Raw genomic sequence first — 127,586 nt, forward strand, 5'->3', positions numbered from 1 at the left:
TATTGATGCTTTCAAAGATGATTTGAAGCAAGCTTTTAAGCTACGAGACCTTGGCGCTGCTAAGTACTTCCTTGGCTTTGAGATTGCGCGGAATGAGACTGGCATTTCCATCAATCAGCGCAAATATACTCTGGAATTACTACAAGAGTTTGGTTATCTTGGTTGCAAACCAATCTCTGTTCCGATGGAACCTAACTCCAAACTTTCAGATTCTTCTGGTGAACTATTACCTGATGCATCTATCTACAGGAAGATCATTGGAAAACTTCTATATTTGACACACACGAGGCCTGATATCACCTACGCCGTGCATAAACTTAGTCAGTTTATGTCTGCTCCTCGTGTGGATCATCTCCATGCTGCTCACCGGGTCCTTCGATATTTGAAGAATGATCCTGCTTAGGGTCTTTTCTATTCAGCCTCTTCTACTATCAGTTTGAATGCTTTTTGTGACGCTGATTGGGGTTCATGTCCTGACTCTAGAAGATCTGTTACTGGCTATTGTGTTTTCTTGGGAGACTCTTTTATCTCCTGGCGTGCCAAGAAACAACAGACTGTTTCTCGGAGCAGTTCTGAGGCTGAGTATCGTTCGATGGCTGATACAACCAGTGAGCTCATTTGGCTTGCGTCTATACTCCGTGACTTGCATTGTCCTCTCACATGTCCAGCTACTCTGTTTTGCGATAATCAATCCGCCTTGCACATAGCTTCGAATCCAGTCTATCACGAGAGAACGAAACATATAGAAATAGATTGTCATGTTGTGCGTGAGAAGTTGCAGAGCGGCTTCTTGAAGACGATGCATGTTAAGTCTGCTCACCAACTCGCTGACGTCTTTACCAAAGCCGTGCAACCTGCTTTGTTTCATCAGTTGATACTCAAGATGGGACTTCATCATTTGTGTCTTCCATCTTGAGGGGAGGGTATTAGAGTTATCACTGGTTTATACCGGTTAATGTATTATGGTTAAGTCTGGTTTAGTTTCCTTTAGCTAATACTGGATGTATATATACTGATGTACTGTGACAGTTACAGTTTGAGCTGAATAATACATTTTTCATCATTCTCACTATCTCTCGATTCATCATCTTCATCACATCTAACACTCTTCAAGATTTCAATGTTGATTAAGACTAGCTTAGGCTGCCAAGTAGAACAAGAAACAAAGACAAAAACAAAACCAAGCCATCATTACAGAGTGAAGAAAGTAACTCTATAGCTATCAAAATGTTCCCAAACAATACATAATACAATGTAACTTATCAATTCCATTACCTGGAAGAAACCAATCTCTGCAGCTTGTGACAACAACTCTGTCATTAGCAAAGGCCAGTCAGTACACGAATTCGCCAACGTTTTCGAAAACCCACTAGTTCTATTCATATGCGCAATGGCATTGCCCCTCCAACTCTGCTGCATCTTTATAACCTCTTTAGCCAGTCTCAACGCAAAGGTCATCTCTCTACAGTAACTAGCCTCCTCTACAGACAAGCTACCACCGCCTTTCTCATCCAATCCAACCAACAAATCAATCTCATCGGCATTTTTGTTATTAATAGTAATTCTTTAAAAAAAATGTTTATATTTATCTTTATTGTATTAAAAACTATACCACAACTTATACATCAAAAAGGCTACCGGTCATCAATTTTAATAAAATGGTAACTCTTGTTTTTACTGTAAAACTTACCACATAAAATTACAGTTTTTACTACATAACTTTTAGTGCAAGTTACATCGAATTGTAATACATATTGCAATTCGACTTCAATACTACATGTCACCAATCAGAACCGTATACTGCTACTTATAGATAGTATTTACTATTTAGGATTTAGAGTTTTAAACAAGAAAAGGATTCATTCATTTTTTAATTTATATGAGTTTTAGATTTTATTTTGACATATTATTTGATGTTTGTCTTTAAAAGTTTATGATTTATAATTTAGAGCTTTAGGGTTTAGGTTATATGTTTAGGGTTTAAAATTTGGAAAGGGGTAAATTTGAGTTTCTTTTGAAATTTATTATACATGCTGAATTTTTTTCTAACATATCATTTGATGTTTATTTTAATAATATGGTCATACATTAGAAGTTTAAGGTGTAAATAAAGTTTAAATTTTCTATGAATAGACACAAATTAAGTTGTATCTACATCCACGAAATAAATCGCAGCTAATAGTGGATTTTGATTTCCACAACTTGTTTTTTAGCTAATCGTATCTTATTTTCTTCAAATATCTACAAAATATAAATCGTAAATATTTAACCATAGCTTACAAAAAAATATATATATATTTAACCACAAAAATCTACGCAATAACCACAAATTTTGGGTTTTTAAAATCTGTAGCTTGTTTGTGGCTATTTGTGACTTCAAAATTACAGCCAAGAAATTTTTGTAGCTAATTCGTAGCTATATTCTATTTTTCTTGTAGTGCAACGACATCTCAAGAACCCTATATATAAGAGTCATTAACGAATTCATTACATATACAAACCTAAAAAGACCCTACATTTCTCTAATCAATAAGGAATTTAGCAAAAAAAAAAAAAACAATAAGAACAGTATGATGAAGATACAATTACTGCTCGTGATTATCTTAGTTGTTATTTTCGTTGTTGTCTTGGACGTTACGGAAGTTGAGGCCATGAGGCCTTTCCCGGAGGCCGTTGATGAGATCAGTCTACTGTTGTTTCAGGCGCTGCAAAGAGGCCCAGTCACTGGCTCTGGTCGGAACGGTTGCACCAATATTCCTCGCGGCTCAGGAAGGTGCCGCCGCGGCTAGAGCTGTCATACGAATCTTCTCCCACTTCATTATTCGTTGATTCTTTTTTTCCCACGTACATAATTACATATACGTAGCTTTAGACTTGGTCTCATATCATTTGAACTTTAATCAACGTAAATTTAATAAGTTTATTTAATGTGTGTCCTCAATGACAATACATACATGTTTTTTTTTGGCTATTCACTAAGTTGGTCAAGAAACATTTGCAGAAACAAATCTAAACTAATAATCAAAAGATTTTCATTGTAAAAATAGAAACTTTATTGGACTTTCGGTTTGAAAAGGTAGGTAGACAATACAGTAAATAATTCAAGTATTTGACTTTTACCGCCAAAAGAAATCACAAACACACAGAAACATGCGCTTTATATACAGCGTCTGAAGAAAAAAAACTGTTCTCATGGCAGTGTATTCCCACTTACACCGTTAGTCGCCGGAGGTTTCTCCCTCCGACATCTCTTTTTGATGACGATGTTACTAAAAGTCAGGCCTTGACTTGACTGGCAACAAAAAATATGGCACCTTTATGGCTTTATGTTTCCTGCCTAACGGTAAAATATGAATCCTATCTGTTTTTGCTGGGACAAGATACCCACAATTTTCATCAACGTTCATGTGACAACAAAACCTGCAGTGGAGAGCGAAACATCAGATAATTAGCTTTGCAAGTAACACTATCATAAACATTGTACGTTGAGTATGCATAGGTGCTACCGCAACGAACTTGAATCAGAAACAGAGGTAGAAACAGAACATGTACGGCGTGTTTACCTGTGTGAAACTGCCTATGTTCTGTAGCCAAGCATCAAATGCTTGTAATAACGACCCCGGATAATTCTCTGCCACCAATATTTGGTTGAGCTCCAATAACTCATCTTCATTCGCTCTTGGATGAGCCTGTAATGCAAATCACGCAGCTGTTTAAGGATTGAAAAAAACAACAGAGATTTAAAGGAGCAGGTTCAAGGGAGAAGAGAAAAAGTTTGATCACCATCTAACGAGGCATCTTTTAATGCCTTGGGATATAGGACGGAAGAAAGACGGATCTCGCTGAGTATATAGTATCCCAACCTGGAACAGAACCAGCCCTTCTTAGTAAAATCGTCTTCAAACTGATGTCTACGGATCAATGAGATCAAGAGAAGATATAACTTTTACCTCAACCAATGCCATAGCAGAAGGGTCTTCAAAGATCTCAAGGCTGTAGTCACCCAAATAATTTACCTGTAGAACCATTGATGCTTGTAATTATTAATTTGATTCTGAAATGAGGTAACATATTTTAACAAATTTTCATTAAGATTCTAGAAGAGTAGGTACCGCTAATTCTGTATTGACAAGAGCCTGAACAAAGTCCATCAGCTGAATTTTAGCCCACTCGGAGCAGAGAGTGGGATCCTCACTACGCGGAGGATGCCTCCATGCAGCACCAAAGCGTAATTTTTCATCTGGAATGCTTCCCCTTCGTACATCAGCTGCATACCGTTGAAGCCGCACCAAAGCTTTTTCCATTGCAGGATTAACCACAACAACCTGTACAAGGAACATTGTCACACATTAAACATAACTTTCCTGTGTACAAGGAGTCTTTGAGAGCAGCTGCAAGTAATCAGATTAAAGCGAGCTTACTTGTAAGTATGCCAAGTATGCATCCACAATATCTTCAAATGTACCTGCTTTGTTCCCCATCAAACTAAAGAAATGACACATACCATACAAATTACTTGGTTGCCTGAATAAGGAAACTTCTTTTCATATTTTCTTTTTAATTTGTGAAGATGATGTAACCCACAAAGGACATAAAGAGAAAGAATGCGAAAGAAGAGGGAACCACAACCTTTGGTAATGATTACTTTGCTTAAGCGCATAAAGCTCAAATAGATGCCGAGAATTGGCTCCAAGAACATCAGCAATGATAGTCCACTATAATTCCAATATTACGTTAGAACTCTAGTACTATATACAACAGTCACTTAAGACTTAAGAGAAAGAAACAATAAGATGTTATCAGAAAATTATCATTTAACCTACGACATTTTTCTCACCTCCGAAGCACTGAAGTAATCAGGAACCACGTGTAATTTGGCTTCTTGAGGAGTCCATCCAAATGTCTACAAATGAAAAAAGCCAAATGTAATGTAAGTGGGCGAGACTGGGAAAATCAACATTTTAGACCAAAATACCAACACACGTTCACACAAATGCATACAGAATCCATAGTTTAGTTAGAGATATATGTGTAGCTTATACCTCACGAGAGATGAAAATGTCTGGAAACCCGAAGTCAACAAAGGCTTGATATGAGTAGTAGCTGTCATGATTCAAATTATTAAGACATTAGAGAACGGAAATGAAGTTTCAAAAGAAAAACATAGCTAACAGTCAAAGTCAGAATGGAAAATGACTATTTAGAATATCTATAACTAAATGACATGCTACAAAGTGCACATGTCCCATCTAGTGCTTATGATATCAAACAGTCATCGGACAGTAACAGCTTGTACTTATAAAACCCAAAAAGGCAACAGAAAAATAGGACCAACCTATCCGAAGTCACGAACAGGACAGGTAGACAGCGCTCATTCGCACCTAGCGCTATTATTCTCCATATAAGATTGTCATGGTACATTGACGCTGAGACAGTTGAATCATCAGTCTGAATGGCACTCTTCAAGATTTCAATGTTGTTTAAGACTAGCTTAGGCTGCCAAGTGAAACAAGAAACAAAGACAAAAACAAAACTAAGCCATCATATAAGAGTGCAGGAAGTAACTCTATATCTGGCAAAATGTTTCCAAACAATACATCCACTGTTTAATTTACTCGTAATATCAAAGATACAATGGTACTATCAATCCCATTACCTGGAAGAAACCAATCTCTGCAGCTTGTGACAACAACTCTATCATTAGCAAAGGCCAATCAGTACACGAATTCGCCAACGTTTTCGAAAACCCATTAGTTCTATTCATATGCGCAATGGCATTGCCCCTCCAACCCTGCTGCATCTTTATAACCTCTTTAGCCAATCTCAACGCAAAGGCCGTCTCTCTATAGTAACTAGCCTCTTCTACAGACAAGCCACCACCACCTTCCTCATCCAACCCAACCAACAAATCAATCTCATCGGCATTTCGTCGAACAGATAGCGCGCACACCGCCCGTTCCCACAGAAACGAAACGGAGGCTTTCTCCGGGACGGGGACTTTACAGCCCTGGAGAACACGGCGGAGGGCAGTGTTAAGACCGTGCCATTTGTTCATGGTGGTGAATATCTGCTGCGAGCTTAAAGTCCCGAGCTTTATGGCTTTGTGGGTCATGGATTCGAGGCAATTCTCGAGGTGGGTTTTGCAATTGGACAGCAATGGTGGGTCAACGCTGGTCCACGACGTCCATGGGTATGATTGCTGGTGATCCGGGTGGTGCTCCGTGATCGATTGTGCGAAATCTACATAGCCGGCGATGTGGGGACCTTTGTTCCAGTCTCCGAGAAGACCTAAGAGATCGAAAACCAATCAAAGTTGTGATCTTTATGAAGAAATTGAAATTGGGTAAAGTTAGGGATTGAGAAAGGAGTTAGATTTACGGTTGAGGATTAGAGTGGTTTTGCCGACGCCGCGAGGACCGTGGAGGATGAGCGGCTGAGGAACACGGTGGCGTTGGACGTGGTTGTTGAGGACGGTTTCGAGGAGTGGTCTTGGGATTATCTTCCATGGTTTGTTCACCATTTCTCTGCTTCTTCCTCCTCTTGCCTTTAGCTCGACCAGCGAGAGAGAGAGTGTGTGTGGGTTTATGGACACTCCCAAATCTCGGGGAAGTGTTCAATCGAAACCATCGAGGGTTTAAGCGTTTAAGGATCTGTTTCGCCAAGGAAGAACCACAAACGTGTCGAACCGATATGAACCGGCTAATACAACCTGAACCGGTTCGGTTTTAAATTCGATTCTTTGTACCGGATCGAATAATGAACCTATTTGAACCGGCTTATGCAGCCTGAACCGGTTTAGTTTCTAATTCGGTTCTTTGTATTATACCAACTGCGAATAATATGCAAACCAATCTGAAACGGCTTATACAGCCTAAACCAGTTTGGTTTCTAATTCGGTTCTTTGTATTGTACCAAATGCGGGTAATACGCAAACCAATCTGAACTGGCTTATACAACCTGAACCAGTTTAGTTTCTAATTTGATTCTTTGAATCGGATGCGAATAATATGCGAACCAATCTGAACCGGTTATGTTTACAATCCTCAAACTGATTAATTGAGTTGAAACTTGAAACTAAGCATAAATGATAACCAGTAAATAGCCGAAAGCGTTTACTGAGTTTTATGGTAGAATCCGGTTTGTTAGACATAATCAATAATTTGTAGTAATCAAGGAATTTGTTTCCTTAATTTTCAAATAGTTTCTAAATTCGGAAATTCTATAACATGATGAAACACGTATTTGATTTGATACATGATATGTTACATGAACAGTTAAGCAAACTAGTTCTAGTAGTATATATATAAATAAATACAACAACAGCAAAATATAAAAGACAAATTCAATATGTAGCCTGAATTTTGTTTTTTGAAAACACATATGTAGCCTGAATAAGAGTTGAGTATGGGGATCAAAACTCACGTGCGTGCGCTCATCCGTGGCACTTGCCCGAGTCGTTAGGGAGATGTGAGCAACCGTTCCTATCGGATTCAGGAACCGAACCCATCTGCAACGACTGGAAGACGACGAACCGGATCTCACTATCGTTGGGGGTTCGTAACAGTCTTGTGGCTCCTACTTGTTTGGCGTGCATGGAAATCAAGAAAAGTGCAATCAAAATCACTCCAAGTATAACTTGTTTCTTCATCATCATCACTTAGTTCTCTAGAACTAGGAAGGGAAAGAAAGTCGACTTGTTAAGGTCTTTTTACGATTTGTATCGCTTTGAGTATGAGTGGCATGTAGAATATGAATATGAGTTGATATATATAAGGTGGTTTCGTTTTTTATGGTCTAGTATTTTTTGACTTTTATTTGGGGAGAACTGGTTTTCTACATTGAACCGAGAAAATAAAAATATTGAAACGGATCAAACAAGTTAACACATGACACGGTTTCTGTCTTGAACAACCAGGTTGTTTTTCTTTGGCTCTTACTGAAAGTTCGAAAGGAAAAATACAGACGCGATGTTTTTTTTTTTTTTTTTTTTTTTTTTTTTTTTTTTTTTTTGAAATATATACTATTATTCATCAACCGGTTAAACTGGAATTCAGTGTTTGATACAAGTTTGGTTCAACCAAAATTTCTCTAAATCAACCATTACAAGAATAGCTTCGCTCGCCCACTTAACCGACGCCATCCGCTAATCTGCTCTGGAATCCTCAGAAAATCAATCCCCGTTCTCTACCGTTGATGTTGACCACAAAGAGGTGGGGTTTACCTCGTTGCCTCGGATGCCGGACTCCTTGTGACATCGCTGGAGTTGCTAGATTTTGATAATCTCCCCATAACATGTATCTTGACTGGCCATGAAGCACTAGACTCGAACGGTTAAGAGGTAAGAGATAGCAAACCTTGAAGAACGCCACTGAAACCTTACCGAACCGTGGACTGAGGAGGAAATAGAGCGCCAAATACAGACGCGATGTTATGATTCGGTTTAAGCTGGTTAGTAGAATACCGGTTTGATTTTACCGTAATTTTCTAGTGCCATCAATTTTTACCGTAAATGTAATGGTAGGGAAATTGATATTTTGCGTAATTGCCTTAGTCATATGTCGTAACTCGAATAACAGGCTGGTAGCGTAACCGGGTCAAAACTATGTATGTTATGTTTTTTTATCGGCTGAACAATCGGTTCAATAGGATTCAATAATGTTAATATAATAAGTCTTTAGTAATTTAAACGTGGATGATATTTATATGTTTTTTTGATGTAAATGTTAAATTTTATACCAAATTTTCTTTATAACAGAAGTTACATAGAACATAAGTAGCGGAATGAAAAAATATAAATCTAAAGCAACACTAGAGAGGAAGAAGAATCAAACCCAACTGGGACATTGGTCACTACCATATTTAACAAAAGGTTTATTAGCTTGGACAGAGTCAAAACTTGACACAGAAGCATTGCCGCATGGGAAGGAAGCCTTTGATATTTATATGTTACCCACGTAGAAGTAATTTTAAAACGTATGCTTCTTTCTTTACCATAAATATTTTTGTAATCCCACATTGTGCACATGCCTTATACAACACAATACATATCATATCCGGTAAGTAAACTAAACAGTTATTTGTTGATTTGGTCTTTGGTAAAAAGAGCTGACTACAGGATAAATGGTAGTAGGGCGTGGAAGAAAATCTTTGAATTACCTGAGGAAAGTAAGTTACAAACACTAATCCAATTTATTCAAAACCTACTGATACATCATTTTCCAATTACATTGTCATCGTATACTTTATTTTTTCCAGTACGTAGTAAAATTTATTCTTATTATAAAGAAACTTCAATTTTCTTTAGGATCAACTATTTTAGATTCGTATATATAAAACAAAAGGTTCTGTAAATTGGAGAGAAATTATAGGAAAACGGATGGGATAAAGAATAGGACAATTGTCAATAATAGCACATTTTGAAGTTTATGTCACAAAAATAGCACTAGAAGGAGAAAGTCACAAAAATGACATTCATTAAAGGGTAAAATATTCCTAACACCCTTGGTTTAAAATTAAATAAACAAACAAAAATAAATAAAAATAAATAAAATAAAAATAAAAAAATGAAAAAAAGAAATTTTTTTTATAGTTTCAGATTATATTTTTCAGATTCGAAATTTTTGAATTTTTTTTTTGAAATTTTTTTTCGAAATTTTTTTTTATCTTTTTTTCAAATTTTCTTTTTATAATTTAAAAATACTTTTTGAAACTGTTTTTAAAATTTTTATTTTTTTTTAGTATTTATTTTTTATAAAATTTTAAACCCTAATTCTAAAACCCCAGCCCTGAACTCTAAACTCTAAGGTTTGGATTAATTAACCCAAGGGGTATAAGTGTATATTTACTTCTTTAATGAAACCTATTTTTGTGACTTTGAGTCTTGAGTGCTACTTTGAGAACAAAAACTTGCTTTGGTGCTATACTAGTCTTTTTCTCTAAAGAAAGAATATACTAAAGTCGAAATAAATCAAATCGAATTTAATAAAAAGGATAAAATATTGCGTAATTATAGAAAGCATGATCCACTGAAGATACGGTGTAAAAAACACAGCTTTTTAGCCTTTTAGGGTTAAAAGCCTCGCCGGTGAAAAAAAAGGGGAAAACAGTAGAAAACACACAATCTGCACAACAAGAGGCGTCACCAAGAAGCCATCCTCGTCGTCTTCTTCTTCTTCTTCGCGCGAGAGGCGTATGTACAAATAGTCCTCCTCACACTGTGTTACCTGAGAGAGAAAGAGAAATGGCGAGCCCAGATAAGCCGTGGAGGGCTGAGTATGCAAAGTCCTCGAGGTCTTCCTGCAAGTCTTGCAAGTCCCCCATCAACAAGGAGACCTTTCGCCTTGGAAAGCTTGTTCAAGCTACTCAATTCGATGGCGTCATGCCCGTACGATCCCCTCTTTCTCTTTTCTCTACTTTACTCTTTTGCCTGTTAGTTTGAAGTTTCTTCTCTCTGTTTTATCAAATGATAAAGTTACTTCTTTTAGGGTTTTTGTGAGGCAAAGTTGGGTTTTTTTATTCTATACATTGCTAATTTCGTGCGTATGTGTTATCTCTGAGTCTACATTTGCATGTCAAGCTTTGTTTACTTTCTCAAACTACATTTGTAAAAAGCTCCTCTTTTGTATGCCTTTTGAGTTTATGTGTTACTTGAGATGACTGCAAAAGATTCGTGCTTTTCTACATTGACATATGTTGAGCCTTAAAGTATACTTTTGATTCTTCTTATGCTGCCAATCAGCTCTCTTGTCTAAGAAGTCTGTCCTGTCATAGTTTTAGTTCCTTCTTCCTGCTCTGCTTAACTTCCCCATTTGCTTTAACTCCAGTCAAGCTAACGTATCCTCTGTGTACTTTAATTGTTCTCACGCAGATGTGGCACCATGCTTCTTGTATACTCAAGAAAACCAAGCAGATTAAATCGTATGTAAAACCTATGCTACTTTGTTGAGATATTAAAACCGTTCAGCTATCAACCCTTTTTTTTTTTTTATCTCTTGGTTTTGCTAGAGCTGATGATGTTGAAGGCTTAGAATCTCTTCGTTGGGAAGATCAGCAAAAGATTAGACAATATGTCGAATCTGGAGCAGGGAATAGCACTAGCACGGGAACGAGCACGGCCAGTAGCGGTGGCAATGCCAAGCTAGAATATGGGATTGAAGTTTCACAAACTTCTCGTGCTGGGTGCAGAAAGTGCAGCGAGAAAATCTTGAAAGGAGAGGTATGGTGTTGTTCTACTTCATCTTTCATACGATCTCACTGGTTGTAGCATTTTATATGAACTTATTGTGATGTTTCTTTTTCCAGGTACGTATATTCTCTAAGCCTGAAGGCCCGGGTAACAAGGGTTTGATGTGGCACCACGCAAGATGTTTCCTTGGAACGTCTCCCTCTACTGAACTGAAAAGTTTGTCTGGGTGGGGAAGCATACCAGACTCAGATCAAGAAGCTCTTCTTCCCTTGGTGAAGAAAGATCAGCCAGCAGCCAAAACTGGTAAGAGTCTTAAGGTGTTCTGTAATGAATTGAGTTCTTTCTTACAGTACTGTTGCCTGATGTGTTTCTGTTAATTTCTTTTGGCACAACAAATTCAAAAGCAGGCACAAAAAGGAGAAATGATTCTGATGACAACGAGAAGTCGAAACAAGCTAAGACTATGTCTGCAAGCGGTGCTTTACAACCTTGTAGCAAAGACAAGGAAATGGAGGCACAAAGTAAGGAACTGTGGAACCTGAAGGATGACCTGAAAAAACATGTGACAACAGCTGAGTTGCGGGAGATGCTTGAAATAAATGAACAAAGTACAAGAGGATCAGAACTTGATCTGCGGGATAAGTGGTAAGTTGCATTGCTAAGCTGTTTTATTTCTTTTATTGTATGGGATTAGAGAATTCGATGCACAATCAAATTCCTTGACCTTTCTATCTTCTTATTTATTTTTAGTGCTGATGGCATGATGTTTGGTCCACTCGCTCTCTGCCCTGTTTGCTCTGGTCATGTTTCTTTTTCTGGAGGAATTTACCGATGCAATGGTTACATATCGGAATGGAGCAAATGTTCCCATGCCAGTTCTGATCCAGACCGCATCAAAGGGAAGTGGAAAATCCCCGAGGAAACAGAAAATCAGTTCCTTGTGAAGGTAAACAAGTTGCTTTGTAGAGTAGATATTAGTACGGATTAGGTTAGATTTGGTGGAATTGGCATTGAGTTTATATTTTCTTATGATTTTGTGCAGTGGAATAAGTCGCAAAAGAGTGTGAAGCCAAAACGTATTTTGAACCCTATATCGCCCGCGGGAACATCCCAGGGTCAAGGTTCTAAAGCTGCAGCTGACTCCTCAAGGAGTGAAAAGCTGGAGGATCTTAGAGTTTCAATTGCCGGATCCTCTAAGGAACGCGTATGGCCCTCCCTCCTTCAAATATTGTATTTCCAGATTAAATTTTGCACTCCATTGCCTGATAGATTCATTTTGCAGCAAGCATGGAAGAAGAAAATTGAGGAAGCCGGTGCAGAGTTTCATGCTAAAGTTAAAAAAGGTACACATTACACCTACGGTTTAGTTTAGACTATTGTGAACCTGTTTTGAGCTTTAGAATATATTGTTTTCACAAATTTGCAGGTACAAGCTGTTTGGTTGTCTGTGGCCAGACAGATATGGAAGATGCTGAAATGAGAAAAGCAAGGTAGGATGGAGCCTTTTTTTAACTCATCATAGTTTTTTTTGTTCTCACTCTAAAATGTTGGTGTTGATAGGAGGATGAAGGTCGCAGTCGTTAGAGAGGATTATTTGGTTGACTGTTTTACAAAGCAGAGGAAGCTTCCATTTGACAAGTACAAAATTGAAGACGCTGGTGAGGGCATGGTCACTGTTAAAGTAAAAGGGCGAAGTGCTGTGCATGAAGCCTCTGGCCTCCAAGAGCACTGCCACATCCTTGAAGATGGGAACAGTATCTATAACACAACTCTGAGCATGTCTGATCTTTCTACCGGTATCAATAGTTATTACATACTCCAGATAATCCAAGAAGATAAAGGTTCAGATTGCTACGTGTTTCGTAAATGGGGCCGCGTTGGAAATGAAAAGATTGGAGGTAACAAACTGGAGGAGATGGAAAAGTCTGATGCAGTTCACGAATTCAAACGTCTATTTCTTGAAAAGACTGCAAACACATGGGAATCTTGGGAACAAAAAACGAATTTCCAGAAGCAGCCAGGGAAATTTCTACCGTTGGACATTGTGAGTTCTCTTAAGCATCCGTATCTTTTGGATCTTTGTACTCTTTTATTTCCTTAAGTCTTTATTCTGTATCTGTTGTTTCAGGATTATGGAGTAAACAAGCAAGTAGCAAAGAAAGAATCAGTTCAGACCATTAGCAATCTTGCTCCTCCATTAGTAGAATTGATGAAGATCCTTTTTGATGTGGAAACATACAGGTCAGAAACTTTATCACCATTATCTTCCTCTCTCTGTTAACAGTTTGAAGTACTAAAGTCATTTCTTCTTACAGAACTGCTATGATGGAGTTCGAGATAAACATGTCGGAGATGCCACTTGGGAAACTCAGCAAACATAATATACAGAAGGGTAACTCCTACTTGTCTAGTTTTACTTTTGTTTCTAATATAAATATTAGTTCTTACGTTTAAGCTGTGCTTCTTTCTTGTTTGTTATTCTGCAGGTTTTGAGGCATTGACAGAGATACAGAAGCTGTTGACTGAAAGCGACCCCCAACCTTCTGTCAAAGAAAACTTGCTTGTTGATGCTAGCAATAGATTTTTTACGATGATCCCTTCAGTTCATCCTCATATTATCCGAGATGAAGATGACTTTAAGTCAAAGGTACTTGCCGTAGAACACATTAACCATAATGTTGTTATTTTATCATTCTGCCTTTTTCTGCATTAAAAGAATATTGCATGTGTGTGTCGCAGGTGAAAATGCTCGAGGCGCTGCAGGACATCGAAATAGCGTCAAGATTAGTTGGCTTTGATACTGATAGCACTGAATCTCTGGATGATAAATATAAGAAATTGCATTGCGATATTTCACCACTTTCTCATGATAGTGAGGACTATCGGTTGATTGAGAAGTATCTCAACACAACTCATGCCCCAACACATACGGTGAGTTCATTATGTTTCCTTATCATGGTTTAATAGTCATATCATAATTCTTCTAGTTCAACTTCTGCTTTTTTGGATTGGTCAGGAGTGGAGCCTTGAACTGGAGGAAGTTTTTGCCCTCGAAAGAGAAGGAGAGTTTGATAAATATGCTCCGCACAGGGAAAAACTTGGCAATAAGATGCTCCTATGGCATGGTAAGTCAACTGCTCCTAGCCACAGTTAGACGATTGTTGAAGCAGATTCAGTATTTTTGGTTGATTCGATATCTAAGTTTCGTTAATCAAATCCCTTGGCTTAACCAAAATAACTCTCTGCTTTCAGGTTCTCGGTTAACGAATTTTGTTGGAATTTTGAACCAAGGACTGAGAATTGCGCCTCCAGAAGCTCCTGCTACTGGCTACATGGTTAGTACTCTCTCATTACCTTTGCTTGTCTACGGAGGGCTCTTTGCAATGTATAGTTAACTTTGATAGAGAATCTTAAATTCCTTCAAATCTCGTGTTTCAGTTTGGCAAGGGGATTTACTTTGCTGACCTTGTCAGTAAAAGTGCTCAGTACTGCTTCACTTCTAAGGAAAACCCGGTGGGTCTAATGCTTCTGAGCGAAGTTGCATTGGGAGAAATACATGAGCTAACAAAAGCCAAGGTGAGCCTAAATTGCAACTTTTTTAAAGTTATGCTACTTTCCGTTTGGTTCTTATCTTGAGGCTATAGCGTATAACTTATAGTATTCTTACCTTCTTATATGACCTACGATTCTTTAGTACATGGATAAACCACCGAGGGGGAAACACTCGACCAAAGGGCTTGGCAAGAAAGTGCCTCAGGATTCAGAGTTTGCCAAGTGGAGAGATGATGTGACAGTTCCTTGTGGAAAACCTGTTCCATCTAAGGCCAAGGCTTCTGAGCTTATGTACAACGAGTATATCGTCTACAATACAGCCCAGGTAATTTCTGTTTCCCAATAATCTTCCTATACTTTTCGTGGTTATTCTTGCTGTTTGAATCGAGTAGTTTGGAATGAGAAGAAACCATCCACCAAATTAACACTTGTGAACTCCTTTTTTTTTGCAACATATACTGTTCTTAAATGCTTTATGGTATGTACATGGCTGACGAAGATTGATTTGTTATTGGACAGGTGAAGTTGCAGTTCTTGTTGAAAGTACGGTTCAAGCACAAGAGATGATTTCGTAACAAACAGGAAGACGACCTTTTGTAATGTCTTTTAGGACATCAAAAACCAACATGAAGACAAAATTTTGTAACTAGATCGGATTGTCTCTCTGGCTTTGTAGTTGTCTGGTTGGAAAACAGCCATTTCACTTTGTTATGATCTTGCTCAGTAAACGCTACTCTTTTGGGTCACTTGTTTAAAACTAATGTTGTTTCTATGAAGGATCGTTGAAGAAACAGTTAAATCCAAAGAGAAAAATGGTTGGTGGATTTGATTTTTGAGATGCAAAGAATCAAAAGGTCGATAGGAGCAAAGTTTCTAGAAGAATATAAGTTCCATTCTCACGCAAACTAGTCACTTGTACTCAAACAGACCATGGAAACATGACTTCCGGGTAGTAAAGAGATTCACTTGAGCTGCAAAATGACTCGTTGCGGTCCATGGTCGTTGATGCAACATCACTCATCTGGTTAAGGTTGGAGTCTGAGACTACTTGGTGAAACCAGTTGTGAAGATCTTGAGGCATATCTTGAGCTACAACCTTCCCTTGTTCCATGCAATCCTCTTGAGGGAACTTTCTAGAAGCTTGTTCTCTAAGGAGTACCACTTGTGCTTGTAGACTAACAACCTTAACACACACAAGCAAGCCAAGCAACTTGTAAGCACACTAGACATGATGAAAAAGAGAACTGGTTTAATATGAAAACAAAAACTCGTTTATCAGACATAATTAAGCTAACATAACCAAAATAAAAAGATGAACAAGAACCTGTTGCTGGAGGGAGAAGATTTGGGAGACGCAGCCGTAAATAGGATCATGGAGACGAGACTGAGCCTCGTAAGAGATGGTTCGTACGGCTTCACAACGGTCATGAACAGGGAGATTAGAGATGAGCTTAGAGAAGTTGCTGGCTCCAAAGACTTTGTGAATGGCTCCAAAATTAGCGGACCCTTCTTCGTAGCAAAAGTATGGTGCAAATACACAACCTTCTACACATTTCCTACGCAAGAACTTGCAGCCTCCACATGGTGAACCTAAACCTCCCATTCTCAAAATGTAGTTACTAATCTATAGTTAAACAAATACTATCTTGGAGGAAGATTAATACTACTAATGAGGATTATATATAGTGCGTGACAGTGTTTATGCAGAGGGTAAGAGAAAAAGGAACAATGTGGGATTTGTTATATATAAATTTTTTTTTTTTGTGTTTGTGCAAAATGTATATAGTAACTCAGTTTGTTAGTTTACATTGTGTCCCTCTAATGGCGTACAAAAGTGCAGCTTTATTTTTTCTCCCTCAAGTTTATATACATTGTAAAATATATCTTTTCAGTATAACTCGATATAAAATGTTATTGTGTTTAATCTTTTGAGGATGAGAATTTTAGAAAATATTTGAGAGAACCATATTAATATTGAGATCCGATTGACTGAGAGATTTGGTTGACGTATAGGACAAAACAATGAGTAAACATGAACGAAACCCATTTTGCTTTTTGTTTTGATTACTATACTTATGCTGTTAATTATTGTTTCTCTATTCATCATGTACTTAATCATTGATTTAAAGGTTACTTTTGATGTTTGTTTAGTTTATTTTCTGTGTCAATTGAAAGCGAATGATTCAAGTTAATGAACAAGGAAGTGAATACTATGCATAACTTAAATATATAGTTACTTTCATATATAAAGAATTGACATACCAACACATATATATATAGGGTTTTCTAACCTGCATAAAAACAAAGGTTGATAGTATTGGTCTATGAAATTATTCTAACTAGATATTCTACATTTGCTATGCTCTCAGTTTTGATTAAACTTTACAGGATAGGAAAATAGACCCATGATGATCCAGCCCACATAACAATCATGAATCATGATTATCAAGAAAATTATTCCGAAATAATTGATTAAGTACAAAAGGTAAATTATTCAAAAATAATGAACAACTGATAGTGGGTTTATCACTTAATGTTGGTTTAGTGAAAGATTAAATATAATCAGAAAAGGATTGTGGAGATCAGCACAAGAAACAAAACATAAATAAATCAAGAACTAATACGGCGGTACGTGTTGATTGTCTATCTTTACAGAGATAATTCTGTTTGCAGGTGTCAATGTGTCATCGATTAGTGTGGGACTTATTTGAATATAATTAGTCTCCTTTATAATTACAAGTTACTTCAATAATATAATTTTTCTAAATAGAGAAAATAATATAAAAATAAATAACATTTTTAATTTAAAGGAAGATAAGATTCGTATATTTAAAATATAAAATTTATAAAGTTATTTTTTCGGAAAAAACATCTTTAAACCTCAAATTTGAAATTTCACCAATTAAGCGAATTCATCTGCCCATTTAATAACGCCCATGTTAATCTCAATAACCAATCCATGAAACTAAATTGCAGGTGAAAGAGGTGGTTAGATTTGTGTACGACCTAATAATTGGAAAGATGGTTATTATCATAGGACATTAGCGTCAACTCCATTAACCATTGCTTATTGGACGAAATGGAAGGATCTCGTAGAAGTGTATATAATCAATCGATACAAGTGTTTTCTATGCTTATCTAATTCTGAGTAAAACTCTAGTTGACCAAAACAAGGACAGTAGTTGCCCACACCAACGTGGTCGGATGGCAAGGCAGAATTGAAAACAAGGACATTCACAATAAGTGAATCCGTGAGCGTTGTTTGTCTGTTATATATTCTTATACAAGAAGATATGACTCAGTTTGTTTGGAGCCAACTTCTGGCGTGCCCCCAAATATGAAATGCCAAATCTCCTATGGGTTCCTAGAGTCTCCTATACCCCTATTTCATAATTCTTTTTCTAATCATAATCCAAACTTCCAAATTAAATCCTTCCGGGTCATCAAAACTAAACCCTAACCCCATCCTTATGGATTAGTGAACCCATGGGCAAATATTAAAATTCTATACTTTTTCAAATTCAAAAAAAAATATTTTAAAATCGTTTTTAATCATATTTTGATGATTTTTTCGAAAATATAGAAAAAAACGTTTTTGGATTTTTTAAATATTTTTATCAAATTCTATAAATCAAATAAAAAATATTAACGTTTCCATTTTAATTTTATGATTTTTCGTTTGACATATAAAATTAAAAGAACAAAAAGGTCCTTTTGAGATTGTGTTATGAGATATAGGGGTATAAGAGGATTTGTCTCGTTTGTTTGTTTGGTCTTTGATTGCTTCTGCAGACCTAGGGCTAGGGCTAGGACTTTTAACTGGAACCGTCTATCCGAACCGGATCCAATCCGAAAAGGATCGGTTCGGTTTGGTTTCGGTCTTTCTTGATTTATCCGATGGGTATTAGTGTTGATTATCTATAGGTATCGGGTCGGTTGCGGTTTTTATCCAGAACCGATTGAGTACCGCTAAATCGAATTCTATGCTTAAAAAACGCAAATTTGCATCTTCCGAAGGTTGAACTTGAGTTGGATAGGCGAAGTGTCATGTGTAATACCAAAATGCTACTTCAACTTTGTTGTACTAACTACATATTATTAATATATATATATACACGATTCCAATTAAGTTTTCCTTAAAAATATTAAAAATAAATTATTTTATTTTGTAAATATTTATATGATTTACATAATAAATGGGTATTCGGAACCGATCCGAAACCAGTGATACCCAATCCGAAATCTATTAAGTATCTATTGGATATATACTTATCTGAACTGGATCCGAATATCCTAAGTCTCAGCCCTATGTAGACCAATAAAAAGCTTAAAAATCATATGTAACAAGACCTACAATTGGGGTTCATCTGTTTTAGAAAAACCCATCAGACAATACAAGCTTGTTGGGTTAAATACCAAACCCATAATAATACTAAAAAGATTTAAAATTAATTAATTAATAAAAACAAACAACCAAATTTAAAAACATTTGATTTTATGAGGGTTAAATAAAAGTTTGGGGGGGAGCTTCTCGATCCATCAACATTCGACATTCGTTCAACAGCGAGCGCCTCTCTCTATTCATCATCCTTGGACATTGGAACATCGACGACTTCTTCTTCTCTGAATCGTTCCGTCAGGTGAATCTTTTTGGTTTGCTATATGATGGTCGATCTAGAATTAGATTGGTGTTTTATCGTCTTCCTTAGAAATTTAAAGTAATTCAGATCTCGAAAATAGGATTTATATATTTTGATTTTAGCTGAGATTCTCGAGAGAGAAGCCAATTTAAAAGGTTAAAAGTTTTCTGAAGGGACATACATATGTTTATAATATTTCGCTTAGGCTTCTTGTCTCCTCATTGTTCCCTGAAACAATTTGAATTTGCTTTTCGTTTGTGTCTGTTTGGGACTCTTCTCATAGATATCAGTATAACCACTCATGTTATTTGTCTGCTGTGTAAATCAGATATTAGAAGCTATATTTTGAGCCATGAGCACAGTGACCAGGCCTTCTTCTTCTTCAGCGACAACCTCTGTCATCTTAGAAACCCCTGTTTCTCAGTCCCAACCTACGGAAAGATTAGTGCTTCGGTTGAACAGGAAGAAGAAGAAAGTCTCATGGAAAGACGGAACAGTTGATAACGAGTTTATGCAGAAAAAGAGTTCCAAGAAGTGTTGCATCTTTCACAAACAGAAGCCCTTTGATGAGGATGACAGCGACGAAGATGAAGATAACAACCACCACCATGAACACTGCGAATCTGGTGAGGCCTCTTCCTCTAACGATTCTAAAGCATCTGACTAATCATTTGCGGCTTTTCACATCACAATTTAGAGATATTTGAAGCTTTATAATATGTCATGGAAGAACACTAAAACTCTTCTGAGGTTTTGGGCTTTCAAGATCTTCTCTTCTCTGGCTTTATTAGTATATGTACATTGTAATTTGCATATTACACACTGCAATGCTGATTTATAACTACTTAAAAAGCTGTATTGACAATTACGTGAGAGCATCTTTTCAGATATAATCGTTTAGACTCCTCGTGCATGGAAAATGAGTCTGTATGCATAATGTTATTGTCATTTTTATACATTTGTTAGGTAACTAAAATTTTATTCTAATCTAATATAGAGGGTTCTTATTAATCAAAACAAAGTGGTTCCTTTAATGTTGTTGGTGATTAGATACTAGTACTGAGCTTTATGATGTGCCAATTATTAACCGGGCCATATGTTTGAACCTGCAGAAGCTAATTGATTAACTCCGTGTTAGTTGTAATTAAGTTGAAAAATTAGGATTAAACTAAGTGCGACCAAGAGCAGAGAGCCAGAGACAAAGGAAGGCCTGAGCTATGATATATCACTAAAAGAGTTCAATGTTTTTACTTAACCAAGATTATAGCAGAGAAACTATTGCAAGTTGTTCACATAAAGTTCAGTAGTAGAAACTTGAACAAAAAAAAAAGTTCAGTAATAGAAACTTGAACAAAAAAAAAGGTTCAGTAATAGAACTTGTCAATGTGATTTCCATTGATTTTCTTAATAATACAAAGTCGTACATAACACATGGACAACAATACCTTGAAATTCAGTGATATACCAAAAAAACTGTTACATAATTCTACTAATGAAAAAAATTCAAAGTTGAGCTGAACAATAACGACATGGTCTTGCTACCTACGCATTGACTCTTCACTTCCACGAGTCTATACAAAAATAGACCTCATATCCGAAAGCCTCTGTCTAAGTTTCTCCAACTCCAGACTGATATTCCTCGGGTTACTACCAGTCTTGGCACTCATAGGAGACGACTCTGTGATCTTACTAACAACATCTCCACGCAAGAAGATATGATTCACCAAAGTCGACGCGTCTTTTCTATCATCTGCCTCGGGAGAGAAGCATGTCATCAGAAAGAGTTTTGCGTCAAAAGGAAGATCTCTTGGAATCAAAGGCCCGTGGCAGTTCTTGAGATCGTTCAGTTTGTAGTCTGTATGCCACCACGGTCTTTGTCCCGTGTACATCTCTAGTACAATACATCCCAAAGACCACAAGTCAAGTCCCTTCCCTGTCTCTCCGTGAGAAATCGATTCGGGAGACATGTAGATCGCTGTTCCGGCAAAGGGATGATGAGGTTGCCACCAGGTGTTGTCTCCATCTCTTCTCGTCAACCCGAAATCCGAAATCTTCAACTCGTGAGACGATCTCCACGCACCGTTCTTGTTGATATAACTGGGGAAGACGAGGATGTTTGCTGGTTTGAGATCGCAGTGAACGTACCCGCGTCCGTGGATGGTGGCTAAGCCTTCTAGAAGCATACGAGTGAAATCTCGGACTAAAGCATCAGGCAGCTTCTTGTCTTGGAATTGGTTAGAGAAACTCTTCAAGCTTCCTCCAGGTGCGTATTCCATGTGAATCTTGTACTCCAAGCAACCTTCTTCGTTACGTCTCTCTAGCACTTCGGTCCCGTAACACTGGACGATTCTCGGACATCCTTTGAGTTCAGACAAGATCTGAAACTCAATGTAGAGAGACTCGGCGTGTTTATGGTCGGAGGTTTTTGCGGCTGCGTAAAGGGTCTTGCCGTCGTGACGTCTTTTGTACTTGTAGAGACTCACAGAACCGAAAGAGCCTTTTCCCAGAAACTTCTCGAAGTACAACTCTGGCCCCGCCATTGCAATAGAAAGATGAGAGCTTAGGGGAAATCTGAGAGCTGGTAATAATAGCTTTGGTGAAGTTTCGACAAATATAATAAAGCTACTAACGCGTATATGTCATAAGATCAGTAACTGAATGTCTTCGGTCCCAAGTTTCTTCTTTTATTTTCCTTTTTTCAATTTACACAAAAACAAATCCTAAAGAAAAAGGAAATAACAGAAAAGGTACCGTTGTGTTTTATTTTTCGAGAGCAATTAGTAATTGACTAAATGAAATAGAACAAAGTACTGTTTTTATTAGTAGATTAATGATCCGCAAATCTATTTTCCTCAAATAAACTGAACAATCATTTTTGAGTAATTTGTCTAAAATAAATATACACTAAACTTTGATCCGCGCGGGCGCGCGGATGTATTTTTCAAAAATATGCTTATATTATTTTTTCATGTCAATAATCTAAGGACTAGGAAAAATATCCGAATCTGAAGAACCGAACCGATCTCGATCTCGATCCGAAAAAGTAGTATCAAACCCAAACCAAAATTGATTAAATATCCGAATTATTCAAAATTTTGGTTTTTCGAGAACCGAAACAAACCAAAGTATTCCGGATACGCAAATGTATCCAAAATAGATTAATATACTTATATATATTAATTATTTTTAGATTTAATATATATAAAAACATCTAAAATATATATGATACTTTTAAGCTGGTTTAAATACTTGAAAATATGTACAAATAATCAATAGTAAATATATAAAATATTAAAAGTATACTTAAAATACCAAAAAACTTAAAATAATTATTGATTCTCTATCCAAATATTTGAACTAAAATAATTTATATGTTAAGTTTAGGTATTCTGACATATGTTATTCAAATTTATATTTAATATATTATTTTTTATAGTTTTTGAGAAATTTAAAGTATACAAATATATAATGAATTTTAAAATAAGGTAATTTAAATGGGTTATCCGAACTCGAACGGAACCCGCAAAAATCCGAAGCGAACCTGAACTGAAATTTAGAAATATTCGAATGAGGCTGAAATCTTTGACCCCGGAAATCCGAAATCTAAACAGACCTGAACCGAACCCAATTAGGACCAGATAGAGAGTTTCTCATAATATAATGGACTTCCAAATTTTCTTAAAAATATAAATCCATTACTTTTTTTTTCTTAATATACAACTATCCATGTTTTCAAATAAACATATTTTTTAAAACTACAATATATGTTTCCATACAAACCTTCTTTTTAAAACTGCAATTCATGTTTTCAAACAAACTTTTTTCTTTAAAACTACGATCTATGTTTTAAAACATTGCTATGTTTCCAAACAAACCTAATTTGTACTTGAATTTTAATAAGATAGATATAATTGATCTGCTAATCAGTCTCCGATTTTTTTTTGAACATTAAGTCTCCAATTCTTTTAGCTTTAACTTTGTGGAGTAGATGTAATCAAACACAACACAGAACACCTTTTTTTTTTGAACGACTACAACACAGAACACCTACCTTCCGAGAATAACAAAGAAATTTTGCTAATTAAGTGAAAATATAAATTTAAAACAGTTTGACATTATAGAGTAAAGGAAACGTGTGTATAAAGGCATTAAAAATAGTTTGTTCAAAAAAAAAGGCATTAAAAATAGCATGATCTGCCATATCTCCTACCATCCAATGGATCCAAACCAGTTTATCAAAGATTTGATGAATTTGTTTTCGGACAAACCAAATCGTCTGAGGAAGAGAGAAACAAAACTTTACAGCGTACACTGTGCAGCAAAAAGATGTGTAGTGTTTGTTTAGACTTTTATTAAACTCACATACTGCATTAAATTGTTTTCTTACGTTCATAGCTTGATCATTGAAAGAGATCAGATACATGACTTGAATTTTTACTTTATGACATCAAATTTTAGTTATAAATCATTCCAGAGCATATGATTGAATCTTAAGAAAGTATGTATTACATGTGTAAAAGCCAGATAACAAAAATCCATGACGATCAAAAGAGTGCGCTATCTCCACAATTTGGAAACGATCAAGAACCTTCATTACGTACCGTGAACACATTTTTTTGCTGATCAAGCAATGGTCTTTAAGGGCATTATCACAAAGATAGATGCTTTGATCAAGATGTCACTCAGTTTGTTTAAATAGATTATATTGACTATAAGAAAATTGGTTTATTCTTAATTAGAGCAATTGCTGATTTGTTGTCGATTCTAAGTTTGACTTTCTCGCTTTTTACACTTGGTATCTCACACTATATTATCTTCTTAAATTTTTATGTACGAGAATAATTATTACATAGTAATCGTTGATAAAAAACATAAAAAACTATAAGAGAAATGCGCATGCTATGGTTGGGTCATCGATGATGCGGGAGCAACAACCTCTCATTCAGCGACCTTTCCCTTTGTGGCGTCGCCCTTTATTACGTAAATTTTGGTGATGTGCACTGCCATGATCTCTGCCCTCAGCCGTAGGATTACCGCTCTATGTATCTTTTCCGACTCACAAATTCTCATAAAACTGGTAAATTCGAGGGGAAGAAACCTAGAGATCCCAAGAATTCTTAACGACATTTATCTCCTTTCCTCTATGTTTATCTTTATTCAGTTTAAGTATATTCTTAGATCAGCTAATGATAGAGCTAAATATATGGCCAAACAAACTCTCTCCTAATGTATCAACTCTAAAGTTATGAAATGAAACTTGTTTAAAAAAAAAAACTATGAGAAAAATATTGTTCGAACTAGATTTAAAAATCAAACTATAAACCAAACATTTCATATCAATTGTATGTAACTGTCACTATTACTATGAAATATATGATTTCTATTCTATTTGTTAGAAAGAAACAATATATCTATAATAAAATATACTACATATATTTCTAAAAGATCTATATTCTAGTTTTTTCACACATTTTAATAAAACACATTAATTTTACATATTTTTTTGTGTTTATCTTCTTTTCATAATTTTAAATCAATAAAAAACTAATTAGTGCAATTAAGATTTTTGAAATTTGCATTTAGTTAATAAAATATGCATTGAAAATATAAAAAATAATTTTTTTAGAAATAATTTTTTTTTTATAATATGTATCTTTAAGGAACAGATGGAGTAATAAATAAATAAAATTGATCATCTTCTCAAGTTCTGAATCTCATTTTCACTTTCACTTTCACTTTCACTTATTAAATTATCAAATCATTAACTACTGACATACATGTTTCACCTCAAGTTCTAGTAGCTTCATTAACACCAACATCAATGTTGCCGCTAATCTTTGTCGCAACACCGCCTCGCAAATAGAAATAGCATTATGTATCAACTTTCCTATTTCGTACCAATTAATTGCTTTGTTTAGGCGGCTGTACATCATATCTGATGTTTCAGTTTTCTTTTTCTTAAGTTTCACATTGGTGTTACTTGCGGCTAACATCGATGTATTCCTAAGAAATTTTGCAGTTTAAAGTATCGAGTAATATAGAAAGCAATTTTTATCTAATATTCGATGATACGCAGTGTATCGTAGGTTAATTTGTCAATATTATTTTATGGTTATATGATCTAATTTTTCTCGAATAATTGTGTTTTGTTTACAATAGTTTCTTGTTTACAATAGTCCGATGGAAAGCTCTTTCATGTGTCCAAAAGAGAAGTTAGGGCTATTTTGGTAAAATAACAATGAACTGTCAATCATTTCTACAGTAGATGTAGAAACAGATCATTAAAATATATTTCTATCCCTTTCAAACTTTTGGCTGCCTTTGTTCACACCTCAATGCCCAACTCCTTTTTTGATTTTTTCTAGCGATAGAAAATTATTTCAGAGAAAAAAAAAAAGAAGTAATAATATCATAACGAGACATCCAAGCTCACAAGTCTTCATCAATAATGAAGCCAAGTATAAATACTATATATATTATGTCGACGGAAACTTAATTATATATTGTCATTTTGGCTAAAGTTTACAATTGTTAAAAAGAGTGAAAAAAGTAACAAAGAGTGTTTAGAACACTAATAGATTATACAATTCTGGTTCTCCTCAGCTCATAAGCTTTTAATTTTGCGTCTAATCGTATACAAGATAGTAAGATAGCTTCAACTTTTCACGAACTTTTAAAATAGGTACTGAAATAGGGGAAACAACGATTAGAGCTCATCAAGAGAATTTAAATGTAAATCATGCAGCTATTGGTTTCTACAGTCAATTGTTTTATAAGCAGAACAAGGCAGAGTCAAAACTTCTCTCAAAATAACTTTGCGAAGCCCTAAATTTAAAATGTAAGACCTAGATTTATATATAGGACAACTATACTTTTTGTTATCTTAATTATATTTATACCTGAAAGAAGCTGACCAAACGTCTGATACAAGATCAGAAGAACAAGTTATAGATATAAAAGAGTCTGTAACTCTGTATCTATTTATTATCCATAAATACTAATTATTCCGAAGACCTTCACGAACGTTCAGTTTAGTATATGTCCCAAAAAAGCTATTTAGTTCTTCCGACATTCATTTCGGAATTCGGAATATTACATAGAAATACCAAACCCAGTATATGAAATAGGGACAAAACAAACATGGATACAAAATGTAAAGGTCTGAAAACTAAAGCCCGCTTATCTACTCAACCAATATAATAGTATTTAAGAAAAGAACTAATACACATGATATATATCTTTAAAAAATAACCCTATTCTATATCTCCCAACCGCACAAACAAAACTTTTAGCTTCTCCGCATCGACCAAAGAAAGATCAAGAATCAAGAAAAATCCGTGCAAGCGTACAATATCGACCGATCTGTTCAAAAATGGATATGATTCCACAACTGATGGAAGGCTCTTCAGCTTACTTAGGTACCTCAAATCTCAGCATCAACGCAAACATCTTGTCCTCCTCCGGAACCACCGCAACACAGCCACCGTCTTCCTCCTCTCCATCGGCGAACTCAAGCCGTTATGAGAACCAGAAGAGAAGAGACTGGAACACGTTCGGACAGTACTTAAGGAACCATCGCCCACCGCTTTCGCTTTCCCGATGCAGCGGAGCTCACGTGCTGGAGTTTCTCCGTTACTTGGACCAGTTCGGTAAGACAAAAGTCCACACGACCATTTGTCACTTCTACGGCCATCCTAATCCTCCTGCACCGTGTCCTTGTCCTCTCCGTCAAGCTTGGGGAAGTCTCGACGCTCTCATCGGTCGTCTTCGTGCTGCTTTTGAAGAGAACGGAGGCAAACCCGAGACTAATCCATTTGGAGCACGTGCCGTTAGACTTTACCTAAGGGAAGTTAGAGATACGCAGAGCAAAGCTAGAGGTGTTAGCTACGAGAAGAAGAAGCGAAAGCGTCCTGTTCCTACGTTGTCGGCTTCTTCTTCCTCCGCCGTAGCTAGCCACCAGCAATTTCAAATGTTGCCGGGTACTAGTTCTACTACCCAAATATCAAACCTTGAGAAGTGACTACATCTATTTTTTTTTTTAAATGAGTATATATATGTAATATGAAATGTGAATTGGTCTCTTTCTTATGTGTATGCTGGTTTTAATTTAGGTTCATGTGTTTAGTTTTAGCATCTGGTCGAAGAAGAACTAAGAGTTCTTTTGTTACTAGTGTATGTTGGAGGACTAAGGAAGGTAGGGTTTCAGTTTTTATTTATTTCCTTACATAAAATAAATTTTACAAAAATATATAGTCCCTTAAATGTGTCTTAGTACCTATTTATCATCAATTGAACTGGTCTTCCTCTACACCATCTGTCGGCTTGATCAAGTTCTAAAATAGAGAGGTATTAGAGCATGATTAATGGGGTTTTTTAGCAGAATATAAGAAATTTACCTTAAAAACTCCTATTAATTATGTTCTTAGGACATGATTAACTCCGGTCTTTTATCCGGGGTTCTTAACTCATGATATGATATTTTTTTTTATACTTTTTGGCTAAGAGCAATGTTGTCTTAACAAATATAATAGCCCTGGGTAAAACACAGAATATGGACTCTTTTATAAATATTTTCTATATTTTTTTTTACTGTATTTCTTTTAATTTAAACTCTAAGACCTGAAACTAATGTTTTAAAAACTGGGCCGGACCGGCTGGCTGGACCAGACCGGCCGGTCGGACCGTGATTTGGTCATCTATTCGATTATGGGTTATACTAAAACACGAATTTGAGTTAAATTGGCAAACCCTGTCAAGAACCGGTAAAACTCGCTAAAAACAGTGATCAAAATTAATATTAAAATCTTTTTTTTTCAAATTCAAGTATTTTTTTAAACTGCAAATTTTAAAAATACTTCATAAAAAATCATCTTGTTTTCTAAATATCTATCTAAATAAATTATTTTCATTATTTTATATTATTTTTTAAGAAATTATTCTTGTTTTCATATCATTTTTAGATTCTAATAATTATATAAAATTTTATAAAAATAATTTTATGTTGTACATATAATAGTTAATTAGGCTCCGAATGGTAATATCCATCCCGCACCGCACCCAGTTAACAGTAACAAAAATCTATACATATACTATATATCTATACGTTTTTATAACTGTCAGAACCGGACCGCAGTCAAACCGTTTGTCCCGTACCGCTCAATCCGCTGTTACCATTCGGAGTCCTAATATAAAATTTAATTAAAATTTAAAACTCAGTTGAACTAGTTGGACCGGTCTGACCATTGATCTAGTTACAATACCGAATCGACGTTTGGTCCGGTTTTTAAAACACTACTTGAAACAAATAGAAAAAAATATCTCAAAACGAATGGTGAATGTACATATTTTTTATTGTTTTGTCTTGTAATAAATAAATTAGGTTTACTTAATTATGAGTCTTTTTGATAATTTAACATATTGAAAGGGACCTTTAAAACAACATAAAAAAGACTTAGACCCATGGATCCATGGCAAGTGTCCATGTTACCATAGGTAAGAACCGGAGCCGGCTAAGAAACAACTCTTATATCTCTTATTTAAAAGTCGATTCTTAACTTTTCTTAGTTAAAATCTAAAAAAAACTATGAACCGTCACTTAATCGAACTAATAATCACAGTCAAGAAAATGGGGTTAAACATGGTCTTACGTTTTAGTTTAGATCAGTTTGTGCCTTTGTGGAGTATGCTGGTACTAGAATTGTTTTACTGATTTTTCTTCTTTCGATGCAACAGTGGTCGTTGTCTAAAAGTAACCGTGAACTACAAGTGGTGTTTATTGACTTATAGTGGTTGACAGTGACTGCACTATCTATTGTAAGTTTCATGAAATTTTGTCATTAGTTTCTCAACACCCAAATCTCCCCAAAGATTTACTGTGGAATTCGTACCCAGTCACAAACATTCACATGCATACGTGGCATTCTTGAGTAAATATGTTTTTTTTGTTTTTGTTTCATCTCCAAACTCATTTTTGTTGTTCATGTTTAATTAATCATAGGTTTACTTGTGAATGAAACGTTTTCTTATATCATCTCTAAGTCACCTCCATTTATATTCATATGTTTTCTTCTAAAATAGAGTACTCTATTGTATATTTCTATAACATAATTCTTCTAAGAAATATTATAAAATACTATTTCCATCTCAAAATATAAAGTCGAAAAGTAGTTTTTATATATTTTCTTCTACAATAGAGATATCCTTTTATGAAATCATACATCGGAGAACAATCACCTCTATAATAGAAATTTTTATTTTTTTTTTAAATGTAAAGATACTCTTACTCAATTTCACTGTTTTCATAACAAATATTTATTCAAGAACATTGTACATGTCTATGTTTTGTTTCTGGATAAACCTTAGAATTTGGAGATATGGTGAGTGATAGTTTATATATGTGTATATATATATATATATTTATTTTTTTAAATACCAAGAGGTTTAGAGTCGAAACTCGTAATTCCTTTAAATTTGAAAAGCATAGTATGTAATATTAATTTTGTTTCAGTGGTCATTCGAACTAGAAACTTTTAACATAACGACTAGAAGACTCCTTTCCACCTTTAGTGCATTTATAAATTATAGCAAGACCTATATTTTTAAGGTAACCTATGTGTAAACATACGTACACCAGATATAGGAATGTGAATTACTTGATGCCATTAACTAATTAAGGTTCTAAGTAACATATGATATGAGTCATGTTATGTATGATCTTTACTCACACCGTAAATATTAGAAGTTTTGAGTTTTACAAACCGTACCGCACCGCAATTAACAATAACGAAAATCTTTACATATATTATATATATATATGTTTTTATAATTGTAAAAACTGTAACGCAGTTGAACCGTTTGTCCCGTACCGCTCAATCCACAGTTACCATTTGGAGAATTAATTTTTTTGAATGACCTGATTGTATTGTTTAATATATTAAATTAAATAATCTTATTTTTATGCGATTTATGTTCGGTCTTTACTCACACTGTCACCCACACCGCATATGTTAGATTAGTTTCCTTTTGATGACCTGATTGTATTGCTGCATGAATACTATATTAAAATAGTAAGCACTATTCAAAGTTGATAATTCACGACCATGGAGTCACTATAACTGAGGACTGAAGATCAATCTGTTTAATAGCTATGTAGTCTAATTGTGATTGACGATCAAATTGCTGAATAGCTATGTAGCATAATTTTGCTTACTAATATAGGATTTAAAATAAAATATTTGATAAGATAATTCTGAATAACATGAAGTAATAGTAAGCTATATATATATGCAATTCTAATGACAATACAAACTATGAAATAATACATATTTTCTTTTACTTAATGATTTTGTTAATTCTATGATCGGCATATTGCACTTTTTAAGTTGCCTATGTTTTCAATCAAGACCTACATAGACAATAAAGTCCAAAACTCGTATTTTGAGATTCGTGAACCATTTAGGTCTCGTTGTTATTAGACCACCTCCAATGTATTTTGCTATTTTCACCTCTAAAATAGGAAACTCTATAATAGAGGTAAAATATGCTCCAATGTATTTCTCTAAAATAGCAATCTCTAAAATATAGAGTAAAAAATAGATAAATGTTATTTCTTCCTCTATAAATAGAGAAAAAAAATAGAGATCTCTATTATAGAGGAAGAAATAGAGGTGGGTTGGAGCAATTTCACCTCTAAATACTATTATAGAGGTAAAAATAGCAATGGATTGGAGATGTTCTTAGGGCAGGATTATCGGAGGAGGGGGAGGAGTTTTTAGTGGGTTTTTAAGGGAGGGATGCCACAAAAAGGAAAAAAAACGGGTTGCTAAAAAGCCAGAATAAAGATCGATGTTGGCTGATTTTTTACACTGTTCGTGGACTTTACTAACACGTGACGACCTGGGATTGATTAATTTTTTTTATTCAGACAAAAAAATAAAAAATAATAAAAAATAATAAAAAATCCATTTGAGTTTCAGCGTCTATCATGGTCTTAACTTTTCTTTTGGACAAAGAAGTCTAGTTAGTTGTTAACTTGTTATAGTTAAATAGTTTGTTTGAACAATATATGTATAAAATATATATATTTTATTTCAGTGAAGGTTTTTGCTGTTTTTTGTAATAGGTTTCTGATTTTTCATAAAAGAGATGAACTTATTTAATACTTAAAATAAGAAAATGAAATTAAAAACGAGAAAGACAACATGAAAAAGGTATTGATTGGACATAATTTATTTTTAATCTCACTTGTTACCTGATTTAGTCAATAACTATAGTTTAGATAGCGTCACAACAATGAGGCCGGCAGATGAAATTATTTTCTTGAAACATTTGAAGATCAAAACAACAGATGTTAAAAAAACATTTTATAGTACCTAAAACCATATAATGTAATATCTTTGGTGTTCTAAGATCCTCAATTTCTTTGAATAAATGAAATACTAAAATAAACAAAAACTTGGAACACAAAATAATTTTAAAAATTATTTTGGCAGATTGTGTAATGTTGCATTATTCATAAGAGGTAGCGCCAAAGTTCTGTCTCTCACTTGTCTTGTCTCTGTAAGTTGTTCCTCGCAGGGCACTCAAAGACCCCAACATTCAACTTTTATTGATTCTTGTCCATTTTATGAATTTTCTCAGTTTAAAAAATCTATTTCAAAAGTGAGAAAACAATTCTGTAATTTTTTTTTTTGAATTTAACAATTCTGCAATTCTACATTTCAGTTCCCCTAAAGTCTTAAAATCCACAGTTTTAGGGTTCATAAATCAAGAGCTGAAAATATCTTGACTTATTATGTCTTGTGTCTTTCAGTCATACTTTTCTATGTGAAAATCTCAATATAACTGTTATAAAAGATTCAATGCGAGTTTTAATTTAGTTAGTCCCTTTTTTTAATTTAGTTAGTCCCTCATCAACAATATTAACACGTTATAATAGATTACACACATCATAAGATAGTGATCAACACATATAATTTACTTATGCTCAAAGTTTTTAGAGAATATTCAATAATTACTGTGCCAAATAAAGTTTCATCTTTTTCTTTTCATATTTTAAACTTTTCAGACATTCTGCCTACTTTTTATAATGATGGTTTTAAACCAACGGTCAACATTTCATACAAAACTACACCAAGTATAAATAGTTTTTTTATTTAAAACATTTACGTGATATATGAATAACCTGCTTTTCAACGGTTGACAACTGATCATAATTGTTTTTCTTCTTTTTCAAAAAACACAATCATATTGAGTCAGTGTTCCCTTTAGACTCTACCGACAATAATATTTTTCCAAAATTTGATAAGTCTATACAAGGTTTCTACTTCGAGCTATAACAATGCGTTTGCACAGATCTCTATGCATGTTTTTGCACATATTTCTACTTCGAGCTACATGCGGTTCATACTTGCATTTTTAGTTCACTTTGCCAATTAAAATAAAACTTTGTTCCAGTAACATAGCTCACTTAAACGGCTCTCGAGTGATCGACATGAAAAACCATCACTTATAACAAACACATAAACTTCATTTCATTTCATCTATGAGATTTTTCACCAGCAGTTACCACTCAACTACGAGAATATATTTTGTAGATTTGATCTGGATTAGGAGTGAGCACTACCATGACTTGGTCTTTCGACTTTAGATACAGAATCTTGACCTTTGCATATAAGGTTAGAACAAAAAGAAAGAGCTTTCAAGAATCAACGCACACACGTCAGTTCAAAAAAAAAAAATCAACACACCCATTTAATTATTATCACCACTAGGAGGTTTTCCGGGCTACACCCGGATTTTTTCCTATAGTATTAGTTTAATTTTTATATTTATATTTTTAAAACGAACAAATATGATATACACTGAAACTTGTTATAGAATTATAAACATAAATGTAAATTTAAAACTATTTGAAATCATTTGTTGTGTTTTATTGGAGTTTTATGTAGGATATTAGTAAGATTAATAAAAAGTTAACTAAATTATAACTTAAGATCTATATATATTCTTTATCTTGGTTATTTATTTTTATGTAAAAAATTGTAAAGCTTATAATTAGTACTGTATAAATTTTGATTGGTTTTAAAATTACAAAGTTTTATTTTTGTTACTTGTCTTTAAAAGAAAGCACCACCGACTTGTATACCGGTTCTTTATTTGTTGTCTTCAATTTATCGTTTTAACCAAAATAATTTTGTCAACCTTTTTAACCAAAATTTAAATTTAATATTTATTGTTGCTATTTAATTTCTGTGTTTTTCTTAAGTTTGTTTGTGATAGAAAGAAAATTTTACTTCATGATTTGAAATATTATTAGTTGTAAATTTATAGAAGATTTACTTTCTTACCGTTGTTGATGTAATATTAATTTTACAGTTTCTTATTTTAATTATTTAATTAATCAGATTTTTGGAAATAATTTTGAATATTAATACTATTATTTGATGTTCTAGCTTTTTTTTCTGTTTGCTGGATAGTGTTTGTGTGCTCGGTTATTATGCAAGGCTGAGATACTTGCTCAAACATGGTCTTGAATGACCTCTCGAAAACAGGTATGAGTGAGGACTTCAAACCCAACTTAAAAGTTTTCTGAAATTTTATAAATGGTAGATATATATAAAAATTATCATTGTCTAAGGTCTGGAATTAGGTTTAGGTTATCAAAAATGGTAAACCTAAGAGATAAATATGTATATCACATGTAAAAACACTTGAGGTTAAGCACTTTGCAGTTGCACATGTGAGAAATATAGAGCAAACAATATCCATAAATAAATATGAATAATAACTTTTCATATTTTCAATTTATTTATATATATTAAAATTATTAAAGATTATATAAACTATGTTCTAAGGAAAAATATATGTCATAAGATATTTATTAGTTAACCATCTCATGATTAAACACTGATTTAACGAAGAAATAATTATTAAAACGATACTTCATTTCGAAGTCCACCAAAAGACCAGCTCGCAAAAAATGGAATGCTAGCCCAATTATAAAATGACTGTATCAAGTTTGTAATGGACCAATTTTGATGTCATACCCAAACATTTAAATGATAACACGTTTGTTGAAACTTTGGCTGGGAGAATAGCCAACATGTAATAATAAATTAATCAGCCCATTCATGGCAACCTTTCGCACAATACTTGTTTTCAGACTCTCAGTCAACCTCTCACATAATTTCTTTGTCTCACATAATGACCTGTCTTTTGGGAAAGTAAATCATGAATGTACAATCAGGAGTCAAAATAGAAGTGGAGAGCTTTCGGCTGGAAAGTAAACCGATACAATAAATCCATATAAACGGCTACATAAGAGATGTGTGAAATGAATGGAAGTTAATCTTGAATTCACAGTATCAACTAACCAATGATCTATCATTCATTTCACAACTCGATGAATTTTTCTAGGTAGGTAACATACACTGTTGGGATTCTTGAGTATTTGAGCTTCATCAGTTACCACGGAACCTGAGAAAGGAAGTCTTGATCCACCAATGCTATATCATACGTTGTCAACAACACATCAAACGGTAACAAAGATTTCTGAAACAAAACAAACAAAACAATATAATTATACACAGCTGATAAACCCAAAGTTTCTTGAGAAAGACAAAAAAATTTACTCTCGTCTTAGAGCCCTTGTTGACATAATCATGCATTACCTTACGCAAATCCCTACAAATCCCTACGGCAATCCTTATCACCAACATACCTAAAAACTTCAAGTTCTGGAGTGAACCTTTTACCCAACCATCGGTTATGTTAAAAGAACAAAGCAAAACTGCCAAATCAAGACACAACATTAAACAACACAACATCAGAACTTGTCTTTAAGAAGCAGATCTCATTGACTCAAGAAATGGCCCTCGCAATCCTTGATGAAACTTCAGATAGCTCAAGAAAAAATTGCTTGTAGAGTCTTCCCCAACCGCATTTGCTCCATCTGTAGATTAGACTCAACATAGATACAATCACAAAGAGAGCATTTCAAAAAGAAACGATGGTGGTACCTCATATCCTGCAAGCAGAATAAAAAAAATGGATGAACCGGTTTAAGTTTTTGAGTTTGGTTTGTATCAAAGAAAAAAGGACGAAGAGTTACCGAGAACGACATTGACGCCAATAAGATATTTGTGTATAAGCCAACAGACTACTTCGATTTGGTGAGTCTGTATATGCAATCGAAGTGATGTAGACATCAACCTTTAGATTACATGGAAGAGAGCTTAAAAAATTTCCAGATGCATTTGCTGTGCCAAAGAGAAAGAGAAGCAATTAGAGATCAACAAAAAAAAAAGATTTACAATTTTGCATATAAGAAAGAGCTTAGAAACTGAGATAATACTGCTGCTGCGTCCTAAAGCTGCAAAGGATCCAACAGTGCGAATAAGTCTTGCTGAGATTGAAGCAGCCATATACTTTGAACCAATTAAAGAAACCCCTACTGCTCATCTACTCTCGTCATCTCTTCTTAGGATCACCGGAAACATATTTAGCAATAGAGATGAAGGTTTGGGTTTGCCCGTCTCGTTCGACCGGCTCGCGGAGGAGACAACATCCTTTCCGTTCGGTTTCTTCGTGGTAAAATCGCCGGAAACGGTTGATTTGCTGTTAGAATTCATGGCTTGAGAGAATTTTGTGTGTCACAAATGTGAGGGAAAATATGAATGATATAAAGAATCTGAGAGGGAGACGAAAGGAACCCATTAATGAGATTTCCAGATGATTCATTGCACACTCATGAATATGGTGTTGATTGAACGATCCGCTGAAGAAGGGGAAAGGGCGAAGAGATGTGATGTCAAAGAGATTAATGGCCTGTCTGTTTTAGGGTTACTGAAGATCGAAGAGTTGAGATGTCGACACTATCCAATTTTCCAGACCTGGGTTCATGACCCACATGTTTTTTTTCCTTTTTACGGTTGAAAAAAATTAACAGCCCAAGATCAGCCCAATCTCGTATTGACGTGGAGGAATGAACCAACCCTATTGGTTGATTTTAATTGCCGACGTGGACACCCCAGCTATTGAGGATATCTTCCTTTTAATATAGTATAGATTCTTAACTTTGTCACGAAAACAAAAATCTATGTTTTTTCATATTTGTCAATGTTCTCACACTTTCAAAGAATATATTAGCTTAGTCACTTACTTATTTTTTTTTACAAAACAAAATATCGGAGTCTTGAAAGTTGAATCCATATTATTGTAAATGTACATAAGAGTTTGTGATTACATATTTAGTGATTCTTGTATATGTGTTCAAGAAAGTTTCAATGGCTTAGTGGTATCTGTCCTATATTTATGTAATACTAACCCGGGTTCGATCCTTTCCTTTGCATTGTTTATTCATTTTTTACGAAAAACAAAGTGAGATGACGTGGCAACTTCGGATTCTCTGATTGGACGATTTTTTGTGCCTACGTGGACACTCTGATAGTATAGTATAGATTACATAGTTCCATTATTAACATTTTTATACTGAAACGAATATTTCATTTTTTAAAATATATCGTGCAGACAATCGACATGGAACTGATGGACCCCGAGTTTCCTCTTGATTCTCTTGTTTCATCATTACTCACCTCAAACCTATATTTAGTGAAACCCTCGTGAGACTCCACCACATGCATACTCCAAAGTTCAAATCTCTTTCTTACAAAAGATAAAATAAAATCTTGCTTCTTTTAGTCAAAAACAAGATTTTGAACCTAAAACAAAAAAAAAATGGCAAACAAAACACCATTTCCATTTTCTTTCGCTTTCAAGTACTTCTTTTTTTGTTCAAAAGAAGTACTTCAAGATGTCAATACACAACCAAACTGAGTTAAAAATACTTCTAATTACAAAATTCAAATGTATATGTATAAGCAATATATATTTATTTTAATCAAATAAACAATTAACTTTCTATGATTACTGAGCATATCCATCGCTGAATTCCAACAAAAAAAATTTTTTAGTAAAAGAAGAATCCACTGTTACTCTTTATAATCTAGTCGAAATCAACAAAAATGATACAAAAAAAAATACATAGAACCCGTTAAAACCAAAAGAATAGAGATTATAGTACATAGTTTAAAAGCGCTCAAGTTGTAGTTGAAGGTTCTTGAAGGGCAAGAGGAATGGCTGGTCTCCAAGCTGTTCCCTCAGGACTATCCATCAAAGCAATCCCAACATTTGCCAACTCTTTCCTAATTTCATCAGATCTTTCATATTCTTTATTCTTCCTTGCCTCTGTCCTCTCCTTCACTCTCTGCAACACATCTTCCTCATTCAGTCCAGCTCGCTTTAGTGCCTTCTCTTTTAGCTGCTCAAGAACCTGACAAACAGGAGGGAACAGAACATTTCAATACAGAACATAAAAGGAAGGAGCAAAAAATGGGAAGCTGTACCTCTGAGTAACTTGTGGGCATAAGCCCCAAAATAGTAAGAACTTCTCTGACTGATGCCTCTAGAGCCTTAAGTGACTCTTCTCTTCTTGGTTGTTTTTTCCCCTGAAAATCAAAAATCATCACTGCCTTAAAGCTATAACATTAAGCAGACTCTTGCAGTAAGTTATGTTTTACCTTTCGGGTGTGAATGAGATCGTTGATGGTTTTCAATGGTTCTGACATTGCAGCCAGAGTTACAGGAGTAAGAAGATCATCCGACATTGAGGCAATGAATTCACTGCGGAAAGTGTTGATGCTTGTCAAAGTGTCTGAAGGAACTGAACCATTGTCAAACGTTGAATCTTTCTCGCCTAAAACGCTTTCACAGTCGTGTAACGTCTGTCAATAAACAGATAAGCATCCTCAACGGATTGTACTGAAGAAGAACATATCATCATCACTTCTTATATAGCAACATTAAAGCATCCTAGACTTAAAAGCATGTAACCTTAGCCAGTGATTACCTGATAGATATAAAAAACACGTTCAGAAGCACTCTCGAGGAGGAAGTCAGAGTAATTGATAGGAGACCGATAATGAGTTCCCATTAGAAACAGTCTCAGAGCTAAAGGATGATAAAGATCTATAACCTGCAAGTGTCAAAAGAGTTTTAGACATTAATCACTTGAAGAGAGAAAAGTTCAAAACTTTTAAGTGTTTTTTTTAACCTGTCTGATAGTGAAGAAGTTCCCCAAAGATTTAGACATCTTCTCTGAGTCAACAGTAACAAAACCATTATGTACCCAATAGCTAATGTCACTGCTATCACAAGCAGCACAGCTCTGGGCAATTTCATTTTCATGGTGAGGGAACACAAGATCCATCCCTCCACCATGTATGTCAAAACTATAGCCTAGATAAGCCGCGCTCATCGCGCTGCACTCTATGTGCCAACCAGGCCTTCCTCTTCCCCAAGGACTCTCCCAAGACACCTCCCCTTCTTTTGCAGTCTGCCAAAAAACAATAAAAAAAACATTCTAAAAACTTAAAACAAAGAAAGTCAATGAAGAGCTAAAAGGCGTACCTTCCAGAGAGCAAAATCTGCAGGATGTCTCTTCCTTGTGTCAACCGCCACTCTCTCGCCTGCACGGTTGTCTTCTAACTTTCTCCCAGACAATTTTCCGTACGTTGGGGACTTGTCGACTGAGAAGTATACGTCTCCATCAACTTCGTAGGCATAGCCATTATCAATAATCTGATTAGGAGAATCATCATCACATACGAATGTAAACACAAATGACCAACGAGATAAAGGAGCTAGAGGAAGTAAAAAACCTGGTTGATCAGGTCGATGATCTGAGGTATATGATCAGAGACGCGTGGCTGGACAGAAGGATCTAAACACTGAAGCTGTTCCATATCTCGATTAAACTCCTTGCAGAAACGTCTGCTCAAACTGATTGGATCTTCCCCTAACTCATTGGCTCTGGCAATTATCTACAAAATTTGAACTCTAATGACTCAGTAGCTTTTTACAATAACAACAGCGTCAGAAAGACAAAATGAATAACTTAATGCGGTCTAATAATGGAATCACTGCAGTAACAGACACTGGCCACTTGTTCAGTAACACAAAACTCAAGCTTAAGATGTTCTGAACTTGCTCTAAACTTGTAAGTTTCAAGTTGTAACCAGAGCTTAAGTTGTATAAGACTTATTAAACCAAGAAGAGTTAGCTCTGAAAGACACATTTGCTTATGCAGAAACAACTCCCTAGTCACGTTCAGCATCAAAAAGACAAAATATGGATAGCTGAATCCGGTCTGAGAATAGAATCAGTGTAGTAACAGAGACTGGATACTTGTGTCATTGAACTAATAGTAACACAAAACTCAAAGCTTTAAGAGGTTCTAACAGAAACATTCCTCAAGAAACATGATCTAAACTTGTAACTAGAGCTTTAAGTTGTATTGTAAGAACTTTCTTAATATCATCATCTCACCTTATCATCAACGTCAGTGAAGTTTCGAACATAAGAGACTTGATAACCTAGATGCTTAAGGTACCTGCCTAATTCCCAAAAAAATCAAAAGATCAAAACTTTACATAAACCCATTAAAAAAGTTTGAAGCTTTTTCTTTCTCATACCTGAAGAGAACATCGAAGGTGACGTAGACGCGAGCGTGACCAATGTGGCTGAGATCGTAAGCAGTGACGCCGCAAACGTACATCCCAACTTGGCCTTCGACCTTGGGCTTGAACAGCTCTTTCTTCCTGCTCATCGTGTTGTGCAGCCAAAGGTCCTTTACGCTGGGAGTGGAATCTCCTTTGTATGTTGATGATGATGAGAGAGGGGTGAAAGAGCGACGGGGTTGAGTTAGCTTTCCGGGTCTGAGACGGGAAGGGAGTTGAATTGGAGTAAAGGGTCTACATGATTTGAAGAGATTGAGAAGAGAAGCCATTGGTGGAGGGAGACGATAAGCTCGTCCTGAAGAAGAAAATCGGATAGCAAAAGCGGCGAGACAGAGCCAAAAGAACCTCTGAAACAAAATAACGGTTTGCATAAACCGGTTTCTGATCCGGTTCGGTTTAAGCAAGACTTTGGATGGGCTTTGTATAAAGTACTAGGAGTGGGCAATTTACCCGATATCCGAAGTGCATCCGAACCCGATCCGAAAAACCCGAACCGAAATCCGAACCGAAGTAGTAAAATACCCGAATGGGTATTGAATTAGGATAGATTGGATACTCGAACCCAGATAGATAATATCCGAACCCGAATAGATATCCGAAGATAACCGAACATATGTATAATTAACCTTATATTTCTAGTTTACATCTCTCATTTTATATAAAATAATTATATTAATACTATACATACTTTAAGTTCATATGATATACATACAATTCCGGAAAAAATGATTTGCTACTCACTTAAAAAGTATGTCAAGTTTTTTTATTTCAAAAATTAACAAAAAGTTACATCCAAAATTTTAAAACAATAACTAAATTAATGCATTTTTAGTTTTAAAATGTTATGTCCAAATCTATTAATCATTTAATCTATTAAAAATAAAAAATAAGTTAAGTAAAATTTATATTCTTAAATACAAGAAATTTAAGAAATGAAAAATTTAATTTTTTTTTTCAAAATCTAAATATCCGAACCCGATCCGAAATAACCGAATCCGAACTAAAAATACCCGAACACGATCCGAAGTATAGAAATACCCGAACGGATTCTACATCTCTATACCGAAATACCCAAAAATCCAAAATACCCGATCCGAACCCGAACGGGTACCCGAACGCCCACCCCTAATAAACCCTAAAGACGACTGCTTTGAGTTGCTGTCTCTCACCCTCTTCTCAATCCCTTCTTCTTTTCTAATTCTATCGACCATCTGTGTCTCTGTTGCGCTCAAGTCCGTTCTTTTGTTGTGATCTCTTCCGCTTTGAAATGGTGTTTGGACAAATAGTTATAGGTCCACCTGGATCAGGCAAGACTACTTACTGCAATGGCATGTCTCAGTTCCTCTCCCTTATCGGCAGGTAACTTATTTCTTTACTTGTTTTGGATCAAAGAGAGAAGCTTGCTCTTTTGTAGCTGTTTACTCTGTTTATAGCTTTGTAGAACTTACAAAGTTTGTTGCTTTAGTTTATGAGAGTGTCAAATTGGTAGTTTCTATGTCTCTAGCTCTGTAGAAGAACTCATAAAGCTTCAAACTTTTGTTTATGGGAATTTCAAATAAGGGTAACTGGTTGTTTATCTCTGTCTCTCTAGCTTTGTAGAATTTCAAAAAGTTTCAAACTTTAATTCATGGGAGTGTCAAATAAGAGATATTGGAATTAACCAGCTTTGGAGCTTATAGTCTTAGGTGCAGTTTCATTTGCCTTGTCTTTGTTTTGCCAGAGAGATTCGTGAGGACTTCTCTGAAACTATTCTCTCCTTTTATATGTTTTGCAGGAAGGTTGCTGTTGTTAATCTGGATCCTGCAAACGATGCATTACCGTATCCCTTTTTTTTTAATGCCAAAAACTTGTTATAATGTTAGTAATTAGTGAATAGTCATGGTGTGAGTGTTGTTTCTTGACATTGATGTTTAGGTATGAGTGTGCTGTGAACATAGAAGAACTGATTAAGTTAGAAGTTGTTATGGCCGAATGTTCACTTGGTCCTAACGGAGGTAATCATTATTGCTCCCCTTCTTCTTGATAATGGTCCCCAAATTTAACGAAAACTTTTGCCCCGAAACAGGCTTGCTACACTGTATGGAATACTTGGAGAAGAACATTGACTGGCTAGAAGCTAAACTAAAACCTCTTTCCAAGGGTTAGCCACACTAAACTCAATTACCCTTTCTTCCAGTATATCATCTACTAACAAGAGTTCTTGAAAACATATTTTTTTTGGCAGACCATTACTTTCTCTTTGATTTTCCTGGCCAAGTGGAACTCTTCTTCAATCATGACAGTACCAAGAAGGTTCTCACAAAGCTGACCAAATCCTTGAACCTTAGAGTATGTTTCTTTTTCTCGTTTATTGTTGTGTTACCAAAGAGTCTATACATGTCATTAACTCTTCTTCTTTTTCTTTCTTGCAGCTAACGGCTGTGCAACTAATCGACTCCGTTCTATGTACTGACCCTGGGAACTATGTAAGCGCGCTGCTTCTCTCTTTATCCACAATGCTTCATATGGAACTCCCCCATATCAATGTCTTGTCTAAGATCGATCTTATTGGAAACTACGGGAAGCTAGGTATTAAAACCATTTAAAGATCTCGTCTCTCTCTCTCTCATAACATCCATTTTTAGAGTTATAAACTCATTAACTAACTACCTTCTTTGTGTCTCAATGTAGCTTTCGGTTTAGATTTCTATACCGATGTTCAAGACTTGTCATACTTGCAGAATTATCTTAATCAAGATCCTCGCTCCGTCAAGTACAGGTTGGTATAGAGCTAGTCAATATGCACTATCAATATCTCATGACTTGGATGTTCTTGTTGCAGGAAACTAACGGGTGAGCTGTGTAGTGTGGTTGAAGATTACGGTCTTGTTAGTTTTACAACCTTGGATATTCAGGTCTGCTCTCTCTCCTCTGCAACTCTCTCTTGAAGCATCTTTTCTTGATGCTGAGCGTTTTGGTTTTTCAGGATAAAGAAAGTGTTGGGGAACTGGTGAAGCTCATTGATAAGAGCAATGGATACATATTTGCCGGCATTGATGCAAGTGTCGTTGAATACAGCAAGATCTCAGTTCGTCAAACTGATTGGGAATATAACAGATATCCTTTAGCTTTAAATATTCTTAACCATTGTTTTGTTTCTATCAAGTGCTCTGAGTTTAGTTTGATGTTTTAACAACAAAAAGAGTTGTTTTCTTTAACGATAGTGTTCACAGTTGCTGCCGTGCAAGAGAAGTACATGAAAGACGAGGATACAGAAGACTGAGGGACAGAGATAAACTTGATACTTGATAAGGAAAAGAGGAATCATTTGATGATCTATGAACCAAACTACATATGTAACGGTTTGTATGTACCTCTTTTGGATTTTTGGGTTCGGTTTAAGGCCAAACTACATTAGTTACATAAGTTACTGGTTTGGTTGACGACTAAGTTATAAGAAGCTTACAAGTTGCATTTCTTTGAAATTTGACAATATATTTGATAGCTGGCTAGTTTATAGAAAGAATGTTTAGCGATGATGAGGTTTAAACTTAAATTTCAAACAACATTATTGGTGTGATTATTACGTGTGGATAAATAGTTAAAACTCACGTTTTAGTCATTTCAATTTTGTTATATAAAGTCTCAATCCAATGGTATAAAGGACCAACCGTATGGTGGTGTAAATGTTTATGTTTTCCCAGGGACCGGACCCGGACCATCCCATAGATTTCAAGGTCTATTAGATCACTGGCTCAATCAAAGAAGTCTTTAACAATTTATAAATAATAAGTTATTAGATATTGATCCGCGCTTTCAAAATACAAAATTGTCTCTTTTTGAAATATTTTATTTTAAAACATATTATATTTTATAACATGTATATTTAAAATATATATATAATGTGTTTTTTTGCTATATATATGTAGTTGTTGTTTTATATGTTCAGAATGATAAATATCCTTGATATACTAAAGTGCAAGTCGCTTGGCGAATCAGATACTGCCATGTGGAAAAGTTTTAGAAACAAATTTAAAAAACAATTGGCATGTGGAAAAGTTTTCAAAAATAATAAAACAAAACAATTGAATTTTTCTCTCAGACGCAAAGTTTTATTAAAACTAAAATATCTTTTCTCCTACTTTTCTGCAATGTAAATCTTCAACTACCTATATTTCTATTTTTTTTTATTTTTTAAACTCACGTTAACTTATAATTTTTGAAACTATTTTATTATCTCCTACATAAATTAATCTACTTTCTTCTATATATTGTATCTGTGACACAAGTATCATATCTTCAAAGAATTCTCTAAATTTTGAAATTTTACGATGAAGAATTCAAGGTTAATGTTTCTTTAAATTGTGCCCAGGGCAAAGCTTTACATAAAACAAACAATCATTGCATTCTTGCATCGTGTCTACAGCACATAATAAAAAAAAGTAAGAGTTCCATTGTTTTATGGATCTTAGTTTTCCTGCAACGATAAATATACGTCACGTTTTTATGAAGAACTACTCTCACCCATGTGTATCCATAGGGTCCGATTGGTAATGGCTGTAGCTTTAAATATTTTGCTGTAGAAAAAAATCTGTAGACTTTTTGCTGTGGCTTTAGATTTTATTGCTGTAGAATTTTATTGAAGCACTAAAAAATTGCTTTGGATATTTGGCTCTGCAGAGCACTTGTACAGCTGTAGGATATTTTAAGAGCTGTGGTTTCAAAAAAAAATTTAAAGCTTGATTGCTCTGAATTTGGTGCTGTGGAAATAAATAGGGCTGTGGACAGCACCTACAGCAACTACCAATCACCCCCATAATCAATTATTATTATTACCTTTTCTACGCTTATTAATATGAATTTTGATATCAACTTTTCTACGAGTTTTTGTCAATTATATTTTAAAAATTCTTATATATATTTGCTATAAATTAATTTAATAATAAAAAGAGAAAAACATGGATAAACTACCCACGTTTTTATCACACAAAGTAATTTCCTAATTATTCTCAACTTACCACCATCATCATCATCATACGATCAACCATGAAGTTAGTTTAAATATTACTTTTTCTTGAACAAAGTTAGTTTATATATTATTTTCTTTCTCTTTTTCGCCATCAATTCATCTCTCGTTTTTTACCATCGTTTCATCTCTCTCTTTTCACTATCGTCAATTCTAAAACCTCTGCTGCAAGTTTATGTTTTGTTTTCTATCAATTTTCTTAGAATAATTATTCTCTTCTTCTCTAATAAATAATCCTTTCTCTCTTTGTGCAGAACTCAGGTTGAAGATGTCATTCAATTCATCTAAAAAATAGAAAATCAGAGTGCGGTCTCTCGGATCTGGGACTACTATCCCAAACATAAACTTGAAGTTTTTCTCGGGATGAAAGCTATCCTAATGGATGAAAAAGTACATACACTTTGATGAAAAGGTACACACACTTTAAGTTCAGAAAACTGATACACTTTTATAATTACTCTTTTTTGCATGATTCACAGTGAAGATGTCAATTGAATTTCCTCAGCTTAGTTCTTCAAAAAAACGAATATAAATCAAAGCATTGTCAACAACAGTTGAGGTAATAATAAGTTTTTACAAAAAAAAAAAATAATAACAAAAAAATAATAATAATAAGTTTTTACAGATATGTTTGTAGATTATTACTTTTTTTTTCTTTGACAAACAAAAAAGAGATTGCTTACTTACAAATCTGTTTTTTTTTTTTGGCTCAATAGCTTATTCTTAGAAAGAAAAAATAGACAACGAACATGAGTATTTTGATATTTTCTTTCAGAAAACTTTCAATCTTTTTGAGTTGAATTTTATTCACAGAGAAGTTTTGGTTATTATGTTTATTATAGGGCAAAAGAAAGGCTAGGTCATCTTCTTACCACTGAATAACGTGAAAATGACATAGGTAACTAGATTAATGTCAATTGTTAATAAAACTATTTTAGTTAATCATAATAATTATTATGCAAATTATCACTCTTCTGTCTTATATGTTGACGTCATTTTACATGTTATAGTACTGTTAATCAATTTACATTTTTTTCTTGAAAAAACTATTAATCGATTTACATTTATGCACTTTTCTGTTATATAGTGTTAAGATACATGTGATTTTCTTAAATATATTTTTTTTGTTATTAGATTTGCAGATTTATCTGCAGATGAAGATAGTAGCACTCAAAAGGAAAATAGTTGTTTAAGACGGATAAATATTAGATTAACAAGAGGAAAGTAATAATCTATCAAATAAAATGTGTTAATTGTATAACTAATCAGATTTTAAAGCTATTTGGATTAGTTTTTTAGTTTCTTTAGTTACGTGTATTTTTTTGTTATTAAAGTCAATTATTTTGTTTGTCAATATATAATTCCAAAATAACACTTAACTAAAATTGATTTAGTGCATGTAACACATTAGCCTTGACTGCATATGTAAATGTAATTGTTTCCTCTTCTAATAAAAAGCATTTATTTTATTTTGTAACATATATAGAAAGGAATTAGTCATGAAAATTTCTTTTTATTAGAAGAGCAAACAAGAAAAAAAGACATGAAAATTTAAACTGCATTTTTATCTTCCTTGCAGCTTTCTTATTCTTGTTCCAACTTGCTGATACAAATCCGCAACTTCAACGATTGACGTCCAGGAAAGAAGAAGGAAGGAACCAAGAAGAAATCCTTTTCAGGAGTTTCAGAACTCAATTTCCGAATTTTCATGACCTTCGGTGATTTAAATGTCATGATATTATGAGGGATACTATAATTGACCGCAGTAGTGGAGATGAAACAAGAGAACTCACCAATTTCATCAGCAGAAGGAGCTATACAGCTCACAGTCACATAAACACCATATGGCTCACTGAAACACTGAACGACAAACAGTAGGCCGGCCTCATTTTCCCTCATAACAACTGAAGTATACTCAGTCAATACAAAGTAAACTTCAGCAAACTCCCCAAAAAGAAATTTGTAACTATATCCCCTTTCACTATTGTGAGTTTTGAAGTGGGAGTATAGATCCTTATAAGAGCCAGTGTAATTGCAATTCCGTGCAGGGCAGTAGCAACGAGAGAAACTACATTCATTCTCGTGAGTTAACTCATTCCCATATGAGAACTTCTTTATGCAACCAGACATAGAGTTTGGGCATGGGACAATGACTGCCTTAATCACCCTTTCCATTGCTCGGCAACGAATAAGACCAATAGGAAGAGCACAAGAAGGGCATTTGTTCCTCAGTTTGTTACAACATGTAGGGCAAGCTATATGTCCATTGTCACACTGAAATATAATAGCATGAGTATCTTAATTAAATCTGTACCAACTTTTCTAGAAATAAAGGAATAAATATCCAGCAAATGAATTTTTTTCTTATTCCAGAATCTGGACAACTCAATTTACTCTGAAGCAACAACGCAATGCTCGAGTATACGAGGAAATTCTAGAACATAACAAATTTAGGTAGGAACATAAAAGAAACAAAACCTGGAAGATATTACTAGTCAGTGGGACGCAGCAAATAGGACAGTTAAGAGCTTCTAAGTCAAGCAGCTTTGCCGAGCAGTTTGTATCATCATTTTCACCTCCCAAAGATCTTGAAGATGAACTAATTTGATTTCCATTGGAGGGACTTTGTTGCCTTGTTGAGGTTACAAGCCCAGCCATGTCTATGGGGTAAGAAATTTCCATGAGATATATAAGTAAGAGAAGAGTACAGCCGAACGCTATTAGCCTATTAGGCTTCGATTTCCCTAGAGTTTTTACATGAATCTAGACATGCAATTTAAGATGCAATTAAGTCTTTATCGGAAATAGCTATTCTTTAATTGGATGGAGATTTCCCAAAACTAGGTGCAGAAAAGGCCCTAATCTAAAAAATCAAAAATCAAAAGATCTTTATAAGACGGCTAAAACTAGGAGTATGTAAGGTTGACCAAAAAATATTGACAAAAATGTGCAAACGAACAGAAAAATTAATAAAATACTAAATTTGTTTCATAATATAAGTTACTGTAAAATTGTGTTTTGCTTCAAAATATTTTTTTCTACATTTATTTTTATGAGTTAACTCTGGTCCTAACTATACAAAGGCTGCACATAGACTCACGATTTTTTTCAAGCACTGACTCGGAAGTTTGAATACCGAAGATTAAAAATTTATTATACTAAGAGCATCTCCAAAAAAATTCTCTATTTTACAGTTTTTAAAATTCTATATTTGAAGTTTCAAAGTCTTTTTTTCAAAAGCAAAATTTCAAATTTAACTTCAAAATTATAAATCCATAAACATTTTATAAATAACTAGTACACATATAAAAATATTACAGTAATATTAATTAATAAAATCTTTCACTGAAATATAAAATTGTAAACAGAAATAGATAATTAAATATTAAACTACAAGAAAATATCACATTATTTCATTAAAAAAATATTTCCGTAATTAGGGATTGCACTTTACCCGATATCTGAAGTGGCACCCGAACCCGATCCGAAAAACCCGAACCGAAATCCGAACCGAAGTAGTAAAATACCCGAACGGGTATTTAATTAGGAGAGATTGGATATCCGAACCCGAACGGATAATACCCGAACCCGAATGAATATCCGAAGATAACCGAACATATGTATAATTAACCTTATATTTCTAGTCTACGTCTCTTATTTTATATAAAATATTTATATTGATGCTACACATACTTTAAGCTCATATAATATATATAAAATTACAGAAAAAATGATTTGCTACTCACTTAAAATGCATGTCAAGTTTTTTATTTCAATTTTTGTTAAGTCCAAAAATTTTAAAAAATAACTAAATTAATGCATTTTTAGTTTTAAAAAGTTATGTCCAAATCTATTAAACATTCAATCTATTAAAAAAAAAATTAGTTAAGTGAAAATTATATTTTTAAATACAAAAAATTTGAGAAATGAAAATTTTAATATTTTTTTCAAAATCTAAATATCCGAACCCGATCTGAAATAACTGAATCCGAACTAAAAATGTCCGAACCCGACCCGAAGTACAGAAATACCCGAACGGGTTCTACACTTCTATACCAAAATACCCAAAAATATGAAATACCCGATCCGAACCCGAAAGGGTACCCGAACGCCCACCCCTATCTGTAATGCTTCATCTTCGGTTATACAAAATTAGTTAGGACAATATTTTAGAGTTTTGGGAGGTTTCAGAGCAACTTAACTATACTATTAGTATTGTTGTAATATTTACTTTTTTGTAATAATTATGTCTTCATGTATCTTTTCAAAAAAAAAATATTAAGTTTTTTTTTGTAATATTCTTGTTGCCTAATTCTAGTTTTAAAATATTATAAATCTTATTTATTTATTTTTTTAATTTTATGTGTAAAAATTGTATTTATAAAAGTATATTTGAAATATTTAATAATCATAAAAAAGTTTTAAGGATTAAAATGATAAATGAAAAAATACTTAATAATCAAAATGTGATGTGTAATTAATTATAAGGATCAAAATGCAAACAAAAAGATGAAACTTTTAGTTTAGAGTTTTGAATAGTAAAACTTCAAATATAAAGTTTTACTATTTAAAACTTTATATTTAAATTTATAAAATTTCTTTTGGAGATGTTATAATGATGACTAACCTGCGGAGTTGTAAGCCCCACATCATGCATACATTAGGGGCCGGTTTGTCCTATTTGTAACTCGAGTTCTGATTTTCTCTATCAAAAAGCTAGTAATCATTCTTCCTCATCAATCGAGATAGCGTACAGGGAGAACACCGGGTTCAAATGGGAAATCTGTTAGAATTAGATGCCACATCGTGAGAGATATTCTCCATACAGATGGTTGATTTCTCCAAACTTATTCTTAGTTATAACTTTTTTTTTTAAACCGAGATCACTCTTTCGAAGATTGCTTTGTACCCTCAACAAATACCAAAAGATCATCGACAAAACAAAAATATCTTGAAAATATGTTGTATAACAAGGGATAATATCTAAAGCACTTATCCCTCCATGTCTTATCTATCCGCAAAGACATCACATTCATACAGAGCACAAATAGGTAAAGAGATAAAGAACATCCATGTCTCATTGTGTGCTTTAAAAATAGCCAACAAGTTCCTCATTAACTTCCACCTAAAAAGAATGCTTATTATTCAGAGCTTAATTCAGTGAATAAATTTTTTTTCGGAAATTTAAGTGCCAAGAGTGTATTCAATACAAATTTTTGGTTTGTCAATATAGCTTTCGGTTTAGATTTCTATACCGATGTTCAAGACTTGTCATACTTGCAGCATTATCTTAATCAAGATCCTTGCTCCATTAAGTACAGGTAGCAACAGGGCCAGGCCTGAGTAGAGGCACATAAAGCATGTGCTTGGGGCCGTACAAGATATATATAATTAAAGGGCCAACAATTACGTAAACGTTACACTAGTTCTACTGGTAAGAGCGCCGGGATGCGCATGAGAGGTGAACTAGACCTTTTTTTTAGCCACTTTTTCTGATTTTTGAAGATAATGGGCCAAAAAAAATTTGTTTGCTTCTGGGCCTAAATTTCTCAGGCCCGGCCTTGGGTAGCAACTAGCTGAAGAAGACTCAATACCATGTTCTATCAGTAACTTATGAGTTCCATGTTCTTGTTGCAGGAAGCTAACGAGTGAGCTGTGCAGTGTGGTTGAAGATTACGGTCTTGTCAGTTTTACAACATTGGATATTCAGGTCTGCTCTCTCTCCTCTGCAACTCTCTTCAAGCATCTTGTCTTGGTGTTGAGCGTTTTGGTTTTCAGGATAAAGAAAGTGTTGGGGAACTGGTGAAGCTCATTAATTGATAAGAGCAATGGTTACATATTTGCCGGCATTGATGCAAGTGTGGTTGAATACAGCAAGATCTCAGTTCGCCAAACTGATTGGGAATATAACAGATATCCTTTAGCTTTAAATATTCTAACCATTGTTTCTATCAATTGCTCTAAGTTTAGTTTGATGTTTTAACAACAAAAAGAGTTGTTTCTTTAATGATAGTGTTCACAGTTGCTGCCGTGCAAATGAAGGACATGAAAGACGAGGATGCAGAAGACTAAGGGACAGAGATAAATACTGAAACTTGATAAGCAGAAGAGGAATCATTTGATGATCTATGAACCAAACTATAAATGTAACGGTTTGTATGTACCTCTTTTGGATTTTTGGGTTCGGTTTAAGTCCAAACTACGTTAGTTACATAAGTTACTGGTTTGGTTGACGACTACGTTACAAGAAGCTTACAAGTTACATTTCTTTGAAATTTGACAATATATTTGATAGCTGGCTAGTTTATAGAAATAATGTTTAGCGATGACGAGGTTTAAACTTAAATTTCAAAGAACATTATTGGTGTGATTATTACGTGTGGATAATCGTTAATACTCACGTTTTAATCATTTCAATTTTGTTATATAGTCTCAATCCAATGGTATAAAGGACCAACCGAATGGTGTAAATGTTTATGTTTTCCGAGGGCCGGACCGGAGACCGTCCATTGATTTCAAGGTCTATAACTAATAGGCAACCCATTTCTATTTTTCGGTTGACTTCAGTTAACGTCATAGTTACATGCAAACACGATATAGGTCACTCAAAAACGTAGAAAACAAAAACAACTTTTAAATTTATTCATCTGGTTTACAAAAAGACTTTTTTCAAATCTTAACGATTAAAACAACATAAAATCAAAATAAGAACTGGGTTATGTCAGAAAATTCCTCAATGCTACGACTACTATTGAGAAGCTTATCATACCAAAACTCCATATCGTCGCTACAAAGCTTCGGATTATCATAACTAAATCTCTTATTATTCATATCTAGCAACCCTTCCCAATCTTCTATCTTTTTCTCATTATTATTACTCGAGTTATCTACCGATACCACGTCCGGCCAAAAACTCTCATCAACCAATGCAGAAACATCCTCGTACGACATCATATTGTCCTTGTTACTGTTTGAAATCTCAAATGTTGTAATATTATTAGAAAACTGTTGTAGAGAGGTTGTGTCGACAATCACAGATTCTTTGTCTTTGTGTGTGGTCTTGTTAGTTCCGTTAATGTTTTTGTTGTCTCCGCCATTGTTTTGATTTTTGTTGAGTCTTTTCTTCAAATGAGTGTGCCAAACATTTTTTATTTCATTGTCGGTTCGTCCTGGCAGTTTTGCAGCAATCGCAGACCATCTAAATCAATAACAAACAAACAAAACTAACACTATTAGAAAAAGTGCATCTATATATAAAAATAGTATGGATTTCATCGATTTATTACTTTAATATTGCTTTTCAAATTAAAGCATAAAACATGGACAAACCAAAAGCTACTATTTTACCCCCCCCCCCCCCCCCCCCCCCCCAAAAAAAAAACAAAAGCTACTAGCATATGTTTTGCATTGCTTGAGGTGCATATCTTGTCTAACAGTAATATTCAAGTTTGTTTGCTTTTTGGGATTTTTCTATTCAAAATTATGAAAACGTATTAGTTATAGCCCTAGAGACAGAGTAAATCACGGGTATGACCTTAGCCCCACAGTGTTAAGAGTTAAAAGTATGTTCTAAACTACAAATAGCAAAAAACGTTTATCTACTTAGACTATATTATTAGTATATATAAGGATTATCTATAAGTTATACTTATCTAAGATATTGTTTAGTTATCATCTCGTAGAGATTCTCTACTAATCCCTTGCATAAATGTACATCGTTGTTGTTAATGAAAGATAACAAGTTTACATGCAATCACAGTAATTAAACGAATTTTTTTGCAAAGTATAAAAGTAAAAGGAAGTCGACGTAAATGTAAAACAAAATGTTAATCCCAAAAAAAATTGGTTTCTTAATCCTCTTTCAGGAAATCATTAAACAAAAAGAAGACAAACCTGTTGCCCAGGACTTCATGTAGATTGATGATAGTTTGTTCTTCTTGAGGAGTGAAATTGCCACGTTTAATGTATGGCCTCATATAATTGATCCAACGAAGTCTACAACTTTTTCCACATCTGAGTAAACCTAAAAAGTTCCACAAAACAACAGGTCAAGAATTTTTGATTTGGTAAGAAGATATACTAAAAGAATAATATACAAAAAATTGAAAATAACCAGCGTGTTTGGGAAGAGCTCGCCAATTAGAGTGACCATAGAGATGAATGTAATTGATCAAGATTTGATCTTCTTCAGGAGTCCATGGTCCTCTCTTCATCCCCATTTTCTCACAACATGGTGCTCTTCCCATTTTCCCCCGTTGCACCCTCAAGAAAATGAAACTACAAATAAAGAAGTTTTATTCTTCAGGTGAGTAAAATGATTTTTGAAGGATATGTATTGGATATGTGTAGAGTTATATGAGAGCTACAGAAGCCAAATGTTTGAAGGAAGCGTGCGATGTAGAGGTTTGGTCTGTTTATTATTATATAGGCATGGTATATTACTGTTCCAAAAAGGCATAGTATATTATAATTAGTTTAAGTTTATCACAGTACAACCGTGGGACAACTCCAAGTTGAAATTTTCTCATATATGTTTGATTCACATGCACAGTCCAAAATTTTCCAACTTTTTTTCCTTTAACTTTTTCCATGTATTTAATTTTATAATCTATCTTGATGAGGTCGACACAATGGTAGGAGGTTTGTATTATGCATGTTAAAACGTAAATAATTGCGAATTACATTAAGTTTTGCAAAATTTTATACTTTTAAGATGAGAAGGAACAAAACATAGGTTTCAATTGAAATACATATGTCATTTTACTATTCCATATGTCATCGTTGATATATTATTGTTCTACTCTATTTGATGTGTTGCCAATGCAGCCCTCAAAAGTTCCCTTATTATGTTTATGCAAAAGAAGAATGATATTTGTGTAAAGGCACATGAGTAGCACTAATAACTAGACGTGGATGCACACATTTTCTAACACTCGATTATCAACTTTTCATGATATATATGCCCATGTTTTATGGTATCCGGGAGGCGGGAGCTCAGCTTCATATTAACACATAGATATACGTACCAAATACACGATATAATTTATACAATACATAATTATTAGATTTGATTGGATACTGATTCCTCAGTTAGCTTACAAATGGCTAAAATATGACACATAGCGACAAATGTTTACTATATAAGTTGCTATTTCACTAAATAGACCTACCATATTATATAATGCTAGATTACATTTATATATGGATTTACTTGGTGAGTTATGAAATCCATATATTATTCACCTTTAGATTGGATATACCATATAAATATGTGCATATATTGTACGCATATTCTGTTCACACATGGAAAAGCTACTTTCACGACTCGAGTGAGAGAAAAAAAACTACGACGCAAAAAACTATATGAATAATACTAATGTAAGAGGAAGCCAATGTTCAAATTACATATACATAAAAATGTCAAAAAGGCTCTTAGTGCTTAATTCCAATCAGATCATGGCCCAAAATTAATTTTTAATTTCCATCTATCCTGTTGGATGACCTATCATAAATCAATAAAAACACTAAAGGTGTCATATTCTTTTTATGCGCATATTATAAAACTTTATAAAACTCTAAATAATACCTTTATGATGGGTAAAAAAATAGATATGTAGAGCCAAAACAATTGTTTGGTCAAGATAAAAGGAAAATGATAGACACTGAAGTAGGTACGTAAAAGGGTTCTTCTTTTCTTACAGAAGGGAGATCATGCTAGCCAAAAGAAAAACAAATAAACTTTTGAAATAATTTGGTACGATTTGGTGATGATTCCTCTTTTTGTTTCTTATGTTCTCTATTTTCTTATATTAAATATGACTTGGTATCTCAGTTACAAAAAAAAAAATATGACTTGGTATCCGCATCTTAGTCATATGAACCTTAGAGCATGTGTATCGCTGGAATCCCACTTGAAATTTCAAATTTTTTATTTTTTATTTTTTCTTCAAAAAAATAAAAATAAAAATAAAAATAAAAAAATAATCAATTGCGGACCACTACTTATCAGTGGAATCCGCCAAAATCACAAAAGCTCAAAAAAAGTTGATTCTTACCTCATAGTTTTTCTTACCAGTCTTTCTCCTTTTTGCGGGGTACATGCCTAAAAATCCCTTTAAGAACTCTGCCATGCACATGGTCTTATATTTCAACCAAACGGATGTCATCTTGTCAGGGTCTCTAGCAGTACGGCGGGGTAGCAAAATGTGTGGCCAGATAATTTGGATATCCAATTTCCACGTAAAATAATCGAACTTGTCTATCGTTGGTGGGCCCACTCCAAAAAATTAATCGGGTCTTCGTGTTCGGTACCTCCGTGTTCGGGTACCTCCAGATCTTAAAAAACCTGATATTTCATTTTTTTTAAGGATATTAATCTCATGGAAATTTGAATCAATATATGAAATTCGTGATTTTTTTTTTTTTGCTAAGAATGAAATTCGTGATTCGTAAAATAAATAGTTTACCGATGTCCTTTTGAAACATTGAACCATATCGTTCTTATCGTATGTCTTAAAAGTAATAACTATGAGATTACAAAATGAATGAAATTGTTGGAACTTTGACGTTATTGATAATTTAGTGCTACGGATCCAACAATTAGGTTCTTACATGTTTCACCGACTACAACTCTTACTTTAACTATTTGTTGGTTCTCTGTCAAAAACAACTCTTTTTAATAATCAAGGCGTATTCGACGGACCCCGATTAATTCCATAAAGGTTTGTCCATTGGTGGCAAACAGATCTGATTAATTCTAATGAGAATTAAATATCTATGTCATCTGGAAATATAAACAAGTAAAACTGAATTTAAAAGGTTTTGAACCTGGGGTGTTTAACACTTTTTTCAATCCCGTTGTACTATTCGACTACGCTTTGTGGTTATATCAAAAGCAACCTTCAATGGTGTTTCAAATTAGATGTATTTACACCAAAATTACAGCATTAGAAAAACTAGAAAAGGTCATCGACGTCTATTATTACTAGGATCGTGCTCTTTGTTCACAATCTTAATAATACAATGCGGGTAATCTTCTCTTATTTACAAACACATAAACACTATCTCAACTTTTCAACTGAGCTGAAAATCATTCAAACTCTTCGGTTATGTTTTTCGGACTTCAACATCAGCTACTTTCCAAGGACGCAGAATGAAATTGCAGATTCTTTAGCTAGGAATGCACGTTCTTTTCATAGATCCTTATATTTTATTGGTTGTTCTATTCCGGTCTGGCTCCCCAGATCATCTCAAGTTTGAGTAATAAAATAGCCGTTTGCCGTAAAAAACACTATTCCAAATGTGGTGTTACATCTTTTTAATGCAAGTCTGGGTTAAATATTTGATAAAATTAAATCAACGTACAAATGGATCGTTACCTAACGATTATAGCGGGTCCAATTCCACAATAAATACTACCTGTGGTCTCTTTGTTCCTAAGTTTCCTGACATGTCAAGAAATGAAGCATGTAAGACAAGTATCTTAGAATGAAAAAAATCATTTAGTCTATATCTTGTACGATTTTGTTTATTTTCAAGGTATTCAGATTAATTAACAGGCAATCAAAGTCGTATACTTTGAGATATTTCACTTAGAAAAATCACAAACGAAGACTAAAGAGTCCAGGTCTAAAGAAAAAAGAAAAGCCAGTACACATTTTTTGACCATGGAAAATAAAATTTTAAACCACAGTGATATCAACCTTTTCATTTAGAATATAATTTCACAAAAGTAAATCATATTCCACTTTGATTGAATTATATGATAATTTATGTAGACCTACAATGACCCCCACAGAAAATGAAAGTACGAACGAGGACAAGAACCGTACCTTCAAATTTATCTCTACAATACTAATACTTTGGTTTTACTTCACCTAACAATATGACTATAGTCTTCATGCACTAAGTTGTGGTGGATTCATGATCTGGACACAGACTTCTTCTTTTTGGACAATGCCCTACACTTTAAAGATTCACCTGAAAATGAGAGTTACCAAGCGATTTTTTTTCCAGTGCCATCGAAAAATCTATCGGTATAGCATCCATCCTTTAGCCTGGACTTGAGACAAAAATGGACTGCAGACATCATTCATTCATATGCGTCTTGCAAAATTATATCATCAGTTTCATTATATATCTTTGTCATTGACTTGGCATTCGCTTCAACTAACCACATTCGCAATGCATCTTCACCTGTTGGCTGTTGCATCATGATAGCTTTTCCACAAACACTTCTTTTAGTTTATGCACTTGAGAAGGCTTCAAAGCTCTATGCAGAGCCCTTCCTACCCTCGCATTTCATGCATCTTGGACTGGTCTCTCCGAAAACAGTAGGTCTTCTTTGAATCTTAAATCAAGAGGGCTTCTTTGAGGACGTCGGTTCCCCTACCCATTGGATTATAATGTTAATACAATAATGGGCCTAAAAGGGCTAGGCCCAACATTCGATAAATACGCGGCGACTAGTTACGGGTCAAAGAAGACGACCTTTTGTGCCTCGAATCCGTCCAAAAAGATGAAATGGGGTCACGAAGTCATCGCGTTGCTCTAACGCCACCGCCCACTTACTAGTAAACAAAAGTGTCCACCAAGACACACCAAAGCGACGCATCCGCATCCGATTTTTTTTCGTATAAATTAAATTACCCTTTTTAATATACATTCTTGTCATACTTCTCTCAAACCCGGTTCTTGTCTGAAGAAAGCATAATCAATCCATGTCTTTCAGAGGACTTCGCAAGGTAATAATCACAAAGATCATTACTTTGATCTCTTCTTGTCGCATGCACTCTTTAGATCTTCAGTTTCGTTTCTTAGAAAATGTCAAAAAAAAGATTTGATTTTTATTTTATTTTGAAACCATAAAAATCGAATCTTTTGATTGTATTGTTTATCTTATGTTTCGATCCACAGCCAAATGCAACATCCGGAATGGGTGTTGCGGATCAGAGCAAGACCACATACCACGAGCTCCAGAGGAAGAAGACTCATCGCTACGTCGTCTTCAAGATCGACGAACTCAAAAACCAAGTTGTGGTTGAGAAGACAGGAAACCCGGCAGAGAGCTACGACGACTTCTTAGCTTCTCTCCCCGACAATGATTGCAGATACGCTGTTTACGACTTCGATTTCGTCACCGCTGAGAATTGCCAGAAGAGCAAAATCTTCTTCGTCGCTTGGTTAGTTTGAATCTTTGACTCTTTTGAAAATAATAATAATGTTAAAGAGGATTATTGGGGACTTTGTATAGGTCTCCGGAGACTTCAAGAATCAGGGCGAAGATGCTTTACGCCACTTCGAAAGAGAGGTTTAGGAGGGAGCTTCAAGGGATTCACTACGAGATTCAAGCTACTGATCCTACTGAGGTTGATCTTGATGTCCTACGCGAACGAGCAAACTGAGGATTATTTGTTCTCTATTTAAGACAATTACTTATGGTAATGTAATGAAAATAATCATTCAGGATATTCTCGTCTCTTGTGGGTGGATTTGTGTAATCACAGTTTCATGTTCTATGGACAAAGTGTATTAAACTCAGTTGATGTTTCAGATTGCTCATCTATAAAACCTCTTTGTAACTTAGTGTTGTTATTAGAACCTGACTGGTGGTTGTTAGCTAGGGGTCGAATCGTGGATTGTGTACGAGTTGTGAGACTCTGTAAAACCGCATCAGCTTTTAATACCGGATAAATGGCACCCATAAAAAATTCATGAATCTTGTAAATTTTTCTCTAACGTAATTACAAGCACACAAATGATCTTTTCACATGTTTTTGTTATCGTACAATCCAGCCTGTGAGCTTTCGCTCTTAAATCTGCCTCGTTTATTCATGGTCCAATCGATCAAGACCCTGTTTTTTTGTGTATTTTAGAGGCTATATCTCCAAGGCGAGGAGGCTAACTCCTAGAACAGTGTAACTGTGTGAATTTTAAGCATGGACTGTGACCTAAGGAACTAGGTGGACGTGCCTCCGAAATTCGTGAAGTAGTTAAACTTGAATGAGGCTATTAAAAGCAGGTCGGTCAAGGCACATTTGCTTACTTAACTATGAATATTCATGATTCCATAACTGAATCAACACATGCATTGTACGGTCTACAAACTCGTTTTATTTTATTTTTAAAATAAACAGCCGAATAGAAAGATTATTCTTGTAACATTTTACTCATAGAGAACATTGTCTGTATTTTTCTTTTAAATTCATACAATCAAAACTCAAAAGAAAAAACGTCATACAATCAAAACTCAAAAGAAAAAACGTCATACAATCAGTTACAGAATATTTATTGTGGGTTTGAACTCCCACACAACCGGTTAAAGTTGAACCGCAATCCTATAGTGTATCCGGTTAGGCGATCTAATTGTAAAGGACCTATCACCTAACGTTACCAAATTGTTGAAGAGATATTGCGAGGTTGGGAGATTTTGTGGAATCATCAAATGACGTAGCTACCCTTGACAGTCTGAAATTAAAATATAAAATTAAAAAGGAGATTCCGAGTGGGGCCCATTGCCGTTGTGTCTGAAAAAGCGAGATTGCATGATCCAACTGATCTCTCTACTAAATAATACTCACTTTGTTTCTTATAGATCTACTTTTTAGAAAACACATTTGTTTCAAAAAAAATCATTTTTTACATTTTTAATACATTAATTAATAAAAAATTATACTTTAAAAAATACAATTGTGTTTAATAAAATTTCATTGGTTAAAAGTTATTGAGAATAGTTAATAAAAAAAAATAATGTATTGAAAAATAAAATTTTAAATATTTTTTTAGTAAATGTGAAAAAATTATAACATGGATTTTTTAAGAACGTAGGGAGTATCAACTAATTTATCTGTTTATTGCATTTTATCATATTAACAGCAGCAAATGTTAATTCTTTTTCTTAAATGTACAATTACCAACTTTTACTCACAGTCCATTATTTGTTTGACACTGGGGAACATCAATAACCAAATGTTTTTGAATTCATCTCTACCTATTTACAGCTGCCTATTTAGTCTCCATATCTAATTTAAAATTTTAAAACACATTTTAAAAAGTATTTTTCTTATTTGTATATTGGGTGTGTGATTGTACTGAAAACGATAAAAACAATTTTAAAACATTTTTCCAATCTTAACATGTTTTTGGTTTATGTTGGAAACTTACAGGGTTGGACATTTATTTGTGACAGAAAATAAAGGATGGAACTTTAATTTGTTGCTCATTTGACAAATTTTACTCTTTATTAATAGGAAAACTCAAAAAAAATGTAGCAGAAAAATATTTCCTCTGTCTTCAAGTATATAGTCGAGAGCTGTCTAAACAAATACCAACACGTCCAAAAAACAAGAAAGACCCAATAGACACAAACTCATCCTAACCCCATAAAACAGAAATAAAAGCTTCCTCCTTCTTCTTGAAATCTGAATTCCAAAGTGCTGAAATGATCTTTGAAGGTGTAACTGTGTGAATTTTAAGCTTATGATACAGTTTGTGGTATTTCAAGGTTCTTAAGAGAGAAGAAGAAGTTGAAGATCATCATCGTCTAACTCTGGTAATGGGATCATTTCATTCTTTTATACATTTCGAATATGTATTTGCTAAGTCTGAGAGTATGTAAAATGTGAGAGAGAATACTAAAGCAAATGTATAAGAAAATAACCTTTTAACAATCAGAATCAAAGATCATCAGAAAACAACACATAAAAAAAGGAAAGGGACAGAGACTGAAGGGAACTAGTTTGAGATTAGGTTAATTTGGAAGTTATGCAAAATGTCGTTCTACTATATGGCTTGTCTCTTGATGATTATAGTAGTGAAAATTAACTTTGGTTTGTTACAGCAAAAATTGGTTGAGAATGTACGAGGAAAGTTTATGTTTTGACCCCACTCCTCTGGTGGACGCAATCCTTGACAGCAACGACAGCTACTGTGAACCCAACACGGCGACAGAAACAGGGTTTCCGGTAAGCCATCAGTTCCAACTACCGATCTTGGTCGCCGGGAACACAACAAACAACTTCAACGACGACGTTAAGCTCCCAACAATGGAGGAGTTCTCTGTTTTCCTAAGTTCAGAAACTCAGAACCTAATCAGCAACGACAACAACAACAACCATATGATCCACCAAATGATTCACGGGTCGAATTGGGACAACTCTGGACTCTTTATGAACACTTCAGTTCCAAACACAACAACAACTCCAACTCCTGATCTTCTCAGCCTCTTGCATTTGCCTAGATGCTCAGTTCCATTACCAAGCTCGAACGTTTCTGATATACTGTCCGGTTCTTGCTTCACATATGACCCGCTCTTCCACTTAAACCTTCCTCCTCAGCCTCCATTGATCCCTTCTGCTAATTATGACCACTCAGGGTTCTTCCTAGATACCAACACTACTCAAAGAGATCAGCCAAGTGCTGGTGATGAGAACAACAATGCTCAATTCGATGGTGGAATCATCGAGTTTAGCAAGAAAATTAGACGTAAAGGAAGAGGGAAGCAGAAGATCAAACCTTTTACAACAGAGCGTGAGAGAAGATGTCACTTGAACGAGCGGTTCGAGGCCTTGAAATTGCTCATTCCTAGCCCGACCAAGGTTGGTTATATTTCTTTCACTCCTTTGTCTCCAAATGTCTCTTTGCTTAATTTATATAATGTCTACATGTTAATAGGCAGATAGAGCATCCATTCTTCAAGATGGAATTGATTACATCAAGGAGTTGCAAAGAAGAGTAAGCGAGCTTAAGTATTTGGTTGAGAGGAAAAAATGTGGTGGTAGACACAACAACAACAACAACTCGGATGATTGTATTAATGAAGATACTAATGATGATGAAAACATAGTGAAGAAGCTAGAGAGTGATGTATTAGACCAGTGTCCAAGCAACAACTCGCTAAGGTGTTCATGGCTGCAGAGGAAGTCTAAAGTAACAGAAGTTGATGTTAGGGTTGTTGATGATGAAGTAACAATTAAAGTGTTTCAGAAAAAGAAGATCAACTGTTTGTTGGTTGTCTCCAAAGTGCTTGATCAGCTTCATCTCGATCTTCATCATGTCGCTGGAGGACAGATTGGTGAGCATTATAGTTTCTTGCTCAACACCAAGGTTAGTGATCAATGAATATATACATATATATATATATATTGGATTTGAGTTTTTTATTGATATGAATAAAATGCAGATAAATGAAGGTTCAACAATATATGCAAGTGCAATAGCGAACAAAGTGATTGAAGTTGTGGATCAACACCACCTGGCTGCTCTTCCCATCAATAATTCTTGTTACTAGGCTAACTTTATCTACTTTCTGACGTTTGTAATCCATGTTTACTCATTTTGCAAAGACTCAATATAATCTTTTTTAAGCCAAACGTAGGTTATATAGTTTGATATATCAACTTAAACGGAAACACATGTAAATTATATATTCTCCTAAACAATCATTATTACTGGAAAGAGGAATGTTTCAGAGAAAAGAATTACTGATGATGATCAAAACATATGATCATGCATGCTCCATATATAGTTTATAGGTATAGACACTCATCATATGTTACTAGGGAGATAGAGCATCCATTCTCCAAGATGAGACCTAGTAATGATGATGAAGACATGGAGAAGAAGCTTGGATAAGGAATTCAAAAGTAGCCAAAATTTAAGTATTTATGTCCAACCCTAATCAAACGTGTAAATGTTTTTTTTTTTTAATATTTTCTGTTAAAATAAGCAATAAAACTAACTGTAAATGTCATTTTCTTTCTAAATCATTCTGATAATTACTGCAAAAGAGGGAATAGTCAGATTTTTTAATTCAGATTAAATATTTACTGATGATATACAATTATAAATATATCATGTCTGCTCCATAGTCTATAAGTAACAAATATTAAGCATTGGAGAAATGTTCAAATACTAGTTTTTCTGATTCTCGTCTGTGATATCGTGACGGCCTGGACCTGTTAAGTCGGGGTTTGGTAGAACTAATTTTGGTTCAAATTAGATTTAATATTTTCAGAGAAGTGGTTCCAAACTACGCATAATTATAAAAACCGGAAAAAAACTCGTGTGTTTTGATTCAGTTTTGGTTATGTTTTTCTTTATCCGTCAGATTTTATAACTTGTACTCGTGTGTATCGGTTTGGGTTCTGATCATATCCAACCAAAATCCGATCAGGTACCCGATTAAACCAAAATACGTAGTTTAAATTTAAAATCTGAAATATTAGAAAAGAGCACCACTATTTGAACCCCGGTTGAATATTTACATACGGTTTGGTTTCTGGTCCTATCCAAAACCCAATCGGGTAAATACATAATTTAAAATCCAGAATATTAGAAAAGTTTCATCACCACTTTTGAACCCTAGTTGAATAGGCAAAGCAATTGTGCTATATTGGACCACTTCAATTTACTCGTAAACTCTTACAAGTTGTAAATATATATATGATTACAATATTAAATAGTTATAAAATTGCCATTATCACAACTACGTTACCACTAGGCCACTTTGATTTACATATAAATTCTTTCTTATTGTAATATATATATATATATATATATATATATATATATGATTAACATATTAAACAGATACTCAGAACTGAACTAGAACTGGTGGTATCCGATACAAAATTCAAACCGAAAATTACTAAATATCTATTGGATATAAAATTCATTTACTCATATATCCGATCCTATCAGATCCAACCCGAACCAAACCGAATATCTGAATGTTCATGCTTTTTCAATACTGTTTTATTCTATAAAACATCTCTAATGCTTAACCATTTAAAAATTATATAATGGATTACTCAATCAACCCTAAGTATATATAGCCCAATAAAACATTAATATCAGATCCCTAAATGGTCAAGAATTAATATACATAAATCATATGACATACAATACATTTCTATAACATTTTTTTACAAGGATCTGATGAGCATTGAACTTTTGATTTTAAGAGTTTGGTCTCATCTTCACATTACAATGTCGTTTGGCGAAAGTTGTTTGGAATAAAAGGGTCTCTAGATTTATAAATTGATAAAACACCCCCACCCTCCAAGATTTTTAAGTAACCAAAGTTTGTACGGTTACAGACGTATAGTAGCAGCCTATAGCAGTGTACGAGATAGGTAGATGACCAGAATTTTGTTGTAACATTACGAGATTGCCCAAACTCTTGGATGTGGGACCTACCTCTTCGTCTTCTCAAGTTCTCATACAATCCTACTCTTTTTGTTATAAACATATATTGCATGACCTAACTGCAACATGACACTTTTACTATTCTACTTGATCTCTTTTTTCTAAACAGTTAACGATGGAGATTAATTTTTATGTAACATATATATTCAAAGCTTACATACAAAAAAAGATTGAAAGATAATTATCTACTATATTCCTCCAAGTATCTAATGTCATATCTGATGAGGTATATATACATAGTTTAATTTTGTTTACAATCCATTCCATCTTACAAATATATTTGGAACTGATTACACAAGAAAATATATAAAAATATAAAATTTGATATATTAGAGTAGCAAACCATTTATGGAAAGTGTTTATAGTAAAGATATATTTGATGATTAAGATTAGAGAATTTAAATTGTAATATTAATCATGGCTTCACTGTAATGGTTGATTTTTTTCCATATGTTTCAGAGATTTCAATTATTAATGAAGAGGTATATTACTTTACATGCAAAAAAAATTCCAACTCAAATTTCACATCTAGTTGTTAGCTTTTCAAGTAAAAATAGAACAAATGGTATATTACGAGTACACAAATATTATGGGTCCAAATCAACATCCAAAACGATTATGTGCCATCCTAATAAAAACAAAAACATATTGATATAGATATATAGATATTTTTGTTACTATTAGTTCAGTATGGTGCAGTTTATAAACATCCAAAGGTTATACACTAAAAAATTACATGGATCCTCGCATATCAACACAAAAATAACACACATCAAAGATCCTCAAGAGTAAAATGAAAAAGGGCAAAAGAGAAATAGCAAACGAGGGGATAAGCGGTTAGTTGGTGAGTCTGCTGGCGTAGTGGAGGGTAACGTATGGGCCCATATCCCTCAGAGAGGGCATCGTATTCGCATATAATGACGAGAGTACCCCTTGAAGTCGTTGCAAAGACCTTTGATACTCAGGGGTGGGACCAACAATCTGCTGATCTTTTGTAACCAACCTACAATGTTTGGCCAGAAGGAGAAATCACATGCTCCAACTAAAACAACCCAAAAGAACACTATTTACATATTTATTTATTTTAAATGTCAACTTTATTTAGCAGTAAAAAGAAATGTTAATTTGTTACAATTACTAAAGTTTAAACTCGTTTAAAAACTATGTAATTATAAAAGCTCATCCATCGAATCTGGATTAGAGATATAACTAGATAAAACATTTTTGTGATTAAGAGAAAAAAACAATAATTTATTTTTAAAAATCCATTAGCAAAAATAATCATTTTTTCACCCTCCTCCTCTTCTTTGTCTCCGTCTGCAAATGTCCGTATATTTGAAACACAGTGAGGGAGAGGAGAGACTTGTTTATGAAATTTTCTTTCTTCTCATGAGATCGAGAAACTCTCCAGAAGAAGTAATCGTTTCCAGGTTCAAAAATCTCGAGCTCCCCAATTACTCTGTTTGTTGTCGTACTAATCCTCTGTTTACAGTCAAACTCAAACCCTAAACCCATTCTTAAAATTTTGGAATCGGACAACTTCTTTTATGAAGCAATTGTTTCTCCTTAAGACAATCTAGAACTGGGTTTTGTTTCTAAGATTGTAAAAAAGCAAACTTGTTTCCAAATTTCTAAGTTTTTCCAAATTGTAAATCTTTTCTTAAAATCTGAATGTTGTGTTGTTGATTTTGCAGGTGTTTAAAAGAATCATCTTTGACTCGTTGAACCATCTTCATGGAGAATCTAAATACTGATTTTGTTACAAACGCAGAAGAAAGAGAAAACCTTTACGAGGAGGAGATGGCTTGTTTCGATTCCGCAGAAGTTACGGCGGAGAGCGGCGCTGGACCACAACCACCACCACCACAAACTATAGTCGCAGGAAGCACAAGCAACAGCAACTGCAGCGTTGACGTGGAGGACCTCCCTGAGTTCCATCTCAGCCCACAAGACTGTCCTCCTCAACCTTCCTCAACACCTCTGCAGTTTCACATCAACCCTCTTCCTCCTTGTGACAATCAATACCAGATTCACCAGATGTCTCACGATCAACTACAACAACAGCACGCTAACTGGGACAACGGTTATCAAGACTTTGTCAACTTGGGTCCTAACTCTTCAACAACTCCTGACTTGCTTAGTCTCCTACACTTGCCTAGATGCTCACTCCCTCAGTCTATGCTCCCCAACTCCTTCTCAGACATCATGTCTTCTTCCTCCGCTGCTGCCGTCATGTACGACCCTCTCTTCCATCTCAACTTCCCTCTCCAGACTCGAGACCAGAGCCAGCAAAGAAACAGTTCTTGTTTTCTTGGAGTTGAAGATCAGATTCAAATGGATGCTAACGGAGGAGGAGGAGGAATCAACATGATGTACTACGAAGGAGACAACAACAATGATGGGTTTGACAATGGGGTTATCGAGTTCAGCAGTGGTGGTAACAACCGTAAAGGGAGAGGCTCAGGAAAGTCAAGAACTTTCCCTACAGAACGTGAGAGAAGAGTTCACTTCAACGACCGTTTCTCTGACCTCAAGAGCCTCATTCCAAACCCCACAAAGGTTTTTTACTTTGTTTCCTTTTTTACTTTAGTTATTGATTCATGTGTATGAATGACAGTGTTGTTTTAATAGAATGATAGAGCGTCGATCGTTGGAGAGGCAATAGATTACATCAAGGAGTTGTTGAGGACCATAGAGGATTTAAAGATGCTTGTGGAGAAGAAAAAGTTTGGGAGATTCAGGAGCAAGAAGAGAGCTAGAGTTGGTGGAGAAGAAGAAGAAGAAGAAGAAGGAGACAATGTGGTTTACAGGCCAAAGAGCGAAGGAGACCAGTCTTGCTTCAGCAACAACAAGGCGCTGAGATGTTCTTGGCTGAAGAGGAAATCGAAAGTCACTGAGGTTGATGTGCGTATTATTGATGACGAAGTGACCATTAAGGTTGTCCAGAAGAAGAAGATTAACTGTCTGTTGTTCACAACCAGAGTTCTTGATCAGCTTCAGCTCGATCTTCACCATGTTGCCGGAGGACAGATTGGTGAGCATTACAGCTTCTTGTTCAACACTAAGGTATAATGAAAATCTATGTGCTTTGAATCATGTTCTTTAGTAGCTTCAAAAACTAATTAAAAGATTAATCTTTTTTTTGTTCAATTTGATTTGGGGGCAGATTTGTGAAGGATCTTGTGTGTATGCAAGTGGAATTGCAGACACAGTGATGGAGGTTGTGGAGAAACAGTACATGGAAGCTGTTCCAGCCAACGGCTACTGAGAGACTAGTGGTGCTTAATTGCTTTTTTTTTCTTAAATAACTTTGTTTTACCCTCTTGACTGATTAGTTACTATTAATCACTTTGGTTATTTTATAATTTATGGATTTCTTTTTTTGTGCTTATGGTTTCGTCAACTAATGATACTCTTCAGAATATTAAAATATATATCAAAACTGCAAAATTGAAACGCAATTAAACACTCGGCCAGTGTGTTGATTAGGTAGCTAATTAATTATCCTTAGATAACTACGCTTACAAAATCTAATCAACAAACTAACATAAGTTTATTGACTAGTCTAATTATATAACCTTATTAAAAACCTGAAAATCAAACCCAAAACTAAATATTTTAAACGTAGAAATCTCTGACTCATGGATTCATAATAGCTTTTCAGAGTAAAGTTGTCTTGGGCTTTTGTATCTTTGGAAGCTGCAACTCGCCAACTCCTAAACACAAGACCGGATCGCGTTAACTAGAGATTCTGGATTGCGGTTTAACATCATCGGATTGGATTAAACCGGATTCACTAATTTTATTTTATTTTAGTTTAAAAATTAAGATATAGAACCACCCAGTGTGTCACGCTTTCTTTTGGATTTTTGGATATGTTTTTGTTCTTAACTCTCTTGTCATTTTCTTGTTGTCTATTCCTCTTTTAGACTATTCCTTATTTCGTTCAGGTTCACATGTTATTTTCAGTAATAATATAGTTTGTACCCAGATTCAATTTTTTAGTTATGGTGTGCCAAGACAATTATTCGGATGATTAATTCGTAGAAATATAATATCACTTGACAAGAATGTTTTCGCAGATTCACATTCAGGTAAATCATTAAATGAAAATAAAAATAATTAGCTTCAAATACTTTTTAGAATTCACAAAGTTAACTAATTTAGTGGTTTTATGTTCTTTCATATGTTTTTATTTTCACAAACCCTCACTCACTCCACAGTTCAGTTTGCTTTTCGAGACCTTTCAGTTCAGATGACTTACTAACATCGTGAAAGCATGTTATATAAATAGCTCTTTTGAACCGCAGATTTGCATTGCAGTATACGATTGAGGTATTGGTCGTGGTCTGAGGGTTTCCCAAGTGTGGTTTAGCTCAGTCTCATTTAAGAACTGACACATATAAGTACATAGTACTTATAAAAGTAGCTTTGTTTAATGTTGATTAAGAATATGTTTCAACGAATAAAGATAACAATGAAAGTCAAACAACCTATAAAAAAGTCTTTCATGGCAGTAAGAACTGGCACATATAAGATGTAAGGTGAATCTGAAAGCCATCAGATTCTAGTTTTCTTGCTCTTCTACATCTCCAGCCATTCTTATTGCAAGAAGAAGTAACCATGGAAGTAATAGGAACCCCTAACTAAGTAACTATCAAAGGCCGAAAGTTCCAAACAGCTGAATAAGAAGAGGGGCTTAAGGGTATCCAATGGTCCAACCAGAAAACTGATACGCTCACCATTGCCGACCCAACATATTAGGAAACTAGTTGCTAGAAGCCAAAGGGAGAGCACAAATTTGAGGAGGTCTAAGAGGGTTTATGATGCGAACCAAATGGTTCAATCAAGATAACCAAATCAAACCAGACTTGGTTAAGAAGATAGAAGGCGTTTCTTAATTTCCTAATTGTTGTTTAACGTTTCCGTAAGTGTAGGAGCTTGATCTCCATATATGTTTATTTATTTAGTTATGCAATTATGTTTCCTAGTTTATAGTATTGTGGATCTATCCACTAGTATTTTTAGTTTGTATTTAAGAGGCTCCTTGTGAAGAGAATGAATATGAAGAGAAAATTGAGGTAACTTGTTTCTAAGTCTTTGGGATCCATCAGTTTAGGCCTGTTTTCTGTCGTCTAAGCTCCAAAAGTTCCCATCTCTCATTCTATTAGCATTGACTCATTCAACCCACATAGAATCGATGTTTGCATACAATTAATCCAGATTAGTCAAAAGAGCTTCACACCCATTTTCGAAATTACATTGTACCACCAATACTTAAATGTGTATAAAGTTCACATAATTTGAAACAATTAGGATCAGAAGTTTATTTCCTTTATTTACTTCAAAAGTACAAGGCGGCGACAACATGAGTTTTACGCATAAATCATTATCATTAGATTACATACTAAACTCGTTTTCATCTGATGCATACCTTTGAAAAATCAAATTTCATGTCATCCAACAAAATCTCAACTTTTTATCTTTGATTTAAGGTCCATGGTGAATCCGTAGCTTTGTTGATTACGAATATGTTTCAACAAATAAAGATAACAATGAAAGTCAAACAACCAATCAATAATGAAATTAACAACAATGACAACGAAAGCATCATCAACGACGTCTTACTTAAGACAATAATATAATATGAACGTCATAATGTAAATTATATCATATTTATATTACGATATAATATCTATACACAATATAATAGGACCGTACCTTTATAGATCTAATCGAATTATCCTACAAATAAAAAAAACTTTAGTGTTATCTTATCAACTTCTTTTTGTTAGATTTTGCTATTCGAACTAGGAATACCTTTATAGCTTGGATCGATTTGATATATTTTAAGATTCACAGTCTTTGACTGATGATAGGAATGATTAACTTGCGAGATATATACCTTTATCTTCTAATATCTTTTACCATGTAAGAAAAACTAAGGATAGTAAAGCACAAAAAATATTAAAGCAATAATAAGGTGGACACACACACTTTCCAGCAATATAACGCAATAATACAGTTTTCTATACAGTTCAACATCACCATCGCATCTCTTCCAATAATTTCATTTAGATACAACAAATGGAAAAAAGAAGAGAACCAAAGAAACTGCAAAATGAACAAACAAATTTCAAGACTACCACAAATTAAAGCTTAATTAATCAATTTCAAGATTAACTAGCATGAGCTCATAAGAAGTTGTTCTAGATATTCAGCACCTAAATCTTCAAAAACCACAAGTGTTCCACTTTCTTGCTTCACAACACTCTGCTCGTTGCTTCTTGATGTTGAAGATGAAGACCAAGAAGTTGAGGATGAAGATGAATAAGAAGAAGAATTAGAAGAACAGGAAGAAGAGTTGGAAGACCTCTTTTTCCCTCTAGGCCGGTTTCGAAGTGAATGTTTTCTCTTCAAGGCCATAATCGGAGATCCTCCATCTTGAAGATTCACATTCTCCATTTTCTTGAGAGACTCTCTGACCACTTCCACGGGGAAATTGAGTACTGCGAGAGCTCCTTTTGTTGCGAAGGCGGCTTGGTCATAAGCAAGAGCGGCTTCTTCAGCTTCATCAAACGTCCCCAGCCAAACCCTAACTCCATTCCTAGTCGAATCTCTTATCTCAGCCGCAAATTTTCCCCATGGCCTCTTCCTCACTCCTCTGTATGACTTCCCTTCCTCAATAGTACCTATCTTTTCTTCCTCCTCGGAGTTGGAAACGTCGCCGTTTTGAGTTTCTTCTTTAATCATCGGCTCCGGTGACTCAAATGAGAAAAAATCATCAGAGTAATTATAATTAGGGCAAAAGAAGGAAGGATGATCAGATGAATGATCTAAGAGAGAACCCTCGTTCCAAAAGAATGATTCTTGTGATGAGCTCCAAGAACTCGGAGAAGAAGACATGGTAGATTGAGAATACTGTATTTTTTTTTTCTTTTAACAGTTTTTTCTCTTTCTTTTTCTTTTCTCTTTTGGTTATCTCTTTTTGTTGTGGCAATAACTTATTGCAAAACCTAATCCTCTATATAAAGGGCTTGGAATTAATTAGATACTGTGAGAGTGGGAATATTTTATTGTTATATTGTCATAGGTCCTATAGACAAATATGACTGCCTAATTTTATACAACCAAATGGGGACCAACCACAAAACTGATATTTACTTTTTCAATGTATCCAAAGAAAAAAACAAGATTTCACCAAAATCTATCACTATACGAAAAAAAAAGAATTGGGTTATTTTTATTTCCACGTGTCAGAAGATGGCAATCGGGGAGTGACGTTAGGCGGCGAGAAAACGACAATATAGATGAGATCATCATATCGTGATGTGGCAAAGAACTGCCACATAAGCTTTTTAGACCTGCTTCTTGTCCTTTGAGGCAATGTGAAATAACCAAAAGTCTGAGGGAGTTGACTGGAAAAGGGAAGCGTTTCTCTTCTTACGCAAGCCTGTTCTTACGTGGATATTTCATTTTAGTAGATATGAAGACTTATCTGCATACTACATTTTAAAAGGGCGGGTATATTTTCGGTTGATTATTTCGTCATTAAAACTTTAAAATTATAATGTTTTGCAAAGTGAGAAAATGTATTTTTCAAACATTTTTATTGATTAATTTTATACCTGTGCAAGACTTTAAATTTTTCAAAATATGTTAGAAAGGATAATTAACTTGTTCATCAATTTTGTATAAATATTATTAAATGGACATTATATACATAATAATTTAATGAAACAATGACTAATAATTATTTATCATCTTAACATTTTGCCAAAGTTTCTAATTTAATATTAAAACTAATCAAATGGTTTATTCTTCATGAAAAGTGAAAATTTAAGTTTATCCAGAGTCTGATCCAGTGACATGATAACCGAGAGAGTAATCTAGTTTTAAACAATGGTATACTATATTTTAGAGGTTTAGTTTTTAGTCTTAAATTAATACAACAATGCTAGGTTTAGTTATAGCCTATATTACAATGCGAGATCATATTTTCTAAAAAAATATTTCAAATAAAAATATTATAAATTTAATATCTAATCTATTAATTTAGGGTCTTATTTTTATCTACCATCAAATGTTGTCATTTAAGTTTGGATCTATTCTAAATTCAACCATTTATTAGACACGTGTATCATACAAGATATTTTTATATCAATCAATTTACTTAATTCAAACCGACGTTACACAAATCATACTTTGGTTATCTACTTATATACAATAACAACACATATTTCAATTAGAACCAATAAACTGACGTTACCCAAACAATACTTCGGTAGGCGTTGGTTTTCTCTGCTTATAAAATCACTTCAAATACTGACTACAAGTGTACATCAGCTTAATATACAAATCATATCTGATTATTTTCAGTTCACGAACTGCATTTTCAACACGATAATCAAATCAATTCATAAATGTCCATCTGTCATCATAGTAAACATTCTAACGATCTCTAGACTGAAGTTTGGTTTGAATAATAAACCATTTAATCATCTACCACAAAATTAACAGATTAGATATGACTTTTATTATTAGTCTAACCTGATACTATGAACAAAACATAGTTAGTTTTGAAGCTTGAATTTATTGTATCCAAAATTATGCAAGTTGATATCCGTTTCATCTGTTACATTATGAAGACTTTTTTTTGTAAGAGATTACATTACAAACAGTTTTTTAATATGTTACATAACACATAACACACATCTTTATATATTGTATCTATTCATACATGTTTATAAGATTAGCTAAAGTAATACATTTATATGAAATACCTAAGTTTAATAAAAACGGGTACATTGATATATATACATATATATAAATATACATATATACAGTATATATTGTGTTTCAAAATTTTATGTGTATATCTAATAAAGATCTACATATACAAAATCACTTAGGCAGAATATTCTAACAACATTTTTATAGATTAGATCAAATCAACACTACGTAATCTTCTGAACCATATCAATTTAGACTATTAAACTGTTAGATTTTAAAGGTGAATTAGTTATTTTCAAGATTTCTTCCAATAAATTACGATTTTGCTATGTACCAAACTCCCATCTATATTCCATCGTAAATGTCTATCAATTAATATTTAAATGTGCATATTTTAACAAAATATGTAACATAAACAAATCCTATAAAAATTTGTGATCTATTTAATAAAATATTCATTTTCATTTTTCTAAAAACAACTAATCTTAATGCTTAATATGAAATTTATAGAGCACAATTAAGCATGCACTTTGATAATTACAATGTTACCAAAATGTAATGCAACTCGAAATTAATAACTTAGATAAAACAAATTTGTTTTTGTTAAAACTATTAAATAAATAAATTAATTAAAAATAATTTGTATAATCTAATTTAAGATAATATAAAATTTCAAAAAAATAACCTCTTTAGTTTACTGAAAAAATATCACAATTAATCTCAAAGTCAAGCAACAAAATTACTACTTATGAAACATTATACATTATAAATTAACACCATGTGCAACATATATTAGGGCTGGAAAAAAATCAAATCCGAAGAACCGAAAAGAATCCAAACCAAAATTCATTAAGAATCTTAATAGGTTCAAAATTTTGGTATCTAGGGAATCGAAACCAAACATGACCCGAACCAAAGTATTTTGTGTACTCGAATGTATCCGAAATAGATTTATATACTTAAATATATTAATTAATTCTAAAATTAATCTATAGCAAATGTCCAAAATACTTAAAAATAGGTATAGATAGTCAAAAGAAAATGTCTAAAATATCTAAACAATACTCAAAACACCAAAAGTACTTGAAATATCTATCGAATCCCTGCCTAAATATTCAAGTCAAACTAATTTATATGTTAGCTTTATATATTTTAGCATACATTATTCAAATTTATATGAAATATATCAATTGAATACATTATTTTTATTTTAGTTTTGAGAAATTACATTATAGATGAACTTAAAAGAAAACTAAAATAATTTAAATGGGTTATCCGAACCTACACCGAATACGCAAAGATTCAAACCAAACCCTAACCGACATCTATAACCCGAATGGGGCTGACATTTTAAATCCCAAAAATCCGAAACTCGAATAGAACTGAACCAAACCCGAATGGGTACCCGAACGTCCATCCTCATATATTATAACAGAAATCAATTTTATACATGTAAAGAAAAATATCATATAGATGTCAAGATATATATATTTTCACATATTATATAACATAAAATAAAAATGTTTTAATTTTATATCGTATAATATAATTTGAATAATTTTAATGAAGGTTTTGTAAAACAATATCCGCGCATAGCGCGGATTTGTATCTAGTATTATTTTAAAACATAGATGGGTACAACACACCACAACACATGTTCTAATATTTGAATTGGAATGAAAAATATTATAGACGAAAGTAAAATGTATGAGAAGTCGTGTGTTTTTTTTAGGTAGTTGTATAATTATTTATGCATTATTTAGATAGTTAGATTTATTAGCAAATAAAAGAAGTTGAAAAAGATATGACAAACGACAGTTAGATTAATTAGGAATCGTAGGTTTTCTTTTAGTTGTATATTTATGCATTAATTAGCAAATAAAATGGATTATAAGTTGATATGCAAAATTACCATTTAACCATTAATGAGGGGTAAAAGTTCTTTTGAAAACATGATGGCATTTTAAATAATATGACAGGTAGTAATAGGGGTAAATATTAGCAATGATCCTAAATTAATAATATTGATATATATATATATAAAGTTGGTTTTTTTCCTTCTTATGACATGTGGAATAGAGGTTTGTTGACATGTGTCCTCATGTTTTGTTTTTTATTTTAAATCTTTTTTCTTTTAGATTATTATAATTTGCTCCATCAATTTATAATTGTGTACTATCTTATACTTCTCACATATATTGGTCCCTAAAAATTAAGAAATAAATAAAATTAATATAAATATATTTTAGATATTTAATTTATTCACAATTAAAAATAGCATAAACTTTCACTATTATATTATTTTTACTAATTTTTATTATTTCATTTACAAATTATATATTTATTTCACTATTAAGATCATAAGATAGTCAAATTAAGAATAAGAAACTAAATCACCAACGTAAATAACCAAGAAAGCGGGTCATGGGAAGAATAATAACTGAAAGGCCAAAGCCACCAAGAAGCAGGAAGTTATATTGTTATATGCCTAAAGTACCAGAATCACAACCAGTAGCTAAAAGGTAAGAAACACCTCACCAACTAAACAAGGACATACAAAACGACCATGCAAGTGAAAAACCACAAAGCTCTGGATAAAAGGGAGCAAAGCTCCAAGAGACTAATTCTGCACACTTATACCAAGGGAAACACATAAAGAAAAGAAACAACTTGAGGGAGGGAGAATGGAAGACAGCCACCAAAAAATCAGAGACTAAACTTGAGACTGTAATAACTTCCAAGCCCACATAGCATGCACGAACGAAAACATTATCCAAACCTCGAGTGGCAAACATGGTGAAATGGAGAGCCACCAGAGATGCGATGAAAGCTGCAAAGAGATGCGAGAATAGAGAGGGAAAGGGAGACGAAACGAAATCAACAAACTATGGATTCGTCCTCGAGCTATGAAAGAGAACATAGAAGTCAAAACACCAAAAACTAGATCTTGAAAAGCAAGATGAGCAAAGACTATTGACGGTAAGCCAACAACGAGGAATACAACATCAAAGACGACTAAACTCTGACCTAACCAAGGATATGCAGTTCCTAACATCAGCTGAAATCTAAGGAAGAAGAGAAGCAGTCAATATTGACTGGAACAGCCTACAATGCCGTGAGAATCAACCGAACAACTAAAAACTCATAAACCTGATCTACAGCAAATACCATATAATCTCACAGGTGAAGAAGACAAGGAAAACAAGAGAAAGAGGTGAGTCTTTTTGTGGTGATGGTGAGAAGCACCGCACACCAGAAAGGTAACGAAATACATAGACGGTAACGGCTCATAGTCAAAATATGGAGAGAGGACAAAAAAACATCTTAAAAGTTATAATTATTAAAAATATTAAAAAATATATTACAGTTTTGACGCTGAAACCGTTAATCTTAAAATCAACAAATGCGTAGATGCAAAGTTATTGAAATTCAATATTTTTTTACGTTAGAGGTTCACTTCACTACTAAAAACTATTATACACACAACAACACATTATTCAAAAAATAAATACATATTAACCTATCACCTACTATTACATAACACATTAAAAACACCAAATAATGTTCTTAACAAATAAAAACGACAACATAATTATATTATCCAAAAAATAATGCTCTTAGAAATAATAAAACAATATTCCATGTGAAGCGCGGACATCCCCCTAATTATACAATAAGTATAGCATTTTACAATAATAAATATAACATATTTGCACGTCAAAAAGTTTTTTTAAAACCATAAATATGGACGACAAAAGGAAAAAAAAGTTTAAGAAAATTTTAGTTGATCTATTCTATTAAAAGGGAAGCAGTTTTGATAAATCTACTTATAAAGGTTGTTTGGACCTTTTTTTTTTATCTTCCTTATATATTATATGTTATCCCTATTTAATCTCATTTTATTATCAGCAAAATAAATATTATTAATTGAGCTTTAGGCGTTTAACTTAAAAATAATAATTTAACTGATACAATCCATTCATAAAAGAAAATTATAAATTCAATTAACTTTTGTTACAGAAAAAAAAATTAACCAAATTAACTTTAGACCCTTTTCTTACAAAATCCCAAATTATGAAGACCATTTTATACATAAATACATATAAATGTAACATTATTTAAATTGTATGGATTTCTAATAATAAAATATCTGTCACAAACTGATTTTTTTTTTAAAAAAAATTGATAATAGTTTGATAGAAAATTAAAAAAAGGAAAAAAAATAATACTTGCTTCACTATTTTGGTAGATTGATAATTAATATATTTATAAATAAACTTAACAATATTTGTTAAGAGAAATTTCTTATACAAGTCAAATATATATTAATATACCAAAATTTATAAAACAAAAAACAAATTATATTTTTTCTCAGTGGGTTAATAACGGTCTTTTTGATTTTCAGATACTTTTAGTATATTCATTTTATTATATTCTATTCCACTATATATGAGTTATTAGATCTTACGGTTCGACCGCAAGTCTGATTCGGATATGAAAACTCAATGAAAACATTATACCCGACTGAAATAATAATAATAAAACAGCTTTAAATATTTTAGATATCTAATAATAAACATAAATTCATTTAATATTTGAGTTTACGGTCACCAAAAAAATACCCGCGTTTCTTAAACACGGATCAAAATCTAGTACATAATTAATACTACACAGTAAAAATTTCATAACATTGTTCTGAACAGTAACTGAATGAACTGATGTATATGTAATTTTTTTTTTTTGTAAATTTGCATATGTAATATGTTAACACACTATTTCACCAAATAGTTTAAAACTCTCACTAATTAAATTGTTTAATTTTAAATATGTTTCGCCAAACTTATTAGTTGTATCCTCTCCAAAAGAACTTATTAGTTGTAGGCTAAACGTCCAACAAACCTAATATTAATTGTATATTCAACAACACTTTATGAATTATATAAAACATATTTCTGATATCTATGTGTATATATATATATATGTATACAAAATGTTCAGATATACTTCTATATATATTTGTTTTAAGAACTAATAATTCTATAGTTAAGGTAACAAAAGTAGTTGTTAAGGAATTTTGGAGTCCTAAAAAAATTACTTACAAAAAATTGTTGGACCTATTTGTTAGAAACTTAACATGTCTTCTTTTATATAGTATCAATAATATTAACAGAGAATAAAACATTCATTAATAGTAGAATATTCTTTTGGTTTTAGGGATTTAACTACATTTAAGCTAACAATAAAATCAACCAAATTAATTATACTCTGTCCCACAATAATATGTCAGTATGGTATCTTACCAAATACAAGAGCGGTTATTTTAATATTCATTCATTTCGAATTTTGAATCAAATCACATAGAATAAATATTTATTCTAAATGTACACTAAGTAAACATACTAAAAATGCACTATGATTTTTATACTAATTAACAACTTATCTATGTTTTTTCTACAATTCAAAATCATTCAGAACTAAATTAAATAAAAGGGTATAGATTAACAAACAAAATAACATCTGATTATTTTTCAAAAAACTATGTATCAATATTCAAAATAAATCATTCAAATATTATGCATATATTCAATATAACTATTTTTTCTAATATAAACTAAAATACTATACACTAAACCATATATCATATATATATTTGAATATCATTAATTTTAATTTTCATCCATCATTAAAAAATTTCTTTGAATATTTCGTATAACCAAATTAAAATTTTACCTAAAAATTAACATAAAAATAATTAAAGAAATTTTTTTTTATAAAATTAAGTTTTAAACCTGAAAATGAAAACATAAACTTATACTAAGTTATTTATAACAAAAATAAATAATACTGTTATATCAATAAAATTTGTTTTTTTGTTAACATTTTTTCGAATGATTTAATAAAATTTTAATCAAAAGCTAAGAAATCTCAAATTTATTCAATTTTAGTTTCCTAAATATATGAAAAATTTAATCAGGTTTTTCTGAGTTTATATGAGATCAATCGGTATCGTATTACGGGCTAATAACAGATTTTTGGATTGTTATTAGGTTTATCATATTTTTTATAAATGCAAACTGTATTATATTATGGATCGTCGAGTCTACCGATGCGACCATGAGTCAGGGTTGGATATAAAAATGAAGCTTCAATCTCAAATATTATGATAAAACAACTTAAAAATTAAATTCAAGAAAATTTTATCAAAAGGATCAATAAAAAAATACCTGCGCTTTCGAATGAAAATGCTCTCCTCAAACAAAATCGAATCAGATTTACGTTTTGTATTTTTGGCCAAACGAATTTTACGTTTAATATCAGTATTTTTTTTTTTTTTTGTCTTTTTTTTTTGTCGTTTAATATCAGTATTTATGTGGTTTCTATTAAAGGAGTAGAAAGAGAACAGGATATTCATCGAACTGTGGCCCCTTGAGAGTGGTTTCTTCTTGATATGCCGACAGCCAGTACTCTGATAGTATACTCCATTTAAACTGGCACAAGGACAAAACAGATATTTATCAGAGACAACCCTAAGCAGAAAACGAAAATCATTGGTAGAAGGAAAAAAAAAATTATTGGTCCACAATTCTATTGGAAATTGGCTTTTTGTGTAAAAAAGATCGATTGCAACGTCTTAGTTTTAGCTTAACGAAGTTGACTTTCTTTGTTCATAAGAGACCGAGAACCAAAGTTGATGAGGTTTCCTTTACAGGGCCATTATAACTGGAAACTTTAGTCTTTAAGATTCTAGAACTTATGTATATAGTGAACGTTTTACAAAACTTGAAACTGTAGCTAAATTGATACTGCTCTTGTCTTGATTGCATAGTAGCGATCAATTAGGAACTGACAAGATCCTACGTATTTTGTATAAATAAAACACAATAAGAAATAATCAAATATATAGTGTAATTTACACGGTTAGTTGAAAGACTTTCTTTTTGCCAACATGTTGGAGATGTATCTAAAAAGTAAACGGTCCTAATTTTTTATCTTTCAAATTAAATTTTAACAAAAATAACATAAGAAAAAAATGAAATTAATAATTGTCTAAAACACACATACAACAATAGCTATGAAAGTTAGCATTTTCATACTTTTCTAATAAAGAAAAACCCAGTTAGTCAAAATATAATGATAAATTGATAATGAACTTAATGATATTTTCAATAGTTTTATTGATTTCTGGTTCAGCATCTGATACAACTTGATGCTTTTTGTTGTTGTCGTCTCTTGAGGTTTCGATATGCGTCATATGACAGGTCTCTTTATTGTTTGTTGGCCACACAAAACCCTTGCAAATATAAATAAATTAAAATTGAATTGAATCAAGCCACCCAGTTTTTTGCGAAAATTAGTAAGATTTATATCTCGTGACTTAGTGGATCGTATGTGTTTGTTACATGTCTTTTCCATTAATGTCCATTCTATATAAGAACAAAAAAAAACTCAACCAATAAGCAGGAAATGTATAATTCAGAAAATTGGAAGGGACGTCCTTAGCATTTCTACTTGAGATTCATTTTTCACAACTTTTCTGAAAACAATATGTAACTGTATTGTTTATTAGAGAGAAATAAAACAAGTCATTTTGTTCTAAAACGAAATTAAAAAGTAAAATGATTTGGTGAAGCTTTTATGCAAATTAAATCAAGAAAATAACACATATATACTTTCTGTCCTCTAATAATAAATAAAATTCTAACAAGTTAGAATTCCTCCATATTTCATCGAGTGGAGTAACATGTAACCATTTAGTGAACTGTACATAGTGATATAATTCTCACCCTGCTCAAACCCTTTTTGCTTTCCTTGTGCACAATTATACTTTATGTCCTCCCTCAGATGACTCTAAAACATATTTATTTTTTCACCAAAAATGCTCACAAAAAGAAAAATGACCAAAATAGTTTTTATTAAAAAGTAAGATAATGTTCTACCTTTACTTTATATATATATTTAATAATACATAATTACTTAATTAAATAAATTGTAAAATAATATTATTTTCAAATAATATGTTTGGAATTCGAACTGTCAATCTTTTTTCAAAAGAATATTTCTTTTTTTTTTTGAAATCCAAAAATTCTTGTTGAATTACTTTTAAAATTTTTATTTTAAAATTTGTAGTATATGTTTATTTATTTTCTAAAATTTTAAATTCCACCCCTCAAATCAAATCTTAGCCATAAATTTTATTAGTTAACCTCTTTTATTGGTTATTTTGACCTTTGAAGACTATATTTGTGAGAAAATAAAATTTAGGGTCATCCGAGAAAATTTCTCAATTTTAAATTTGCGTTTAATTTTATATTTTTTAAAATTAGGAAACTGACATGGATTGCCCTGATGAGGCCTGAGCATGTGGATGACATGGTTGTTGGTTTGATTTTAGCTCTTTAGTGGTCATATATTATCCAGTTTCTCTTGGATTACGTATGTCACTGACATTATGCACAATCAGGACATACAAATTCTGAAACCAACCACAAAAATATAAGATATTAGACAAAGATATAGTTCAAAGAGAATGTCAGAAATATATAGTTCAAAGAGACATATTAGCTTGGCTGCAATGCAACATATTAAAATCCACTGAAGATATAATAATTTGCTACACAAATGCTATATATGGTGTTTTAAGAATTGATTGATTATCTGATGAACGTAAAAGTTAATTAGCATGACATTAATATATGGGATCAACATTCCTAAGATTGTTTTCAAATTTCAATGGCTGTTTTAGCTTAAAAGAGTTTTTCTATATAAAATAAAATGGAGTTGGCATGGCTATTATTACCATCGCGACATTACAAAGATTGTTTCCACCAGTGCGTCTCTTTGTGCCAGCCTCACCAAGTTTCACAACGTTCGCTGTGGCAAACCCGTGTGTCACTAGAACCACTTTGAAAACAATCAAACCGTCAATATCAATCAAGGATCATATTTTTTTGGCAGTGGAATGACATACAGCTTTAACTTATGGACTAGGTTGCACGGGGACGTTGAGTTAGTGCCGTCTCACCTACCGGGTTCATCCGCCGGGGGGGGGGGGGGGGGGGGGGGGGGGGGGGGGGGGGGGACGGATACGGGGCACAGGTACTCCTGGAAACGTCCCCATACGTCTCGAGTAATGCATGGACGGCAAGAACTTAAATGGGGCCGGATCGGTGAGACAACCGAGACGTCTCGGAAACGTTTCAGCCATGTCCTTGATTTTTTGCTCGAAATACGGAAGTCCACCCGCATCGCAAGAAACATATCCGTCATCATTTTGATATGTGACACTAGCCTCATATGTCAGCTCGATGTTGTCTTTACTCTCGTCAATATCCAACTCCATGAAAAGCTTTGCCTCATCGTATTTAACCTTTATCCTTCTCGTCCTTGCATGGAAGTAATTTTTTTGCCAAACACCGTCCTTTCCCTTGCTCCACGGCACCCTCCCAAGATCACTCAACACCTCCCACAGAAACACCATCTTCACATTAACTATCCAGAACCAGACAAAGTTAGCAATGGTATGTTGAAAGCAAATATCATTGCAATTCTTTAACATTTTACTGCAAAAAGAAATACACCCTACAACGATTGATGCACCCACACCATTAGTCCATTACAACGATTGATGCACCCACACATGCAGCCTCAAAACCAAAAATCCTACATGGATAATGGTAGCGTAACACTGTAAATAAGCAGATATATAATTCCACCTCAGATCGACTTCACACCCGATTAAATCCAATTTAATTGTATCCAACTGCTTCATTACTCGCTATATTTTTACAATCCATCACGCTTAGGTAATCCAACTCAATAAATACACTATCCACTATCCACTTGCACTCTTAACTCGTAAGTCTTTATTTCATGTTCCTGCTAGGACGAATCTGCCAATAATTGACTTCAGTTCCTGCATTTATTCTTCATTTAAACTTTAGCAGCAACCCTCCCTTCGGATAGAAAACCGTCACATTATAAACTTTTCATTAAATTTTTCACCCGTAGTTGCAAAAAAATTCCCCAAAAAGTGTGCGACAACGATTGTTTGTTTCTAATATTCTCCTAATTTGTTCAACTTTATGTTTTCTAGCTAGTTCACTTTTGATTTTTTTACCATCACAGAAGTTGGAAGTACAAAAACAATATGGAAATAAAATACCCTTTTTTGCTGAAAACTATGATTTGATTAGTATTGAAAGCGGACACGAGCATGCGGGGGAGACAAAAATAATAATAATTTGTTTTTTTTTGATCAACTATAATAATTTTTTTTGTCCATTAAAAGTGATTGATGTTTGACCTCAACGTCCAAGTGCATACCCCTTTTGAGCATATACATAAATACACCCACAGCCCATATTTGTAGTTATGCAGTGACATATTTGAATGACAACATAATCCATCCACATTCTCCGAAGGGTTACTGTTTTGTTTATTAGAAATTGTTTTAATGTAATCATCTTACACAGCCCATATTTGTAGTTACTCTAATTGTAACCAATTAAAAAAATATGTGAAAATCATTTCTGCCAGTTTACTTTAAAGATGAGAATTAAAAAATGGGAGTAAAATTTCTCTAGATTTGTATGAAGCCAAAAAAGTTTAGGCTAACTATTCTTTCCATCTCATTTTCACTTTCTTCACATTTTCCATCCATTATACATTTTCTTCTTTTTTTCCATTGTAAATTTCATTAACACAAATTTGAACTAGCAACGGAGATGGAATACTAAGCAGGAAGACAACATAAAGCACAACCAAAGAGAACAAAGATCTTCCAACAACCTAAAACTTAAACCACAAACCACGCAGAAAATCAACAAGAACTGAACATAAAAGATCAAGTAAAAACCAAAATAAAAGAGAACTTGAATCTCTTACTTAACCGTCATCCCAAATAAAACGGACCAATTCGGTGAAGCCATAAGTTCAATTCAGCCCGCCAACAACTTTTACAAAGAAATCAAGAAACGAGTTCTCAAAACCTTAGGAACATAGGAAATACACGAGAGAACTGTTATCTCCGGGACACAATTGGCAGCAGAGGTTGAGCTAAACACACAACCTTGTTAGGACATTTTCATAAATGTATATACTTAAACAAAATTAGTAGTTAGTTTGTTAGGACATTTTCAAAACAATGAATTTATGGCAATTTCAGAAAACAAACTATATTTTATACAATGTTATTTAGGATACATAGGCCATATAGTACCCTATATTCATAGATGCATTCAGTTTCAGCAAATTAAAATGGTTTTCTGGAAACACTAGTTTTCGTCTCTCTATATGTTTCAGTTCCCCCTCTCCCCCCCCCCCCCCCCCCCCCCCTCCCCCCCCCCCCCCCCCCCCCCCCCCCCCCCCCCCCCCCCCCCCCCCCCCCCCCCCCCCCCCCCCCCCCCCCCTCAAAAAAAATCTATATACTTAAAAGATTGCATACAATCATTTAAAATTGGACCGAGGGTTTGTGGCCATTAGAATGTAGCTAATTTAGTAATCTGACTTGTACCCAACTTGAAATTAAGATATAATATCTATACGGCACATTTAATATTAAAAGCTTTGAACAATCTGTTTAATTCCCTTATTTTAATTTTCAATTATACGGACACTTATTAATGTCCGACCTGACCTTGCTTATTGCCAGAGCCGTGCTTACTTAAGTAAATATAAGCATTGGCCTATGGCATCTATATTTTTCTAAAAGAGTTTTAAAGCATTTCTTATCATTGGTTTCATTTGATAAGATCTTCTATAAAACAGCTATTAAAACAAACTCTCGTTAATAGTTTTATGGGTACGCAAAAAATGAGTTTGGAATGAAAACATGGCCTCTTTTAGAAACCAGACAAAATATGGAACCAGTTGTTGTTTCCTATAAAAATGTGTAAATAACTAAAAAAAAAGATTTTTCTCTATACATTTTAGATTAAAACGATTGTTTCTTTGATTCTCTTACACTACACTACAATAAATTTTATTATTGTCACATTGTTCATAAGTTTTTCTCTTTCTATGGTTTCTGGCAGGTGGCAGCTGTTAGTGTTCAAACTGCCTCTGCATATTGAGAAAGTCAAATGTAAATTCCATAAAAGATTATTATTCTTGTAGGCGAATAGTTTTATTTTATAGAAAATACCTCAACATGCATGTGATTCAATGTCCCCACTAAATTTAGGATAACTATGGTTAAACTTAGAGTCCGGTGACTGCGGATTTGATAATATCAGCGGGACGAAATTAAAGTGCGGTACAGTACAATTGCGGTTCATGCGGTTTGTGAGATAAGTGTGATTTTGAAAAAATAAGCGGTGTGGATAATGTTTGATTGGTGAAAAGATATTTTTCTGTATTGTAAAAAAATTGATTTTTAATAATAACAAGCACTATGAAATATATAATATAATTAACTAATTTAAAATAATAATAATAAATATAGTTTTAAATTAAATAGTTTGTTTGGTGTTAATTTGTAATATTTTATTATTTATAAAATTTAAATAGAAAATGTCATTTGAAACTAAAATATAATTTAATATTTGCTAATGTAATGCAATAGCAGCAATGTGAACATAATTACATGGAATCAACCATGTGAAATAATATTACTGTTTATTAGTTATTGCTAAAATAATTTGTCTATGAAATTTTTATAGAATAAATTTTATTACAGTATAATTAGGATATATGGTATATGTGTCTTTGTGTTCGTTTAAAAGTCCAAAATGTATAGTAGATTATTTTATCATGCATTTTTTACGGTTAAAATAAAAATTATACTACGGATGTGTGCGTTATTTAAGAAAATGCACCTATTTGCATGCATGTGCGGTTTTCAATTGCGTATTGTTTGTTGTGAAGTATGGGAAACCGTGCGTGGTTTTTGATGATTTTTTTAATGAAAAACGCAAAATAAAGAAGCAAATACATAATTGGTGTTACCAGTGCGTTTAGGTGCACTGTTACAAATCCGTCCCGTCCCGCTAACACCATTCATTACCTTAGTTGATTAAATTTTGATTAGTACAGTAATTAAGAAGTAATCAATATTTATTCCTGGTGTAAAATACTAATGACAGGTCAAGTTGGTAAAGGTAAGAAAAAAATGTTATGATCAATATAGCGTGGTCCCATTTTAATAATTACTCCCCCTTCTGTTTTATATGCAAGAATATTATTTAAAAGATTTAATGAAATTTTATTTATTTTAATTTTAATATTAATTATAAAATGCATTAATCTTATAGATAGTTTTATTTATCTAAAATATTATTGGCTGGATCGATGTAATTAGTAAAAATATAAATACTTTTTAATCAGTGTGAAAATATAAAAGTAACACTCTTCATGAAACGGAGAAAATAAATATCAAATGAATATTTGAAATGTGTCCTAATTAAAAACAAAGTTAACCATATGAATATTTGCTATATATATAACAATGTATTAAGCCATATTTTTTCTTTGTATAAAAAAATAATCATTAAAATGAAAAATAAATTCACGCAAATATTAAAATAAGATATTTTAGGGTCTCAACTTTTCTAAAACATAAATCAAACAGAAATTTGTTATACTTTTGGCAACTGTACTTATCATACTTATTAAGATCATTGTACTAAAGTTAATTTAAACAATTATGTTTGAAAATAGGGAGTTTTGAAAATAATATAAAACTAGGTAATTTTTCCTAGCTCATGCACGGGTATAAATGCTTTTGAAGTAAATATACTACTCTCTCTGTTTTTAAAAGATGCATATTCTAGATTTTTCACATATATTAAGAAAACTCATTAAATATGCATTGTTTTTTGTGAATAACAATTTTCTATAACTTTTAGCCAATAGAAATTTAATAAACACCATTAATTTTTTTGAAACTTACAATTTTTCATAAAATCATACATTGAAAAGGTAAAAAATGTATCTTTTTAAAACAAATTTTTTTTCCAGAACATACATCTTTTAAGAACGGAGGGAGTATAATATTTGATTGATATTTACTTTTAAATTTAAATTAATTTATAATTTGTAAGCATCATTTATATTTATAATATTATATTACTTTAATAATACATATGGTTTTATATATGTTATATTTAATCGGCTTTGTTGTTTTTACAGTCAATTTAGTCATCATTTGCATAATTTGGAATGCATCTCTGAATTCAACTATAATATTTTTTATTCTAAATATATTAAAATTTTAATTAATTTCTTATTTGCATTTAGGTGGTTATTGTCTTAAATATATAAATATATTTTATGAATATTATGTATAACTTCAACTATTTTGTGCTTAGACTAAAATAAAATAAAATTAACTACAGTATCTGATTCCAATTTACATCAATTAATATAACGATAATATTCTGAAGTCTCATGCATATATATATAAATTTTAGAAAAGAACTAAATTGTAACAGTTGTTTAATATTTTATTTTCATTTTTATATGTTTTGAGTTGTTCTATGATTTATATTTATAAAATAAATTACTATTCTTATAAAATTATATATTCTTATTTTAGTTAAATCTATGATTTTATATATAAGTTAGATTAGTCGAATCACGCATGTTGTGAGTATATTGAGTTATTGTTATTCTTTCAAATTCAGATGATATATTTTTATTTTTATTATAATCAAGTCAAATCAAATCAAATCAATTTTATTTATCGTTTAAACGTGCATGTATTTTCATAATATTTATCAAATTATATATTGATGTTTTTAAAAATAAATTATAAAAGAAAGTGATGCTCAATAGGAAGTTACATACATAATTAGGTGATACATTTCTGGAAGCTCATGAACACATATTAATATTTATAATAATAAAAATATTCTATAAATTCTAAATAACTTTATGCCTTTGATTTATTGAATGGAACCCAAAATTTATTTAAATTAATATTGAAAATGAGAATTCAGATTTGCTTTGGTATTTTGATTATAGTTATATTAAGTTCCACAAACATAAAATTTAAAAGAAAATTTAATATTAAGAAAACAAATAACTTTAATAATGATAAAATATAATATATCTATTTTGCAACTATTTGATTTTTTTTTGTTTTCAATATCTCTTAAAAATAAGCAGTACACAAAATTGTAATTTTATTTGAAAATAATATTATATAAGTAAAATATAATTTATCGATATTGTTTTTGATGTAATTGGAAGCTATTATAGTCAACAAAATATATGAAAAATAAATAAATCACTTCAATAATACTAATTATAAACTATTTTTAGTCAATTAAACATATATCAATTTATGTTTCTCAATTATTTTGTGTAATCTTCTAAGAAAATAGTTAGATATATAAAAATACTTCTATTAGTTTGAATTTTTTTTTGTATTGTTTAAAATTATGTTTTGAAAGAAATGTTATTTCTTTTTCTAATATCAAGATTATCCGTGTAAATGTTTTTAATAAAATCACATTATATACAAATTTATGTTTTTCATCTACAAAAATATAGATATAAATAAAGTATTTTATTACTTCAAAACTATATTTTGTTTTATTTAAAAATATTTTTTAAATGTAATATTACTACTTTGTGAACTTTCTTTTTTTTTGAAATCATATTATATATACATATATTTTCGTTTTCAATTTTTTTTGAACTTTATAAAAATATTTTTTTTTATTATATGTATATGTTTTTGGAAATTTTTTAAAAGGAAACTAAATAAAAAAAATAATAGTGTTTAATATTTTTAAGGGTATCAGTGTAATCAACCATCGTGAGAGTTAATATGAGAGCGACACATAGTAAACTGACTTCTCAAATAATATTATAGAGATTTGAAATCAACTACAAACATAACCTCTTTTTGTCAACTATATTTTGTCATTTTCCTTTTATACAATTCTTAGTTTTTCCTAATATTTAGAAAAATGTCAAAACCCACAAACATCATAAACATTTTTTCTTATTTATACAGTGTCACTATTATCAATTTGTCCAACCACTATAAACAATCAATTTGGAGTTTTAAAGCTCAAACAGTAAACTTTCATCTATTTTCTTCTTACTTTACACCAACAAAACTTCATTTCCTCTTATTCCCTCTCTACTTTCATTTTGAAAACTCTCATAATTATTCTTTATTATGGAACATCAAACCATCTTTTAGTTTTTTTGATTCGAAGTTTGGACAGTAAAAGAATTTGAAAACGAGCATACACCGGAAAATTTAACTATGTACATGATTTCGTCCTTATTCAGATTTGGGTAGTGACATCAGACTTCCACGTCTGTCTACCCTTATCCGTAGATTTGTACTACAGTCTATTTATCAATATGCACATGATGGTTTTCCAATTGACCAAATTTGTTTTTTTTTTTTTTTGCACCACAAACTTCACTAGAAGTCTACTAATTTAGCTTTAAAAAGAACACAAAAATTGGTAGATTTACAAAACAAAATCTACGTAGAGGAAGGTAGTTTTTCATTTGACCAAACTTTTGAGTTTTTACAACTTGATCAAACTTTGATTTTTTTTTCTTGTGGATACCACATGAAGTCCACTCTACAAAAATATGTTAATTTTGTGTGTTGACTAAAATATAAAAGATTGATAAAAAAATTTAATTAAAATGTAGATTTCATGTGATGTCACCGAATCTTATAAATGAGATTAATTGAGATTTTGATCAAACACAAAACTAACATGTCGGGTTGAAAGTAAACCTCAATTAAAACTTATACCGTTGAAAACTTCCAATGAAGTCTACTCGTTAAAAATCAAACTTGGTCAATGGCAAAATTAATCTCTTAACAAAGTTTAAAAATGTAAATTACAGATGAAGTTTGCTCTAGAAAAGTTAAAAACTGAGTGAATTACGTTTAATTGAAATCATAGTGGATTTAACTTTTTGGTTAACAAATATATGTTCAAATAAATTTGATTGCTTACAAAAATTATAATATCATATAAGTGAAATAAAACTAAAAATGAATACTGTGTCTAAAGTTTGTACATCAAAATAGTAATTTACAAAAAAAAATCTTATGATGATAATTATTACAAATAAAATTAAATAATATGTTTCTAGAGTGTTTTATTATTCATAGTTTTGATGGCTCGAATCAAGTCTTCTAATGACGCATGCTAATAAGATCTCCAAAAAAGATAAAATAACTTTAAGATGATTAAAATTATAAAAGACATGATCTTAAAAAAAAAACTATAAAGTCACATTTTAGTCAATTTAATTTGAAATATATTTTAAAATTATCATTTAGTAGAAGTCTATTAACCTTGAATTTTACAATATACATTTAAAATCTACAGATCTAATTTTACATTTTTGGTAGGGAGATGAACGCCTAGGAAAATAATATCTGGAAAATAAGATAAAACTGTGAGAAAAACATGAGACATATATTTAAATTATATTTTAGTAGACTTTTTTTGGACAACATAATTTTATTATCCTGATGAAGTCTGTTTAAAATTTATGGTTTAATAAACTTCATTTAAAATCTACCAGCTTGAATCTATAAACTTCATGAGAAGTCTACTGTATCATATAATTTTCATATCTGTAAAATATTTATCTTTAAAAACGTAAAATAATTTTAGATCTCAAAAAATCCAAAATAGTTTTTTAAGCTAAAATAATACCAAAACAAAAACATAGAGTTTTAATATGTACACATTTCATAATTCATATCTACAGATTTATATATTACATTTTTGGGAGGAGAAATGAAAATCATGTAAGAATACACTTACAAAAAAAGACAAAATTATAAGAAAAAACATAATACAAAATCACAAAAAATCTAAAATCATATTTTAGTAGATTATGAAGCCTAAATGACATTTTTTACGAAAAACATAATACATGTTAATCATTTTTGTAGATTATGAAAAACATAATACATGTTAATCATTTTTTTAATATGTTTGAAAAGTGTCTAAATGACATTTTTTACGAAGTAAAGGGAATATAAATTTTGTTTTCTACTGTTGCTGCTAGTGTCTTATATCTTTATATGTATTTATATGCTTTTAATTGGGTTTTAGTTTTCGAGATACTTTATCTTTTTCTACGGACTATATATGTTTACTAAATATTTTTTTGTGGGTTTTCTTTTTTTTCGTATATGCATTTATTTATTTTTCTTACACATTAAAATTAGCCGGCAACAATAAAAAAATTCCAAATGACGGTTATAGTAAATTATTTATTTTGTTTGAAAACTAAATCAATGTAAAAATTAACAGAATATAATAAGATAATAATATAAATGGTAGATTAATAATTATATAAATATCTGTGCAGATAATTAAAATGATGGATCAACATATAATTTTAGTATAGTTTGCTTTATAATTTTAATACTTATTTCTAATTTTATTTATTTGCATAAAAGTCTTAGTCTTGTTTGGTTGTTTGCTGTCATTCATTTAGAATACAAAACTGGATAAAATATAATAATAAAATAATAAATTAGAACAAAAAATTATAATAAAATATAGAAAGAGCTGCATGCAGAAAAATCTCTGTTATAAAAAAAAAACTGTCCTCTAGCACATGAGGAAAAAAATGTTGGTATGACGCAGAGGGGCCCATACATGTCCAACTTTTTATTTTATTTTTCTTTCACTTTACTTATAAATACAAGTACTCTTCATTTCATTATTTCACAAACCAAGATTACTTTCTATTCGGTAAATGTTTTACTTTCGTTTAATTTAAAACTTTAAAATGTGTTATATATATATATATGTTTAATTAACTTTTCATTTTCTTCAGGTTATCTCATACAATTGCATCCACTAAGCAATTAAAAAAAACAGGTACGTTTTTATTTTGTTTCTTCAATAATTTATGAAACTTTTGATTTGTTAAAAGTAAGTTAATATTTATATTCAATAACACTAAGTAAAAATCAACTTCTTATTTTCATGTACTATATAACATGTGCATTTACTTTAATCAACTGTTTAATTTGATATGTATAATATATATGTTTAATTAATTTATAAATGTTATAGATATTTCATGTATTATTTGCTTATATATATATATGAATTAAAATGTTATAATTAATTGTTTTAAAATGAAATAGTAAATATATTTTTTCTTTCTTATATGTACTATAACACATGCATGTATTTTAATATTATGTTTAACTAGTTTTTTTTATTTTTCAGTTTGTCTCTTATACCTAAAATTATTATAATAATACAAATAATTATGGTTCATAATTAATTTATTTAGCGAATTATAAAAAATAAGATGTAGATATAAGTTGAAATTTATACTGAATAATATTATGTTAAAAACTTACTTTTTGTAAAATGTAGTATATACATAATACTAAAACTAATACAAATAATTAATAAAGATTTGTACTTTTTATATTTAATTTATAAAATTATTTTCAACATTTGGTCAAATATACCTATTCGAGAAATTAACTTAATTATTGTCGGCAAAAAAATATTAGATCTATATTTGTTCCGCTTGATCTGCATTGTAGGTTTGATTGTAGGTTTGATCTACATGCCGTTTGAAGCTAAAGTATACTAGTATACTATAATATGTTTCGGAAAGATCTAAGAATATTCGTTTCATTCAAGGCGTTTTATCCGTTAAAAGTTGAAAGTTGAAAGCAAGAGAAAGTGAATAAGTGCATGCATCTTCATTTACAGCACGTGTCTATTAACTTTGTCATGACTTAGTCATCAGTCGCATATATAGAAGTGAAAAAGTATACTAAAAACGAAACAAATCTGAAGAAAATAAATTAATAAATGAAACATGATAGTATATGCAAAAGAGGGCGGCGTGAAGTGTTCCGTAAAGCAACAAATTCTGAATCATTAGTTTGTTGTTCTTCTGTATCGTCAATCAATCCTATTGTTTATAGTTAACGCATCTCTAACGACTCTTATTTGTTTTTTCTAACAGACTTTTTTCTATAAAAGTTTAATGTAAAAAAATATTTGCGACCTGATTAATTAAAGTTAGCGAGATAACATTTCCTCCTCCCACTGATTTTTTTTATATGGAGAATGGGCTCTTACTGATTTTTTGGATAGAAGTCAAAAAGTATTTCTTCAGTTTGCAAATACTTCATATGAATTTCAGTTAAAGCTAAAGAAGTAAAAGCAAGAAAAAACACACGGGGCTAAGGTCAAAAATGTTACCTTAAAATTATAAGCTTTTGAGGTTTGACCAGCGATACCTAAACATGACTCTAAGATTGATTATAATCTTTCTCCTTGGTTCACAATTGCTTTACTGATCTGGATCAGTAGAGATATTATGTAGATTAGGTACGCGCAATTGGTAGATATATTATTTTATAGTTTGTGATCTTTCTTTCTTTGCTTAAAGCACATTTTTGATATGGTATATTCCGAAGGAATAGCATATTTGTACCCATTTTGGGAATTATAGGCATATCCGTAAAATTGTAATTTTCGACAAAGTATTTCGTCTGGTTGACCCAGAAGATCGATTCTTTAGTAGTTCCTCGTTCACAAATTGGTTTACTATTTGGACCACTAGGGATTGTAAACCAGGACCGAGATTTGAGATATCTAAACCTAAGAATATCAAACTTTTTGGAACTATGGACCATTTTGTGCATCAAGCACTGCCTTGGAAGTATATAATAACTGTTAATATTAAGAATAATATATGTTTAGAAGTATCATGTAAAAAATATGTATCAAGCAAACTAACAAATATCATGTGAATTACAAGTAACAACAGTTAATATTTAAGAATATATAAGTATATATTTGTTAAATGGAAGGGGGTAAAGTTTGAGAAAATTATAATTTAGTGACTAAAGTAGCTAATGATACACTGAAAATTTTACACATTATGTGATAATATGTAGAAAAGAAAATGTGCTGATTAAATTGCACCATTTTTTCATTCTTTTTCTTGGTAATGTGCTGATCTACATGTGCCCCAATTATTAGTGGTGTGTGTTAAGCCAATAATCCGTTGTTTTATACTTTTATAAAATTATCGATTATCGAAGGTATAACGGCGCTTTTGTTGTGCATCGATATGATGCAATTTTATTCGTATTTTACTCACAAAAACGTTTAACATAAAGAAGGAGCTCAGAGAGGCAATCACATCCGATTAATCAGAGAATTGCGATGGACCCAACCATTTCTAAGGCCAAATAACATCACAGCTCAATACTGCACCAGCCGGGAATCGAAACCGGGTCTGTACTGTGGCAGGGTACTATTCTACCACTAGACCACTGGTGCTTTTGAATGTTACACAAATAAACATATAATTGAACTAAAAAGTTTAAATCTCAACAAGTAAGACATGACTATCTTTAAACTTCAAACCCACCATTTGGAACTATGATTAAAATTTAAAGAACTTTTATATACATACACAAGGGACAATAAATAATTGCATTTAATGTTATCTTGAAATATAAAGAAAATTAAAAAAAAATAGTTATTATTAACCACAATTTTGGTAAGTCCAGAGAAAACTTTTAACAAGTACTCCCTCCATTTTTTAATATAAGTCGTTTTACAGCTATGCACGTAGATTAAGAAAACCATTAATTTTTTATATTTTCTAAACAAAAGCATCATTAATTATTTACCTAACCACAATTCAACCAATAGAAAAATAGAAGATATATTACCATTGGTCATACAACATTAATTATTAATAAATTTTACATTGAAAACCAAAAACGACATATAATTTGGAACAAAAAAGTTTCTCTAAAACGACTTATATTAAAAAACGGAGGGAGTATCTCTTTATCTTCCTTCAACACCATTAAAAGAAAAAGAAAAAACAACTTTGAATCCAAAAACTTCACTGTTGTTGTTCACCCTAATGTGGTGCTTGATGTTGAAGTTTCATGAGGTCTTGAGCTATATACATCATCAAAATGGAGATCAATCACAGCTTCAATGTCATCATCTTCATCATCCATAAATGTAGTTCTAGACAACTTTCTTCTCGCATTCTCCTCCCAATACAAATCTTCTTCAATGCCTCTTCCGTCTCATGAGCTGTCTAACAAGTTTCTCGTTGTGTAAGGGTTTATGAAATCAAGTGGTTCGATGAAGCTATTAACGTTGCGGGAAGTGTTGCACCGTTGTGAGAACGGTCATCTCTTCCCCACCAATGTCTCCTACCATCTAAAGGATCATGATGATTCCCATAGTTTTCTTCTCCTTCAGGTTGGTGATGATGGCGCAGAATTCTCTCCGAGAAGAGCTGACCTGATGTGCTTGCTTTCATGTCTTCGCCACGGACTCCCAAGTTAGGAGGCCAACAATCATCCGCAGAGTTTTGATTTGTAATCAAGATCGGTTGGTGATTGGTTCTGTTGTGAGGTTGGCAAGTATAGTACCAGTCAAGAAGATAAGGATGGTTCCTCTGGTCTGAATCAATCAGCCACATGGAATCAACGTGATTGCGTCGATTTCTTGGAATGTCTCTGTATATAACGATGTTGTTATTATCTGTAAGACCAGGACGATGGATATGGGCTTCTCACCACGAACTAGTAGGAGAAGATGAGTGTCTTGTGTTTATTTCTTGAAGCTTTTGGTCCCTGAAAGTTCTGAGGTTTGACAGAAACTGCTTCTCTAGAGAATTTGATTCCCATGTAGGAAAACTACTCTGGAAACTGCAATACATATAGGAACACTTCATTGTTTAGAGAGAGAAGCAGTAAAACATTGAGTTTGGATATATATTTCAAATGATGGTCAAACCTCAAGAATGACTTCTCCATTTTCCCCTGAGAGCCTCTCTGCTCACGAGATACATTACGGCTACGCGGTCAACCATATTTAGTATTCCCATGGTTCTCGAATCAAAAGCATTAAAGCTGCAAGCATAACCCCAAGAGATTAACAAGTGTTTTTGCAAGGAAAGAGAAAACCATTTTTTATGTTAGAAGAACCAATCATGGACCTTACCTATAAACATTGCCTACACCTTCAATATCAACTGTGAAGTTTCTGATGAACTGCAGTATATCATCAACTCGCTGCAAAGTGAACTCATAACGCGTTATAACTTTTCACTAGTGATGTGGTATACACTAACGCAAATGACGAGATACTATACCTTTGGCACAACAAACATCAGCAAAAACGGTGTGATGAAAATCGAAGCCATCTCCTCCAGCAACATCATTCCAGTATACTACAATTGATAAATATCCATCAAGAACTTTGAATCATGCCATAAGATCATTAGAGCATCAAAGTTACTGGGAGAAAAGAAGTTAAACATGTAAACAACGAACCTGAAACAGAGTCTTTAACTCCAAACGGACATCATCTTTGTTTTCCTTACCACGCCACCTCTTAGGCATATAGTGAGTGTGTTGTACCACGAAAGTCATAGTTTTTACTGGGTCAAGGACCAAAATTTCATCTGAAACAGCAGCTCGACTAATGGCTGTAATAGTTCCGAACACAACAGCATACCATAACAAATTCATAATAAATTGCGACCGCATATCTACACAAGAAGTCAGAAAAAAACTTTAAAAACTCAAAATGATGTATCTACTAAAATCCTTTTTGAATCATTAAGGTTTTCTTACATGATCCTCCAGAAGAGATTCTTCCAGAAACGCAATGATGATTACCACAGCAGAAAAACTTCTAGACACAAACGAGACGAACTTTGCAACAATGGAGATGATATGAGAGGGGAACTGATTTAGATACTCAGAAGCATGTTCTGCACTGTTGTTAATCCGATACTTGAATAAATGGTCAACCTGTTGTAGAAACAAACAGTTTATACAAGACAACAATATTCCTGAGATCGATGAAAGTAACTAACTAAACTACCTCATTGAACTCCCTGAAGAGCCACCTAGACAAATTGGACTATCTTCGGGAAGAAGCAGTACTTGGATGATTGTAGAACTGCTCAGCATGCCTTAAGAACAGATACACCAACATAAAGATGACAAGATACGATGACAGCAGAAGCATTGCAACCCCAACCGCAAACAGCTGTTTTTTCAGCATTGTGGGATTTGAAACAAAGTCCCTTCTAACACGAATATTGCTGCAGAATCAAAACACCTGAATTAGAAAAAAAAACGGACAATACTCAGCATGTGGAAGGTTAGATCAAAGAATAGCATGGAAGGATAGCAAACCAGTTAAACATGCTCTGCAAAATGCACCAGTTCAGGGTCCACTCAAGGGTTTTTGCCAACAAAAGGTGGTGATGTTGTGTCCCATCTGGGGCAGATTTGACTAATGGACCAGCACCAGGGATCCAATGGGAGATTGGGAAAGAAAGTAAACCTTTGTTGACCATTCCAATCAAGTAGTTTTCTTTCCGCATGAGGTGCATAACAATCTCATGAGCTGAAAGATCCTTAACTACACAAAGGCGCTGTGAGCTTTGTAACTGAACAAAGTTTTCAAGGACTGTTTACCATGGCATAGTAAGGACCTCGTTGTCTGTGACATGGAGACTGCAAATTGACAAAACACAATAAGAAAAATAGGTTATGGTCTAAAAATGTTGGTTTGGTCTAACTAATTACTCCATCTGTTTCGATTTAGTTGTAGAGTAAATTTTTCATTCCAAAATAAATGTCATTTTATAATTTTAATGCAAAATTTGTTGGCTTTATATTCCAATCTATTTTTCTATTGGTTGAAATGTGGTTAGGTGATGTAAATATACAAAATTAAACATTTTCTTAATTTGTGTCTCAAATCTAAAACGACAATAAAAATGAAACAAATGGAGCATAACTTACCTGTTGTAGTAAAAGTGACTGAAGTCCAGAGTATCCTTCAACTGAGCGAAGAACCTTAAGAAGCAGAAGAGCCAGTAGATAGAGAAGATAGCCAAATATCCAACGATGATAGCCGTTGTGAGCGTGAAAGGGGACAAAGGGTGCTCATGGATAGCTTCTTTGACAAGATCACATGGCTTAGTCCAAGATTCAACCGCATCCATTCCACATTTTGCATCCTTAAGACCACGCCAATCCACATACAGCAAGAAAAACCCAGAGAAGCATATGATGAAGCCAAGGCTTAGAAGCTCAACAGCCCACTTGACGATGATACACCAGAGGCCTTTGTATCTGTAGTAGCTGTAGAGCCGCTCGAAGAAGAGATCCAAATCAGTAATGGGTTGAACAGTTAAGCTCTCTCCGTTGAGAAGCCCTGACGGACTCTCGCTGCCGGGACTTGGTATTACTCCACCGTAGTTAGACAGCTCAATCTCGTGTGACGCATTGTCAAGCAATCCAGTAGTCAAAGAAGAGGACGGTTCAGTGCGTCGCCATTTGAAAAAGTTGAATACATTTGGAGCCTTTTGCCATGTACTCATCATTTGCAAAGACTGACGATTGTCCAACAGAGCCAGTCCATTCCTGTTTTACCACGTGGGGGTATTAAGAGCGTAGTGCCTCAGGAGAATGCAACTACAAATCATACATCAAACATTAAAGGCATAAAGCATCCATAATACAAAAAAGGTGCCAATGTTGGGAGCTAGAATCAGACACAATGAAAATAAATGAGGCACAAAGGCAGATCAGATCCTTAGAAGCACATACAAACTTAACAGTTTCCTACTCAAACAAACAATATTCAACATGGTAATTTGTGAGTTGAGGCATAACTTGCTAAAGACATGTTTTTAATTACTGTTTACCACCATAATAGATATAAAGTACACACGGTGTGTAACACACCTAACCTTTTCCTACTCAGATTACGATTCATCAATTGAAACATATCCTTTTTTATTCAACATGCAGGATCTAAGGACAATGCAGCACATGCTTAGCAATATGAGAAAACACTCAAACATAGAATAGAGAGTAATCTATACTCAACCGAGAGAGGACGAAACAGGGTTTTCGCAAACAAACAATACTCCTTGATCAAACCCAATTCCCTTAAACCAAAGGAAGAAGAGTGATTCAGTAATTGAAACGTCAAGCCTCAACGGCCAAACCCATAACCTATTTACCTAACAGGATCAACTCCTCCAAGCCACAAAGTTTCCAACTTTATCTAATAAGTAGAAAAAAAAAGATCAAAACTTTACTAACGACCCAGGAAAGGAAACGACACAGAGAGAGAGACGTGAAAAGCGAAGTTGAGCTATCAGAACAAAAACTTACGCACAACTTGTTTGTTCAAGGCGGTGGAAATTCTATGGAAAGAGAAGAGCGAATTGATCGATGGAGAAGAAGAGAAGAAGAGAAGAATGAAATTGGGTTTGCGTGGAGGAAGAGAGGAGTGAATAAAATATTGATCCTTTATACTTGGACGACTTGTTTTCGATTATGGGCTTTCTTCTTCTTCTACTTCTTCTTCTTGCTTGCCGATACTCTTTACCAAAGCAAAATCAACTTTGTAATTTCTTACTCTTTTCTGACGACACGATTAAATTTATTACTTTGTAGGTTTTTTTATTTTTTATTGTGATATATTAAAAACAATTTAAATGATTTATCTGATGGGCTAGTTGTTTTTTAGTAGGCTATCGGCCCAGTTCTGTAAATCAAACCGCAACAAAATGATCGTTGAATTCTTTTTGATTAAATTTTATAGCTCAATTTTTGTCTCCCAACAATTACAGTACACAATTTTTCAAACTACCATAAAATAGCAATTTTTTACAATATTAAAAATAATAGTTTTACGCATATGACATTTACCATTCTATTTATTTATAGAAACATAAGTGAACGAGTCTAAATCTTTCACGTATTAGATGAGCAAAAAAATGGAAATTTTGGAAATTTTTCAAAATTAGATTCGGTTAAAGCGGAACATAATAAAGTGAATTGCTTAAATTAGCTATTTTAGCTATATATATGCATGTTACCAAAACAAAAAAATACATCACCTTTCCTTTTAGAGTTTAAAATCATTATCAATTCACTTCTGTCATATATGATGAATCAAACCCCCCAACTCTCGTTTACAGTTTTTACTATCTTCATCATTCTTGTGCTAGGTTTGTATTTATATTTTAAGTTTATCTTAACATTTACATATACTCGTTATAAAATAAACTGATCATGAATAATATGATTTTGATATTTTTAAAATATCATTCAGGCTGTATTTTGTAAAATACATCATAATTTATATAGTGTAGAAGTTGTTATTTCAAGTATCTCTTTTATGTAAATTTCATAACATACATAAAAGCTAGAAAACCAAGTTTAGAGGTTTTTGTATAAATATATATGGTCTTCATAATTTATGAAGATCTATAATATAGAAATGGTTCCACATATTTCCACTTTTTATCATCTATCTTTCAGTTTTTTTCAAAACATATAAATTTGGTAACATGTGTTTTTCATAACTATAAATGCCCTTTAAAGTAGATTTATAATATATATAATGTTATATTTGTTCATTTTTGTAGTAATATGTTACTTTTCCAAAAAATAAAATAATTTAAAACATATCCATATGTTATTCTCACTTTATCAGTAATATTCAGAAATTATTCAGAGTATATCTTCACCAAAGAAAACAAAATTTGCTGATTAAATCATATATATGCTCTTTTCTTCTTTACTTCAATCTCTATTTTTATATATTAGTAATGATTCTTAAAATAAAAAATTTTAATCATTTTTTTGAATAAATAAATTTTATATTTGTGTTAGAAAAGTTATTTTCCAGAGAAAGAGAAAATAAGTATTTTTTTTTATTTGACTACAAAATCTGATATTATATATTCAATAGGAACGATGGCAAGAAAAGGGCAAATTGTGTGATCAAATACAACTCCCTGTAAACAAAGATGGGTTGTGTGTTGATTCTGAATGCCAAAATAAGTGTCGCGAGTCAAAAGGACCGAAGGGGATGATTAAATGTTTTGGGTCAAAAGCCAAAAAATCTATGAATTGCTATTGCGGAATTCTTTGTTAACGTGCTGGTTAAGTATGGTGAATAAATATGATGCTTAACTATGATATCGTTGAAGTATTTTTTTTCTCTGTTTTTTTCCTGTACTAGAAAAACACTATAATATTTTTATTGGAAGCCTTATAAGAAAGTATTGAAATGTTTGTTTCGGATTTGTTGCATTATATATAATAAGGAATAACATAAATTTTAATCAAGACACAATGGTTTAGTATAATCAGTGAACTTTTATCTTTTTATTGTATTTAGTTAATTCCGGCCAATTGAACTTAATATCTTGTTCACTTACTTTTTCTATTTGGGCTAAAATAATATTACCGTCCACAAAAATAAGAATCTGAAAGTAAAAATTAACTTTCTGATTTTTTTTAAATATATCAATGACAAACCATTCTTTAAAATCCAACCCCAGTGAAAACATCGTACGTTACTGAAGGAAAGAAAAACAAGTGAAAAAAGAATAATTAATCTCCTAGACATTATTTGAGTAGTAATTTATCATATGTCATCACCAAAATGATTTTGAAAGAAAAATGATGACATGGAGTATAGCTAATTATGACAAGGATATTTACATTTAATGTTATTTATATTTTTAGTAAGTTTTTTAGAATAAGGTAATACCACATAAATATAAATAATTTAAAAATAAATAATATAATAAAAATTTAAAAATAATAATATTTTTTAAAAATCAAAATTTATATAATTCCGTTTTTATATTTTTATTATAAAAACAAATCGTCAAAATTTTATGAAGATTGTTTTTAAAATTAATTGTAATTTTTAATCCCACTACCATTAATTTCTTTTTAATATCTACAAATTTTAGAAGTATTATTTAGTTTAAATTTTTGAAAATTATACCTAACCAAAATTTCTCTCAAATTAATAGAATTTGATTTTGTATATTTTAACAAAGAAATAGATAAAAAGTATTTCCAAGATTGTAGTTTTAAATATATATACATATGCTATTAAATATATATTTTAAGTGATTTTTTTTTCTTAATTTTTACGTTATTAAATTCAAATTTAAAATGAAATATTGTATGAAAATAATATAATTTATAAATTAACAAATTATTTTAAATGATTTAAGGATTAAGACTTTTATTTTTGGTGGTGAAGGAAAACACTTAATTTTATAGTTAATGAAGAGATTATTATATATTATGGCATACCTATGAATTAAAAGATTCGTAAAAAATAACATTTGTGTAGACAACAAAGAGAAAAGTAATTTTACTAAAAATTATATTATAAACTTAATATACATAATCCACTCATAACGCAGACAAAACCTTTATTAGTTTCTATTAAGAACTTGAATAGATGTGTCGCAAGTTTCATAATACTTTTAAATTATATTGATATTATTATATTTATATCTTAACTGAATAATATTTAACTCTGACCCACTTAATATGTCATTCTCAAATGTAGAATTGTAACTTTTATTTTCGTGTTTCTTTTGTTAACATTTTATATATTTTTTGTGCACCAAGTTCCTATATATTTACAATTAGATATCATATATGCCGAATTTTTTTGAAAGTGGGACCCCATAAACTGGAGGCCCCATTCAAATGTTTTAAAATACTACATACAAGCTCGACTCTGGACTTGAGTTGCGTAAGACCGCAAACTAAGGTGTGTTTGATCTGTGTTTGATTGATCTGCACCCGACTAGCACATGATGTGTATATCTAACTGAGCAGTACTGCATTACCCGAGAGAGGCATATATACTGAAGACATCATTGATCCCACTATATTGCAAACTAGAACCCTCATATTCCAAATCATGCTACCTTTTCGTATGTTTTAGAAGATGAAGACAAATTATGTGAATACCGAAAAAGAAAGGAAATAAAATAAAAATAAATCACACAAAATAATAGTATATTTCATTTTTAACGAGAAACTGTATCTATGGAAAGAGAAGAATAAATTAGATGGAGAGAATACTTTTATCTTACATATAAAAAAGGAAAAGAATAAAATAGACGAAGATAATATTATTATTTTTACCCAGACATATTTTTTACATAGAGATTAATTAAACATCTCAATGTTTTATATCAAACTGCAACAAAATGATCTTTGAATTTTTTTTGATTAAATTTTATAGCTTAATTTTTGACTCCCAACAATTACAGTACACAATTTTTCAAACTACCATAAGATAGCAATTTTTTTACAATATTAAAAATAATTAGTTTACGCATATGACATTTACCATTATATTTATTTATAGAAACATAAGTGAACGAGTCTAAAGCTTTCACGTATTAGATGAGCAAGAAAAATAGAAATTTTTCAAAATTAGATTCGGTTAAAGCGGAACATAATAAAGTGAATTGCTTAAATTAGCTATTTTAGCTATATATATATATTCATGTTACCAAAACAGAAAAATACATCACCTTTCCTTTTAGAGTTTAAAATCATTATCAATTCACTTCTGTCATATATGATGAAGAAAACCCCTCAACTCTCGTTTACAGTCTTTACTATCTTCATCATTCTTGTGTTAGGTTTGTATTTATAATTTAAGTTTATCTTAACATTTACATATACTCGTTATAACATAAACTAATCTTGAATAATGTGATTTTGATATTTTTAAAATATCATTCAGGCTATATTTTGTAAAATACATCATAATTTATATAGTGTAGAAGTTGTTATTTCAAGTATCTCTTTTATGTAAATTTCATAACATACATAAAAGCTAGAAAACCAAGTTTAGAGGTTTTTGTATAAATATATATGGTCTTCATAATTTATGAAGATCAATAATATAGAAATGGTTCCACATATTTCCACTTTTTATCATCTATCTTTCAGTTTTTTTTTAAAACATATAAATTTGATAACATGTGTTTTTCATAACTATAAATGCCCTTTTAAGGTGATTTATAATATATATAACGTTATATTTGTACATTTTTGTAGTAATATGTTACTTTTCCAAAAAAGAAAATAATTAAAAACATATTCATATGTTATTCTCACTTTATCAGTAATATTCAGAAATTATTCAGAGTAGAAAAAAAACTTTGCTGATTAAATCATACATATGCTCTTTTTTTCGTTACTTCAATCTCTATTTTTATATATTAGTAATGATTCTTAAAATAAAAATTTATAATCAGTTTTTTTAATAAATAAATTTTATATTTGTGTTAAAAAAGTTATTTTCCAGAAAAAAAGAGAAAATAAGTTTTTTTTTTCTATTTGACTACAAAGTCTGATATTTTATATTCAATAGGAACGATGGCAAATGCAAAAGAAAAGGGCAAATTGTGTGATCAAATACAACTCCCTGTAAACAAAGATGGGTTGTGTGTTGATTCTGAATGCCAAAATAAATGTCGCGAGGCAAAAGGACCGAAGGGGTTGAGTAAATGTTTTGGGTCAAAAGCCAAAAAGTCTATGAATTGCTATTGCGGAATTCTTTGTTAACGTGCTGGTTAAGTATGGTGAATAAATATGATGCTCAACCATGATAGCTTTGAAGTATTTTTTTTTATTTTTCTCTGTTTTTTTTTCCTGTACTAGAAAAACACTATAATATTTTTATTGGAAGCCTTATAATAAAGTATTGAAATGTTTGTTTCGGATTTGTTGCATTATTTATAATAATGAATAACATAAATTTTAATCAAGACACAATGGTTAGTATAATCAGTGAACTTTTATCTTTTTATTGTATTTAGTTAATTCCGGCCAATTGAACTTAATATCTTGTTCACTTATTTTTTCTATTTGGGCTAAAATAATATTACCGTCCACAAAAAAAAGAATCTGAAAGTGAAATTAACTTTCTGATTTTTTTTTAAATATATCAATGACAAACCATTCTTTAAAATCCGACCCAGTGAAAACGTCGTATGTTACTAAAGGAAAGAAAGACAAATGAAAAAAAAGAATAATTAATTCCCTAGACATTATTTGAGAAGTAATTTATCATATGTCATCACCAAAATGATTTTAAAAGAAAAATGATAACATGGACTATAACTAATTATGACATGGATATTTACATTTAATGTTATTTATATTTTTAGTAAGTTTTTTAGAATAAGGTAATACCTCATAAATATAACTAATTTAAAAATATAATTTAATAAAAATTCAAAAATAATAATAATTGTTTTTTAAAAAATCGAAATTTATATAATTCTGTTTATATATTTTTATTACAAAAACAAAACGTCAAAATTAAAGGCAGATTTAAAAAAAAATAATAATTGTAATTTTTAATCCCACTACCATTAATTTCTTTTTAATATCTAAAAATTTTAGAAATATTCTTTAGTTTTAATTTTTGATAATTATACCTAACCAAAATTTCTCTCAATTTAATAGAATTTGATTTAGTATATTTTAACAAAAAAAAATAGATAAAAAGTCTTTCCAAGATTGTAGTTTTAAATATATATACATATATTATTAAATATATATTTTAAATGATTTTTTTTCTTAATTATTACGTTATTAAATTCAAATTTAAAATGAAATATTGTATGAAAATTAATTTTATAAATTAAAAAATTTTATAAATGATTTAAGGTTTAAGACTTTTTTTTTTGGGTGGTGAAGGAAAACACTTAGTTTAATAGTTAATGAAGAGATTATTATATATTATAGCATACCTATGAATTAAAAGATTCGTAAAAAATAACATTTGTGTAGACAACAAAGAGAAAAGTAATTTTACTAAAAATTATATTATAAACTTAATATACATAATCCACTCATGACGCAGACAAAACCTTTATTAGTTTCTATTAATAACTTGAATAGATGTGTCGCAAGTTTCATAATACTTTTTAATTTTATTGATATTATTATATTTATATCTTAACTGAATAATATTTAACTCTGACCCACTTAATATGTCATTCTCAAATATAGAATTGCAACTTTTAATTTCGTGTTTCTTTTGTTAACATTTTATTTTATTTTTGTGCACCACGTTCCTATATATTTACAATTAGATATTATATATGCCGAATGTTTTTGGAAGTGGGACCCCATAAACTGGAGGCCCCATTCAAATGTTTTAAAATACTACATACAAGCTCGACTCTGGACTTGAGTTGCGTAAGACCGCAAACTAAGGTGTGTTTGATCTGTGTTTGATTGATCTGCACCCGACTAGCACATGATGTGTATATCTAACTGAGCAGTACTGCATTACCCGACAGAGGCATATATACTGAAGACATCATTGATCCCACTATATTGCAAACTAGAACCTTCATATTCCAAACAAAGGATAACTAAAAAAAAGTAATGGATTGGGTCGAGGTACCGGTCTAGGCTAAAATGACTAGTTGGTTTTTATTTTTTAATGTGTGAGGCCATTGAACGTTATTTTTTAATCATGCTACCTTTTCGTATGTTTTAGAAGATGAAGACAAATTATGTGAATACCGGAAAAGAAAGGAAATAAAATAAAAATAAATCACAAAAAATAATAGTATATTCTATTTTTAGCGAGAAACTATATCTATGGAAAGAGAAAAATAAATTAGATGAAGAAAATACTTTTACCTTACATATAAAAAAGGAAAAAAATAAAATAGACGAAGATAATATTATCATTTTTACCCAGACATATTTTTTACATAGAGATTAATTAAACATCTCAATGTTTTATATCAAACTGTAACAAAATGATCTTTGAATTTTTTTTGATTAAATTTTATAGCTCAATTTTTGACTCCCAACCATTACAGTACACAATTTTTCAAACTACCATAAGATAGCAATTTTTTTACAATATTAAAAATAATTAGTTTACGCATATGACATTTACCATTATATTTATTTATAGAAACATAAGTGAACGAGTCTAAAGCTTTCACGTATTAGATGAGCAAGAAAAATGGAAATTTTTCAAAATTAGATTCGGTTAAAGCGGAACATAATAAAGTGAATTGCTTAAATTAGCTATTTTAGCTATATATATATATATTCATGTTACCAAAACAGAAAAATACATCACCTTTCCTTTTAGAGTTTAAAATCATTATCAATTCACTTCTGTCATATACGATGAAGAAAACCCCTCAACTCTCGTTTACAGTCTTTACTATCTTCATCATTCTTGTGTTAGGTTTGTATTTATAATTTAAGTTTATCTTAACATTTACATATACTCGTTATAACATAAACTAATCTTGAATAATGTGATTTTGATATTTTTAAAATATCATTCAGGCTATATTTTGTAAAATACATCATAATTTATATAGTGTAGAAGTTGTTATTTCAAGTATCTCTTTTATGTAAATTTCATAACATACATAAAAGCTAGAAAACCAAGTTTAGAGGTTTTTGTATAAATATATATGGTCTTCATAATTTATGAAGATCTATAATATAGAAATGGTTCCACATATTTCCACTTTTTATCATCTATCTTTCAGTTTTTTTTTAAAACATATAGATTTGGTAACATGTGTTTTCATAACTATAAATGCCCTTTTAAGTAGATTTATAATATATATAATGTTATATTTGTACATTTTTGTAGTAATATGTTACTTTTCCAAAAAAGAAAATAATTAAAAACATATTCATATGTTATTCTCACTTTATCAGTAATATTCAGAAATTATTCAGAGTAGAAAAAAAACTTTGCTGATTAAATCATACATATGCTCTTTTTTTCGTTACTTCAATCTCTATTTTTATATATTAGTAATGATTCTTAAAATAAAAATTAATAATCAGTTTTTTTAATAAATAAATTTATATTTGTGTTAAAAAAGTTATTTTCCAGAGAAAGAGAAAATAAGTTTTTTTTTCTATTTGACTACAAAATCTGATATTTTATATTCAATAGGAACGATGGCAAATGCAAAAGAAAAGGGCAAATTGTGTGATCAAATACAACTCCCTGTAAACAAAGATGGGTTGTGTGTTGATTCTGAATGCCAAAATAAGTGTCGCGAGGCAAAAGGACCGAAGGGGTTGAGTAAATGTTTTGGGTCAAAAGCCAAAAAGTCTATGAATTGCTATTGCGGAATTCTTTGTTAACGTGCTGGTTAAGTATGGTTAATAAATATGATGCTCAACCATGATAGCTTTGAAGTATTTTTTTTTATTTTTCTCTGTTTTTTTTTCCTGTACTAGAAAAACACTATAATATTTTTATTGGAAGCCTTATAATAAAGTATTGAAATGTTTGTTTCGGATTTGTTGCATTATTTATAATAATGAATAACATAAATTTTAATCAAGACACAATGGTTAGTATAATCAGTGAACTTTTATCTTTTTATTGTATTTAGTTAATTCTGGCCAATTGAACTTAATATCTTGTTCACTTATTTTTTCTATTTGGGCTAAAATAATATTACCGTCCACAAAAAAAAAGAATCTGAAAGTGAAATTAACTTTCTGATTTTTTTTTAAATATATCAATGACAAACTATTCTTTAAAATCCGACCCAGTGAAAACGTCGTATGTTACTAAAGGAAAGAAAGACAAATGAAAAAAAGAATAATTAATTCCCTAGACATTATTTGAGAAGTAATTTATCATATGTCATCACCAAAATGATTTTAAAAGAAAAATGATAACATGGACTATAACTAATTATGACATGGATATTTACATTTAATGTTATTTATATTTTTAGTAAGTTTTTTAGAATAAGGTAATACCTCATAAATATAACTAATTTAAAAATATAATTTAATAAAAATTCAAAAATAATAATAATTGTTTTTTAAAAAATCGAAATTTATATAATTCTGTTTATATATTTTTATTACAAAAACAAAACGTCAAAATTGTAGGCAGATTTTTTAAAAAAATAATAATTGTAATTTTTAATCCCACTACCATTAATTTCTTTTTAATATCTAAAAATTTTAGAAATATTCTTTAGTTTTAATTTTTGATAATTATACCTAACCAAAATTTCTCTCAATTTAATAGAATTTGATTTAGTATATTTTAACAAAAAAATAGATAAAAAGTCTTTCCAAGATTGTAGTTTTAAATATATATACATATATTATTAAATATATATTTTAAATGATTTTTTTTCTTAATTATTACGTTAATAAATTCAAATTTAAAATGAAATATTGTATGAAAATACTAAAATTTATAAATTAAAAAAATTTTATAAATGATTTAAGGTTTAAGACTTTTTTTTTTTGGTGGTGAAGGAAAACACTTAGTTTAATAGTTAATGAAGAGATTATTATATATTATAGCATACCTATGAATTAAAAGATTCGTAAAAAATAACATTTGTGTAGACAACAAAGAGAAAAGTAATTTTACTAAAAATTATATTATAAACTTAATATACATAATCCACTCATGACGCAGACAAAACCTTTATTAGTTTCTATTAATAACTTGAATAGATGTGTCGCAAGTTTCATAATACTTTTTAATTTTATTGATATTATTATATTTATATCTTAACTGAATAATATTTAACTCTGACCCACTTAATATGTCATTCTCAAATATAGAATTGCAACTTTTAATTTCGTGTTTCTTTTGTTAACATTTTATTTTATTTTTGTGCACCACGTTCCTATATATTTACAATTAGATATTATATATGCCGAATGTTTTTGGAAGTGGGACCCCATAAACTGGAGGCCCCATTCAAATGTTTTAAAATACTACATACAAGCTCGACTCTGGACTTGAGTTGCGTAAGACCGCAAACTAAGGTGTGTTTGATCTGTGTTTGATTGATCTGCACCCGACTAGCACATGATGTGTATATCTAACTGAGCAGTACTGCATTACCCGACAGAGGCATATATACTGAAGACATCATTGATCCCACTATATTGCAAACTAGAACCTTCATATTCCAAACAAAGGATAACTAAAAGAAAGTAATGGATTGGGTCGAGGTACCGGTCTAGGCTAAAATGACTAGTTGGTTTTTATTTTTTAATGTGTGAGGCCATTGAACGTTATTTTTTAATCATGCTACCTTTTCGTATGTTTTAGAAGATGAAGACAAATTATGTGAATACCGGAAAAGAAAGGAAATAAAATAAAAATAAATCACAAAAAATAATAGTATATTGTATTTTTAGCGAGAAACTGTATCTATGGAAAGAGAAAAATAAATTAGATGAAGAGAATACTTTTACCTTACATATAAAAAAGGAAAAAAATAAAATAGACGAAGATAATATTATCATTTTTACCCAGACATATTTTTTACATAGAGATTAATTAAACATCTCAATGTTTTATATCAAACTGTAACAAAATGATCTTTGAATTTTTTTTGATTAAATTTTATAGCTCAATTTTTGACTCCCAACAATTACAGTACACAATTTTTCAAACTACCATAAGATAGCAATTTTTTTACAATATTAAAAATAATTAGTTTACGCATATGACATTTACCATTATATTTATTTATAGAAACATAAGTGAACGAGTCTAAAGCTTTCACGTATTAGATGAGCAAGAAAAATGGAAATTTTTCAAAATTAGATTCGGTTAAAGCGGAACATAATAAAGTGAATTGCTTAAATTAGCTATTTTAGCTATATATATATATTCATGTTACCAAAACAGAAAAATACATCACCTTTCCTTTTAGAGTTTAAAATCATTATCAATTCACTTCTGTCATATATGATGAAGAAAACCCCTCAACTCTCGTTTACAGTCTTTACTATCTTCATCATTCTTGTGTTAGGTTTGTATTTATAATTTAAGTTTATCTTAACATTTACATATACTCGTTATAACATAAACTAATCTTGAATAATGTGATTTTGATATTTTTAAAATATCATTCAGGCTATATTTTGTAAAATACATCATAATTTATATAGTGTAGAAGTTGTTATTTCAAGTATCTCTTTTATGTAAATTTCATAAGATACATAAAAGCTAGAAAACCAAGTTTAGAGGTTTTTGTATAAATATATATGGTCTTCATAATTTATGAAGATCTATAATATAGAAATGGTTCCACATATTTCCACTTTTTATCATCTATCTTTCAGTTTTTTAAAAAACATATAAATTTGGTAACATGTGTTTTCATAACTATAAATGCCCTTTTAAGTAGATTTATAATATATATAACGTTATATTTGTACATTTTTGTAGTAATATGTTACTTTTCCAAAAAAGAAAATAATTAAAAACATATTCATATGTTATTCTCACTTTATCAGTAATATTCAGAAATTATTCAGAGTAGAAAAAAAACTTTGCTGATTAAATCATACATATGCTCTTTTTTTCGTTACTTCAATCTCTATTTTTATATATTAGTAATGATTCTTAAAATAAAAATTAATAATCAGTTTTTTTAATAAATAAATTTTATATTTGTGTTAAAAAAGTTATTTTCCAGAGAAAGAGAAAATAAGTTTTTTTTTTCTATTTGACTACAAAATCTGATATTTTATATTCAATAGGAACGATGGCAAATGCAAAAGAAAAGGGCAAATTGTGTGATCAAATACAACTTCCTGTAAACAAAGATGGGTTGTGTGTTGATTCTGAATGCCAAAATAAGTGTCGCGAGGCAAAAGGACCGAAGGGGTTGAGTAAATGTTTTGGGTCAAAAGCCAAAAAGTCTATGAATTGCTATTGCGGAATTCTTTGTTAACGTGCTGGTTAAGTATGGTGAATAAATATGATGCTCAACCATGATAGCTTTGAAGTATTTTTTTTTATTTTTCTCTGTTTTTTTTTCCTGTACTAGAAAAACACTATAATATTTTTATTGGAAGCCTTATAATAAAGTATTGAAATGTTTGTTTCGGATTTGTTGCATTATTTATAATAATGAATAACATAAATTTTAATCAAGACACAATAGTTAGTATAATCAGTGAACTTTTATCTTTTTATTGTATTTAGTTAATTCCGGCCAATTGAACTTAATATCTTGTTCACTTATTTTTTCTATTTGGGCTAAAATAATATTACCGTCCACAAAAATAAGAATCTGAAAGTGAAATTAACTTTCTGATTTTTTTTTAAATATGTCAATGACAAACCATTCTTTAAAATCCGACCCCAGTGAAAACGTCGTATGTTACTGAAGGAAAGAAAGACAAATGAAAAAAAAAGAATAATTAATTCCCTAGACATTATTTGGGAAGTAATTTATCATATGTCATCACCAAAATGATTTTGAAAGAAAAATGATGACATGGACTATAACTAATTATTTTTTTAAAAAAATGGAAATTTATATAATTCTGTTTATATATTTTTATTACAAAAACAAAACGTCAAAATTTTAGGCAGATGTTTTTTTTTAAAATTAATTGTAATTTTTAATCCCACTACCATTAATTTATTTTTAATATCTACAAATTTTAGAAATATTATTTAGTTTTAATTTTTGATAATTATACCTAACCAAAATTTCTCTCAATTTAATAGAATTTGATTTAGTATATTTTAACAAAAAATAGATAAAAAGTCTTTCCAAGATTGTAGTTTTAAATATATATACATATATTATTAAATATATATTTTAAATGATTTGTTTTTTCTTAATTTTTACGTTATTAAATTCGAATTTAAAATGAAATATTGTATGAAAATAATAAAATTTATAAATTAACAAAATTTTATAAATGATTTAAGGTTTAAGACTTTTTTTTTTGGTGGTGAAGGAAAACACTTAGTTTAATAGTTAATGAAGAGATTATTATATATTATGGCATACCTATGAATTAAAAGATTCGTAAAAAATAACATTTGTGTAGACAACAAAGAGAAAAGTAATTTTACTAAAAATTATATTATAAACTTAATATACATAATCCACTCATAACGCAGACAAAACCTTTATTAGTTTCTATTAAGAACTTGAATAGATGTGTCGCAAGTTTCATAATACTTTTTAATTATATTGATATTATTATATTTATATCTTAACTGAATAATATTTAACTCTGACCCACTTAATATGTCATTTTCAAATGTAGAATTGTAACTTTTAATTTCGTGTTTCTTTTGTTAACATTTTATATATTTTTTGTGCACCACGTTCCTATATATTTACAATTAGATATTATATATGCCGAATTTTTTTGGAAGTGAGACTCCATAAGCTGGAGGCCCCATTCAAATGTTTTAAAATACTACATACAAGCTCGCTGGCTTGAGTTGCGTAAGACCGCAAACTAAGGTGTGTTTGGTCTGTGTTTGATTGATCTGCACCCGACTAGCACATGATGTGTATATCTAACTGAGCAGTACTGCATTGCCCGACAGAGGCATATATACTGAAGACATCATTGATCCCACTATATTGCAAACTAGAACCTTCCTATTCCAAACAAAGGATAACTAAAAGAAAGTAATGGATTGGGTCGAGGTACCGGTCTAGGCTAAAATGACTAGTTGGTTTTTATTTTTTAATGTGTGAGGCCATTGAACGTTATTTTTTAATCATGCTACCTTTTCGTATGTTTTAGAAGATGAAGACAAATTATGTGAATACCGGAAAAGAAAGGAAATAAAATAAAAATAAATCACAAAAAATAATAGTATATTGTATTTTTAGCGAGAAATTGTATCTATGGAAAGAGAAGAATAAATTAGATGAAGAGAATACTTTTACCTTACATCTAAAAAAGGAAAAGAATAAAATAGTTGAAGATAATATTATTATTTTTTACCCAAACATATTGTTTACATAGAGATTAATTAAACATCTCAATGTGTTATATCAAACTGCAACAAATGATCTTTGAATTATTTTGATTAAAATTTATCGCTCAAGTTTTGACTCCCCACAATTACAGTACACAATTTTTAAAACTACTATAAAATAGCAACTTTTTGACAGTATTAAAAATAATAGTTTTACGCATATGATTCGGTTACTTATCGAGAAATAACAATAGTTTTACACAAATATTCACCACACCACAAGTTTTTTTTTTTGAAATTTAAAATGTTACTTATCTCTTATTCTTATTTAGACCAAATATGTTAATTTAACATATAGTAGTCCTTAATGAATTTCATAACTAATAGTACATTTTAAGCCCAAATCTAATATAATTTATAAAATCATAAAAAAATTACAAACACTTTCTTATCAAATTATAAAGTTAATAAATTTAGTTATAAAATATATTCAAAATATTTAAATATTTTCAAGAATAAAACTTTTCTTAAAGGAAAAATAATTTAATAATATCTATCCTCATTTACATATAAATGTTTGTCACACTATTTTAATATATAATTTGAATATATAATATAGGTTGGCTTAAAATGAATATGAAATATTCTTTATTATTTTGACAATTTAAATATATATGATTACTTTAAAAGGATATGGGAGGTCATTTTCCAGTTTATTGTAAACCAAAAAAATAGCATAATTTACTAAAATAAGAGAAAATTTAGCTACACTAATATGATTATATTACAGTAGATTTTATATTTAAGAAAGTAAATTTGATATCTAAATTTATTAAATTCAAAATTATAATAAAATATATCACTTAAAATTATATATGTAAATTAATTTATTTATATACAAAAAAAATTATTAGTTCCTGATAATTATGTACTTATGTAATGGCCGCTATGTCTAATATAGCATTTTAATATAAATAATTAAACGTGCATATGTACAACAGAATTTAAATATATTTTAATAGATATGGAATTAGCAACTACCAGAATTCTTTTCAAAACCGAAGCCCACTACTAATGAAGAAACTCAAGCCCAGCACGAAGTATTAAAACTCATTACGGATACACTAAAGTGATACGGAGCGTTTCACATAAGGCGGACACGTGTCAGCCTGTCAGAAGAGTGAATTTCCAGCTGGATAGCCTAGGAGAGAGGCAAACAATTTTATATATATACAAAATAATAATTTTTGATAAATAAAAATAAAAAAGAATAAATTTAATAATATAGTACAATAAATTATTAATATTTAATAAATAAATTATTTAGTACAAATTTAATGTAAGAAACTATATTATTAAAAGTAATCAATCTTATTTATATTTAAAATGCTAATAAGTTATTTAGATAATATGCTTTACATGATGTTGAAAAGTAATAATATATACAAGATAAAGACGTTGAAAATTTTGAGTAATAACGAACATATAAATTTTCATGATGTCTAGCTAATTTTTGTTATACTAAATAGATTATTCATTTTGTTGCAGCGAAATAGCAGTAATTTTATCAGAAGTATTAAAAAGTACAACTGATTCAAGAAACAAAATGATAAATGTATTATGTTTTCCGTGCGCTGAAATTAAAAAAAAACATTGAAACAAAGTAAATAATTATATTTTCCATAAATGTTTAATAAAAAATAAATATTTGTAAATAAATGGAATGGGGCATCTTACTACTATACACAAATATTTTTTTTCTAAGAATATAAACAAAATATTTAAGATTATCTAATCCAGATAATTTTTTTTAAAAATAAAAATGTCACATACTGAAGTAATAAAAATTAATAATTCAAATGTTGATACAAAAATTAATATATATATATATATATATATATATATATATATATATATATATATATATATATATATATATTTGCATAGTTAATAGGAACGAAAATATTCAATATAAAGAGAACACTGCTGCATTATAACTAGATGATTTAAAATAAAACAAAAAAAAATTAAAATGTACACCGCGAGAATTAAAAAAAAGATATTTTCACTATAACTTAAGCATACTTGGAAAATTAATCAACCAAAAAAATTTAACATAAAAGAATAATAAAAATTAAAGAAAAATAACAACAAAAATAAAACAGTTAACGGATAATACAAAAACAATCTTTTTGAGATAAAAATATGCTAAAGAATTTTTTTTAATAAATACAAGTTCCCGCGTGAAGCGCATACGAACCACTATTCGCATATAAAAAAGCTGAAGTTTATTAGGAAAAATAGACAAAAATGACTAAAGAAAAGTTGTCATTTAAGTTTAAAAAAGTGTTTAGTCTAGAATAGGAATGTGATCTTGTCCAAAAAAGAAACAGGATTGGGATATGATAAATATTTAAAAGTTTAAGAGGAATGTGTAATGTAAAATATTAATTATATGTGATATGGTGTACTTACTTTCTATTTTATAAATATATTTATTTATTTTATTTATTTTTATTGGTGATGATAAAATTATTTTGGGTGAATAGTTTGGTTTTCAAAGCATCTATAAATAATGAGCTAGCCTGTACGTTGCATTGGCATATCAATTAGTTCATATCAATTCTGTACACTGCATTGCATTGCATTGGCATATCAATCTTGCTCATTAAAAAGTTTCTGGTAATTCATACATACAAAAAAAATCATATGATTTCTATTCACAAAGTTAAAACTGTTGAACAGATCTGCTTTTGTTTTATTTATTGTATTTGACCTCTAGATGATCCCTAGATCCTTTCCCAGAGTTTTGATGCAGGTGTTTTTGACCATCATCATGGGCCTAATGGGCTTTTCTCCTCGCTGATCTAATTTCGCGGGAAGCAACGCCAGAATTTGGCGGGAGACGCACGTGGCTACTCTCTCTCCACTCTTCGCTCTACACCTCATTCATTATCTCCGTCTTCATATATTGGGCCTTAATGGGCTTAACCTCAGTAACATAATCTCGCGGGAAGGAACGGGCATAATTTGGCGGGAAGCAACGTGCATCTTCTCTCGATCTCCCTCCCTCCTCTCCGCGCCCATATATAAACCCTCTCTTCTTCTTCATCAGTCATCACCACCGCTCCTCTCTCTATCTCCTAATCCGACACTCGTTGACTTTTAACTCGAAACAATGAGTGCATCGGGCTCTTCTGGATCCATCCCCTTCAAATCGAAGAAACGGCTGTTAGATTCGCCGTCATCAAAATCGCAAACCGGAAACCCTAATCAGCCCTCTGTACCCTTCCCCACGCCGGAGAAGCCGCCGGAGGCCATGCACACCAGATCCAGAAACCGATCCGTGGCTCTATCGGTGAAAGAGATTCGCCAGGCCGCTGGATCTCGTCGCAGATCTGAAGATCCGGTTGGTAGGGCTTCATCCGCCAGGAGCCAGCTCTTGTTTTCATCCAATGATGATTCATCGTCTTCCGCCTCGAAACGAAAGAACACTGATAAAGATAAACTACCAGAGAAGTAAGTCAGGTTTTAGATTTCAAGGAATCTTAAAAAGTTTCGATTTTTATTATCATTGTACTGATGATTAGATCTGGGTTTATACAGGTATGAGATTCTGGGGAAGTTCTTTGATGCGTTAGACAGTACGATCGTCTTATCGAGATTGCGAGGTTCTAAGCCGATATTTTCCAACATTTCTGGGAAAATCGAGCATTTAACCGAAAGGTATTTTCCTGGAATCTGATCTGAATAAACAAATCCAGTTTAGTATTTGTCTATATAGGTTTTAGTTAAGACAAAAGAAGTATTTAGATCTAGTAATTGTTTAGATCTGTACTTTGACATAAAGAAAGTTTCAGTTTTTATTATTCATGTTTTTGATTTCTCTGATTGGATCTGATCTGAATAAACAAAGTCAGTTTGGTTGTTGCCTTTTCGTACATAGCTTAAGACAAAAAGACAAAATAATTATTTTTTTGGATCATCCAATCACATCAGTTGTTTTGTGATGTTCTAATCTTGCTTCTGATTTGAATTTATTTTCTCAGGAGGTTTTGTTACAGTCACTTGGCTCAAATAAAGCATATATTGCCAGAGGCAGTCGAGGTCAAGAGAGTGTTGATACATGATGAAGCAACTAGGTGTATGAAACCAGATCTTCATGTTACACTCAACGCCGGTGCAGTTGAGGAGAATGGCAATTCGAAATCTGAAAGCAAGAAGAAGATCTCTCTCCGGAAAGTGTTCAGGGCAAGACTTGCAGATTTTGTTAAATCTCATCCTCAGGTATATGATGAAATGAATTCTTGTAATGACTTTATTCAGGTACTAATGAAGTTTTTGCTATTTGTTTTAGGGTGATGAAGTTCCAGAGGAACAGCTTCCAGAGCTATTCAATAGAAAGAAACCAAATGAAGATTCAAAGGCTGAGGTTAAGAGTGCTGGTAATCTCATGGAAGAGATGGCTTCTATCCCAGCAGCTAAATTGATTTCATCTTTCATCAAAGTCCCATCAACTCCAGTCAATGCTAAACCTCAGATCAACATTGCACCAACTGCAACTCCTGCTTTGTCTAAGATTAACTTGGCCCCAACACCAGTTAAAGCAGAGTCAACTCCAGCTAGAATACCTTCAACGCCGGCTAAAATTGACTCAACACCAGTTAAATCACTGTCAGTTCCAGCTAATGTACTTTCAACGCCGGCTAAAATCGACTCAGCACCAGTTATTGTTGCTTCAACTCCACCTGAATGTGCCTCAACTCCTGCCAGAGTCTACAGTACATCACTTGCATCTCGTCTGCAGAAAAGGAGCAGCGGTGATACAAGTCCAGATGATGTATCTGCTGACCCACCGGCTAAGCTAGCGAGGCGTTCCTCACTAAGCTCGTCAAGGTCGCTGAACTTTGATTCTTTTACGGAGGAAGAGGAAGCTGATATGGATGTGACAAATGCTGATGAAGACAATGATCAAGTACCTGAGGAAGATGAATCCAGCGATGATGAAATCCTCAGCATACTTCCTGATGAGCTTCGACAATCGGTATTACCTTTTACTAACCTAACCTTTTTGGCCTTTGCTGGTTGAGATATAGATAACTCATTCATCTTCATTTTGCTCTTTTCAGATTAAAGAACAAGAGAGGAAAGCTATTGAAGATGCAAATCCAGCAATCTCAGAGGCAAAGAGAAGGAGAAAGATGATCGCTTGTCTACCTAAACTTTTCAACGTCATCCATTACTTGATTCAGTCAATAAGGCGTTGGGTGATCACAAAAGAAGAGCTTGTGCACAAGATCATCGCCGGACACTCTGATATTACCGACAGGAGTAAGTTCTCTTACCTCTCAACATCTCAACAAGTCTATTCTTTAAAGTTGTGCTAACTGTTTTTGTGTTTGTTCACTTGCAATTTTGCAGAAGAAGTTGAAGAACAACTAATCTTAATGCAAGAGCTCGTCCCTGAATGGATATCTGAGAAAAGATCATCAAGTGGAGATTTACTAGTTTGGTGAGTCATCATAGTCTTAGTTAGTACTTAGTAGTACTTACATAATTCTTTTGGATTTATTTCAATGGCTTATTTAAAACCATCTTTTTTATGGTGCAGCATTAACAAGTTGGCATCTCCCCAAACAATCCGGTCGCATCTTGAAGAAGAAAACAAGAAAGCTGTTGCTCCACCATGCCCTTGAGATTTGCAGTTCTGTCGGCTGCGTTTTGGACTTTAAATATTCGAGAGAGAGAGAGAGAGAGGCGTGTAGAGATTAGGGAATAAAGTATTGAAGTTCAAGTTTGGAGTAGTTCAAGTATAAGTTAATGAAAGTGTAGTAAAAGGGTGAAAACAATATAATCTTATTTAACAAATCTTACAGATTTTTTGGTAAATCATTTTCCTTGCAACATTTGTTGAAATTTGTAGAGGTCATGAAGGGGTCTATAACATTGCTTAATCTACAATTTAACAAATCTTACAGAATTAGGTTAATCATTCTTCTTGTTCATCATTGTTTAAATTTGGTGTAGATCATGAAGAGATTTAATAACAATGCTTTTTTATCTTCAAAGTGATTGTGTGGAATGATAAATGACAGAATGTTTAAACAAAGAACTATGCTTAAATAAATAATGAAGAAACAGACACACACACACACAAAAACACTGTAGGAAATAATAAGCAAGAAAAATGTTGAAGAAAATGACTGTAAAAGTTCCAGTTGCCTTAAAACTTGTAGTTAAAGTTCAGCTAACAGGTAACTGATTTTCTTTAACTCAAATGTTGATAAAGCAAAATTAGCATTTGTTTTATATAATAGCAAAATTGTAGTAAAAGAGTTGTGCATAGTTTTAGCAGATATTACCAAAAAGTTAAGATTTAGCAGAATATCATGCACTGCAAAACAAACAAAAAACAATAAAGAATGTTCATGCTGTCTCATTGATTGTCAACTATGCAATCCGATATAAATAAAAAGCCAATTTGGTTTTTGCCCTTTTATGCTTTTAGAATCTGATCTGAATAAAACAGCTTAGATAAGACAAATTAATAACTTTGAGATCTGATCTGAAAACAAATCCAGTATCACGTCTGCAGGACGTCTGTTTCTAATTCTTAGTCAACTTGTCGTGATGGTCTAAGAGATGTGTATCTTAATTCTAAGCCGTTTTTCCTATTTAAATAGTATATTTTAATTTAGGAGGTTTTGTTCCGGCAACTTGTCTCAACTAAAACATATATTGCCAGTGGAAATCGTGATTAAGAGTGTTGCTACGTGATGAACGACTAATTGCATGAAGCCATACCTTCATGCACACTCGATTCCGATGCAATTGAGGAGAATGACAAGTCGAAATCAGAAAGCAAGAAGATCTCACTCTGGAAAGTGTTCAGGAAAGACTTGCAGATTTTGTTAAATCTCATCCTCAAGTATTTTATTTGTCTGAATCACAGAGGATTCTAATGATTAAGCAAACAAAGAGCCTAAAATGGGATTAATGGAGACAAAATTTGTATGTAGAGAGTATGATATGTTGGTGAAAAAGCTCCTACCTCCATGAAAAAATAACTAATGCATGTTTTGTCCAAAAAAAAAAAACAATGCATTATTTTCACTTCGAACATTCTGAAGTTGTATGTAATTCTGGTTTCTCTAAACTCAATCTCAAGCAGAGTTGTACATTGATCTTCTCTTCTTCTCGGTTTTTGCTATACTGAAATATCAGCCTAATACAAAGTATCTTTCTTTCTCCTCTCCGAAACTCTCTCGATCCTCAAAACAATTTTGAACTGTGCTCCTGGTTCTTGTCACTCCTAGCTGGAGAAGCTCGAGATTGCTTTGGCAGGTGGCTCAGTGGGTCGTCTGTCAGTGGCGGTGAGTATTTGATTCTCTGTGGTGTCATGGAGGTTCAGCGCTCCTCCTAAGCTGTCCGGGAAGCTCCATAGTTTCTTCTACTCAGAGACGATTCTGGAGTTTGGGGTTCGCAGTTGGTGATGGTGCCTTGACCCTTTCCTGAATCGTGAGAGTATGAAGGGTCACAAGAAATTTGTCGTCTATGGCTCCGGGACAGTGTTCTTCAGCCTCTCTTTCCTGCAAGTTATCTTCTACTTGGTTCGAGTTTGATTTCTCTGGTTTACAATGATGGTCTTTTGCTCCGGGTTGGCTTTTGACTCTTTACTGTTGTGTCTCTCTGTTTGACACCAGCGAGTAATCTATCGCAGCTCAGGTTATTGCTATTCGGTTTTTGAGTGGCATCCAATGTCATTGCAGTGACCGTGACATGTCAATGTTCGGCTTATCTCACATCCTAGTGCCGTGAGTGAAATATTGTTCATTTGTGATAGTGTACATGGCTTACTTGTGCAGGATTGGAAGCGTTACTAAGCTCTTTGTAGTGGCAAGTTCAAGCCTACAAAGCTCATGTCAAGCTTGGGTCTTTGTGCATCTCTGTTACTGTATATTTGTGGCGGCAATGGCGATGTGGTGTAGCTTTGGTTTGTGGTGGCTCATTCTAAGGTGTGGTTGCTCGTAACTGTACCCTTTTCATTTGCTCGTCTTGTGCTTCATTGCCAAATGGAGGTTATAAGCCTCGGCCAGATCCCCCAGACCTAGCTACTTCAGACGTCGTACCAGGAAGACCGACATATGAGGAAACAAGGTTAAACCCATTATTCTCAGGATTAATGATAACGGTTGAGAACGAATATACGATTATCTAGAGATTTTAGAATGGTCTAGCGGAATGCGACGCTTTAGGTGGTTAATGCGAAGGTAGTGCTATGATATTTGAATCTAGATAAGCTTTTGGTGAAGTGGGGTTGTAAACGATATTGTATTTCCATTGTCGGATTAATATTATACTAGTGGTGTGTCCGCGCTACGCGCGGGGTGATTATCTTTTGGTCTAATTTGTATTAGTTGATGAAGCCATATTTTGAGCTATACAATATTGTATAAAAGTGTTAGTTGTTGTTGTTTTTTATGAGAAAACAATAGTGAGAAATAAAAACATATATTAATGAGGACAAATCATTTATAATTATTTTTTAAAATTAAAATCAAAGTACAGAATAGAACATAAATGATATTAGAATTAGTACCCAATAAAGCCTTTTTAACTTTTTAATTAAGCTAGCATCATAGATTACTTTCTTATATACCGGACAACTTTTTTTTGTACGAATCCATTGATCAATGCAAGCAAAATGGAAATTATGGCCGAAAGTAAGAGAACAAAGATTGTTTCCATCCTTGTAATTTCGGAAGCATACAACGCATATATCATTTTCCTTCTCCATAGTTGGAGGCCTATTACTACCCTCTAGATCGGTGATGATCAGATCAACGTCTAGTCTTGATGTTGCGTTTTGGTTATAGTCTTCGATAATTAGAGTAACTTGAAGATCATTAATTAAGATATTTCTGACGTCTCTTACTTCATTCATCACGTATTCGATAGTTTCTTCAATGAGGAATGTTGAATCGAGGTGATGAATGTCATGATATGTTAACATGTATTCCATGCTCTCAGTTATTAAGTCATTAAAATTACTTTCGTTGTCGATGATAGATGGTAGCTAAAAATCAATGATAGATTATTGTGTGTTGGATCTGTGGATGTAGTAGTGTTTGATTTGGGTTTTCACCTGAACAACTTGTTTGATGTGACAGCCGATGAGATATAAGTGGTTGGTTACTCATTCCTGGAATATTTGTGGGAGCATAAGGTATTGTAGAAACGTATTATATAGGGTGAGGTTAAAAAAATGAATTAATTGTCTTCTTCTAACTTTGGTTTTAAAGATCATTTATTCATGGGTGTTAAATTTTTTTAAAGTTATTTTTTTGTATTGAATTGCCTTTTTTAACGTTTTACAGGTTCTTTTTTATCAAGACTATGTATTATTTTCATATTGTGTTTATTTTGAAGAGACTTTCATAGTATTAGTTGTTATGTAGCGTTCGGCTTTAGTAATAATATAACTTTAATTTTAAATTGTTAAACAGTATATGGTTTAGCTAACCCAAGATATTTGTGCTCTTTATTGTAAAGTTTGTATAGGGAGTGTTGTTTTATAACTAAATGAGTCATAGTTAAGCTTTGCATGAATTTTATATAATTCATAGTTGTAGTGGAATATTTTTGTTTTGTTTTTGCAGGGGATGGGTGATAGATATATTTACTGTTCTGTCATTTTTTGAGTTGCGTTATCTGTAAATATGAGATATTATTTTTTTTCATGGGACTGCGAGAAAAATTAAAAGGAATTGTTTGAATGTAATTTATAAGGTATTTTAGGACCTTAACTTATGTTTTGGTACTTTTCAATACACGATTATGAATATATTTTATTTTATTGGTGATTTTATATCTGTGATATGTACTTTTTTATATATGTTTTGCTAATTTTTCAAGACAGTTAAAGCAATATGGCCTTATTTGGGCAAATCAAAATTACTTCTTTTTGGTTTTTTCTTTTCATTTATTCTTTAAAATCAAAATATAGAAAGCTTAGAGTCTAAACTCTCTGAAGCAAAGAAATAGATAAACTGGTGGAATTGATCCCTTTTCTAAAAGGAGATAATAATCCACTTATTAACTTAAATCTCAATAGCGCAGATCTTAATCGCTCCAAAACACTTATTTATAACTCGACCTTGGATATGTTACAAACACCAATTGTTAATGAGAATAAATGAGACGGAGTGGAAGAGAGATGGAGTGAAACTTAATTATTGAATTAAAGTTTCATTTTAATAAACATGGAAGACGTTACAGGAATACGTGATTGGGGACGATAGAAGGCGATGGCTTTCAGATGAAGACGATATAGCTAACCTTAAAAAAAAGGGCCGCTCAATAAATAAACAGAAAACCCAAAGAGAAAAGAAAGAGAAAATCGTGTGTTCGAAGCAAAAGAGTAAATAAGAAGTTCTCTCTGCTCGATACGTGGCATGATATGGAGATAGGAGAGGTGAGGTGGCAGCATGTGGAGCCTTTCTCTTCTACTTTATTAATATAGATATTTAGTTAAAAAAAGTGTCAGCCTACTTCATTTTTTTTCCTTGGGCATAAGTGAATGTCGCACTCAAATAGTGTTTAAAAAAAAAAAAAATCTACTTCAGAATCTATGTATTTGGTTTTGGAGCTCTTAATTAGGATTCTATGTTTTGGTTTTAAGGATCGAGCCCATTTAAACCATTGGTCGGGTTTTAGGCTTTCTTGGGTTAGTCCTATTGTGTGTGTCTTTTAAATTCATTAGTCTTATGCTAAACGAACCATGACAAAATTATTCGAGCCTTTCCAGATTCGGGCTGTATGTAGACGGAATGGCTCGATATCGTAATTCCAAGTCTTTTAAAACTATCTCATGTTCTCCAGAATCCAGTACATAATAATTTTCAAGAAACAAAGCTATGAATTATACTTTTTCATTCAAAACAAATATTATCAGTCGAAATTTGAAATGGTCAAAAAAATTACCCGAAGATTCAACAATGAAAATCATATAATATAGAACCAAAATACAATGACATCATCAAGATGGTCAGACTAAATTACCTTTTATATATTGAAGTAAAAAACGGGCCTGAAATAATTTGTAACAATATATCTTCATGCAAAAATATTTCAATCGGAGTTGTTGACTAATTAATTGCAAATAAGAAACATAATACATCTGAACCGGATTTATAGTATTTTTTTCTCCCACGGGAATTTATATAAACTTTTTTTTAAAACTAATTTATATAAACTTGAGTTCTAGATTTGCAATTGACACGAGCTATTTTCACTATTAACAACTAGAGGACGGTCATCTTTATTGACTATACTCATCTTATTCGTTACAAAAGCTCCACTTTCTGTCCAATGCCATAACCACACATGATTAGCATACTGCATAATACAACAAATAATCAATATATGAACTAAGTGAAATGCAAACAAACTATAGACCTAGAAAAACAGAGCCATACTTGCACATAATTTTTTTTTTTTGGAGTTCACTTGGTGAGCTAGCTAGGTTTTAAGGTTTGAGGGTCACTGAGCAGTGAACCCAAGGCCAAAAGAAAATCTAAGGAGGAGAAGAACAAATGGAATTTGTATAGAGAGAGATTGAGTGAGATTTCTTTTTTCTTTTTAAGGACAATAATTATTAGATTCCTTAGATCTTGTATGGACCACAACTAGTTCCATCATACATTCCTAAGTCTCATTGTTTTCTTATTTTTCCTCTTTGAAAAAAGCATTTCCCAAACAATAAACTAATATAAAAATATTTTATAAAAGAGAAAAATAGCTCTACCTTTGCCACTCTTTTAAGCAACTTCTGACCCAGTTCCCTTTTTGGAGAAACTTCAATACCCTAATTTTGGAATCCATTTACCCTTATTTTTAAGATTCGTTTATTTTTCTTTCTGGTACAATGAATATTGATAACCACAATCATTTTACCTTTCTTTAGTGCGTTGTGGAGAACGTGAACCATACACTTGTTGTTGCTGCAGAAATTTATTTTTTTGTTCTGTAAACGATTAGATATAATGCTGAGAAAGTCTGTGAATGAATCTCATATTTTACAACCATACGAGTTGATTTATAACGGAAAAAAATGTGCGCTAGTTTTTTTTTCAGAGATAGATATAAAACAAGAAGTAATAGAGATGGATTTGCTAACATCACGTCATCACATTTATGCAGTATATATATAGACGATGTTCAACAAATTGATTATTTATACATATATATATATATATATATATGATTCCCGATAAAAATTTAAAATTTTATGTAACTTATAAGATCGACATCAACTTGAATTGAAAACGTTCGATGATTAAGATAAACATTAATTAGAAAAACATATGATCATGGATGGAACTTGCATGGCTTATCGATTACGGACCAACTCATCAGAAGATGTCCACTAAACATTATTATCAAAAGTCCTTTGATTTAAAAGATAACTGAAGCAATTTAATTAACAGATGCATGCCAACTTTCAAACAGATAATGCCAACTTTCGGAAACATATAGGAATCAATTAAAATAATTTTCGGTGGAAACAAAATTATCAATATCTAACCAAAAAGTGCAGCACCTAGCTACACTTTTTTCGTAGGCTCACTACATTTGTTATTCTGCAAAATACAAGCTCCAAAGTCACAGTTTGTAGGCGAGATTAAATAATTCAAGAAAGCCGGTTTATCATCCAAACCGATAATCCCTTTGACTCTCTGAGTTAACAACATGAGATGTAAAATTGTTGAACAAAAAAAAAAAAAAACAAAAAACATGATGTAAAAAACTTAAGTATGCTATTCTCTTAAAAAAAGATTACTAACAGAAATATGGTGAATTTTCTTCGAACAATCTATAATCCACTGAACTAATTACTTTAAAGGCAAGATTTTGATAAAGAATCACATTGAAAAACTTTAAAATTATATATTCATATGATATATTTTTTTGAAAGAGAATTATATATTCATTTGATATACCTAGTGATGCAATTTTAATAAACTATATTATAATTAATATACAAAATTTTACACTTGAGAAAGACCATTTCAAATATATTTTACTGTTTTTTCTTCTAAAATACATATCTAATCTATTAAATTATAGTCCTACGAATTTTTATATGTGACTTTTTATTTGGACCATCTCTTAGAAAATTTATCAAATTACATATAATTTAATTACAATATCTTTTATCTTAATCATTTTATTTGAAATATAAATAAATAACTTTCCTTATAAAATTCTAACAAAATATTTTAAAAAATCTATTTGCAATTTTATTTTCGTATTTAATTAATTTAAATTCTAATTATCATCAAAATATAATTAAAATTAAAATTAATTCAGTTTTGATTTAAAAATAAAAATTTAAATCAAATAAAATACTTTAATTATATTTTACTGATAACTGAAATTTAAATTAATTTCTTTTTAGAAATAAAATTTTAAAATATTTTGTTAGAATTTGTTTTTAAAATATTCATTTGCATTTGAAAAAAAAAATTATATCTAATATATTAAATTAGAGTAATATTTGGACTTCATGTGTTATATTTTGATTTTGAACTATCAAACACGGGTTCATCTAAATCATTTAAATTTTATTATATAAAATATTTATAAAAGATCTCAAACTATTTAAAACTAAATGGAAAATTAAAATTAAGATTACTAGTTCAGGATGACTCATCTAGAGTTAGAGTGGGTATTAACTTCTGGCTGACACTTCATATACAAAAACTTATATTCGGCTTTCAGATCCCAATGATGACCTATCTTTCTAGAAGATAGAGAAGATGTAATATATCAAACAATTTATAGAACAAAATAAATATTTAAACCCATTATTATTAGCCGTGCATGGCGCAAATTCTATTTTAGTATTTTTTTATAATAGAGATTTAATTTGCTCTAATATATTTCTCTAAAAATTAATCTCTAAATATAGAATAAAATAATAATAATGCTATTTCTTTTTTTTATAAATAGAGGAAAAACAAAAATTCATATTTTTGAGGAAAAATAGAGGTGATATGAAATAGTTTTACCTTTCAATATTATTATAGA

The 127,586-nt window shown here is 31.8% G+C and overlaps 18 protein-coding genes, 5 long non-coding RNA genes and 1 other non-coding gene across 27 annotated transcripts; 14 read left to right on the plus strand and 10 right to left on the minus strand.

Moving 5' to 3' along the window:
• The first annotated feature begins 2,511 nt into the window (after positions 1-2,511).
• LOC106453632 lies at positions 2,512-3,035 on the plus strand. The gene has a single exon (XM_013895859.3). It carries the CDS (start codon positions 2,571-2,573, stop codon positions 2,787-2,789), a length of 219 nt encoding a protein of 72 aa, XP_013751313.2. The 5' UTR covers positions 2,512-2,570; the 3' UTR covers positions 2,790-3,035.
• On the minus strand, positions 3,030-6,642 carry LOC106451385. The gene is made up of 12 exons (XM_048780819.1): positions 6,379-6,642; positions 5,657-6,288; positions 5,336-5,496; positions 5,043-5,103; positions 4,838-4,903; positions 4,630-4,715; positions 4,422-4,485; positions 4,113-4,325; positions 3,951-4,016; positions 3,784-3,863; positions 3,564-3,689; positions 3,030-3,420 (listed from the first exon to the last, which is right to left on the minus strand). Exons 1-11 carry the CDS (start codon positions 6,518-6,520, stop codon positions 3,578-3,580), a joined length of 1,683 nt encoding a protein of 560 aa, XP_048636776.1. The 5' UTR covers positions 6,521-6,642; the 3' UTR covers positions 3,030-3,420; positions 3,564-3,577.
• Positions 6,643-10,052: 3,410 nt separating this feature from the next.
• LOC106451383 (poly [ADP-ribose] polymerase 1) lies at positions 10,053-15,566 on the plus strand. Of its 2 annotated transcripts, none has more exons than XM_013893311.3 (19): positions 10,053-10,384; positions 10,868-10,917; positions 11,005-11,215; positions 11,302-11,488; positions 11,590-11,830; positions 11,936-12,131; positions 12,228-12,389; positions 12,468-12,528; positions 12,612-12,675; positions 12,746-13,229; positions 13,314-13,426; positions 13,501-13,577; positions 13,672-13,832; positions 13,925-14,116; positions 14,202-14,310; positions 14,438-14,520; positions 14,624-14,761; positions 14,880-15,062; positions 15,257-15,566. In XM_013893311.3, the coding sequence occupies exons 1-19, from the start codon at positions 10,241-10,243 to the stop codon at positions 15,302-15,304; spliced, it is 2,904 nt and encodes a 967-aa protein (XP_013748765.2). In that variant the 5' UTR covers positions 10,053-10,240; the 3' UTR covers positions 15,305-15,566. The 2 variants fall into 2 exon arrangements, with proteins under 2 accessions (XP_013748765.2, XP_013748766.2); XM_013893312.3 differs by having other exon boundaries at positions 11,593-11,830.
• On the minus strand, positions 15,474-16,721 carry LOC106451384 (LOB domain-containing protein 14). The gene is made up of 2 exons (XM_013893313.3): positions 16,062-16,721; positions 15,474-15,920 (listed from the first exon to the last, which is right to left on the minus strand). The coding sequence occupies exons 1-2, from the start codon at positions 16,338-16,340 to the stop codon at positions 15,657-15,659; spliced, it is 543 nt and encodes a 180-aa protein (XP_013748767.1). The 5' UTR covers positions 16,341-16,721; the 3' UTR covers positions 15,474-15,656.
• A 2,985-nt stretch (positions 16,722-19,706) lies between these two features.
• On the plus strand, positions 19,707-20,270 carry LOC125609400 (protein phosphatase 1 regulatory subunit INH3-like). The gene has a single exon (XM_048780822.1). The coding sequence runs from the start codon at positions 19,730-19,732 to the stop codon at positions 20,042-20,044; it is 315 nt and encodes a 104-aa protein (XP_048636779.1). The 5' UTR covers positions 19,707-19,729; the 3' UTR covers positions 20,045-20,270.
• Positions 20,271-20,323: 53 nt separating this feature from the next.
• LOC125609398 (mitogen-activated protein kinase kinase kinase 20-like) lies at positions 20,324-26,299 on the minus strand. The gene has a single exon (XM_048780820.1). It carries the CDS (start codon positions 21,915-21,917, stop codon positions 20,949-20,951), a length of 969 nt encoding a protein of 322 aa, XP_048636777.1. The 5' UTR covers positions 21,918-26,299; the 3' UTR covers positions 20,324-20,948.
• A 310-nt stretch (positions 26,300-26,609) lies between these two features.
• On the plus strand, positions 26,610-33,881 carry LOC125609399 (protein LIGHT-DEPENDENT SHORT HYPOCOTYLS 3-like). The gene is made up of 2 exons (XM_048780821.1): positions 26,610-27,356; positions 29,110-33,881. Exons 1-2 carry the CDS (start codon positions 26,750-26,752, stop codon positions 29,121-29,123), a joined length of 621 nt encoding a protein of 206 aa, XP_048636778.1. The 5' UTR covers positions 26,610-26,749; the 3' UTR covers positions 29,124-33,881.
• A 725-nt stretch (positions 33,882-34,606) lies between these two features.
• Positions 34,607-36,276, minus strand: LOC125609401. Its single transcript, XR_007339711.1, has 4 exons — positions 35,732-36,276; positions 35,489-35,636; positions 35,397-35,404; positions 34,607-35,329 (listed from the first exon to the last, which is right to left on the minus strand). It is a non-coding gene; the product is annotated as an uncharacterized LOC125609401 (long non-coding RNA).
• A 1,050-nt stretch (positions 36,277-37,326) lies between these two features.
• Positions 37,327-40,247, minus strand: LOC106451381 (cysteine--tRNA ligase, chloroplastic/mitochondrial). 2 transcript variants are annotated; one of them, XM_013893307.3, is made up of 9 exons: positions 39,909-40,247; positions 39,763-39,826; positions 39,096-39,257; positions 38,845-39,015; positions 38,489-38,770; positions 38,285-38,410; positions 37,956-38,159; positions 37,782-37,883; positions 37,327-37,708 (listed from the first exon to the last, which is right to left on the minus strand). In XM_013893307.3, exons 1-9 carry the CDS (start codon positions 40,220-40,222, stop codon positions 37,475-37,477), a joined length of 1,659 nt encoding a protein of 552 aa, XP_013748761.2. In that variant the 5' UTR covers positions 40,223-40,247; the 3' UTR covers positions 37,327-37,474. The 2 variants fall into 2 exon arrangements, with proteins under 2 accessions (XP_013748761.2, XP_013748762.2); XM_013893308.3 differs by having other exon boundaries at positions 39,763-39,830; positions 39,909-40,239.
• Positions 40,248-41,120: 873 nt separating this feature from the next.
• On the plus strand, positions 41,121-43,417 carry LOC125575058 (GPN-loop GTPase QQT1). The gene is made up of 10 exons (XM_048780823.1): positions 41,121-41,312; positions 41,728-41,772; positions 41,868-41,947; positions 42,019-42,093; positions 42,178-42,281; positions 42,365-42,521; positions 42,624-42,711; positions 42,775-42,847; positions 42,919-43,049; positions 43,164-43,417. The coding sequence occupies exons 1-10, from the start codon at positions 41,221-41,223 to the stop codon at positions 43,213-43,215; spliced, it is 897 nt and encodes a 298-aa protein (XP_048636780.1). The 5' UTR covers positions 41,121-41,220; the 3' UTR covers positions 43,216-43,417.
• Positions 43,418-44,782: 1,365 nt separating this feature from the next.
• LOC111215601 lies at positions 44,783-46,312 on the plus strand. The gene is made up of 3 exons (XR_002664487.2): positions 44,783-45,370; positions 45,438-45,517; positions 46,093-46,312. It is a non-coding gene; the product is annotated as an uncharacterized LOC111215601 (long non-coding RNA).
• Positions 46,313-46,542: 230 nt separating this feature from the next.
• LOC106451380 (E3 ubiquitin-protein ligase SINA-like 7) lies at positions 46,543-48,185 on the minus strand. Its single transcript, XM_022719325.2, has 2 exons — positions 47,437-48,185; positions 46,543-47,232 (listed from the first exon to the last, which is right to left on the minus strand). The coding sequence occupies exons 1-2, from the start codon at positions 47,638-47,640 to the stop codon at positions 46,543-46,545; spliced, it is 894 nt and encodes a 297-aa protein (XP_022575046.2). The 5' UTR covers positions 47,641-48,185.
• Positions 48,186-51,539: 3,354 nt separating this feature from the next.
• On the minus strand, positions 51,540-55,803 carry LOC106453630 (transcription factor MYB14). Its single transcript, XM_013895857.3, has 3 exons — positions 53,072-55,803; positions 52,852-52,981; positions 51,540-52,156 (listed from the first exon to the last, which is right to left on the minus strand). Exons 1-3 carry the CDS (start codon positions 53,202-53,204, stop codon positions 51,658-51,660), a joined length of 762 nt encoding a protein of 253 aa, XP_013751311.2. The 5' UTR covers positions 53,205-55,803; the 3' UTR covers positions 51,540-51,657.
• A 1,667-nt stretch (positions 55,804-57,470) lies between these two features.
• LOC106451378 (actin-depolymerizing factor 6) lies at positions 57,471-58,542 on the plus strand. The gene is made up of 3 exons (XM_013893305.2): positions 57,471-57,701; positions 57,874-58,139; positions 58,211-58,542. The coding sequence occupies exons 1-3, from the start codon at positions 57,678-57,680 to the stop codon at positions 58,359-58,361; spliced, it is 441 nt and encodes a 146-aa protein (XP_013748759.1). The 5' UTR covers positions 57,471-57,677; the 3' UTR covers positions 58,362-58,542.
• A 229-nt stretch (positions 58,543-58,771) lies between these two features.
• LOC106453629 (transcription factor bHLH91-like) lies at positions 58,772-63,113 on the plus strand. The gene is made up of 4 exons (XM_013895856.3): positions 58,772-60,508; positions 60,797-61,553; positions 61,630-62,061; positions 62,138-63,113. Exons 2-4 carry the CDS (start codon positions 60,813-60,815, stop codon positions 62,243-62,245), a joined length of 1,281 nt encoding a protein of 426 aa, XP_013751310.2. The 5' UTR covers positions 58,772-60,508; positions 60,797-60,812; the 3' UTR covers positions 62,246-63,113.
• A 2,274-nt stretch (positions 63,114-65,387) lies between these two features.
• On the plus strand, positions 65,388-67,553 carry LOC106451377 (transcription factor bHLH10-like). Of its 2 annotated transcripts, none has more exons than XM_022719327.2 (4): positions 65,388-65,594; positions 65,936-66,723; positions 66,796-67,230; positions 67,331-67,553. In XM_022719327.2, the coding sequence occupies exons 2-4, from the start codon at positions 65,965-65,967 to the stop codon at positions 67,430-67,432; spliced, it is 1,296 nt and encodes a 431-aa protein (XP_022575048.2). In that variant the 5' UTR covers positions 65,388-65,594; positions 65,936-65,964; the 3' UTR covers positions 67,433-67,553. The 2 variants fall into 2 exon arrangements, with proteins under 2 accessions (XP_022575048.2, XP_013748758.2); XM_013893304.3 differs by having other exon boundaries at positions 65,389-65,594; positions 65,859-66,723.
• A 2,620-nt stretch (positions 67,554-70,173) lies between these two features.
• On the minus strand, positions 70,174-71,246 carry LOC106451376 (ethylene-responsive transcription factor 15). Its single transcript, XM_013893303.3, has one exon. The coding sequence runs from the start codon at positions 71,068-71,070 to the stop codon at positions 70,348-70,350; it is 723 nt and encodes a 240-aa protein (XP_013748757.2). The 5' UTR covers positions 71,071-71,246; the 3' UTR covers positions 70,174-70,347.
• A 22,766-nt stretch (positions 71,247-94,012) lies between these two features.
• On the minus strand, positions 94,013-94,096 carry LOC125609717. Its single transcript, XR_007339866.1, has one exon. It is a non-coding gene; the product is annotated as a small nucleolar RNA snoR114 (small nucleolar RNA).
• A 592-nt stretch (positions 94,097-94,688) lies between these two features.
• LOC106454865 (autophagy-related protein 9) lies at positions 94,689-99,658 on the minus strand. Its single transcript, XM_013896950.3, is given in 11 exon segments — positions 94,689-95,013; positions 95,016-95,572; positions 95,661-95,763; positions 95,766-95,776; positions 95,868-95,938; positions 96,019-96,096; positions 96,200-96,404; positions 96,501-96,682; positions 96,756-96,978; positions 97,073-97,396; positions 97,688-99,658. Coding segments are annotated over 11 exon segments (2,589 nt in total). The 5' UTR covers positions 98,272-99,658; the 3' UTR covers positions 94,689-94,762.
• A 138-nt stretch (positions 99,659-99,796) lies between these two features.
• Positions 99,797-102,641, plus strand: LOC125609402. Its single transcript, XR_007339712.1, has 2 exons — positions 99,797-99,912; positions 100,659-102,641. It is a non-coding gene; the product is annotated as an uncharacterized LOC125609402 (long non-coding RNA).
• A 614-nt stretch (positions 102,642-103,255) lies between these two features.
• LOC125609403 (defensin-like protein 147) lies at positions 103,256-104,513 on the plus strand. Its single transcript, XM_048780824.1, has 2 exons — positions 103,256-103,380; positions 104,118-104,513. Exons 1-2 carry the CDS (start codon positions 103,317-103,319, stop codon positions 104,309-104,311), a joined length of 258 nt encoding a protein of 85 aa, XP_048636781.1. The 5' UTR covers positions 103,256-103,316; the 3' UTR covers positions 104,312-104,513.
• A 2,128-nt stretch (positions 104,514-106,641) lies between these two features.
• On the plus strand, positions 106,642-107,843 carry LOC111215858. Its single transcript, XR_007339713.1, has 2 exons — positions 106,642-106,973; positions 107,706-107,843. It is a non-coding gene; the product is annotated as an uncharacterized LOC111215858 (long non-coding RNA).
• A 1,601-nt stretch (positions 107,844-109,444) lies between these two features.
• LOC125609404 lies at positions 109,445-111,339 on the plus strand. Its single transcript, XR_007339714.1, has 2 exons — positions 109,445-110,562; positions 111,296-111,339. It is a non-coding gene; the product is annotated as an uncharacterized LOC125609404 (long non-coding RNA).
• A 5,188-nt stretch (positions 111,340-116,527) lies between these two features.
• Positions 116,528-119,401, plus strand: LOC106451375 (CDT1-like protein a, chloroplastic). Its single transcript, XM_013893302.3, has 7 exons — positions 116,528-117,014; positions 117,102-117,221; positions 117,545-117,782; positions 117,853-118,539; positions 118,625-118,826; positions 118,917-119,007; positions 119,107-119,401. The coding sequence occupies exons 1-7, from the start codon at positions 116,674-116,676 to the stop codon at positions 119,189-119,191; spliced, it is 1,764 nt and encodes a 587-aa protein (XP_013748756.2). The 5' UTR covers positions 116,528-116,673; the 3' UTR covers positions 119,192-119,401.
• The last annotated feature ends 8,185 nt before the right edge of the window (positions 119,402-127,586 follow it).

Source organism: Brassica napus, chromosome A5 (assembly GCF_020379485.1).
Source record: "Brassica napus cultivar Da-Ae chromosome A5, Da-Ae, whole genome shotgun sequence".
NCBI classification, from domain to species: Eukaryota; Viridiplantae; Streptophyta; class Magnoliopsida; order Brassicales; family Brassicaceae; genus Brassica; species Brassica napus.

Coding starts and splice junctions, on each gene's coding strand:
- LOC125609403 (XM_048780824.1), top strand. CDS start 103,317: ATGATGAAGAAAACCCCTCAACTCTCGTTTACAGTCTTTACTATCTTC. Junction 103,381..104,117: donor CTTCATCATTCTTGTGTTAG/GTTTGTATTTAT, acceptor TATATTCAATAG/GAACGATGGCAAATGCAAAA.
- LOC125609400 (XM_048780822.1), top strand. CDS start 19,730: ATGAGCACAGTGACCAGGCCTTCTTCTTCTTCAGCGACAACCTCTGTC.
- LOC106451380 (XM_022719325.2), bottom strand. CDS start 47,640: ATGGAAATTTCTTACCCCATAGACATGGCTGGGCTTGTAACCTCAACA. Junction 47,233..47,436: donor TGACTAGTAATATCTTCCAG/GTTTTGTTTCTT, acceptor ATTATATTTCAG/TGTGACAATGGACATATAGC.
- LOC106451377 (XM_013893304.3), top strand. CDS start 65,899: ATGGAGAATCTAAATACTGATTTTGTTACAAACGCAGAAGAAAGAGAA. Junction 66,724..66,795: donor TCATTCCAAACCCCACAAAG/GTTTTTTACTTT, acceptor TTGTTTTAATAG/AATGATAGAGCGTCGATCGT. Junction 67,231..67,330: donor GCTTCTTGTTCAACACTAAG/GTATAATGAAAA, acceptor ATTTGGGGGCAG/ATTTGTGAAGGATCTTGTGT.
- LOC106451378 (XM_013893305.2), top strand. CDS start 57,678: ATGTCTTTCAGAGGACTTCGCAAG. Junction 57,702..57,873: donor CTTTCAGAGGACTTCGCAAG/GTAATAATCACA, acceptor TTCGATCCACAG/CCAAATGCAACATCCGGAAT. Junction 58,140..58,210: donor AAAATCTTCTTCGTCGCTTG/GTTAGTTTGAAT, acceptor GACTTTGTATAG/GTCTCCGGAGACTTCAAGAA.
- LOC106451384 (XM_013893313.3), bottom strand. CDS start 16,340: ATGGGAGGTTTAGGTTCACCATGTGGAGGCTGCAAGTTCTTGCGTAGG. Junction 15,921..16,061: donor TCTTCTCCCTCCAGCAACAG/GTTCTTGTTCAT, acceptor GTGTGTGTTAAG/GTTGTTAGTCTACAAGCACA.
- LOC106451375 (XM_013893302.3), top strand. CDS start 116,674: ATGAGTGCATCGGGCTCTTCTGGATCCATCCCCTTCAAATCGAAGAAA. Junction 117,222..117,544: donor ATCGAGCATTTAACCGAAAG/GTATTTTCCTGG, acceptor TTATTTTCTCAG/GAGGTTTTGTTACAGTCACT. Junction 117,783..117,852: donor TTGTTAAATCTCATCCTCAG/GTATATGATGAA, acceptor TATTTGTTTTAG/GGTGATGAAGTTCCAGAGGA.
- LOC106451376 (XM_013893303.3), bottom strand. CDS start 71,070: ATGTCTTCTTCTCCGAGTTCTTGGAGCTCATCACAAGAATCATTCTTT.
- LOC106451383 (XM_013893311.3), top strand. CDS start 10,241: ATGGCGAGCCCAGATAAGCCGTGGAGGGCTGAGTATGCAAAGTCCTCG. Junction 13,427..13,500: donor TTTGATGTGGAAACATACAG/GTCAGAAACTTT, acceptor TTCTTCTTACAG/AACTGCTATGATGGAGTTCG. Junction 13,578..13,671: donor CAAACATAATATACAGAAGG/GTAACTCCTACT, acceptor GTTATTCTGCAG/GTTTTGAGGCATTGACAGAG.
- LOC106451385 (XM_048780819.1), bottom strand. CDS start 6,520: ATGGTGAACAAACCATGGAAGATAATCCCAAGACCACTCCTCGAAACC. Junction 5,497..5,656: donor CAGAGATTGGTTTCTTCCAG/GTAATGGGATTG, acceptor TTCACTTGGCAG/CCTAAGCTAGTCTTAAACAA. Junction 5,104..5,335: donor CTGTTCGTGACTTCGGATAG/GTTGGTCCTATT, acceptor GAATCATGACAG/CTACTACTCATATCAAGCCT.
- LOC106453632 (XM_013895859.3), top strand. CDS start 2,571: ATGATGAAGATACAATTACTGCTCGTGATTATCTTAGTTGTTATTTTC.
- LOC125609399 (XM_048780821.1), top strand. CDS start 26,750: ATGGATATGATTCCACAACTGATGGAAGGCTCTTCAGCTTACTTAGGT.
- LOC125575058 (XM_048780823.1), top strand. CDS start 41,221: ATGGTGTTTGGACAAATAGTTATAGGTCCACCTGGATCAGGCAAGACT. Junction 41,313..41,727: donor TTCCTCTCCCTTATCGGCAG/GTAACTTATTTC, acceptor TATGTTTTGCAG/GAAGGTTGCTGTTGTTAATC. Junction 41,773..41,867: donor CCTGCAAACGATGCATTACC/GTATCCCTTTTT, acceptor ATTGATGTTTAG/GTATGAGTGTGCTGTGAACA.
- LOC106453629 (XM_013895856.3), top strand. CDS start 60,813: ATGTACGAGGAAAGTTTATGTTTTGACCCCACTCCTCTGGTGGACGCA. Junction 61,554..61,629: donor TCATTCCTAGCCCGACCAAG/GTTGGTTATATT, acceptor ACATGTTAATAG/GCAGATAGAGCATCCATTCT. Junction 62,062..62,137: donor GTTTCTTGCTCAACACCAAG/GTTAGTGATCAA, acceptor AATAAAATGCAG/ATAAATGAAGGTTCAACAAT.
- LOC125609398 (XM_048780820.1), bottom strand. CDS start 21,917: ATGGCGGGGCCAGAGTTGTACTTCGAGAAGTTTCTGGGAAAAGGCTCT.
- LOC106453630 (XM_013895857.3), bottom strand. CDS start 53,204: ATGGGAAGAGCACCATGTTGTGAGAAAATGGGGATGAAGAGAGGACCA. Junction 52,982..53,071: donor AGCTCTTCCCAAACACGCTG/GTTATTTTCAAT, acceptor GGAACTTTTTAG/GTTTACTCAGATGTGGAAAA. Junction 52,157..52,851: donor CATGAAGTCCTGGGCAACAG/GTTTGTCTTCTT, acceptor TTATTGATTTAG/ATGGTCTGCGATTGCTGCAA.
- LOC106451381 (XM_013893307.3), bottom strand. CDS start 40,222: ATGGCTTCTCTTCTCAATCTCTTCAAATCATGTAGACCCTTTACTCCA. Junction 39,258..39,762: donor TCACTGACGTTGATGATAAG/GTGAGATGATGA, acceptor CAAATTTTGTAG/ATAATTGCCAGAGCCAATGA. Junction 37,709..37,781: donor TGCCCACAAGTTACTCAGAG/GTACAGCTTCCC, acceptor CCTGTTTGTCAG/GTTCTTGAGCAGCTAAAAGA.